General features: G+C 31.3%; 3 protein-coding genes across 7 annotated transcripts in view; 2 read left to right on the top strand and 1 right to left on the bottom strand.

Annotated features, from left to right (window-relative positions):
* Positions 1-52319, top strand: part of LOC143069060 (homeobox protein Meis1-like) — a 66114-nt gene extending 13795 nt beyond the window's left edge. For all 4 annotated transcript variants that reach the window (XM_076243493.1, XM_076243494.1, XM_076243491.1 and 1 more), the window contains 8 exons: positions 389-439; positions 775-930; positions 17771-17900; positions 29118-29269; positions 33917-33993; positions 48111-48169; positions 49753-49827; positions 50304-52319. In XM_076243493.1, coding sequence (XP_076099608.1) covers positions 389-439; positions 775-930; positions 17771-17900; positions 29118-29269; positions 33917-33993; positions 48111-48169; positions 49753-49827; positions 50304-50644 — 1041 coding nt within the window. In that variant the 3' untranslated portion in view covers positions 50645-52319. The remainder of the gene's footprint in view (positions 1-388; positions 440-774; positions 931-17770; positions 17901-29117; positions 29270-33916; positions 33994-48110; positions 48170-49752; positions 49828-50303) is intronic.
* A 21367-nt stretch (positions 52320-73686) lies between these two features.
* Positions 73687-141710, top strand: LOC143069058 (eIF-2-alpha kinase GCN2-like). 2 transcript variants are annotated; one of them, XM_076243488.1, is made up of 41 exons: positions 73687-73940; positions 79307-79431; positions 80104-80206; positions 84149-84322; positions 87333-87413; positions 87797-87981; positions 89516-89643; positions 90588-90748; positions 91875-91985; positions 101882-102034; positions 103959-104023; positions 105437-105548; positions 106442-106542; positions 107068-107201; positions 108559-108713; positions 110062-110195; positions 111227-111520; positions 112136-112202; positions 113702-113725; positions 115124-115198; positions 116506-116628; positions 117150-117254; positions 118959-119123; positions 119932-120084; positions 120739-120975; positions 122021-122218; positions 123940-124091; positions 124714-124780; positions 125918-126034; positions 126570-126716; positions 127369-127449; positions 128490-128624; positions 129004-129126; positions 129780-129914; positions 130660-130740; positions 131099-131199; positions 132013-132184; positions 133062-133172; positions 134294-134346; positions 136147-136233; positions 138262-141710. In XM_076243488.1, exons 1-41 carry the CDS (start codon positions 73836-73838, stop codon positions 138317-138319), a joined length of 5088 nt encoding a protein of 1695 aa, XP_076099603.1. In that variant the 5' UTR covers positions 73687-73835; the 3' UTR covers positions 138320-141710. The 2 variants fall into 2 exon arrangements, with proteins under 2 accessions (XP_076099603.1, XP_076099604.1); XM_076243489.1 differs by lacking the exon at positions 113702-113725.
* On the bottom strand, positions 96278-98235 carry LOC143069059 (uncharacterized). The gene has a single exon (XM_076243490.1). It carries the CDS (start codon positions 98195-98197, stop codon positions 96509-96511), a length of 1689 nt encoding a protein of 562 aa, XP_076099605.1. The 5' UTR covers positions 98198-98235; the 3' UTR covers positions 96278-96508.
* Positions 141711-144179: the final 2469 nt, after the last annotated feature.

Genomic DNA, 144179 nt, shown 5'->3' with positions numbered 1-144179 from the left:
GCCATGATCCTTGGAAGAAATTAACAACACTGTTTCAACACATGGCCTCAGAAAATTTTTTGTTGAAAAATTGCCCAGCTGCTAAAAAACAGAACTATGTATATTTTTCTTGCTAAACTTGATTAAAAGTTTCACTAAGTATGTTTACAGAATTATTGTCAGTAATTTTCTCTATCTCTATGGAATTTCCTTTTATCAGGAAATAATTGTTTATACTAAAATATCCAATTCTACTAAGAAAAATTATAATTTAAATTTCTAAGTATATTCAATCTTATTTTTAAACACATTTTAAATGGACTTTGATTCCACTTAATAACTACTATGATATTTTTTTCAAATAAAAGATTTCTTTTTTTAAATCTTTTTTTTTTGTCTAACATTTCAGATGATTCAGGCCATTCAAGTTTTGCGATTTCACTTATTGGAATTAGAAAAGGTAAGCGTACGATTATATATATCTACTTGACCATTTTTAACTGTATTATTTATTTGTAAAGAAATTTGATGAATAAGGACCAAAAATAAACTTATCAGAGAGAACATGTTAGTAAGCCTAGATAATATGGAATGTGGGACACAATCTGACCCTATCTTTAACCTCGGTAAAAAGCAGAGATAAGTTCTAAATCTCCTTTCTTCAATGTAAATATTTAACAAATGAATGTAAATAAAGTTTATTAGACATTTCCTTTACTGATAAAAATCGTAAATTAGTATAGGACAAATATTAACAGAATTATATAATTGTTGATTTTTTTTTTTCATTTTCAGGTGCATGAACTATGTGACAATTTTTGCCATAGATATATTAGTTGTTTAAAAGGAAAAATGCCAATAGACTTGGTTATAGATGACCGTGAAGGAGGTAGTACTACATCAAAATCTAGTTCGGATCCTACGGACCCTTCAGACCCAGTTGTCGATCAGGTAAGACCAAATAATTTTATTTTACATCAGAAATGGGCAAGAAGGTATCAACCCTACAGCACCCCTCTCCATCCCCATCCCAGACAGAATAATATTTTTTACCCCTGCTAACTAATACACAATTATACGGAAAGTGAAACGACAGAATCATCATCCCTCCATACCTATCCCCTTTTCAAAATATAAATGACTATACACTTTTTTCAAAATATTTGAGACTCTACCCCCTTTCCAAAATACTGAGGACTGTTCTATTAACATTTCAGTATTTTGGAACTTTTTTTAGTTCAAAATATTGATATTTTAAAACAAAGAAATGAAAAGATTTACAATTTATAACATTGTGTATCATTTGTAAACACAGTGTATAATTTAATTTGACTAATATTATTACATTTGTTACAATGAAGTTGTGATTTAGTTCATATAAAACTCTTTTCAATAAAGAAATCATTTGAAAATAATCAAAAAAATATTAAATGCAGTAATTTCTGCTAAATTTATAAACCTTCTAAATTTTTATTCTTAAATCAATAATCTATTTATAAAATAAAAAATAAAAAAAAACCTCCAAAATATAATAAACATAATCAAGACAACTGTGGGATGTTTTCAATCTTTATCAAAAACTCAAACAGAAAAAGTGAGAGTTGTTTTCATCTCTTTAAAAATATTCCATCTATTTTGACATTTTTTTTTTAAAGTATGTTGCTGCTTTTTTGATGGAATTTTTGGGCTTTATTATTTTGATATGTGCTCTGAAGGTCAACAGGAAATAGAATAGTGGTTAAAAGTTGTGATTTGAATTGAAAACAGAAGTGGCCTCATCAAAATCACATTATGGAGTGGTCATTTTAACTTTCTCAGTTGATTGTGACTTTAGATAAGGGGGGATATTCATGGGGAAAATTAATAGTAAGGAGAATTTAAAATATCTTGTTATAAGTTGAATTATATTTGTGGATTAAAGTGTCAAATGTCATTACGATCCCTAAAGGTACAAATTCTTTTATGGTCATCTCATTGAAATGACCATAGGGAGAGATAAAATCTAGTTTCCTGTTCATAAAATTGCCAGAATATGCAATTATGGAAAAACAAATAAACCCGAAGAGTTTTTGTCCCCTTGTAGCAAAATTGTAACTTTGTAAACAATTTTATTTATCTTATTTTTAATATTGAATAACTCCAGATGCTAAATTGATTTTAATTTTTCTCATTAAATTTGGTGTGTTTTATAATTTTTTATTGGAGATGTAATGTGTGTTGACAGTAACAATAAAAATGGTAATTTTCATTGTTAAATCATAATAATCTTGTGTTAAAATATTCCCATTTGCAATTTTCTTGATTGTTGTAATTTCTACAACTATATAATTAATTAAAAGTTTCATATTTCATCCATTTTCAAACTTATCACTTTCCACCTTAACAAATTAAAAATAGAAATCAATTCCTGATATAGCTATGTCCAATCCAAATATAAAATATTTATTTCAATTTTCCAAAAAGGTATCATTTTTAATTCACATCATTAAAAAGCAATAATTAATTTAAAAAAGAATAAATTGGCAGGTAATTTTGATATTAGATTTAGATAATAGATTTGTTTGGGTTTCGTGTTACTAAGGTTTTGATAGTGATGTGAAATCGGCAGGTGTAATATTTTTTATGGATGTAGGCTCCGCTCTACTGAGAGATGGCATTAATGACTTTGGATTAGGAGAGAATATATGTGCAAACATATCACTAAAGTTTCATCATGGGCCAGAGTCAATAGGTCAAAATGACACTGCCATCTTTTTCGAATTTTGGCTGGTTATCTAAAAAGTTGAGGTAAAAATTCTTTACATATCTTTTTTTCGAAAAGTTTTCAAATACATTTCAATAAATTAAAAACACAAATGTTAAAAGATATAAATTTAATAAAAGGGAGATAATTGAATTTTAATTAGTCTGTTTCCTTGTCAGAGAATTCTCTTGAAAGTTGATTCCAGACACAATATTTATTTTTTCACAAATTTCCAATACCAGTATACCATGACTACAGATTTTACTTTAATCAATTTTTGTATGAATTGAAGTTTTTTCTCCCTATTGTTTAGTGCGAGGTGTTTTGATTTGATTGATGAATTGATTAAAAGGAAGTGTCATAATTTAAGTGAAAAAGCATCAGATGCGGAATTTTACAAATATGGTTGTTTTTTTGCGTTGAATTGTATAAATGAGTATGATTAGCCTTTTCTTTTGTCAAGTTAACGCAAAAGGATGAAAATGTCAGAACCAAATGCTCGGTTGCTAAGGAGATTGAATCTTTAATATTGCAAATTTCATTTCTTTAGTCCCTCATGCACCGTTTTCTGTGCGTGGTAATTACCAATGGCAACTAAATATTGTATTGGTTTCAAAGAAAAAAGATCTTTTCTTCTTTAACGTGGAAAGATTGTCCTGGTTGGTGAGGAAAATCTAATTTAGATTCTCCTGTACTTGAAGTTAATGGAGAGTTTGAATGTAGATGGCATACTGGTGAAAAGAGCAATGAAAAAACGTATTGTACGGGACCGTAAAGTGTAAGCACAGAAAGGAAGTTCTCCAATGACCACTTGGAACGATAATACTTAAATCAAATAATGGGCGAGTTATAGATTTAGTAGGATAAAATCAACACTTTCTATTCCATAATAATCTTATTAAGCTTGAGTTAAATCAGTTGTGATACGTGAAAGTAAAAGTCTTAATTTCTCCTTCCCTTGAATACTAAATCCAATAATCTTCTACCTTTTTCACTTCCTTCTAAAGTGTTTGCCTTTTTTTCAATGTAAATTTATTTAATATCAGCTTTATAATGAACAGACATTCTTGCAAAAAAATTAGATTTGCAATTACATTCAATTCTTTATTTTTTGAGTTGATTATAATGGGTCGACTTTTATATGCTTTACACCATAGCTATTGTATTTTCTTTCTCGTTTTTTTTTTTTTATTTCCTGCATGTTGTATTTATTTTTGCTTTAGCTTTCACCATGACTAATTGACTAAGCTGCATATAACTAGCTTTTCTGCTTGAGTACATTTGTTTTGCTGACATTTCTTTTTAAAATTAAAAGCTAGAAAGCATGAGATTACCATAGAAATTAGAAACATATGCTGATTAAGGGACTAAACCCAAAAAGGCTAATTTTAGGCGTACTTTCGCAGCGTGCTCCCTGGGTGTATAAGATGTGATTAGAGGAGACGAGAATGTCTTTTTGTGTGTCGCTAACGATAACAATAGAGCTATGACATCGTCACCCTGGGGACAGATTTCATTGTGATTTTTATGGTTTATTTGTTGGCTGTGTAATTCTATTTTATATGGAGTACCATTGGTTCCACAACAATTGTAATAAATGTAATTGAGTATTCATTTGTCAAATTCATTAATTTTTACAACAAATTGCCATTCACAATAGTAAGTGCAATTGAAGACGTCTATTTTGTAGTAATTGTTGTTTTTGTTAGGATTGACAATTTTAAACAATATGTTTGACGTTTGCCTCTTTAATCCGTCTATCTTTAAAACGTGTGTTTGTTTCCTTGTTAGAAAAATGAATTCCTTGTCAAGAGGACAATTAAAATTGCCCGTAAGAAATATCTCTCTTTCCTTATTGTTTGTTTTGCATGTAAATCATATCCTTTGCGTCATTGTTTAAAAAAAATGTTGACCACTGTGTGCAATAGATAATGCACCGTCATCGCATCCTGATCGAGGTTGCCCTTATTTGTGTGGGATTAAACTAAGATTAAACATTAAAGCTAATATGCAAATTTTATTCCTATTTTTACCCCCTACAACCTGAATAAGGGCCACAAAGGTCATCGTTTCTGTGTAATTTCGGGTATGACATTGTTCCATGGGTTGTTTCACTCTAGGCATACTACTTTACGGTAAAATTTTAAGACTCGTGTGTGAAGAAGTGATTTAACCACCTACGAAACTTCAAAAGACCGTAGAAATATACCAATCGATATCACAGAAAAAGTTTCATTTGCACAAGACTTTAGCAACTTAACCAAGTTTATAGGACTGCTCAATTTTTTGGCAGCATAATGTTTATTTTGAAATCCTCCATCTCTTTTGTAAAGAGTTAAACGGATTAGAAGGATTTGACGAACGAAAAAATATCAAAATTACCAAGAAGTTGCGGTATTACTTTTGATGTACTCGGAAAATGAAATTAAAAGTACTTGTGAATATAGGAAATAATTTCTTCAGTCCTGAAGTAGTGTATGGATGTTAGCCACTTGAATACTATTGTAGTGTATTATAAAGTGACAATAAAAATTCATGACATAAGCTATTGGAACTTGAATCTAAAACATAACGAATAAATCTAAGAATTTTGTTATCCATTTTTAATTTCATACTTTTTTTGGGGGGAAGGAAATGCCACCAGTTTGCCATTTCTTAAAACAGGAAATTAAGTAAAGTTTTTAATATAACTGTTGTGTTATTTTTTGCTGTGAAAAGTATGTTGTTAAACACAAAATTGGGTCAAGTTTTTAACATATACATACTGTTTTTATTTTTGTCTGTAAAATGATATGCCACTAAAATACTTTTGTACAGTTTTTTTTATCAAGAAGAAATTATGCCACTTAATTTTTTTTTGTGTATTGTTATCAGTAGAAAAATACTAACTTGTAAATTTTTTGTAATATTAAGTTGAATGTTATACAAAGTACAGCGTTTCTGTTATCTCGCTCATCCTAACTGACATACTATGTTTATTTACATAGGAATGCAACGGGAAAGCGAGGTTAGATTTGTCATAATAATTTTGTTTCTAAAAATACAATTTTCTTGACTGTATTGTGATTTCAGGAACATTAACCAAATCTTTTGATTAACCCTTTTTGTTGTGTGTATTTTTTGTTTTTTGGTGGCAGTGTTAACCTCCTTAAGCTTGTGTACAGTAGATTTGCATTTATTGTTCCCTAGAAAGGAATTCCGAGAGAAAACCAAAGCAGGAATTTTATATATATATGTTTTCCGCTTCAAGTTCCCTTAGCTTTTATCATATATATGGCTTTTTTTTGTCCATATCGCGTCTATATATACGTTATATTACTTACAGTCAATAGAATTGTTTTTTTTTGGTTTTTTTTTCCAATTTGGCTTTTTATAATTAAAAAATTTGTAAAAGTATATCAAGTTGTCAAAAAACGACAAATTTACAAACTTTTATTAGCGTAATCTCATCCCTGCTCTGGTTTTCTCTGTTGACAGGGCCAAATGTTTTCCTCGATGTCTAACTCATGGGGATGCCGTGCATAACAGAACAGTCCAGGAAGGGGGACTATCCAGACTTATGCAAGTTTACTATGGTGCCTAGTCTACACAATACGCAGTAGAGGATGCTGGACCCTGTGATACAGACACCAGTTAAGGAGAAGACAACTCTTGGTGGACTTTAAATTGACAGAATCTCATTATTTTGTTGTTCTGTGTAATGTTAATGAATTGAACATTAATTTACATATTGTTTTTTCGATGATGTTGAAAAAAGATTTTTTTTTTTCAAATTTAATCCTGAAAATTGTATTTTTTTTCTAATTTTAAGTCTGCGCCACATTTTCCCTATTATGTCATTTGACGCAACGACTATCATTAATATAGATTAATTTTAATTACTGGAACAATTTTGTTTTCAAACCGAGCCTGTTTATCTTTTATTAAATTAACATGAGGCACACACCTTCGGTTAGATGAGAACCAAATTTAATATAGAAACTAGTGGAAGAAGATTGTTTCCAATTTATCACCTAGATTTCCTATTATCTTGCCAAGACGATAGTCTTCATGTTTAGAATCTGACATCAAGTAGAGTTATTACAGCCCCTGGTCTGCAATTGATTGTTGCTGATTGTCACACGGAAATATCTGCAGTTATGCATTATTTTTATTTGTAAAGAGTTTATTCTTAATAAATATTATCAATAAAGGTAAGGGTTATTTTCGTAACACCAATCGGTTTAATGGCCCAGGTATAGAAATCTATTTTTCTTGTAACATTAGGGTGGAGTTTCCTTGATAAATAAATGAAATTTGATTTTTGAATCTGAAATTTTTTTGCTTCGTTTCTAGTCATTTGAATCTGTTAGTTTGAAATTTAAACAAATTATTCCGTGAACAAAATTGAAAAAAAAATTACAATTTTCTTATGTGCGTGTTCTTATTTGTATGTCTTAATTTTATTAAATAAGTTTTGTTAGTTACAATATCTATATGTAGGTTTTGCATGAAAATGCTTTTGGTTATAGGTGCTATTTATATAAATGTTAGTCAGCCCAAGAAAAAATGTTTCTGGTATATGGCAAATTTTACGTTTTTTTGTTTTTACAAATTTAATATTGCAGAAAGACAAAGACACATTCAATGTTTTGTTTTGGAAAATTTAATATATTGGTATGACAAGTTAAACAGTTTCATATAATGGCAGATAAATTATTGTATAAATGACCTTCCACATTTTAAATTCTCTTATATACTGGTATTTAGAAATTGAAAAATGGAAAACCAGTTCAAGCATACTGGTTCACTTTTAAGAGTTCTGCTGTGGCATTATAAACTTTACATGAGGAGCCAGTACTCACAAACATTTTATCTTGTGGCCTAGGACCAAGTTGACGAGAAACTGTTGCGGTACATTCCCTCCATGTAGTACAAGTACTGGCGGTATTTGTTTATTACATGTAAATATATATTTTATTTTGTCTTGCCTCATCAGATGATTGTATTTTATGTCAGAACTTCCAAAGTTCTTGTTATCAATGATCAGATTCGTATGGACCAGTTATTTAAACGTCATATAAATATTTAATTTTCTCATTTATTATATTAATTGATTCATTCAGTTTTAAATAATTTTTTTTAAGCTTTTCAAACTTTGAGAGGCAATAGATAAGTAAAGTAGGTAGAATTATGGCTATTTTATGATAATTCCCTATTTTTTTAAAAATTGTTTGTAGCTTAGATAAGTTTTAAGGACACAACAATCCAACAACATATTCATGTATTTTCATTAATCGACCAATGAATCATTGATAATGACAAAATTATGAAAATTTATGAAGTAAAAACTTTTTTTTTCTTTGCTAATATTTATTATATTTTTTCTAAAGGGGAGAGAATTCCATTTAGACCAAAAGTGCTAAAAAATAAATTGAAATCCAAGGTTAAGAATAATTTTAATGCTTTCTTTACATGTGCCATACATTTTAATTGTCTGATCATTGCATTGTAGAATAATGAAATCTCAAAGCAAACTGGTTGTATTTGGACTAAAGTCTGTGTAATCAGACATTTAACATTGTGCCATATTGAATAGACCAAACCAAGTTTTGATCCTTGCAAATTTTGGTCCAACTCAAATTGAAAGCATGAATCGAGTAAATTGAAAAGTTTTTTTCTGTTTTTATTTTTCAAATCTTACGTATTTACTTTATGCATGCAAGGAAAGATGTATGTAACAAACAATCTGTTAGACAGCAATCCAACAAATTATAATATTTTTTTAACTTCTGAAATTGAGATGAAGACTTGGTTTGGTCAGAATTTTAGGATTTTGTTATGTTGTAAAATTTTGTATATCATTATTTTAATGACTCTGTTATATATGTATCATGAAGTAAGAATAAATCTAATCATTGTTAAAAATTATATTTTTTATTGAAAGTGGCATAATTTTATTACAGACAGAAATAAGGTTATTTTTGTGGACAAGTATTTTTGTTTACTTTTGAAATGCTAAGTCAAAGCTGTCAGACAAATTTGTATGGATTTTTATCCACAATTTGTCAATGGTATAATTTTGATGGATATAAACATAAATTTCAGTGGTATTTAGAATTGCCTCCAGCCATTGACTGGGTATATTTTTGTGTAGTATCGTCTTTCACATTGGTATGTATATAAATGGCAAAGCTATAGTGTAACACCACACAAGTCAATTTGTAAACACGACAATATGAATCATAGAGAAAGTTTTGAGAATATTACCACTTTAAAAATTTTGAGAGTAATAACTGACTCAAGATGAGAAAAAAGTTACCAAATCTTTTCAGGATCTTTAACTTTGACCTTTGAGCTTTAAGAGAAGACATTCTATTTAAATGGCCAGTTTTAGGTTAAGACAGGTCTTACCGATTAACGATTAACGTTTTCAATTTACATAAGCCTCTAAAAGCTATAATAATAATTGTTAAATAAAAATGACACATTCACAGGCAAGTTAATTGTAGCTTTAAGTACCAAGTTTACATGTTATTGAGGCTCTAGTAGTAAAATTAAAAGTTATGTGTATTTACCACAGATCTTAATACATGCATTGCCAACTTGGCACTTTTATGTGAAGACATATAATACAGATGGGGAAATAAGTATCTGACATAGGATTGTTAACTAAAAAAAGTAGTGAAACATAAAATAGCAGGGGCAATAAACCTAGGTAGTAAACCTTACACCACGTTAATTTCATTTGCCTTGTGGTGAATATCAGCATTCACTGTCAATAAACCGAAACTGCTTCTCCTCAAAACATTTAACTAGAATTATAACATTTAATGCACGCTTTTTATTGTTTGTGGATTTTAGGAATAATTCTTTTAAGTGTCTAATGCAGGTATGAAACAAAACTTAAAACTGAAAAAGGATGATAATTATGTATACAATGATCAAGCAAAAAAAAACACTGTACAGATGTGTTTGATTATGAGTTCGGCAGCTGTTGTGTATAGCCGCTATAAACTTCTCCCGGAATATAATCGTCAGAGGATACAAAATCGCTCCTTGTTTTGTTGGTTTTTCTTACAATAGACGAAGATGTTTTCTTTTTTAAAATCTCCTTAATACAATGTGTCCCAGATGTTCCTCGGATTAAGGGTTAAAGCCTTGGTCACTTTTCATTCTTTGACTACAAATAGATTGGGTGGTCGGTCTTTGTTATGTTAACAAGGCCATTTAATGCTCTAAAAATGTCAAAAAAATTTAACAAATTGATAAAATTTGTTAAAAAAGCAATGATTTTTAAAAGGTGACACGAATCCTTATCCATTGACATGAAAAAATGTTATTGTGATATAATGCCCATAAATTTAATGACCATAACCTAATTTTATGTTTCATATATTCGATATAGAAATGCCAAACTGATTTAGCATGGTATTTGCAATTTTTACCGGACCCATCCATCATGTTTTTCTGATAAGACGGAGAGGAAAGTTCCGCATTACAAACACAATTATTATTTTGCCCTCAGATTTCTATCGTCTTATTGTTTGTATGCTTTAATGAAAATGTTATTATTGCTGCGGATCAGTTGTTCTAACGGAGGTCAAGTTAATTTAGAGTTAGACTCCTTGCCATCGACCATTATGAATTCGGAGCATTTGCAGTCGAATGTTGTGTAATCTGGACAACATATTGATTTTCGGTAGTTGGATAACGTTGATTTTTTTAAATATTATAATAGGAGAGTCGAGTCACAATGTGACATATTGGGTTTTCTGGATGTTTTGAATTAGTTGTTTCCCAAACATTCAAAGATATCACTTTTCATAGATATTGTATTAGAATATGAAAGCAAAGGCTTTTGGAGAGATTGACAATTTCAATATTTAGATTGAATCGGAGATAAATTCAATTTTCCATTTTGGTATATTTGCATTAATTGTATAGAAACATTTTACTCTTGAATGTTAGTTCTTTGCAAGCGAACTGTTATCGCAAATGGATAAACTATATAGGAATAGAGGCATTGCTAGGACATTAGCTAAAATTGAATTCTTTTTTGATGAAATTATGCGATATAAAACCACTTATGTAGCATAATTATATCAAACATAGGCTGATCAAATGTTATCTGAGAGAGCTGAGGTCTCTCAGCCTTTTACTGTCTGCACTTTAGATAGCCATTCTCCTGCTAATCGAGGCTCAATAAGGGGTTGGAGAGGTCAAAATTCCAAACTTTAGATAGCCATTCTCCTGCTTGATCCAGACTCAATAAGGGGTTGGAGTGGTCAAAATTCAAAATTTTTACTGTATTGCAGACAGACTTCAGCATTTATTGAAGAGATGAAAAAAAGTGATAAAATGTCATATTGTTTGTTTTGGGGGTTTATTTTGGACAGAAATAGAAATTGAAAAAGATATTGCACCGAATGTAAACAGATTAATGGTAGAGTTTAGACAATGTCAGTCCGCTCAATATAGTTACATTCCAACATTTCTGCTCAGTACGATATTAACTTTGGAATGAATGAACAGTGAAATAGCAGATCTTAAGATGTAAGAACTTCTTAACTTGTTTTCTTATAAGTAATGTCATATTTATTTGAAATCTGTGAAATATTTGCCACTGGAAATGTCAACCAAACATTTACCACTGAAAGTTTCGATGAAATATTTACCATTGGAAAATAAGCAAAAATCAATCAATCAATCATATTTCATTATTATCAACTAATGATGTAGTTCATTTACATGTACAGTAATTGTATCGTAAAATGAAAATAAACCCTTAAGGTGTAAATTAGTAAAAAAGGTTAATTTATTAATTAAAGTCAATATTTATTCAAGCAATATCGGTATAATTTCTTTGAATGAAATTTATATATTCCCTTGTCATCTTAAAAAAACTTGTTTCCAAGATATACTATCTCATTAATAACAGTACAGGGGAAAAAACAACTATTCTATATCGTTATATTGAAATATATAGCACTAAGAGTATTAATCCAGCTCAGTTTTGCCTAGCTGTATATACATATGGTGCCATTTTTACATCAGTTATATTAAATATTGGAAAACGTCCAGATTGATATTGTGTGATGTATCGTCCAGGGTATAGAGTTTGTCAATAATTGTGATTCACAAGCTCTTCGAGTGCCATCTTCCACAGCTTCTACAGGGCTTTAATATCACATGGCTATAAATCTATGTAGGACCAGTAGTTATGACTAGGAACGTAATCTTAATCGTATAATGACCATTAAATACTTATCTGCTTTTCTACCATGTTGGTCTATCTATGAAACACTGGAGAATGTTTTAGTTTGCTTTGATGTGGTGTACGAAAGTTCGTTTAGACTTTTGAAGAAAACTTTTTAAAACTGGGGGAGTTAGTTTGCTTAGACATATGATAGTATGTGGTTGTTTGCTTAGATAAATGTGCTCATCAATTTTGGAATCCTGTACTGACAGTTGTAAAAAATGGAGGTTTAAACACTGGAGTATGTTTTAAGTTGCTTGTGGTTAAGAGAGTTTGTTCATATTATGATGTATAGTTTTTGAAACAAGGGAAGTAAGTTTGCTTAAACATTGTTTGGGGAAGTTGCTAATCAGCAACGTAGGGATCCTGTTCATTTGTAAAATTTGAAGGTTGATACAGTTTAGTATGATGACTTCTGTTTAAGGTTATAGAGGCATTCAGTTTGAAACTAAGCAAGATTGTTCTTGTCAACCAGCAATGATAAGCATAAATAGTATATCTGTTTTTCGGACAGTATAAAAATTAAGCATACTCTAATTATTAAATGTTGAATTATTAATTAGATCAGTTTGTTTAATTGGCACAGTGTGCATGGGGCTTGTATATTATTATGACTGAATGAATTCTTATGTTGGATTGTTTTTGTTCCTCTTAATCAGCAAATATGGTTAGATTAAGATCAATTAAGTATTTAATAGAAGATAGTTAAAGATCTTCCCCAATAGTTGTATTATTGCCAAATTAGATACGTTGACAAGAACTTACATTATCGCCTGATCGTTTAGAGCTGAACATGAGATAGTTGTACACCTCGACAATCAACCTGTCCCAGTTCTCTGATTATCAGAAAATCGCCTGATAATCAGATCAAATATTGTCAAATTATCGTGACGATAGATCACAATAAACATGAATATTCTTCAAGTTTTAAATGATCCTCTTTTTCAAAATGGGATTTATATCTGGCGTATAAAATAATAGCTGTATGAAAGATCAAGATCATTTCCCGATAGTATTTTTGATGGGTAAAGATTTACCTTCTTATTAATCGATTAGTTAAAATCAAGTATGTAGACACATATCTTAACTCGATCTCCTAACAAACACCTTAGAGAACGTCTTTAAAAATTACCTACAAATATTTTTGTACAATTCATGCTTAAGTATTCATGAATTCTGTGTTTATTCATTGTACGCTATGAAGATTAAATGCAAGTCACATCTTCTGCCACGTAAAGTGTTCGTTAAGGACAAGATAGTAATTATAAAGTATTATTTCTTTGTTCAATCAGAAATATACCAGAGCTAGAGTGTATATGGAAATTATTCGAAGGTCAGTTTTCCATCAAGGTCATGTGATATTGGGTTAACATTTTACTAATCTGTTATGACAAGATACCCCCAGAAACAAAGAGGAGGAACAACCAGACAATGCTAAAAAAGAAACACAAGTGAAGAAAAACACAAAAAAACATCCAGAAATAGATGACAAAAAACCAAAAATTGAAGAAAACCTTACATCAACCTATTAATAGCCTAGAAAATATAGGAATACTTAAAGTACTAATTTGAGGAATTTAGCTTGATTTGTCATGGAGATTCAATCATTACAAGGTCTAAGAATGTCCTTAAAGGCAACACCAAACATTTTTTACAAGGTCTATTTCTCAGCCCAATTCATCATAAATGTACATGTATCATGAACTTTACAATTAGACCGTTTCACTGTGAAATATATACATGTATCGGTACGTCACAATTTTAGATGTTGTCCTGCACATTTATGTCTCAGACTTTCTTTCTTGGTTAAATCAATGACTCCACAAATCAATTATGAAATTACTATGTAGCAAATCCCATGATAAAACTGCTATTTTGTTACAGTTTCTAGCCGTCGTAGACCCCTGTTTTCAGATATTAATCACTTGGTTCAGAGAATTTTATCACAATATTTTTTAGCTTGATTCATACCAGTTTATTAAAAGGCGCAAAAGTTTAAAAAAAAAATTACAAAGATATATTCGTGGTTGCACATTATTAACTAAGGTAATAACAAAAGAATATCCATCGACAGGGTGCTATGGGGTTTGATACCCAAAATCTTAAACAGTGGTATTCCCTGCTCCTTGAATTCTTCGCTCCCAAGGACATGGTCATTTATGATTTAAAACGAGAGCAATATGACTGGTATGGTGGGAGTAGGAATCATGTTTCTGTGTGGGGTGAAATATTTGACCCAGGTCTGTCAAGAAAGTAGAACACAGAGTTTATGTATATTTCATTAGTGAGTTTATGTATATTTCATTAGCATGTTATCATCATGAATATGCATGTAATACATGTCACTGGACATTAAATAGCCATCAATCGATCAATCAGTTAAAATTATGACAGGGACAACAAGCTAAGGAACACCATATATCAACAAGCTCACTGAAAGCATGTATGAACATTCTTGGTATTTCTGCTTTTCTCAGAAAACCTAAGATGACTAAATAATAAAAGAGCATGCACAGATTAATACAAAATTTATGTAATGCACATGCAACAAAATAAAACAGTATTATGAATTAAAAAAGGGTGCTTGAATTGCTACTCTTCATCATAACAAGCTTTCTAGTCATTTGATGTCTCAACTCTTAAGAATGATTCAAAGATAAACTGAAGATTGATTTGTTTAGTGATAACCTTTTACACATGTAAATATAAAAGGAGATGCATGATATTCAAAATTGAGACAGAAACTTGTCAACAGAACATGGTCAAAAATGACACTCAAAGGTCACCATACAATGACAAACAATACACACATGTCTATATTCAAAGGTGTTCAGTCTTGTGTTGGGTATTTGGAACCACAATTCACCTGATAAGACCCACAGCTATAGGAGCCTGGAAAAAACAAAATGAGTGTAACCTTATACTAATAGACATTACTGGAAATATCCTTCATGTCCTGAGAAGAAGCAATCTTTTTAAGAGTTGATTGGGTTCTTTATTGATTAAACAAGAAAAACAAATCATTATTTGAAAATAAAAAAAATATTTTCAGGTTTTTATTTCACCATTAATTTTGAAGAAACAGTAACATAAATGATTACTAGGGTGAAAAGAAACTTGTTTAATTATTTATATTTAACCAGACTGGATGTAACCTGAATAATCTATACATCTTAGTTTGATTACACGCATTTCTTAAATTTTCCAAGCTATTTTCTATTTTTGCCGTTATCTTTATACATTGTAAAAGCTCTTAGTTCGTGACACGAAGAAAGTTCCTATTAACTCTAATTTTAATAGATCTAAAAACTTTTGCCATTTCAATGCACATTTAATGGAGAGGTACTAAGATTTTAACATTTAGACCGAATATATTTATTGATCCTCTTAAAATAATCTTGAATATAAAGAAGATGATAAGATTTTGTCTGACCTCCCACTGTTAATTTATAGTATTTATAACAAATCAGCAGGATTTTGTCTTTGTAAATTAATTTTAATCTGATATTGCCTTCCTTTTTGATTGTAAAACACCAGAAATATAGAATAAGACAATCTTAAATCAATTAAAAATCGTTACGGAAAAAATAAAAAACATTTTAAAATTTTACTTGATTTAATTTACATAATTTTTCAATTAGGATCTTCTCCTTGATAGAATTTTTAGGAGGATATCCATAATAATACACATGGTACCCTAATTTTATTGTTTAATGATCTATATCTAAACAAAAATAAAAACCTGTCTATCGAGGATTTTCCTCTATGTAGAACCGTACTTTTACAATGAACAATTCTTGTTAAGAATTGAGGCAGAAATATTAAGTTTCATGTTTGAGTAATTTGGCATTATGGCAGGTAATTTGGGCTGAGTGCTTGTTGACATGACAGGATTCATGTCCCCAAAGTTAATTCATGTTTTACACCATTCGAAGACTTGCTGATTTGTAAGGGAAGGTCTGTTAGTTTTCTGACCATATTTCACCATTGAAGGTAATTAAGTCGAACCCAATACACCTAAGTCATCTATAGTTTCTGCAATAAGTCAAAGGAGATGAATTTTAACACGTAATGGGATATCAGATATGTTTTGATTAAGTTTTAAGGCCTTTGATTCTGACCAGTTTAAAATGTACTTTAATATTTATCAAATTTAAAATCTGTAGTTTAGACCCGAACTTTATTTATAGACACATGGAAGTTATTTATGAGACACAAGAAATGTAAAAATAGAATTTCTATCCCCTAACCAAAAGACACCCCAATTTATTATTGACCTTCAAGTTGCCAACTGTTTTAATTATTTGTACAAGTTGTCTACCCTATTTAAAGCAATCAAACCATTTCATTGTCAATTTTAAAGCATGCCAAAGAAACATGATTTAGATAATAGAATATTTTTTTATAAACATAACTGTATCAATTTTTTGCATGAAAATGTTAGTGCTACCACATGGAAGTACTAACAGCACATGTTCCCATTAAAAAGGGGTCAAGACCATGAATTTTTAGCAGTTTCATTACTCTTTATGTAATAATGATACACTCTATTGTATAACAGAATGAGGGGTACTTGTTTTTATACACCATTTTGGTTTACACGAATATAATAATTGAAAACACTATAGAAATTCAAATGATTGCACCTGGTATCAAGTTTTTATTTTTTTATTTTTGGAACACATGTTATGAAATATGAATATTTCATCAAGTATCCATCTCGGGGGTCATTATAGGAGAAGAAGGCATTTGTAAGAGTTTTTAGTATACTTGAAGATCACACAGCTGCCGGTAAAAAAAAAAGTTTCTATTTATTCGTCTTTTCTTTATGGGAGATATTTTTCAATTTATCTGTGACTGTGAAATTCACAGGTACGATTGTGTATATACGAAGTATGCACAGTCTGCAAATATTGGCCGTGAGTAAATGCTAATGAATTTATCGTTACAATAGCCAAGACTTGGTACTTCACCAGAAAGAAGAATTAATCTGAAAACATTAGCGACTTTTTGAATTGCAAATCACAAACATTTAAGAGTATCCCTTACAAAATCTGTTGACAGAAGAAAACTTCAAATCCGGCTATTCATCCAACGGCACACTACACATGAATACCTTATATTTATATGCATTCTTAACACTTGTTGGTATAAATTTGTTCATTGATCCCAGGTCTAACAGGCACAATTTGTGTCAAACCCCCCTCATTATCTTCGCTGTGCTGGTTTTATTTTTATTTTAGTTTAATATAAGATGTTATTAATAGGCCATGAATAGGTTGTGAAAACCTGAGGGCCCTAAACTGTTTAAATCAAACTACATATTAAAATGTAAGAGTCCTGGCTCACCTCACACATTTTAATAAAATGATAGGACTTTTTAAAATATTTACATTAAACAAACATTGATAGTCAATTTTATTTCATTATAACCGACAATTGAGCATAAAAGTCTGTCAGAGGCAAATAAGTCGTAGAATTTATGGCAGCTAAAATGCCTGGATGTGCAAGGTTGAAAAAGTCTTATGTAAAAAATTATCAGAATTATAATTTGCATCATTACATCAACTTTAACGAGAATATGATAGTTTCTGATTATTTTTTTATGCATATCTTTTTTGTTCAAGCAACTACGTGATTCATCTGTGCTATAACTGAGAGAAATCAAGAAAAAATTATTGAATATGGATTTCAACCTGATATGATGAACATAAAACCACGCTTCATGAACTTAATTGATTAACGACCTTCATTTTGAATGCATTTTTCTAATTGATATTTTCATAGATATTTTTTTATTTCTGTTACAGCGACCTCCGTCAACGAATATGTTTAACCAAACAGATGATACCCAGTCCTCACGGTCGGGTGACACGCCCATAACCACTAGTCAGTCCAATACAAATTCCTCACAGATTGCAGATAATACAAGTGAGTTAGGTAAGTCAATTTAAACGAGCTAAGTTATCCCCTCCCCCGTTGAAATGAGGCTTTGAATATTTTTCCTACCTCCTACAGATTTTTTAAGAAATTTGGTCTGGTTACCTCAGAACTACCAGAAATTTTGTAACATAAATGCTTCGGCTCATTGAGCTCCACAAGTCTGTCATGTGTAATAGTTTTTCCCTGCTTGGTCCATGTTAACCTCAAACGAATGGGGTTTTGCTTTAGACCTTTGACCCTTAATTAACAAAATTAACGAAAAGGTGACGAAAGTAACTTTGAGGATATCAACTCATGATTGGTTCCAACTTCTTTCTAGTGCAAGGTATGTGAAAAGTTCTTTAGTTCTGTGAGTTACATATATGGGTAACTCTTGTTTCAGCAATCTTGTAAAAGTGCATTTTGTGTTTTGGTCATAGCAAATAATTAAAATTGTTCACAAATACATGTCTGCTGTCTAGGACAGGTTGTGTATTGGTTTATATTGATTTTGATTGGTTAAACATCTGGCATGCTATGCAGCATGTTACTTAAACACGTTGAATTTATTTTTACATTCATTAAATTTAATTTGAACCTGCAAGAACATAATTTGAGACCTTGATTAATATTTTTTTTTCAATTCTATCATGCAGAGTTGTTTTAACTGCTTCAATATTTTAATTTTTGATAACGTTTTAAAATTATCAGTGTTAAATGAAGTATGGTTTGCAGTTTTAGCAATCCTGGTAGTCTAATTAATTAATAAAACCAAGTCAGCCTCGAGTTTTGTTTAGGTTTTTCGTTCTGACAGATCATACTAATGGCTTAGCATTCTCAATCGAACATCATATCCAAATAGCTTTGCACTCTGTTTGAGTGGGTCATATTGAAATTAATTTTCGTAACTTCCTAAAAACATTTGCAGTGCCATGAAATGGGGAGGAATTCAGAATCTTAATAATCTCAGTTAATAAGAAAAAAATCATTAACTTAATTGGTAAATAGTAATTGGCCGTGGAAAGAATTGAAGACGCTCTCAGTGACAGCCGTCTTTAGTTTTATCTAGTTGGTAATAGTAATTCTGCTTTTAGTTGGTAGACAGGTGCTAGAAATAGGTATTACCAAGGCACTTTTCCTCTCAAAACAATTTATATGTGGATCAAATTGAATCGGCCTCACATGTTTACAAGTAATATATAGTGCACATTCACTAAGTAATGTTATATAATATGTTACTAAATGTACCCACATGAAAAAGATAGCATTCTATTTCATCTTGCCACCCAAGATACTGGGTTAAAAGTCTTACTTGCTCATTTTCTCAATGGATTTTAAATGAAACACACAACATTTCATCTCCATTTTTTCGGTAATGGATAATTTTTTCATATAAATAATAAATGGGTTGGGGAAAGGTGGTCTGTTTTGAGTTTTCAGTGTAAAATCGTAAAAACCTAAATTTTGATTCCAATTTCGAAGAAATGAAAAGTTTTTCTTCTGAGTTTCAACTTCCGGTTGTTTTTTTCTTTTCTTCGTAATATCTATCCAATCTATGAACAAGTGACCTGTTAGTCTGATACAACTGCAATCTGGTATCGACATAAGGAAATTGTGTCATTAACCCCCAGAAAAGGGTATAGAATTCATTGATTGTGCCGAGATTTTCCAAATGAGTTTGCCGGGTTAGAACATAATTTCTTAAGAGATAATTAGAGAGGAATTAATCCAGGAGCTAATTAAATTTTGTCTGTAAGCTGTTGACATTGATCTTCAATATTAGCTTTTTACATATTAGACGATAACAATAGCCATTGTTAGTTCTAATTTTATTTCACCACTCAGTGATTTAATTTTCTCATTTAACTCCCTAGTTCTTTGAAATTAGACTTTCTATATTACAATACTGTTTAGTGAATATAAGAAATTCAATAGACGTTTCCAATGAATGGTTACAGAATAGCGATTTCTCTATCCCCAACTGGTAACAATTGTTTCTATTACAACGTATTCTTACTACAGCAACCATTTATGACGATTACATTCAAATTGGTGTATTACAACTTAATTTTCCTTTCGCCAAACATAGAAATTTGTCATGGATATTTTTTTACATTGACTTGGTTAATGTCTTTATCGGTCCAGTTAGTCCGCAAATTGTGTTTTTTTGTTCCGATGTTTTCTGGAAGACTGACCACATAGCATTATTGACAGTACCTCCTTATGCTTGGAGTATGTCCTATACGAATTAAAGCTAATTTGGTATTGTGTGTAAATGCTTAATCTATAAACATTGAGATCGGCAGGCGGAAATGTAAGCTGCAGGTCCACATTAACAGGGGGAAGTGAGCTGAAGAATGCCAATAAGTAGCAAACACAGCAGAGAAAAAGTAAATGTGCTATTTAATACAATCGGCCGATTGGAAATAAACATAATGATTTCTTGGCGTGTGATTAGAAAATGTTCAATATCGTCTCAACAATTGTAATAACATTGTCTTTTCTTTTGCAATAATGAAGGCGGCATATCTTTAATCAAATCATTTGGAAAAGATCTAGATTTGTTAATTTGTTTGGTATTATAACAGGGGGCACATGTTTCATTCCAAGTTTAGAATCCTAATAATAGCCGACTATTAAACCTCTGTGTTAAGCCAGGGGTAGATATGAATGATATCAGATTGAATAGGCTACGATTTTTTGCTTTATTTAACTATTACATATTTGAAAAGGTTCATAAATTGAAGACCCTTACTTTGGTGACACTGCCCATCCTTCTTTTGACTTTATATGTATGGCGACATTGTTCGTGTGTAATCATCTACGTACTGAGCTTTATCTGATATCTATCTCTAAAAAATAATAAAGTATTTCACGACCCAGAACCTAACACCGTTCTCAATTAATTAGAATATTTCTCAATAAGAGATCCGAGGTCTTTTCGGTGACGGAAAAATTTAATATTCCTTTTATAAATTAAGTGAAAATAACTTGCGTTCAATTAATTCTACCCCATTATGTTCAAATTATCCTTGAACCAGCTAAAAAAAGGGTATTTTGCTTTTATGGATATTTAAAAGAGTTCATTAAATATGGAGTCTGTTGGTCGTTTATCATTCATACTGAACCTTATTGTATTTCTTCAGAATTGTTTAACTATATCAATTAAGGTTATAACCATCCATATTATTATACTTTTTTGGAAAAATCTTTGTCCAATTTTTTTGAAGTTGTACCTCCCAAGTTGTGAGAATATGCAGGGTCTGTCATAAGAGATATATCTTTGTTCATCGAAGGCTTTAGACTACTCAAAATTTTGGCGAGCCTGTTAATAATTCCAGTATGAGATACCACAAGTGTCATTTAGATCTGAATTCCCTTTAAAATCGATTAGAGATTTGACAAAATCGGTTGTAATAGACATCTAAGAAAGTCCAAAAATTTAGTTTGTCAAAATGCCCATTTTATATGATAAAGCGCTTTTTATCTTTTTCTAAGGCTTAAATGGATTTATATTTAGATTACGCTTTTCTCGGCCGTAGGATTAAAGACTACATGATTGTTATTTCTTTGAGTTTTTGTCTTGTTTACTTTAGGTTTTGATTTCCATCGTCCTTTCCATAGATAAACGTCATCATATTTCTACCAGCTTTGAAGTTGTAGCTGTGGCAATGGAATTTCAGTCCCGTCCAATTGTTTTGTAGAAGGAAAAGATCATAATACCGTTTTTGTCTACGTTATTAAGGGTGGGGATATATCCATTGTGCATTAAATGCATAACAGCAAATAATTTCATATTTTGATAGCTAAGAAAATAAATATATCTGTCAACAAGAGCGATTATGTGATAATAAGGCTAATATTTGCATGCACTAGCCCACGGGACAGGGTTTATTCTATTATCAGACTCAAGATAACACTGTAAAGGCAGTAAACATTTAATTTCTACAAATAGTGTTATAATACATGACTATAAAGTAATAAACAAAAGTGATTAAAATACCCCTTACGTTTTCACATTTATGTTTTGTTTCACCTGTTTTGTTTGTTTGCTGACTTGCTGTTTCATGGATACTTTTAATTTATCTACAGTAGTCAGAAAACATTTAGCGTAAAATTTTCAAGTTATATGCCCTCCCCCTTCCTCAAGCATAAAATCAAGCCTGGACACTCATAGGTGCAGTTGCACCTATATATCTATGTCCCTTTCCTAATGTAAAGTATATTCTCTCACGCTTCTCATTCAGAAATAGGGGTATTCAGTTGTAAACTTGTAATTTCCATTCATGATTTTGTCTGCATATTTATGCATGCTGATCATACAAAAACAGCTGTCATCTGGTTCCTGGGTCTGAAGGAATCTAATACTATTACTATGCTTTGTAGTAAAATGTACACCTTTATACAGTTGTTAAACCAACAGGACTATAAAACATTAATAATATTTAACTTTTATATTGAATAAAATGTTCAATTCATAATACTCCATTCACGACATTAAAAAATCTCACATTTATGTATAGAAATGGAAAATTTAATTTCTGGACTATTAAAGTGTCTTCAGTGGATGAGCCTTTTGTTTGTTTTCTGCTAATGTTTGACATTTTTATGCCATATTATCTCTTTTTGTCATCAAATCAGAAAATAATGTAAAAACATTTTAACCTTCCACCTTATGATTCTTAATCCAACTTTGACAAATAGCAAATATTTGAAAATGTAATTCTTTTGGCTATGGAAGTTAAATCCCCTCATTGTTATTCATGGCAGTCACACATTTTAAAGCCAGTTAAGGGATTTTTGTTAAGTTCGTCTTTTTTAGTATGCACACTTTCAACGCCATAAAAGCAGGATTTAGTTGGCTATTCAATGAAATGTTTGTGTATAAAATAAAATTAATGCCCAAGTGAAAACTAACATCGCTTGTTACTCAATGGTAAATGGTTCTGAAATTGCCCAAGAGGAATTAATTATACCGCATCCGTAAGGGATTTACTTCCAACCCTCCGATGTATGCTTCATTTCACCATCTTTTAATGGCTGAATTATTTCGATAAACAAAGTTTTTTAAGGAATGATTTATCGTCAATGAAAATGACAACTCGTAAAATTTTATTTCTTGTCCTATAAAATAAGTATTATTTTATTATGATGCTAGTTACATTTTCTCCCGACTTGCAGTTTCATGCAATGGATTTACTTCTTTATTATTTTTCATGTGTATTTTTTTGTAAATTTTTATATCTTATCGAATGGAAGTTTAAACAGCAGCTGTTGTTTGTTTCCAACTGGAGCGTCCATGGTTTTTGTTTCCAACCAGAATGTCATGGAATTTAACACACTTGTTTACATTACCTAAACAATTTGGTGATGTGTATAGGATCCTATAAAAATTATCCTTTTCCTAGAAATTAATATAGACTATGATTTCCTTGAAAGGTGAATTCTCTTAGGATTGTCCCTCATTAGCTAAGGAAGTAAAATGTTCAGAACAACGGACATGTTGGATTGTTGGGACCTTACAAGACTTTGTCATGGAAGAGCGTGCATCTCTTGTTTTTTATGTACTGAACATATCTGTTTGTAAATTCTCAAAAAAGAAAACATGAAACATATTGAAAGTCTTTGACCTTCATGTATAGAAAAACCCAAAGTTAGATAGAATGAAAACAAAATTATTCATAGGTTAATGTCGAAACATCATCAAGTGTATTTATTATTCACATCAGTTCTCGTACAGAATGTGTTTTAATGGTCTCATTTATTTTAACACACAAATTTTTCAACAGGCTGAGGTGAAACAGCCTTTCCAAAATATAGTCAGAAAACAAAAATATAGCCTCAAATTTCTAAAATTTAAACTTGTAAAAGTTTTCAACAGGGTGAGGTGAAACATCTTTTCCAAAAAAAGTAGCCAAGGTACAAAATTATAGCTTCAAGTTTCAAAAAATTTATTATGGTAAAAGTTGTAACTGGGTGGTTTCAGTTGACATGATGTTATATGAAACAGCTAGGTTACTATTTTTGGTCCTGTCATATTTTTTTTTTTCATTGATGAGTCAACAATATTTTTTGGTGACCTATTATGTTACTGTGAAATATGATGAGTGAAATGTACACTGTGATTAAAACCTTACACAGCTACATTCAATTTGTGTGTTTATTGTCCATAGTGTATCCCATTAGTGTCCCACTGTGTTTATAACTGGATCGGCCACAGTCATAATTAAACCCTGGAATTTTACTTGTTTTCTCTTTAATAACAGCCAAAATTGCCCATTGATTTCTGCAAATTAAAGACATTTTAGCAAATTTAATAGGAAACTGAGCCGTTCAGATTTCCTACTTGGTTAAAGATAGGAATTTATCTAAAGTGTTCAAAATTCTAGAATAGTATAATTAGAAAAGTCTTGCCGAAATCAAATCAGTATGTTTCTGAAAATTATTGAACGGAGATTTATCAAAACTATGCACTTCAAGTAAAGTTCAGAAGTATGTGATAATGAACTCGAAGGAATAGTCAAGCCTAATTTATTTTGCAGAAATAAACCTCTTTGAATATAATGCAGCTAAAAGATAGGCGAAAAGATAGGAAAAGTTCAGATATGTCATTAACTGGTATAGATTACCGCTTAATGGCATTGTTTGCAGTCTATGCATTACTCTGGCCAGCTCTGCTATCAACTGACCATGCATGTTTTTGTTATACACAGACCAATGATCTAGAAATCTGAGATATTTAATGACTTTATCAAAAAGTATGTTTGGGGGTATCCAGAATGCCAAAAATATAACATTTCCGTCTTCTGACAGAATATAATTATTCTTTTTTCGTTATTTATCTTTCAACACAAAATTTAATCAGAGATCTATTTTCAACATTAAGGGGAGATAACTGTCTTGGACTTTGATAAGGTTATCCCCCAAACAAAACAGTTTTTGTAAAATATGAAATTAAATATGTTTTATTAAATTTGTTTAACTGCAGATGGCAGTAATTGAATTTTGTCCAATTTATCATCGACTTTTCATTTAAGATAAAAGATGCGTTTTCCTACTTATAAGCTCAGCACGTTGGACTTGACTGAATTGAATTGCACTCAAGTTTTCTTCCATATTTTCAAGTATCATAATTTCCTCATAGCATAAAGCAAGGACTGTATATTGATTACATCTTAGCAACCCATGGTAGTTAGATATGGCATTTAGAATAGCCCTTGCCGTGGCGTGATTGGCACAAATCAATGCAATTGTTCATTTCAGGAACTGGGGAAAATTATTTTTGTTCAAGAATTGTTTATTCATAAAACAAAATGGTAGATTGTCAGAGATAAGAAAATTGGTTTATACAAGAAAAAAAATAATCAAATATTATTTTTTACAGAAAATTGTCTCCAAATTATTTTTTTTTTCAATTGCAAATGATATTTTTTTTTTAGTTAAAACACATGGACGAACTCGAACTTCTATTTTACGAAAAATTAAAGTAGAAATATCCCAAGATTGTTTAAAAGGGCAATGTACTGAATAAGTTCTAATTCTGTTGATTTTTCACAAGTAATAAAGTTATAAAAATTAAAATAATAAAGCAAAGGTAAAAGTTGTAAACAATGCAATTTAGGTCAGGTATAATGTTTTATTGACATAACAAAACACACCTCTTAAACTAAATATACATCCTGCATTCAAATGATGGAATGGAATGAACTGCATAATTATTCTGCCATCATAGTCTTAGAGAATAAGGAATTCTTCACTGTCCCCATCCTAAAGTTTAAAAGCAGGTTAGCTGCATGAGTAAACAGCATTAAACTTAAAAGGTTTTGGAGCATGCCAAGTGTATTGAGAAGTGATTTGTTTAAATAAAAATAATGAAATTTGTTGAAAGCTTTTCTCATAAGGATTAACTTCTTGGTCTTTCAATAATTTCCGATGACAAACTTTTTTTGTCCTGTCACTTAATTATAAATTAGAATTTGCAAAAGGTTTTATATATATGGTTTTGTTTGATATGACTTATGGTGTTTGGTTTACATGTTTGTAAAAATGGTAATTTATGGAAAGCCTCGTAAATCATATTTTTTCATCCATTCTATAAATAAAATTGTAACATATATAATTTGTATAATATATGTACTAAATCCTACAATTACATGAAACATTATACTAAAATTAGCACAAATAATCATGCATTACTTGCATAAATAAAACTTTTTTGTATATACAAAAAATCGAAAAAAAAATAGCAAGCAAAATAAATTATTAGAGTTACAAAGGGTTTAGAACATTTGATAAAAAGAATGGATAAGAAAATTAATTATTAGGGTTAGAAAGGGTTTAGAAATAAATTTGAAAATAAAATTGGTTAAGAAAATTAATCATTAGGGTTAGAAAGGGTTTAGAACAATTTGTTGTATTGTTACACAATGTACGAATATGACAAGCCATGGCATAACAAGAACACAGTGTGAGACAAATGAAATGGACATCTGTTAGTGACAGCTCCAGTGATATATATTATTCTGTTAGTGACACATATCAAACTTATGATGAAATATTAGCATAATAAATAGCCTGGCTACATAAGTAACAGCACATAAATGGAAACCATTTATAACTGTTTAGTACATGGTCCGTGACACTACACCTTAAAAACAATGGATATTAATGGAAGGTCTCTTTATAATACAGGTCAGTTATATTTTGAGTGAAAAAATCTGTTTTGCTATGTTTTATTTGGCCAGAGGAAAAATTGGTCCATAGTTTTAGAGGTCAGAGGTTATTTTTTAGTAAAAGAACATAGTTAGGGGATGAATGAATGAGGGAAGAGATATACAAGTGAAAGCTTTCTCTTTTCTCTCAAAATAAATATCCTGTTATTTATTAGAGAAAAAAATTCAGTAAATTACTACATACTCAGTTAAAATAAGTGACATTTATCATATAGCTAATTTTGATCAAGCAGAGACCTCTATCCAAACTAAAAACAAATTTGTCTAATAGCTTGAGGGATTAGTTGGAGTATGCTAGCTCTCTGACAACTTTTGATTGATGGCAAAAGAAATCTACTCTGACAATCACTATATATTCTGCTGCTTTAAGAAATTACACATTCCCGATAACAAATTTTATCTTTGTGAAATCGCCTTCCCTACAGTTTGGAGGGTGTTATAGTTTCTCAGTCATATAATTTAATCTCAGGAATATTTTCTGCTATAATGCATTTCCTTTCTGGAGAGTTTTTTTTCCCTTCCCACATCATAGTCATTTCCGATGATCTTAAAGTTTTACATTAACAGTTCAGGCCGAGGAAACTGTTTGTCTTTTATTTTTCATTTCATGCCCATTGTTCTAATTATTGTCTTGTGTTGGTCTTAAGATGGTATCATTGTTTTTTTCTTTCATACCCATTGTCATAACTATTGTCTTGTGTTGGTCTTTAGATGGTATCAGTGTCGTCTGTATTTGCCAAGCTGTTCAAGCAATTCTTTATCATCGTTCTATCATTTTGTTGTAGAAAACTTTTATTTTGATTGGATTATTCTGAAAAATTGTAGCTAGACTTTGGAGAAGCCTCTATCCAATTTATTTTGATTAGAAATGGATTCCAATTAATTTGTGATCATTCATACACTGCTTGTGCTTATAATTAAATTGGCGGCCTGATGTGGAAAATATGATTATTGAATCTAAAACTTTCTGGCATTACTGTCATCTAATGTGCAAAATAGTCTCTTATCTAAATTTTCAGAACTATCTATTCTTCTCAAAATAAATTAAGCATCTATTGTTGAAAGCAGGTTGTACTTGTTATTTGAAATATTTAGTGTTTACATTCCTCTGTGAGTTTACAGATGTTTTGGAGTGATGTTGAAATATTTTCTCTTTAATTGTATATATATATATATCTATAGCTTATAATAAATAAAAGGTTTTACGATTGGGGAAAAAAGAAAGTAGCAAGTGCCTAGGTTAAAAATAAAAAGCCTACTTCTCACTCAACCTTGTTTAATTGTTGTGCAGGGCTATGCATTGTTACTAATATGTGGTTTACCTAATGAGTAATTAGTCCTTTTTAAAGAAAATGAATTTGCATATTTGTTTTGAGAAATAGCATGTTTTAAAAGCAAATATATGCTTAAAAAAAAAGTGAGACATCTTGGGGCAATATTTTATAAACCTTCCTTACAAAAATTAATGAGTGATTGTACATTTTTTAATGTCCAGTTGCAAGAAGTTCATGCATATAAAGGAGAGTGAGAGTGAAACATTGTAAGTAAATAGTCTCAATCAAAATCATTTGAAATTAAAGTAAACCAGTTAACCTTTTTAAATTGTGGGAATTTTAGAAGTAATGAAATTAAATTTGTGTGAAGGACCAGCAATTAAAACTGATCAAGAAATCAACACTTCTGGCATGGTTTATTTAATGGTGGCTTATTATATTTCATTCACTATGAAGTTTAAGGGAGTTATGTTTTATTTAAAGACAGATAGTGATCTTTTTTTTTAAACAGTTTGAGTGGTTTTATGTGGGCTTCCATTAATTTAATTCCAGTTATCTATGTTACAAACATTTTTGTAATTTTCATAGCTTATAATCGGTAGTAGTTAAGAGCATTTAATGAAGTAATTTAGGTATGGTTTTGTTGCTGTAATATCGGGTGTCGTTATCCTTGGATTTCATATCTGATGGTTTAATAAAAAACCATAACAGGTGAGGTGTTGAAAAATATTTTTTTCTTTTCAAATATTTTTCATTAAAATAACCAAGGATGGTATATAATATGTGCGGTAGAGTACTTTATATGCAAATTCAAAGTGAAAATTACACCATGTTCTCTTTTGAATAAATGTTTTTTGTACTTTTTTCAAAATTATAATATTTTGTACTGATATTACTTCACTTATAAATGTGAATTAATAGGTTGTCAAAATTAATGTTGTCATGCTAGAGTAATTTCCCCTGAATATCAATGACCACCCTGTATCAGCTTTTGATTTAGTGTTTTATGGCGTAAAATCAAAAATATTGATGGACAATTATAATTCACATTCCGTGAAAATTGAAAAAGATATTTATATAGTTATATATCTACAATTAGCTGTAGTTATTTAACAGTTTCATTAGAAGGGGAGATAACTCTTAATAATTTTGCATGGAGTGAAAACAATTCCAACCAGCTGGCTAGCCTAATTGACCTAATAAATTAATTGGTCATTGTTTATTTGTAGGTGATGGTTTAGACAATAGTGTAGGGTCAGGAGAGGGTACTGCAGATGAAGAATTAGAAGACAGAACGGGGTCAAAGCGACAGAAAAAAAGAGGAATATTCCCTAAAGCTGCTACAAATGTCATGAGAGCATGGTTATTTCATCATTTAACTGTAAGTAGTCTCCCTTTAGTGTACAGTTGACTTTAACTAGTTGATTAGTAGTAAATATAAGTAATTAATGTCAGTAGATTGCTTGTATACTTTAATTGCGGACTGCAAAGCTTTCCAGATACTATGGATTGATTACTATTCCTAGTGCACTTTATGAAATTTGGTAAAATAGTCCAAAACAGAGCCACCATTTTAGTACATTATTGCATTCAGTAAATTCGTAAAACTATGGTTTTAGCAGATTTTGGGATAATTTCTGCTGCAGAAGTATTTAGTGGATGATAATAATAAGATAATCTTCAATGTTATAGACTTAGTCATAGATAAAGTACAATAGAAAAGTACATGCAGTAACTGTCAGGCTTTATTAGAGGGGAAGTAATTAAATGGCGAAAAAATGTGTAGATAAAAACAAATCCATCGTAGTGCATACTTGTGTGATTTGATCAGAATTTACCATCTATTGGCCAAGGCAAGAATGAGATGTACTAAAAAACATATCAAGTTATGATGTGTAATTAACATACTCAAGAATCGCAGCACGTTTTCGACATATATTTCATAACATCATTGTAAAAAAGTGGTATCCTCCTTATCCATTAGAAATAATGTTGGTTTTTTGTTGTATGAGTTTTGACAAATGAGCGAGTGAAATAAGGGGGTAATCTTTACCAGCTATCAAGTCTCAGATCTATCTGAGGAGGGCTTGCAGATATTTTGATGAAAGCAGAGGTATTTAACAATGATTAGAAGCCTTCATCCCCCAGATATTTACGCTAATGAATCTTGTCATAACTGTGATGAAAGGGAATGTGTGTGTATTGATAGATGGATATATGGTTATAATTGAATGATATCATATCGTATCATATGTAATCCCCCAATAACAAATTTCTCTTATTGGTTCCCATCTAAAAAATAACTTTCCGACATATGTTAATTTGGAGTTACTGATCCTCATCTTAGCATAGCTAAGGCTTCGTCAAAAAAAAAAACGAGGAAAAAATTAAACATTGGCAACTTATCTATTGGGATAATAGAGATTTCGACTAAGACCTAAACAAAAATGAGCTACCTAATCATATCTCAAAACTGTCATTGCCGATCGGAAGATTTGGACGTTTTCATCAACCCCCTAACAATCGACAAACAAAAGTATTAACCTTTTAATCTGGAAGAAAATTGATGCAAAATCAGACTTGAAATTGATGTATAATTTTCACTATTTATTCAAGAGGCAAAATGAATATTCTTGTTCGTTGTTTAAGGAGAAATCTTCATTTTCTAATAATTACCATTTTGAACAAAAGGAAGGCTATCTGATTTCTCATGGTATGGAGCATTTTACACTGAGACGAGAAACTATTCAATATGCATTGCTATGTCCGTATCAAAATTCACACATGAAATTCTGTCCTTTATGACTGTGTACCATTGGGTGACAGACCATATAAAGACGAACGATTTAAACTATTGTGTCCTAAATGATGATATCCCGTCCCCCAAAAGCGTGAGGGACAAAGGTTAATGAGAAACGGAGGTTTAATGTAGAATGGGTTAATAGTACTACATAAATTAATCGGTTATTTTGTAATGGTATCTGGCATACCCTGTAGGATCACTTTATTTTTACTGTGTTTTAATTGCTCTAAGTTATTTATATTACCACAAATCGTCATTCTTGTTGACAAAGACTAAAAAAATCGGGTGATGAAAAGTAGAACATTGGTTCTGGAATTGAAATTTGATTACAATTGAAATATGAATTTAATCAAACAATATTCACTAATTTTCAAATTCATTAATATAGTTTTTCGTCTAGATTGAAACCCAGTGGAGATTTAATTTACCCACTTAACTAGTTTTCATACGAAATGGATATTTATTTATCAAGAAATAATTCAATCAGCGAATTTGTGGCTGATCTAAAACGATAGGTGACTCCGCAAGCATCCGATTCATCATATGATCAATTCTACATGGGTGATCTATAGAACTTAATAAAGCAAATTTCCAAATTTTCCAATTAAGTATGGTTATTTTGCAAACCAGCTGATTAGGTTAGCCTCAACAAAAATTGATTCAATATGATGTTTCTTATTTGACTTGATTTCAGCTGTCATTTTTGTCTACTTTTTCAGAAAAGTTACTCTCTCGTTTCCTTTATTACATCAGTGGGAGGAAAATTGCTCTGATATTTCTGCAGCGTTATCAAGATGGGGGCAATAAAAACATTCTGCAAAAAATAAGATTTTTACCCTGAAATATTTATAAATTATTTTTTACCTCACTTTTGTATTCAAATTAATAAATATATTGGATATCAGTTTAAAAAATAATCTGAATTTTTCAGAATTCTATTTTTTTTTTTATAAATGCTTTATTTCCTGAAATTAAAACTAATTTCTCAAAAAAGACAAGTTAGACTGATAAATTGATTTTATTAAAAGTTCAATTGGAATTAGAATTTGATGGATCAGTTTTAATTTCATCTTGTTGGAAATGACCAGTTTTTAACAGTGAAATACCAGGTTTAATTTAATTTGTTGCTCTAATTAACTTCATTGAAGCATTTTGTACTGGGGACATTAGGAAGCAGGCGTGAATTCCCTTGCCTATCTTGATGGCTCTCTTTTGTAATGTCCTGTAAAATTGGTTACAAAACATCAGTCCTGACACTTGAATTAAAATCCACTGATCTTTAGAAATGTCCAAATCTGTTGGTTTCCACAAGTGTTGACCATTGTAACTGACCATTGTCTATGGTGATCATGGGTCATTTGACACCAGACCCACAGCTTTGTGTTGATAAATGATCAGACACTTGACCGTGACAGCTTAGGTATTGATATTAGATTAGCATAGCTCTTTGTTTATGGGCCAAAGAAAAACTCATTTATGGGACAGCATATGCGTTGAAGTAATGCACATGCTTTTACTTTCAAATAGGGACTACCTCAGAATGTAAATTAGTTCTAAATATGGGGACTACCTCAGAATGTAAATTTAAATTAGTTCTAAATATAAACATTTTCTTTAGAAAAGTACGTAAACATTAATGTAAGCTCTGCTGTCTACTTTTATTGATGTAAAATTTTACTGACTTTCTCAAGATGATCTTTTGTTTGTTAGATTTTAGGTGATCAGTTACATGGGAAGAATTATCCATTTAACAATTGATTTACCTTCTAACGAAATTACAGAATGGGAAAATAATTGTATATTTTGTAAAATTCTTTTGGTAGTATTGATGAATTGCCTAATTACATAAGGTCCTGTTAAAATACTGCGTCTTATACCTAATGGAAGGGTCAGGGGGCTGAGCTTAGACACTGTAAATTAAGGTTTTGACAAGGGGAAGTAAATCATGTCGGTCTGACAGGAGGTGTCATTAAACGAAGAATATGAGACATTCTCGTATTATTAACACCATTCTCAAGTCATTGGTGTCCAAATTGGCATGAAAATCGCAACAAAATTACATGTTTTTCTACCAAATTGTTTCCCTTTTGTGCTAGACTTTTACCAATTGGTCATAATTAGCAATAGATTCATCCAAACTTTTAAACATTCATTTATCAAACTGACATTTTAAACATTCTATTTTCTGAAGTCTGAAGTTCCAGAGCTGCAATTTTCATTAAATAAGTATGGTTCACGTTAGAAACAAATATTGCTCGTCTAATTGAAAAATTTGCCGAATTCCAATTTCAGTATTGAAAGGCATCTTTCTACAAGCAACAAACAAGCTTATCAGGAAACTTAACAATAACGTTGGTATTGAAAGACATAAAAAATAGTTATGAATTTTTATCATTAGCCGATAAAAAATAAATCTTAAAAACAACTATTTTAAAACTTTCACTGATCGGAGACATAAAGTTAGTTATTTTAGGGAAGATCATAGTCTGATAAGAATTTTTAAGTTGAAGACTTGAGACCTTCCGACCTTCAGATCAACACATATAGATCAATTTCCATTTAAATAAGTGTAGTTAGATTTGAACATTGTCAAAGGTTTAATATAATTACCATTCATTTTAAAATGAGTCGGAGTGTATGTGCTGGGTAATGGTGTTTTGCTAACTTGGTGAAGAGCTCCCAAAGGACGAGTTCAGTCTAGTACAGAATTTATTTTGTTTCAATTGCAGTTGAATTGACATGTTTTGGAACAGTGATATTCCAGTGGGACAAACATTGGGGTCAGAGGTCACATGATGGGTACTCCATCATGCCCGCAGTCTATACTGCCATTAACCTGAATACATGTCGTTGTCATTAATCATATGTTGCAATATTGTGCCAATTAAACTGCTAAATTTTGGGATATAACTGACATTTTTTCCACTTTTTACTGTCACATTTTATGAGGGTTTCTGTACTATTTTTGATTGATAGGTGTATGCAATGAAAAATACTCTACATTTTATTTTTAATGAGTTTTTGTTTTGTTTATTTTTATCATGACAATTGCAATGTTTTCCATCACTTTAGGAATTGGTGTTTTTTCAGCATGTTTTCTAGCACATTTAATCTGACATGGGCTTTAGGTTTATTAATTTATTTTATAAATGATAGCACTTATTGTGCTGTAATAATTTTTTTCAGAATTTGAGAAATATATTACATTTCTTTTATTTTTTACAGCATCCCTACCCATCAGAAGAACAAAAGAAACAATTAGCTCAAGAAACAGGGCTGACAATTTTACAAGTAAATAATTGGTAAGTCAACTCATAAATCTTAATATGAAACAGAATTTAGAATCAAACTTCAAAACTCCCAAATGTCACAATTTCTGTTTAGAAAATAAATTGACAGCCATTTAATTTTATTAAAAAAGAAAGGAAAAGATTTAAAAATAAAAAGTATTTCAAACAAATTCATGAAATTAAATTTTTGATAAAACAAAGTAAACAAAAAAAAATCAAAAGTTGATTAGTTGTCTCCCTTGATGTTTGTTTCTGTTTTGGAGTAGAGAATACTATTAATGAAATTATAGTAATGTGTAAATACTTCAGAGTCGTCTTGTACTTTTCATCATTCATTGTAGTTTTGACATTTTTTTTTTGTCTCTGGAACATTTTACCCCCTGCAGTAGATTATCCTTAGTTAATAGGTTATAGATTTATTACGAGGTATTTTGATATGTCTGTCAGTTGATGTGGTAAAGCATTTTATTTCTATTGGGCCTGTTATTTTGGCAGCAGTTGCATTACAAGTAGATCTCAAGCATGAAATTGCTGTTTTCTACCAGGTGACATCCTGATCGAAGCTCTGTTCACCCACGTTAACCTTGTGCTAAACATCAGCTTCATGATGGACTTTTAACATGTTGGCAAATGGCAGCAAATTACCTTGTAAAAAAGTATTTTGGAGGTGTTAAAGAATTGCCAACTTGAAGCTATCATGTCTCCTAAGCATGCTGTGAAAGACACAGCCGTCTGCCTTCTCAAAACATCTTCAAGTTTTCACCCTGTCAGTTAAGCCCCCTATCAATGGTATTTACAACATAAGTTGTCAAAACTTTTGTTGGTTAAATGTTTTCTTGTCAAATTTGAGGTGAATGAGACAATCTATTTGTTGTAAGGTATGATAGGGGGTATATATAATCCTATCAGAACTAATAAGATTAATCGTTACCGTGATGGGTGGTTTATCTCCCTTTAGTCAAGCGTACAAATTATGCTCATTTTCATTGAAAATTTAAATGAAAATCACAAGCTTGTACGATTTGTTGATTTTGGGGTTTGTAGCTATTTTCTACTAAATAGGATTATCTTGGCACAAAGACTTCATAAAAAAATGGCGAACGTGATTATAGAATTTTTTACCTGTATCGGATCATGTTCACTGGGTTTGCTTGATGGTGGTAACTGGTCACACATAGTGTGGGAGATAGCTATCACCTACTGAAAGCTATCTCGATCAGGATCTCTCAAGTTTTTCAATCTTGGCTGGGGCTGAATTTCTGTACCCCATTAACCTTACCATCGTGATACTATCTCTAAACTATTTATTTTTCATCTCCTTTTTTCAGCTGTCTATTTAAAGATCTAAATTTAACCCAAACAAAAATTTATAAACATGGGATATCAGAGTGAACATGTTCTCAAATATAAATGTACGAGATAGGTATGAAGACAGATTTACATATTATGTTTGGATGACTTGAAGTTGGAACGCTAATTTTATTTTTAAGATTTTTAACGATAAAATGAATGTGTTTAGATACAAATTTGGTGAAGGAGGCATTCAGAGTATTTCGAAAGGAAAGTTGAAAGTCATTGTTTGGAATTCTTGAAATGATTTATTAAATATAAGTAAAATGAGTGTAATATTTGTAAGGCAAAACGGTGATCGAATGACACTCCTATTGTAAGTTACAATAAATTTCACTTTTTGACTTTTCAATAGAGGTGGGAATTGGAAGACATAAATATGACAATTCTTTTAGACACGTCCCATGGGTTTTGTATAGTATTAACAAAAAACTCCTAACCCTTGGCCCTTGATGTGGGTTGAATATCGTGTGAAAGCCCTGGCAGAGCATTCATTGTTTTCTTTACCAATGTAAGAAGTAAATGAAAGTTTGATCAGATTATAGCCAGTCGGATTGTACTAAAGCAGGTATAATATTACACGATAAAATCTCTGTATTAAACTCCGATTTTGATTATTGACTGACCCTAAAACTGACGCCACTATCACGATATTTAATCATTTGGCGGGACTCTATCACCCAAACAAATAATATGAGTTGCATAAATTCAATAATAATTGTTATTTTTAAATATTGATTATTACGAGAAAATGTTGATGATATCTGCCTATTTTTCAAATCCAAAGTGCATGAAAGTAATTGAATAATGTATAGAAAATTTAAGAGTTTTATTGGAAAATGGTACCGGGTAGAGAATAAAAGAGAAATAGGAAAAGTGAATGGGTTTTTGATACTGCTGTACATTATATAAGCACAATTCTCCGGGGTGATCTGATTTATAATTCACCAGACGAGATAAAAATCGGCAGAATAGGGTATCTTGGCACTTATCAATTTACAATCTCATCCATGTATGGCCATTTATGCAAGTTCTTTTGTCGCGGAAATCAATGAGCCATGCCTGTGATTATTCTAAAAATTCATGGCAGAAAATACTAACAAAGGCTAACTCCTTCACTCAGCAGTACCATAATAATGTAGTATAGTGTTTAAACATTCATAGCTAGACCCGATCTGAAGAAAGAATTCTTCGAGCTAACCTATTATGTGTATTTTGAATAAATGTTATGGTCTAGTAAACTAATTATAGAAATACTGCCTTGGGTTAAAAAAACAAGCTTTTTCGGAGTTTGTTAACTGGCTGACTTCCTTTTCATGTGGAGGCTATAGCGCTGGTTATGTTTAGGGTTATCATGATTAGCCGTAAAATGGATCTTTACCTTTCCTGTTCATTTCCTTTAAGAAATGTGTTCCGAATTAAAGTGTAATCAAGCACGAACCACCTCAAATCTCTTTTCTATTCATTTGTGTATCTATATTTTCCTCAGATTTTTTTAAATGCCGTGTATTTGGCTGTTACTTAAACATAACACAAAGACCAATGTTTACCAATTATACAAAACATATATACACAGCTCTGTAATTTCTGTAATAAGTAAAGGGATCTGTTTGAACAGTCTATTAAAGCAACCACACCCTCTCTGTGCACGACTCCTCCCCTCCAATTCTACTTTCTTTTGATAAAGGAGATTGATTTAAAGGTTTCCGCCTTTGTTCGTTTTAGATATGGATTTCAAATTTAAACTTTGTAAACTTTAATGAGATTAAATACGGATATTAGATGTTCAGATTTTAAATATTCATCAGTGTAGATTTTTTTTCTTTTCACTGACACTGGCTTTTATTTAGATCATATGAAAGGCAGGATTGAATTACTCACAACATAGAAATTGCATAATATCTGCTAAATAGTTATTTCCCTTGATCCTTTTCCTCTTTTTGACCTACCAGTAGAGGTCGGAATCGGATGACTCTGAATGTAAAATAAAAGTACTTGTTATTATCAACATTTTAATACATGTACTTTAAAAATAACACTGAATATTGAATTTATGCAATTTATATTATTTGTTTTGGTGACAGCTTTTCTAATCCCAGAACTTGTTAAGGTTTTCTGACATTTTGATTTTTGACCTACTTCCACATATATGTAGTGGTAAATAAGGTCACTGAAACCAAATTTTAGTGTAATTAAATTGTTAGTGCTGGCCTGCATATTGTTTCATAGTCGTGATAAGGCCATGTCTGTTTAATGTTGTTTGTTGATAAATCTTTGTGGAACAAAAGGGGATATTTAACAGATGAATGTTTTCAATGGTTGTGGAGTAAACTAAATATTTCATTACACAACACGGGGAGGGGAGATATAAAGCCATCCATCATAGGAACTGTATAAGTGGAACATCTGCAGCAACTAAATGTTTTGACAAATAGTATAGTTAATTAAGATAAGTTTGCTATGCCTACAGTTAATTTTACCTACAGGAAAACATCAAAACTAATTTTCTAGCACCGATAACAGTATAACTTGTATATAATAACTTAAGTATCCATTAATTTCGGGGATTTGATGTCTTTTATAACTGAAACATTTGATTTCCTTCTACATTTATCATGCCGTATTATATTTCAGATAAATTACTTATTTCTAAACAATTTCCTACATCTTAGTAGTTGCAATATTTAATTTGTTTCAAGAGCCATCCCTAACTTAAGTAATTTATTTTGTCTAATCAGTTACTAGGCAATTATTTTTTTTGGTACCCCCTGTCTTTTGGTGCAAACAACCATGAAATCAAAAGTAGGTAAATACTTTACAGTATACATAAAACGTCCAGAAATACAATATTTATCAAAAAAGAATTCTTTACATTAAACAAGACCCAGATTGGGTCCCTGCCCAACTGGTACTTACTCTATAATTGCTTTGTCTATGTTCTGAACATGCTTAAACTTCGAGTTCCGCGGTTGATATAAGAATCTGGTACAAGTTTAATTTGGGTTTTTATAAATGACTATTTGATAGCATTTTGGTGTGCATAGATGTTATTCAAATTTCAATAAGTGAAAGACTTTAAAATCTTTTTTAAACCCAACCTAGATTTACAGGGGTATTAATAACCCTATAATTATCTACGTCAATTAAGTAATTTTCAGCTCGATTTTTTTAGCTTGAAATTTGATTCATTGATAAAATAGTGAAATAATATCTCAACTAGGTTTATCAGATTGTACCGGGATCTCCAATGTAACATTTTAAATGTAAATTTGAGAAATGAAATCCATCACAACATGACATGCTGTCATAAGAAAACAAAGAAATCCTCTTCGCCTTTACCCGTTTAGAAACAGATAACTTTTTGTCTGAGTTACATAAGATTTGTGCAGTTTTGTTTTAAATGATGTAGTGTATACATGTATTAGACAATATATGCTCTTTCCAACAAGCCGAGGAAAAACATACGGCTTTACTGTGATTATTCAGTTCACGTTTTACGCTAGGCTAATTTGTAAAACAAATTTTATAAATATCTTTAAGTTGAGATGTTTTTCCCGAGGCCATTGATGCATACCTAACTGTTTGAATGTAAAATTTTATCTTTTACAAGATTTTCTAACCTTTTTGGTCAATACAGGAAAAAAAAAACAAATAGGAAAAGATCAACATGAAAATCCTATGAATATATTCTTTCACTAACAATTTGTTGTAGGTAAAAATAATACTTGTCAGCGAATCTTTTGTCATACATGGTATATATATGTAATAATTTGTCTTTCAAATTTAATTTTTTGTGACAACATCATGCATTAGAAATATTTAAACAAATTTATTAAAAGAATAATTTCAAATTTCAGAAAGGTTTTATTAAATTTGAAGTAAAAACATTTTTAGAATATTTTTGGCAACTATAGTTACAAACAATCAGATTTTTAATATTAACCGATAGATCGCTATATACATAGAGATATTTATTAAGTGATTCTTCGAACTGAGATATTACACACTTGTGGTCATAGATTTGGCCATAATCATGATCACTAAGAAATTTCTAGGGGACTACATAAATCGAAAATCCATAATCCGTCAAGATAGAGAGAAACAATGGCTACCTAACCTATACCAAGGATGTCTGAATGCGTTAAACTAAGCAGAAAATCTGTCATTTATCCCCACAAAAACACCAGAAAAGACATTATCGCTGTATTGTAATCTTCATATGGAGACGGAATATTATAAAATCTCCGAGAATGAAATTAGTGAGATTTAATCCACAGCAATAAGATTTTTCCAGTATAACTGAGTTTAAGAAGCAGGCCAATAATTGCCTTTGTTTGAAGCGAGAGGTAATCTGGATCCCAATGGACTCTAATAGGATTCACTAGCTATTTTCCACATATTTCTCATTTTAACAACATTTAATAGGACATTTTGTAAGAAAAAAGGTTGATAAGTTTTACACAGCAATGATTAATGTCCACCGGAGGAAGTTAAATCTAAGGACAGTAAAGATCGAGAATTGACATTCAGTTTAAACATGGCGGGTGGCGAAGGTATACAAAGATGTAGATAGACTTTGCAGTTGTATACTATTGTTTCTCTCTCTGTAGTATTGTTATTCTACCTTGTGTCTTGATGATTTAAAAAGGCGTGTGGAGTTATGACGATCATGTATCAGTTATTGTATCCAGAGATGATCGTGATGATAGGGGAAATACACGAACAAAACCATGATTATCATATCAAATATAATTCTATTGTGTATATTCTTCTCAAGGTGTCTCTATTTGATGCCATGTCATTCATAAAATTGACGATTGAAATTCTCTACACCATGTGATCCTCTTAAATGTTGAAAAGACGGAATTGTCGTATGTATTCACAAGTATTAGCTGGATAGTCGGTGATTGTGCCACAGCACGCAATCGTCTCATTAAATAACACACGCATGTCTTGGAAATTCTCATCTAGTCAGATTAAGTATTTTCAAATCAGTTTAATAATCTTTTGGATCAAGCTCTCTGCTCCATATGGACTTATACTAATGTTTACATTCTCTCCCTACTACTGTATTCATCAGTAATAAACAGTTGTTTTTCTCCGCTCATTATTATCCCATATTTCAAAAATGCTAAAAGGTTGAGTGGCTTTGTTACATATGATATTTTGACTTTTGTGATGGGGTTAAGACTGACAGGGTCTTTAATGAATAGGGGAGATGCTTGGCCTACTAACAAGCCAGCCATAAAATCATTATTTTCAATTTTTCTCTTCAACAGTTGTCAAATTAATACAGTTGAAGTCCCTTAATGTATATCACAAGTTTATTTAATTTCTAGGAGTTGATCAGTGTTTTGAAAAGTAAATGATTTAAAGAAAAGAAAAACATTTATTAACCAAGAAAACGCATTTTAAACAGGGTAGTGTTCAGTCAGCCGTTCTCTCGAAATTTGAAAGTAAGAATTTGATTGTGCTTGCTCCAGCCCTCTCGTTTATGAATTTATTCATGTTGTCAGTTATATTGAAGTTTTAAGGTGATGAATTATTAAAATATATTTCATATTACCCTCAAGTGGAACCTATAGACTAAATGGAAATTAGGAAACCACTATTGAAAAATACCTTTTCATATCATTGACCCATTATAAAACCATAAAAATTGCACCAAACAAAATTACAATATAGTTTTTTCCTAAATTACGACCTACTTAATTGCTAATATTTTGTGAAATTTAATCACAACTTGTATTGAATTGGTAATAGTATGAAAGACGTGATCGAAGAATTTTGATATTTGCGTCGGAAGACAGACATGAACAAATGAAGGTAATTTCCTTTTGTAACGTAACCCGATTGTATCGAAAGAAAATTATGGAGAAGGTGAGAAGAAAGGAGGAAACCTGCAGCTTTTTCTGAGATTGTAACTTTAAATGGCCAGCTATTGACTTTTCTTTATACCGGAATGTTTTTAAGATGACCGAGTTAATTGTTAGTCTGATGCTTGTAGTTTTTGGGACAAAAAGTGGCTATTTGTCACTTGTCATTTTAATATATTTTGGCTGACCCTCCCCCTCTGCAAGAGATAATTAGGCCTCTTTTATCATTGTCCATTTTCCAGGCGTGATAATCACAGCTTTTGTAATACAAATGCTCATTTAAAGAAGACAATTTTGATATCAATACTAACAACAGGGTATTTTTCTTTAATGTTTAGCCTAAAGTCCTTTGCTGGCCAAGTCATTTGGATAACAAGCACACGGAAATTGTATTTTCTCAATAGCATACGATTTGGACAGCTGGAGAAAACGAGACTAGCGCTTGGATTAGATCTTGCTATTATTAGATAAAAATTCCTGTTATTTCTTGATGAAGTAATGAGAATTTAATGGCATCTTAGAGCGAAATTACACCCACTTTTTGAACTTATAAAAACCGACTACTTAATTGAAAAATTATATTAAATTCATTAATGTGTGCAAGCTTTTCCACTTAGATTGCAGGAGTTTGCTTTGCACGACAACCTGGATAGCGAGCTGAATTTCCATAGTAAAATACATAATAATTACAACAGAATCACTCCGACCATACTTTTTTTCTGTCTTCGGAAATAAGAAATATAATTAAAATTCAGGTAAAATTTACCTGCATGTGCCATAATTTTATGTGTTTTGTAGGAGCACTTTTCATTTCATAAACTAACAATTTGAATAATAAAAAAAAATAAACTGTGCCATAAAGTATCAATTTAAATGATAAAAAAATATAGACATAGCGCTGTAAAATAACAATTTAAATTCAATGTAGTAAAAAAAAGTACAAAGGTCCAGTTAAAAAAAATTAGAAAGTTCAAGTTTTACCAATATAAAAAGTGTTATTTTTTTTTTATTTTGAGAAGATTAATGTTTGAATGGAGAAGGCATATAGATTATGACATGCCTAAGACAAGTTTTCCAGAAATGTGTTATCTATGAAACTAATGGTTCAGAAAATATTGTGTTATGTTGATCTAGTCGACATGATGTTGATTATTTTACCAGAGCTTACAAATCTTGATACTTAGCACATTCCGACACACAATTTTCTTTTCTTCAATCATTTCAGCAGTTGATGATGTGCTTGGCTCCAGGATATTTCAACAGGAAGTTGATAAAACACATTGAAACATGAATGTGTTATAGAAAGTCATCATAGTTCACTTAGGTGTTAATTCCTTAGTTCCAAATGACGAAAATGGCTGCTTACTAATTGAATCATATTTTTTAAAATGTTTTTTAACCTTAAAATTTCCTAAGAGTGAATAAAAGCTTGGCTTAATTTGCATCATGAATGCAGTCTTTTAATGATTGCCATCAAGTTTGATGGTAATGAAAATGTGTTTTAATACAGAACTTGAGACAATACTGTCAAGTTTGTAAAATTTAACCATCACTTTAATGTCGATTTTATTTTCTGAATCTACGTTAATCATGGAGGAGGAGGAAATTGTATTTTTAAGTTGAAATAAAAAAATGTTTTTGGTATATGAAGGGAAGTAACTCTGTTTGTCTTGCACTTAAATCAGGTTTTATCTGTTTGTTAGGAGATTTTATCATGACTTTTGTATGTAATAAAATTTATTTTTGGAAATATATAGATTTGAAAAACGTTTAATTGCCGCAGGTGAAGAGGGGCAGTGCGAAGAAAAAAAATACATCTTTAAAAATTTATTTTTATAAATTTAAATAGGAGTATGATAAATGAGTCAACCATTTTGGGCCACCCCTAAAGTCAGAATATATATGTGAATTTGGAAGTGAATAAATCAAATCTGCCATCACTTATATGTCAGATATAATGGTTGAAGCAAAGTGCTGCTAGAAAGTGCAGTGAAGTCTTATCACTTTATAGATACAGTCAGGGCAGCAGGGGCCGACTCCAGCTGTTAGCTATACCACTATGGCTTTTTTTTAAGCAATGTTACAATAGTATGAATCATATTGCTTCCATCTATGATATGAAGAGTCTGCCAGTATTTGATACAGATGTGGGGTTTGATAATCATCTTTATAAGACAAATATTAATGGTATGTCAGAATTATCTAGCAAAAAATGCATAATCCTGCCAGAAGAACTGAAACACTCCAAATTGGCAGTTTAAAAACATATATTTGATAATTCATTTATCGCTTGTCACAGTATTGTATCAAGGGTGGGTAATTCTAAACAAAAGATAAAATTCTTCGCTTTAATTGCAAAATAATACATTAAAGGTCAAAGGTGAAATCTCCACCAATCATTATAGTAATTTGTTGGCCAATTATATATAATGAAATGTAAATATCTAAATGAGACAAGAAGTCTATTGAAAAGTAAAATTGTTGATTTAATGATAAAATGACTGCCTTGTTAATATATTGATGTCTTGATTTAAGTATCCAGTTTCAGGATCCAGGAAGCAGGCCCCCTTATGTGGTTCTAAGGTCTACCTGTAGGAACTTGTTGTATTCCATTTCCGATAAAATCAAAGATAGAAAAAAAAATTCTGCAAATTAAAGGAAATCAAGATCTGACTGTGATAAACAAGAGAATTACATGTAACATACAAAGGCATTATACCATTAGTTACAATGTCCTCTAAGGGAGAAATCTGACAATCGATATTGTAGCCAGCGGAGAATCTTAACCCCAATTTTTGAATTATCAAGAAGATTAGATATGCATTAAGTTTGATTAAAAACACAATAGATAGAGGTAAATTGATAATGACATGGGTTATAGCATTAGGCCTAGTCTGTTGTCTTCTTCTCTAAATGGATAGCAGCATGCTGTAAGGGGAGAAAATCTGATATTAACACATGACTGGGCATTCTGACGAGATCTATTTAGACATTAGCTCCGTGTAGAATGAAGAGGAGAAAATCTTCTATCGAGCATTTATGGAGAAATGACCTTTTTGTTGTGGTAAATTGTCTTATTTGGTGATATGAACATGTGAAATTGACAGGGTATTCCCACCTTCTTTATTCATTAAGCGGTAATTGATTTCATCTGCTCATTAAGCCCATTAAATATTCCCTCCGTTATATTCTAGATTTATGGGTTTCTATTCTATGAAAAATTAATAAAATTTGATTTTTTTTCTCTTTTCGCTGTGCTCTGTAAAATGTACATTGCATTTTGAAAAGATTGATCAATTCATAATTTGTCAGCTATTATGTACTCAAATTATTTCAGGTAAATTAAACTGAGTTGTCACAAATTATGATTAATTGCTTTTGAATGATCACAAAAATTGCGATTATCTCCCCTACCTGGCCTAACAAAAAATATACATAAACTTTGTTATGGATCTGATTTCTAAACTTTTCACCTGTTAATTGAAATTGTTCAAAGAATAAATTCTGCCAGGTATTAATCACGTCTATCTTGATCGAGAACTGTACAGTTAGATATTTCATGTAGTGTCTTTTTTCAGAGGTCACCCTACCAAGTTTGATAACAATAGTATGAGTAACCCACTAGTGTATCTAAATTGTCCCCAAGTTAAAATATTGCTAGTATACACAACAAAATAAAAGGTTAACATTCTTTAGATAGGTAATTTAAACTTGTGCAAATGTAATGTAGTGTAAAACGGGTCATTGAAATATCTATAACAGAGCCATTGTATTCCGTTGATTATAATAGCCATTTACCTGCCCAAAAGTGTCACAAAAACAATCAAGTTCTTGGTTTCAGGTAATCTGTCACAGAAACTGATCATTTTGTCATTAACAAGATATTTCTACCATCAATCAGTCAAATCGCTGGTGTTAAATTTCTAAATAACACAAGTTTGTGGTGCAGGATACGAAGAAATGTCCAACAAAACAAGATTTGGATAAAGGTGTCGTATTATTGACATTTGTTATCCCCGTCAATGGAGAAAGTGATCCCTAACTATTTAATAATATTAATCTATTTTGACTGTTTTACCACAAGTTTTAAAATATCTGTCTATTTTTAAGTGGTAGTTTTGATACTCTTGTGATGCAATGCAATCATCCTTTCGAAATAATTGCCAAAAATTGTTAGGTTTATTATTCTGTGTAAGTTAATCTGGCATGATTTGAACTAAATGACTTTTAAATTAGAAAATTACTTATCTGCTTCTTTTAATGGTGCAAAAAAGCTGCATTGTGTATGCAGATGTCTGACGTTAACCATAACATGGTCGATGATTGAAAGTCGGGTTCACACAACCATGGGTCATCTCCCTTTTGATATCCACGGTTTACAGTCTTATCATCCATCTGATTTAGATTTAAAACATTTTTTTCGTACTTTTGTAATTATGAAGAAAGTTTCTTGACTTGAGTAACAGACGTAGAGATAATGGATACTAATATGAGAAAGAAAAAGAAAAAAAAACAGTTTCTTTTATTGGAAAACAAACATGGCTCTGATTAAACTATTAAAACAACAAACTCAAAACACTTATGAAAAAAAAACAAGTTCAATATTTTTCCATTATCTATTTGTGATAATGGAGGTATATATTTTTTAACAAACATTCTGTTCCCATAGTTACGCAATTAGTTTATTTGATTGGTGGAAACAAAGGTACTGTGATGATAATATCATTTGTCATTTGGTTCTTGTAGATGTTAAGTGAAGATCACACCAACACCGTCAGTCTAATCTGACATCAGATTTTAATAATTTAACAAAACACAAAAATAACTATTTTTCTGACTTTTCCATCAAAACCTTGCTCTGGTAATAAGTATGGAAGAAAATTCACAAGGGACAAACAGATACTGCTAATTTTGAAGAAAAGTTCTAATGGCAGGACCTGGTTGCAGGCTGGCAGCCATTTTATTAATTAAGACTCCATTAGTTGAAATGATTATTGGAATACAAGAAGTTACAAGTGTCTCAATGGCTAGCTGGTGTCCATTTTCTCCTAGTGAAGCCGTGAAGTAGCCCATTTTATCATAACTAACAATGTAAGCTTAAATGTCTAAATCTGATTTGAGTTCTGACAGAACACATTAAGAGAAATTGGTATCAAATTGGGATCCAAGTTTACGCTAAGGATTGCCATTGCTTTTTCAGTGTTCTAAGGTGTCGTGTACCATGAATTAATTACATTATACCATGACTCTATTAAATTTATATCTAAATTACAGTTTAAAATTTTCTAAAGAAACCGAAGTAGATATTTTATATATGGTATAAAATAAACAAGATATTTAGTAGGAGGGCATTTTTTTTTTAAATTGGTACTCGGAAAGCTTTTATTCTTCTCAAATTATATACAGTATAAAATAAACAAGATATTTAGGAGGCCAATTTTTTTTAAGTCAGTACTCAGAAAGCTTTTACTCATCTCAAATATCAAATAAAGTGGAAATTCGTTAAGAAAACAAAGACCTAGAAGATTATATTGGGAGTTTGGACAAGATAATATTTAGATTTAATCAGCTTCCTCAAATTCATTAAGGCATTCTCCTACAAGTGTTGACTCTGAATCTGATTGTGTAAACACACAGTATTGACTTTGTTACAACCAGAAAGCAAGCAGTCTGTTTGCACATTAAGCAACGTTTAAATTGCCCTCTATGATACAATTAATCTGGAATGCAACATGCATAAGTTCAAAAGGCAAACTTTCACTGCTATTTGAGTAATTGCTTGATTTGTTTGATGTTATATGTATGGGTTATTAAATGAAGAAGATTCAACTTGTATCTGTGTAAAAGTTTTGAAGATTTCAAATGGTTGTAGCTATTTAAGTAATTGGAGTATCTGTTTGAAGTCTTTGATATCTATCACATACAAATGAGCAGAGAATCAACTTGGGTGTGAAAAACTTCAAATCAACTTGGAAAATTTCAAAACATTTTGTAAACATGTGAGAAAGGTTTTTCTTCATAGTTAGACAAGATAGATAAAAATTTGTTAGCGGTTGGAAAAAATGGGGAAGTATAGGGACAATTTTTTTTTTTTTAACAATTTTATGTTTTTGTTGAAAAAGTTTTGGAATTTTCATGTGTTTGTTGTCTATTTGTTTTGAAATTTTAAGAATTTAGCATAAAAGTTTGGTGATTATTGAAAGTAGAACCATATGTGTAAATTAACCTTGCCTTATTACATATTAAAGTTACTAGTAGTGTTTGCTTTTGTATACAACATGTTACTTAGCAGTTTGTTCCCCCATGAATTCTATATTTACATCTGGGAATTGGAATAATTAGCAAAAATAAATAAAAATGAGAAGAATAATATCATTAGGGTTGTCTGCAGGGTGATGAGGAATTTAATGGCATAGGAATCCGAAAGGCTCATCAACTTGTAACTTAATCTCATGAAAAACTTTTAATGGCTCTAAAGAAGTAATTTAGGGCAAAAGATGTTTTCACCAGCCTTCTCCTCTGATCCATTTCATTTCTCAACAAACATTTATCATGAATTAAATGCATTTTTGAATGGTTTAAAGACTTTTGTCAACAATTTGAAGATAAACTGTGAAATTTGGCTAAGTTTCGGTTGTAATTTAGAAGTAAATATCTGTACTGAGGTTGATAGGGGAGGTCAGAGGTCACCTTAGTAATGAGAATTTGTCTAAATCTTGGCAAATGATGATCTAGACTCTGGTTTTTGTGTGGCGCCTCACTTGTATATCAGTCATTAATCATTCCTTAGTGACAGTTTGTCCACAATTAGGCCAAAGTCAAATTATTTTGTTGATAATTAGAAAAGGCCAGTGCAAAAATAATATTGGTTAAAAAATTAATTTTTATTTTTTTTATTTCCAGGTTTATTAATGCAAGGCGAAGAATAGTGCAACCAATGATTGACCAATCAAATAGAGCAGGTTAGAATATGAATATTTTTGTAATATTTGCCACTGGACACTTCAGGGGACAGCAATTAGTATATATTAATTCCCTTATACAAAAAAATTGGTTTGTTTTTGCCAAAATTTTATACTAATAACCTAAAAACAAATCAAACTTGAAAAATTCATTTAAATTAAAACATAAAACTTTCCATGTATTTTTAACTATGCAAATTTACACTCCTCCCCCTTTCTGGATTCAAAACTTCTGGTATGGAAATACATCAAGCATTTCAATTTCCATCCAAATGGTCATTTAATTGCCTAAGCTTTAAGGATTATAAATTATTGTGACTTGCAGAATGCCAACTTGACAATAGAATAGGAACAAAAAAAATAAACACAAAAATTATAATTTCCTTTTCTTAATTAAAATCTAATGTATATTGTTTAGTAGGTATAAAAATGACGGAAATAAAATGAAGACATTTGTCATTATAACCACATTACCATTGGTTTTTCTCTATAAAATTCATGACACGGTCATTTTGGCATGTTGCAAGTGAAACAATAAACCATTGTAGTCTTACATAATACCAAACCCATAAACCCATCAACTGTCAAAAATATGCAAATAAGAGAAAAGTATTAACTAAATTTACTTCCTTCTGCATGTTCCAGTTATATTTATTTAAAAACCTTAAAGATTTTATACATAATTCATAAAGCATTTAGTGCCTTCTAGTATAGTGCAAGTTGATGCCTTTTATTGAGGAACAAAGTTTTTTATGTCGTAATAAAAATATTAATTTTTGTCGTCTTTGTTTCTGGTCTTTGTTTCTGCGGAACTTCAACAATAAATTGCATAATAATTAGTAGCTGAGTGTTTTATAAATATATGCAAACTTGCTTTTTATTTTTCTTTCTATCATTTTCTCACTTGTACGCTGATATTTTTTTTATCTACAAGGCTATTTTCGCCCTCGGTATCCTGATATTTTAAAAAGCTATTTAACACAAAATTGGCATATATCATCAGCAATTTAGTTTTCATCTGCGGGTTGTTGTTAATTAGCTCTCTGTAAGCAGTCTAAAGGTAAAACTCTGAGATGAAACTTTTATCTTTGGTGGCATGGCTCTTATGCAAATTGCATTTCTTTTAAGCTTGTTATTCTTGACAGAATCTCACATCTCCTGAGGAGCGAAAATCTTTCCAATTGAAATTCCTCTTCCCTCATAACGAGGGTCCGTAAGTGGGTACTAAATGGTTTAAATGTGATCTAGATGTACCTCTAAGTGTTCCCTATCTGTTTTCAGTTTATACAAGGCCGTTCTTTGTTTCACATGCTGTTAGGAGTAAGATATTTTCTCAAAAAAACTATGTATATAAGCACTATTGTTCAGCAATAAAAGTGTTTTTTTGTTAATAGCACTTTAGGTTCAAAACAGTAATATTAATTTTGTCGAAATTTCAAATGTCGAAAGTATTAATACAATCGGTGAAGTTTCTAACCACAAATATTTGATCTGAATACAAAATAATTATACTGCATTTAAAAACAGATGTTTCATAAAGATAAATACTAAGACAAACATAATCATTGTCTTAATCTTTTCAGCACCAGGAGGTCATGGATATAGTCCAGAGAGTATGGGTTGGGATAGCCAGGCCATGGCACATATGAGTCCTCACAGTAAGTAGTTTAAACACCCCTGTACATATTTTGTGTTCTGATAAATTGAAAGATCAGATTAAGATGAATCTGTTAATCTCAGATTAGGCTTAATAGTTCATCAAAGGTTGAGTAAATTTGTTCACAGTTTAAGTGTAATTTGTTCACAATTTAAAAGTTAATGTGAAGCTTAATTGGTTCAAAGGATAAGCTCATAGAAAACAAACAATGTACAAATTGTTAAAGCACATGAAATCTTTCTGAATTAATATTGAGATTGAATGTGAAGGAGATATTGGGTATATACAAATGAGACAGCTACCTAATAACATGTAGAAGAAAAAATAAGACATTTTTTGAAGTTATGTGTCATATTGGGCTTAAATAAGCAAAGCAAAAGTATATAGCAATGCATACTTATAAAGTGACAATTTAAGTTTTGAAAGAATTAATTACATGATAAAAAATTTAATATTATTATTTTTTTTTAATTCCAGTGTTCCAAGGAAGACATGGTAGTGAAATGTATGATCAAATGAAGGGATATTCTCATATGGAAGGACAAAGATACGATATGCTTGGAGTTCAGGGTATGCATAGTAGTGACATGTTCGGAAGTACTGCTGTCACTGGCAGTAGTTCATACTCTCAGATGTCACAGTTACGACCACCAGTTCATTCGCAAGCAATGCTAATACCAGGGCATCCGCATCATATGATGATGGGACACGGAGCCCACGGCATGAGTCCCATGTCAATGGGATCTGCTCAAAGTCCTCCATTACATGGCAGCTTGGACAGTATGGGTGCACACATTCAGGATATTCATGCTGGATAAAAATCAGGAGTAAAACATTGTGCTTTAAAAAGAACAAGGACATTTGGCTTGGCCTGCGAACATAATTAAGCCAAGGAATAAAGCGTGACTTACAAGTATTTGTGGGTACGGTAGTTTAAAACTACGGCCTATTTTATTACAATCACGGTGATCTCTCAATCATTTAGCAGTCACTCATTGTGTGGAATCTAATTCCTAACGGTTGCAGGCTAGCCAAGGGAAGTAACTGGTGTGCTAGTCAATCTAACAGAGTAAGGGAGTCGACAACTGACTGCAGTTTTAAAACTAGTCTTCACAACTTGTTATAATGGGATATGGGGAAAACTACGCAAAAGTATTATTAAAAAAAAAACGCAGTTCATGTTGACAATGAGTTGCCAAGTATTATATATGTATTTTGTTGTCTCTGGACAAGAAACACGTCTTGGTCACATATGTGCCGCATACCTCATGATGATCAAAATAAATGTACATTTGAATGGCCATGACTTTGTAAAGCATTCCACGTCAAAGTATGTTCTGTCAAACATCAACTCTTCAGTTGAAGGAATATGTTTTTGTGCCATGGAATATTTGAATTTTTTGTCACATGACATTGTTAAACCAATCAGAAGAGTTGCCCTGTAGTGGGGTGACCAATTAAATTAAAGCTTTAAGATTTACCTCATTATTATTCCTTTGTAATTATAGCCAGTTCCATTGTGTTGGAAGTGGACATTTTATTTAATGGTGCATGTTAAAAAAAGTATTTGGTGCAAATTATTTGTATAGTAAAGATGTTTGTTGAATGTATGTTTATATATGTTATTGTGTATGAAAGTGAAAAATCATTATTTGGAGAGTTTTTTCTTTGTGTGACATTTTTATACTTTCTGGCCAGGCTGTTTAGATCTACTTGCAGTTTAATTTGTAAATGTTTTGTTGTTTTTGTTGAAGTTTGTTTGAATATTTTTTTTAGATTGAACAAATTTTAAGCTTGATATTTATTCGATCTGCCAGATTTTATTTTTTTGATAATTAACCAATTTGTTTTTGGTTTGTGATTTGTTACAGAATGATTTTTTTTGTTTTTTTCTTTTATCTAAAAACAAGTACTAAGTTATTTCTAAGTGCTGACCATTTATTTATGATGTTTTTAAAAAATGTTAAAGTGCAGATTTTAAACTGGCATGTAATTACTACATGTGTATTTAATTGTAAAGTAATATTAATGTCAGAGACTGCTGAAATCTTTCCTTTATCTTTTTGTACTGATTTTAACTAGAGAAAGACATATTTATATGTATATCTGTAGCAATTATTTTAGATTGTTTCAAGATGTCCGATATTACATTTCTTAACTATACTTCTTTTATGATTCCCCAATAAATATATATTTACATTTTTTATCATTTCAATGCCAGAATGAACAAAAAATAACTGAAAAAGATGTATCAAATTTTCAGAAAATCTTAGACAATCATGCACGAGGTTTACCAAAAATACACTGAAATTGATTATTGTCTGAATGTGTCTGACTATGAGGAAATGAAAGATTGCAATGATGTGTGTGGTGAAGTGTGGAGCTGAGCTTGATGCTTAGGGACTTGTGAAAAATTTTAGGGAATTTTAATACGAGATTGTCAAATATTTTGAGCAAAATTCCAGAGAAATAAAAATTGTTGTAATAAACTAATTGCTTGTGTTTTATTATATTTGTTTGTCCAATATATACCTGTTATTAAATGAGGTGGACGATATCAAAGGGCCATCCATTCAAAACTTGTAAGTCAAAGGAAGGATTTGTATCTTACTATCAAATCCTTGGTAGAAGAAAAGCTGACAACACCATGGCAAAAAAAAACCCAATAAGAAACAACTAGCTTAAATACAAACATGTCAATAAAAAACTTGATAGAAAAATTCATTGGCCTTTAGTATCAAAATCATACTTGGTCAAAATACAAAAATGTCAACAAAAAAAATCATAGAAATATGCATTGGCCCTTAGTATCAAAATCATACTTTGTTAAAATACAAAAATGTCAACAAAAAAAATCATAGAAAAATACATTGGCCCTTAGTATCAAAATCATACTTTGTTAAAATACAAAAATGTCAACAACAAAAATCATAGAAAAATACATTGGCCTTTAGTATCAAAATCATACTTGGTTAAAATACAAAAATGTCAACAAAAAACTTAATTGAAAAATATATCTTTAGTATCAAAATCATACTGTACAAAATGTATTAAAATACAAAAATGACAACAAAAAACTTCATAGAAAAATACATTGCCCTTAAGTATCAAAAACACTTGGTTGAAATGAAAAGGAAAAAGAATTCATATCTCAAATTTTCATTCAAAGATAAAATTTTAAATCATAAAAAAAAGAAGATTTGCACTTGTTGAAACTGAAGATTGAAGATTTAAAAGATGATAAAAATGATCAGTCAAATATTTGATTTTTCCATGATTCATATGGTACCAAAACTAGTTCAGATAAAACCTTCTGATTAGATATAAGAAGATGTGTTATGAGACAAGTCTCCATCCAGATCAAGGTCTTCAACAAAGAGCCCTGGCTCACACCATACAGCAAGCTATAAAGAGCCCCCAAAATGACTAGTAAGTTTCATTTTTATGCCCCATCTACGATAGTAGAGGGGCATCATGTTTTTTTGGTCTGTGTGTCTGCCCACCTACAATAGTAGAGGGGCATTATGTTCTAGTCTGTGTGTCTGTTCGATTGTTCGTTTGTCTGTCCTGCTTCATGTTAAAGTTTTTGGTCAAGGTAGTTTTGGATTAAGTTGAAGTCTAATCAACTTGAAACTTTGTATACCCTATGATACGATCTTTCTAATTTTAATGCCAATTTTGATTTTTTGACCCAAATTTCACTGTCCATTGAACATAGAAAATGATAGTGCAAGTTTCAGGTTAAAGTTTTTGGTCAAGGTAGTTTTTGATTAAGTTGAGGTCCAATCAACTTGACACTTAGTACACATGTTTCCTATGACTTGATCTTTCTAATTTTAATGCCAGATTAGATTTTTCACCCAAATTTCACAGTCCACTAAACATAGAAAATAATAATGCAAGTGGGGCATCGGTGTACTATGGACACATTCTTGTTCTTCATGTCTTTTATCATATAGATACATAAAGTACAACAATTGAGGGAAAGAAAATATGAAATAAAGTCTCCAAATTTTTCCCTACTGATTTTCATAGTCCATTTTCAGGAATCTTTTGCCTGAAAGCATGACAAATTTATTAAGATCAATTTATATTGTTTATTTCTTTAACAGTCATTCATAAAAATAAAGAATAAAGTATGTATATTTATATATTCAAATCTTTTAGAATATGTTGACATGGATTCACCTTCATTTTCATTTCAACTAATATAAAAAAGAAGATGTGGTATGATTGCCAATGAGACAACTATCCACAAAAGACGACCAAAATAACACAGATATTAACAACTATAGGTCACCGTACGGACTTCAACAATGAGTAAAGCTTACTGCATAGTGAGCTATTAAGTTAAGTTTGATTTTTTATACTGAACAATTATACGTTGAGAAATTAAGATAGAAAAAGTACTGTGAAGGTTTTCTTACTTGTTTGGTATCAGTTTTTGTTGATTTAATTTTCCCTTCTATCAACGAAAAATGAAATACATATTTTTATTGAGTTAAAAAGTGTTCATTTTACATCTACAAATTTAAAACATCACAAACCAACATTGATTACACATACCAAAAAATGTTACCAAAGAAGAAAAGCCTCTACCTAGAAAGCTCCCAACAACCATATGTTAAGTATATAACCTTTTATATAGGAGAATATGTGAAATACAACAAAATGAAGGAAAAAATAATATATAAATAGAAAAATAACAAAAAATCTTGATTGACCATTATAAACCAGGCACTTACTATCTGAGGAGGAATAATCAAGAACAAGATTGCAAATATCAAATATGAAAAGAAGATCAAAAGAGCATTTCCCAAAAACGAACTGACATCAAATATAATACTATTTAATATGTAGTAACCTAGTGTTATCAGGTTGTCAGTATCAACTATAGTGTTGTCAGTATCCACGATAATAATATCAGAGTTGTCAGTATCCACTGTTGTGTTATCAGAGTTGTCAGTATCCACTGTAGTGTTATCAGAGTTGTCATTATCCACTGTAATGTTATCAGAGTTGTCAGTATCCACTGTAGTGTTATCTGAGTTGTCAGTATCCACTGTAATGTTATCAGAGTTGTCAGTATCCACTGTAGTGTTATCAGAGTTGTCATTATCCACTGCAATGTTATCAGAGTTGTCAGTATCCACTGTAGTGTTATCAGAGTTGTCAGTATCCACTGTAGTGTTATCAGAGTTGTCAGTATCCACTGTAGTGTTATCAGAGTTGTCAGTATCCACTGCAGTGTTATCAGAGTTGTCATTATCCACTGCAATGTTATCAGAGTTGTCAGTATCCACTGTAGTGTTATCAGAGTTGTCAGTATCCACTGTAGTGTTATCAGAGTTGTCATTATCCACTGCAATGTTATCAGAGTTGTCAGGTTCCACTTTAATGTTATCAGAGTTGTCAGTTTCCACTCTAATGTTATCAGAGTGGTCAGCATCTACTGTAAGGTTTTCAAAGTTGTCAGTATCTACTGTAGGGTTATGAAAACTGTAGATACCTAGAATAGATATCAGAGTTGTTGGTACCTGTTATAGTGTTTTCTGTGGAGTTAATATCTACTATAGTGTTTCCAGAGCTATCAGTATCCACTTATTGTTTTCAGAGTTGTCAATCTCAACTGCAGTGTAATAAGAGTTGTCAGAATCGACTGTAGTGTTATCAGAGTTGTCAGTATCAACTGTAGTGTAATGTCCATTATAATATTATCAGAGTTGTCAGTATCGACTGTAGTGTTTTCCGAGTTGTTAGTATCGACTGTAGTGTTATCAGAGTTGTAAGTATCTACTGTAGTGGTACATAGTTGTCAGTATCGAATGTAGTGTTATCAGAGTTGTAAGTATCTACTGTAGTTTTATTAAAGTTATCACTATCTACTTGGTGTTTCCTAAGTTGTCAGTATCCACTGTAGTGTTTCCAGAGCCGTCAGTATCCACTCAGTGTTTTCAGAGTTGTCAGTCTCAACTGCAGTGTAATAAGAGTTGTCAGAACCTACTGTAGTGTAATGTTATCAGAGTTGTCAGTATCGACTGTAGTGTTATCAGAGTTGTCAGTATCGACTATAGTGTTATCAGAGTTGTTAGTATCAACTTAAATGTTATTAGAATTGTCAATATTCACTGTATTGTAATAAGAGTTGTCAGTACCCATTGTAGTGTTATCAGAGTTGTCAGTATCGACTGTAGTGTTATCAGAGTTGTTAGTATCCACTTAAATGTTATCAGAATTGTCAATATTCACTGTATTATAATAAGAGTTGTCAGTACCCACTGTAGTGTTACTAGAGTTGTCGGTATCCATTGTAGTGTTATCAGAGTTTTCAGTTTCCACTGTAATGTTATCAGAGTTGTCAGTTTCCACTCTTATCTTATCAGAGTTGTCAGTTTCCACTCTAATGTTATCAGAGTTGTCAGCATACACTCTAATGTTATCAGAGTTGTCAGTTTCCATGGTAGTGGTCCAAGAGTTTTGAGTATCTACTGTAGTGTTATCAGGGTTGTCAGTATTCACTATAGAGTTATCAGATTTGTCAGTATCAACTATAGTGTTATTAGGAATGTAAGTTTCAACTGTCGTGTAATCAAATTGTCAGTATCCAGTAATAGAATGAAATTCAAAACAGTGTGGCTGTGGCCATTGATTGACACATTAAATTCATCCATTGACTGGGACAATTTAGGTGAACGTTTGTATGTAACGACCACTGCTCACTATGTACTTTTTAAAGACACTTAAACTATGGGGTCACAAAAGGTTCTCAACACCTTAATAAAGTAATTCGAAAAATTAATCAGAAATAACACGATGGTTTGATTTATATCAATTATATAAATAAAAACATATAGGTTATTCCTGATTAATTTTTCGAATTATTTTATAATTAAAGGCGTTAAGAAACCTTTGGTGACCCCACATTTTAAATGTCTATCGTAGGTACGTCGTGAACAGTGGTCGTTACAGACAAACGTTCACGTAAATTGTCCCAGTCAATGGATGAATTTAATGTGTCAATCAATGGCCACAGCCACACTGTTTTGAATTTCATTCTATGTTATCAAAGTTGTCAGTATCCAGTAATATGTTATCAAAGTTGTCAGTATCCAGTAATATGTTATCAAAGTTGTCAGAATCCACTGTGGTGTTATGATCAGAGTTGTCAGAATCCACTGTAGTGTTATCAAAGTTGTCAGTATCCACTATAGTATTATCAGAGTTGTCAGTTGTCTCTTAATTGATATCAGAGTTGTGTCCAGTCATATTATCAGATTTGTCACACGTTTAACCAACTTTTAAGTCTGAACGACTTTCTAACATGTATATATTTATATATCAAATATGAATAGCTACAAATAAACTCAAAGTGATAACCATAAAAAATAATAAATGTATCCACAGACAATATTCGTAGATAATCGTGTTCTTTTCTTTTATATTCAGCATTATTTATCTTGTTATCACAATGAAATAAATCTTATATCTTTAATCATTGTATTGATGTAATATTACATATTTGTAGGTATTAATTTTTGTCATACTAGTATCTTTATTTTGTCTTTTGTGTTATTTTCAGAAATAAAGTCGGTTGTATTTACGTTGTTAGCCAGATCTGTAATGAGTCAACCAGTTTTTAGTCAGATGTTTTGTTATCGTGTTATTGGGTTATTGTTATTACCTTGATATTTTGTTGAGTAAATGTTAAATCTTCCAAATCAGTGTTATTGGCATATTTATCGCTTTTCATCATGATTCGTCACAGTGCTATTATCAGATATCTCGTTCGTCAAAACGTTATTGTTAAAATCATGATTAGTCGGTTCATAATTGTTAGAATCAATGTGTTACTGACAAAAGTATGTTTGATTTTAAGTCATTGTTATAATCTTAATAACAATAATTTTAATAACAATAATGTGTTAAATATAAGTCAATGTGTTATTGTTAAAATCATGATATTAGTCAATGTGTTGTTGTTAGAATCATAATATTAGTCAATGTGTTATTGTTAGAATCATAATATTAGTAAATGTGTTATTGTTAGAATCATAATATTACTCAATGTGTTATTGTTTGAATCATGATATTAGTCAATGTGTTATTGTTACAACCATGATATTAGTTTTTATCATATATTTAGTAGTAAATACAGTAGTTTTGAATATATGATAAATAGCCTGCTATTTAATCCATATCGCGCAACATTAATACGCACCCTTTATCGCATGGCTATCCTTTATCGCACCCCTACTCGGATTTACAATAAGTCAATGTGTTATTGTTAAATCATGATATTATTAGTCAATATGTTATTGTTAGAACCATGATATTAGTCAATGTGTTATTGTTTTAATCATGATATTAGTCAAATGTTATTGAAAGATATGTTGTTCGCCATGATATTATTGTTAGACTCATTATTAGTTCATTTGTAATCGTTAAAAATCATTATTAGTAAATGTTTCATCGTTTTACTGTTAGATTTGTTGTTAAGTAATATATTATTTGTTATAACCATGATTCTAGTCAATGTGTTATTGTTAGAATCATAATATTAGTCAATGTGTTGTTGTTAGAATCATAATATTAGTCAATGTGTTATTGTTTTAATCATGATATCATTGACAGATATATTGTTCGACATCATATTATTGTTATACTCGTTATTGATCCACGTGTTATTAGTTACAGCGGATTCCATTGAGTGTGTAGCGAAAGGTAATATCTTTGGTTAGCTTGCTTGTTAGCTGAACTGTGAAGTCATTATTAGGTCAGGTATACTACCCTCCTTTCGAAGTAGCATAGTCCAACAGACAGATCGATTGGTTTTCTGTCGGACTAGTCTATTCTTCAAGTATGGTAGTTTACCTAACCTATCAATGAATTCACGGTTCAGCTAACAAGCAAGCTAACCAAAGATATTATCTTTGGCTACACACTCAATGGAATCCGCAGTAGTGTGTTATGGTTGAAATCATGATTAGTAATAGTTGTATCGTGTTATTGTCATATGTGTCATTAGTCATTATGTTATTGTTAAAATCGTGATATTAGTCGATGTGTTATTGATAGAATGATGATGTTCTTCATAACGTTTTTGTTAAAATCATGATAAGTCATTATGTTAGTATTTGAATCAAGATAAGGTTGTCATTTTGTCCCTGTCATAGTTATTGCTTCTCGATGTGCTTTCGTTAAAGTATTTGTTGTGTTACTTTATATATTTTGAATTCGTATTCCATGTATCATTTGTCATTTTTTGTTGTTGCTCATAGTATTTCATTTCATAACATTATGTACTATGAATTAATATGATTATCAAATTTCAATTATTGGTAAACATTTTGTTCAAGTTAGTATCAGTGGTTATCGGATTTATCATTAGTCATTGGGTAACTGGAAGACAAAAAGATAGTTGTCGCGTTTTTGTGACTATTCTGTGGTTGTTAGTACATCGATTGTCATTACACTTTGTTGTCCAATTGGTCATTTTGTTATTGTCAAATTAGTCGTTTTGTTATTGTCAAATTCGTCGTTTTCTTATTGTCGGATTTGTATCGCGCGGCAAAATGCAAGATGACTCGTTATTCATGTTCTTATTAACAAATGTATATTGGGTATAACCATATCATCGATCATTAAGTTGTTGTTAGATTATCGCTAGCCATTTTATATATCTATCAATTATTACACATTCAACACACTGGTCATAGCGTTATTTTAAAGTTATTAAAAAAAAATAGTTGACCATTATAGATGAGGAAAGATACATCGGTCATTGTCAGACTTGCTATTGATACTTATATATCAGATTTAGAATTAACGATGTGTTAACTACGGTAAATACAATGGTATTTTCATATTTTCGAATTTGTTATTATTGTGTTTTGTAACGTTATAATCATTATCGGCTAGGTTAAGATGTTACTGTTAGATCTGCCGTTGACCATTCTGTTATTGTCATATTTATAACTGATTATAGCCCAAATGTCAGATTTGTAACTGATTATCGGCCCTTTTGTCAGATTAATAACTGATTATCGCCATGTTGTCAGATTTGTAACTGATTATCGTCCCTTTTGTCAGATTTGTAACTGGTTATCATCTTATTGTCAGATTTATAACTTATCGTTGGTTAGTGTTATACTGTCAGATATGTCGTTCGTCAATATACTAGTAAAATTGTCAGAATAATAACTGCTCATTGTGCGTTTGTCCAATTTATAATCCCTCACTTTGTAAAGTTTACTCCGGTATGTCATTTCATTTTGGTCATTGTGTTGTTGTCAGATATATCGCTGGCAAATATGTGCTATTGCCACCTTGGTAGCAGGTTATTGTACTTTTATAAGATTTATAACCACTGCTTATGCTAATTGATTACTAGTATATATTCCTTTGTATTTTGATGCGTCCTTTGTCAGGTGGGTTCGTACTTTTATTATATATATCGATCATTGGTTATTTTAAAGTAGATTTAATATCAGTCATTATCGCATTGGCATATTTAAGTTAGTCATTGTGTTAATGTCAGCTTTACGTTAGTCATTGTGTGAATCCTCTGGGTTTGTCATTGTGTTAATGTCAGAATTAAGTTGGTCATTGTGTTAATGTTGGATTTGAAATGATAATTGTATTAATGTTTTGAGGTGATCATTAAGGTATGGCAGCTTTAAGTTGTTCATTGTGTTAATGTTTTAAGTTTGTCATTGTGTTAATGATAAACTTTGCTGATTGACATATAGTTGCATTTTGTTTTTGGCTGCTTCCATTTACAACTGCACCATTGTGTTGTTTGCAACTGTTCAATTGCCCGTTGTTTAATAGCAGCTTTAATGTTGCTCATTGTGTTGTTTGCAGCTGTGTCAGTGCCCATTTTTTGTTGGCTGAATTATTGATCTTTGTATTGTCTGCAGCTTACTATTGCCAGTTGTGTAATGGCATCAATTGCATTCCTCGTTGTGTTGTTTGAAGCTGTGTCAATTGTTCATTTTATGTTTGCCGCATTATCATTGCTTATTGTGTTGTTTGCAGCTGTACCATTGCTCACTATGTGTCGGCAGATTGAACATTGCTCATGTTTTGTTTGTAGCTGTTCCATTGTTCATTATAAACATGAAGTTTTATCGTTCCTCATTGTGTTATGGACAAATCTACAATTGCTCATTATGTGTCGGCAGATTGATCATTGCTGAATATGTTGTTTGCAGCAGTTCCATATCTCATTTTGTGTAGGCAACATTTTTGTTGTTCATTGTGTTGTTCGCAGCTGTACTATCGGCTGTTGTTTAATGGCAGCTTTTACATTGCTCATTGTTTTTTTTTTGTAGCTGTACCATTGTTCATGTTACGTTGACAGAATTATCATTGCTTTTTTGTGTTTTGCAGCTGTATCATTGCTCTTTATATGTTGGAAGATTTATTATTGCTTTATTGCAGTTTTTCCGTCGTTAATTTTGTTTTCACAGGTTCATCTTTATTCTTTGTTTTGTGTGCAGCAGTGTCATTGCTCGTTTTGTATAGGCCGTTGTTACATTGTTCGTTTCGTGTTCGCAGATGTATCGTTGCTCTTCATGTAATTGTATCTTTATCATTGCTCATTTTATTGATTGTTGCTATAACATTTTCTTCTTTTCTGGTGGTCTATATTATTGGTGATCGTTCATTGTGTTGTTTACAGCTGTATCATTGCTCATTTTGAATTGGCAGTTTTGTCATAGCTGATTGTGTTTTTGCGGCTTTACCATTGCTCACGGTGTTGGTACTTTTTTATTGTTCGTTGTGTTGTATGCAGTTGTACAATTGCTCATTAAGTAATGGCAGATTAATCATTGCTCGTTGTATTGTGCCTAATCTTCTATCGGTCATTTTATGTTGGCAGTCTTATTATTGTGCAATGTGTTGTATGCAGCTGTGTCAATACTGTTTATGTAATGGCAGCTTTATGATTACTCAATGTGTTGTTTGCAGTTGTCAGCTGTTTCAAATCTCATCTTGTTGAGACATCAATATAATTGTGTTGTTGGTAACTACGACAATGTTAATTGCTTTATAGCTGATTATTGGTTCGTTTATCTGCTATAATATTGTTCGTTGTGCTTTTTTGCAATTTTTCATTGCAAATGATAAATAAAGGCAACAGTAGTATAACGCTGTTAAATAGTCATAAATCGATTGAGAGAAAACAAATCCGGGTTACAACCTAAACCAGAGGGAAACACATCAACTAAAAGAGGAAAACAACGAAACAACAGAAACATTGAAATGCAACAACAAACAAACGACAATGCAAAACACACAGAAACGAACTATAAGATAACAAATGTCATTTTCCTGACTTGGTACAGGACATTTTTATAACAAAATGGTGAGTTTAAACCTCGTTTTGTTGCTAGCCCAACCTGGCGCTTTTATGGCAATGTTAAATACACCACTAAAATGAAAGCAATACATGACAGGATTACAGTACAAATAAATGCAAAAACAATCAGGACAGAATAATACAAAAATAAACAATATAATAGAACATTTCGACATGGTCCACAGAATAATAACGAATACGTAAAACAACCTAAAACAGCACACAAAAAACGGAACCATGAACTGTCCGTCACACATCTGTATCAACACCACAAAAGTGACGTTATGCGATATTTAAAAAAAGGATATAAATCAAGATTAGGTTTGTAATTATGTTATTTGATGTATTTTATACCAAAAATTGCAATGTACAAGAATATTTAATATAGAATTGTATTAGTAATAAGTTAATTAACTGTATTAAATAGCTATGTTGGTATTTCTTCTAAATCAAACTGTAAAACAAATAACACCTTCATCATATATACAAGGCTCGTTGTTTTACTTTTGTTAGTAGTTCTATGATTGGTCGTTGTGTTGAGTTTGCTGCATCATTGAAGTGTTATTACTGCTTACAATTTCTTTTGCGTGTTGTTCTATCCTTCTAGGTCGTTGGGTGTTGTAGGTGCAACATTTCGTAATAAAGTGTTGTCAGTTTTGTATTCACTGAAATCCTGCATTGTATATTCGGTTTTTATGGTACGGTGCATCTTTGGACGTTACTCGTCTGATATACAGATCTACTCCTTCTGTTTAAGAAGGTTAGTTATCATTCATCTTTTATTTTTCGACGTATCTTTGCTTATTGTATTGTTAGCAAATTTGTCTTTGTTCGTTTGATATTTTGGCAGATTCTGGTTTGTTCGCTGAGTAATTAACAGATTTATCTTTCTTCAGTAAGTTGTTAGCAGATTAATTGCTGCTTAAATGATATTGGCAGAACTATGTGAGTTCATTGTTCATTGTGTTGCTTGTATGTTCACACATTAACCGTTGTTTTAAGGAGTTATCTATATAAAGATAGGAAGATGTTGTATGATAGTCCATATGACAACTATCCATTTGGACCATACAGTCGCTCAGAAAGAGAACAACACCACGCACTAACAGCCATTTTGACACAACTATCCACCATTTTGTTCCTTTCTTGCCGATTATTTTTTTTACGAAATAATGAAATGAATAAAAGGAAAATGTGTTTGTTAAAGGGCCAGTTGAAGGCGCGGCATTTTCTCATTGGTGTCCTTCTGTCCTTGTGTTCTGTTCTTTGGTCGGGTTGTTGTCTCTTTTATACATTCCCTGTTTCCGTCCTCGTTTTTATTGGACTGCAAATAGAATCGTACATTATATTAGAAGATTCGATAACTGTTTTGTTTTTGTTTTTGTAGAACCATTGTTTTCACGTTGCCATAATCTAAGCTTACGGATCCCGAGCAAATTTGCCATTTCTTGTGTTGCTATGCATATAGATCCGTTTTCTTTACATTTTTCCTCTTGTCATAGACGGAGTGTATTTCATTGCTTTCAAATAGTTGAAATGATTTTAGTTTGATTAAGTTATTTATACAATCATAAAAGTTACTTTTATTTGAGGGATGGACGTAACTTAAAGCAAAACCTCTGTTATCCAGGGTTTTTGACAGCGTGCTGATCGTCATTGAATATTTTTGTAGACTTCAATGATTCATATATTTATCAACCAAAGTATACGGCATTGGAATACTAGAATTCCTGAAACTAAATCAACAAATAAGACAAGAAATGCAAAAGTAAAATAATAAATAATGAACAGAAAGATTTCGAAATAAAAACCTCAGGCTCTTGTGAGACAGATTTCGCTTACTGAGACCAATGCGTTCACTTTATTAAAACTTCCCTATCAAACTAAGAACTTTGTCATGGCAATTAATTGGAATTTATTATTGGTTATTTTGATTTTTCTATATTATTTAAGCGGATTTGACTTGTTCTTTCGCATTTGCTGTTGTCCGCAGCTTTTCTGTAGCACTATATGTTGCTAGGTAGAGCTAATATGTATACTCAAAGTTTGTTTTTAACGGGCCAATTGTCCAACTGGGAGCTCTATATCTTGCTATCGGATTAAATCTTTAGATACGCGCTTCCTTGTTCGTCTTTACCTAAGCTTTGGTTGATATGAGGTCAGACTTGTGCCTCGGTCTAAAATGAGGTCGTCTACTAGAATTGGTTTAGTTTTTTATGGACCAACGTTTTCAGCTATAGTCAGTGATGCCAGTGATGTTGCTTCGCATCACACACAAGTCAGCTCCTTCTGTTCTGAAATTCAAGTTTTTAGCATAAGAAATAGATACATTTTGTGACCTGTTTTATTTATCTATTTAAGAAAATATTTATCTAATAAATTATTTATTTATTTATTGTCTTTTTTTCCATTCTTTTTTTTTCTTCTACTTTTTTTTCAATTTTCTTGCTTTTTAACTAATTGTTTATATAATTATTCATTTAGTTATTTTTATTCATTTATTTCACTTTCTTTAACTAATTCTTTATATATCTATTTAGAAATTTATATATTTATTTATTTATTTTCATTTTGATGTTCAGTGGTTTGGTCCTAGACATTCTTGTATCATAAATTTTTGGACGTTAGCGTTAAACAATAAATTATCTTTGTTCAATATGTTGTAACCTCCGTTTAATTTAGACATCAAAGTGTCGTCTGTTCAATGGTGTTCAATTCTTAAACGTCAACAAATCTTTTTTTCAAATCTAAACCTTTTTTAATTTTATGACGTGTATCATAAGTATTTAATTTAATCAGATAACTTGGAGTGATAAAAGAAACAAGAAAAGGACCGATTCAAATCGGAAGTTTATAAATACTACTTTGAATTTTGATATTTGGTCGGTTATAGTGTACAGTGGGTGCAGACGGGCTATAAAAATACCTAGGCGTTTATAATTAGTTATGCTGCATGGCGATGACTGAATGTGCTTAGCACCATTTTTAATTTTCAATGCAAATGACCACTTTCATAAAGTGATGTTTATCATATAACGATATGCGATAAGGTGTATCATTTTCAAAGCTTCGATTTAAAAACGTTATTAACGAAAGGTTTTAATTTTCACTGCTTCGGGTCCTTTTTTTTTAACTATTTGATCAAATCTATAATGAGTTTTTGGGAAATAAAGTTTGTATATGATTTTGATAAGGGAGATCAATCATCGACGCTTGTTTTGGTTCTTTGAGATGGGTACCGAAAGTAAAGTAAATAAACATTTGGGACTGATCTACTCAGTAATCTAAGGCCAAACGTGTGGTTTTTTTTGTTTTGCATCAGGTTTTTAATGATCTCCAAAAAGGAAAAAAAGGAAATTTAGTAAAAGTAAAATGCAGGTTTTTCTAAGAACATATTTGAAATATAGTGATATGTTTATGTCCTGGACTGATTTTAAAGTGCACGAAAAAGGAAAAATAACAAAAATACTGAACCTCAAGGAAATCCAAATCGGATAGTCCCTTATCAAATGGTAAAATCCATAGCTCAAACAGTCAAACGAAATATGGAAAAAAACTCATATTCTTGACTTGATATGTAGAAACTTTAAGATTAAAACTGGTTTTATAGCTAGCTAAAGCTCTCACTTCTATGACATTCGCTTAAGGTAGATCATAAGTATATACTTTTGGAGACCGATTTTTCTTATAATTATCAAAAATGAAGATTTTAATAAAGGCTTTTTTTTCTCAAAAATATGATAAAAAAGAATGAGTCGCCGCGCCATTTTTCAAGCTATGAGTCGTTGAAAATTGCCTAAATTTGGTTAGATTGTTCATGTAAAAACCCATTTATGTGCATAAAAAAAATGAATGATGTTGTCAGAACTGTTCGCTATTGACGACAAAATATTACGGAATCGTCTGCAAAGTCCAGCAATGTCGGACATATATAAATAAGTTCTGTAAAACCCGTTTCTCGATCACGTCCAATTTTATTCAAATTGATTTAACATAACTCGAAAACAAAACTAAACAAAAAACTTAAGTATTTCATATAGGTAAACACGTAGACCTGGTGTCTATATCACTTGCATCCGTTTTAGTAAAGTTACTTACTAAAGAGTATATAATTTACTTATGTTAATACTCGCTGATCATTTATAGGGCTGGAAATGTACTATTAATAAAAGCAACAGTAGTATACCGCGGTTCGAAAGTCATAAATCGATTGAAAGAAAAAACAAATCCGGGTTACAAACGGCTTAAACCGAGAGAAACACATCAAATATAAGATGAAAATAACGAAACAACAGAAACACTGAAGTGTACAAAAAACAAACGACAATGCAACATACACAGAAACGAACTATAAGATAACAACTGCTCTTTTCCTTGATATACTAGTAGGACATTTTAAGAAAAAAATGTTGGGTTGAACCTAGTTTTGTGGCTAGCTCGCACTTTTATGAAAACTGGTCAATTAATTTAATGTTATTGATAGACATCATCAGTATAGGTCCATAGAAACAGAACAATATAGAAACAATTTCCAGTTTAACACAGATAGTTCACTGATAGAGCTGCGATGAGGTGGAAGATATACATCATGTTTTTCTTCATTGTCATTTCAATGAACAATCAGCAGAACGAAAAGATATTTTTAGAGAACTTATAAATAGAATGATAATAATAAATAATTTTGACGCAAGTTGTCCCGATACACAAAATCTAAAACTATTAACCCGAAATAAAACCCTTCTTATAGGCTAGCTGTCTCTGATTTTATAAATCAATTATTCACGTCATTCGGACTTTGGTAGATATTTGTGTCATTGCAATTACTATAAAATCAACCTTTATTCGCGATTAGAAATATAACGCGCATATAAATCGTCGCGAAAATGTCAAATTGCTGCTGTAGAAAGGTCTTAACGCAAAATAAAGTAAACGCGAAAATAAGTTGGTTTACATGTATACCACATCTCCTTATTTTTATTTATGTTTACATCTGTGTACTAAAAGTTTATTTTTTCTCATATATATCTTATAGTTTTGTTTGTTTTTTGTTTGTTTGTGTGTTTTCTTGTTATGTTACTATTTCGTTGTCTTCGTGTCTTTGTAGACTTGGCCAATGTAGGAGAATAAATAAATAGAACTGTTTTTCTTTTTTTCTATATGTGTACATAATTATGAAGTGTAATGTATTGAATAAATAAAGAAATCTTATGTTTTAATACACATAAAAATAGTTCCACACAATGTTGAACGGTTTGCTCTACTGTCAGTAAGTTGGGGTTAGACTATACATAGAAAAATATGAAAAAAAACACTTTATAAATTTCATGCGTCCGAAGTATCTTTTTTTCATTTACCTTCAAAGCTGAATAGTTGAAAGCTCGGCTAAATAAATAAACATATATATACATGTAATAGAAATATATTATATGTATTTAGAATAAATTTTAGGTTTATATTGATAATAAAAACAAATACAATTAAATACAATATATATATTTCTCATCGCGTATGTTTCATAAAAATGTTATATTTTATAATAAAAATTGTAAGCACGTTTCTGTCGTGAACTGTAAATATATTAACTGATTTTAATTCAATAGAAGACAAAGTTACCTCAGGAACAAAGGAAAGAATTTACAATTTACATTTTTGGTATTTTATATTAAAATAAATATTTTATTGGGAACATTTGTATGCTTTAATCCTCCCAACAATATCCTGTTTGTTCGGTATTATTCTGTTACAAGAAAATTTACTTTGCGAATTGTCACTCATAATTATCTTCTAACCCTTCTCTTATTTTCATTCCTATGTGCGTGTGTGTTGCATCCTATTAGATTTTTTCCTTCAGAAATTCACTTTGTATTTTGTTTCCGATCTTGTTTCATTTTAAGGAACAAAAGTGATTACAGGTCCGTGGTTGGTGTTTAAAGTAATAAGAATACATTTGTCATAGAAAAAATATGTTGACCAAAAACGGATCATCGCTATATTGATTCTTTCGAATTTTTAAGAAACGAATTTCTGAGATACTTTTTCTTGTCTTTTTTTAGCAACAACAAAAAGTAACATATGCCATGAATTTTATTCCCCAAATTTGCTAATTAAATCTTCTAGGCTATATTTATTTTCAGTAATCTGTCAAATAGGCTCAAATCACTTAGAACAATTCGCAGACGCCTTTTTGCAGTTGGATTTGAAGGAACCAAATTTTTCGGTTTGATGAAGTTTAATTATCTCTCTATATTAGAAGCTATAATTTCCCAGCTTCAGCTTGTTACCGATACAATTAAATTATATCTTTGAATGTAAAACACATCAAAACTTGACAACATACATGTGAACATTTTTACAGTCGAGTGAGCTCGCTCGAAGATGGAATATTAACTTGACATGTCCTTGTCCACGAGAACAAGACATACTTCTGCAAAATACTAGGTCCATTTTCTTCGTCTTGATTTGCAATTTTACAAATTGCTACGAAGAATAGATAAAAAATTAGCGCCCATGGTCAATATGTTAATTTTAAGCAAAAATTAAAAGACTTGTCTGATGAAATTAACGACATTCTGAGGTACATGACAGCTGTATCGTATTTTAATGCATTAAAATGTTGCGTTTTTTTTTGTATTTTTCAGATTTTATTTATTTTTGAACATTTTATAAATTATTACTCCGTTATCGAAAATTAAATTAAAATTTTTTAAGTGTTGTCATTACCATCCCATTAAATAATTTAACTTATTGCAAACCTGTTACCAAAGTTCAAATTTGAGAATTAAAAAATGCCTGATATTCAACATAAAAGATAATTTAATTATAAAATGAGATAAAATATTTGGTCGTGGTCGCTTTTGACATGGGAGTCACCGATAATGTCCTCGTTAGAGGGATCTTTGCAGGAAATTACAGATACATCTCTGATAAGAACACGACAAAGTGTTGATAAGAATTTGAAGCAAGAAATTAAAGGGTCACAAAATGTCATCCTGCCTCAGAAAATTGCCTCCGTGTAATATTTATGTTGCACTGGCTGATAGCCATGGACATTATTTCTGTTGCATTACATATTGGTCATGGACAATAGACAAAGGGAGATAACACACTTGTAATATCGTGGACGTTACTGTTGATAGATACGCTGGAGTTGTCTCTGATAGGCTTTAAAAATATAATTTCTTCTATTAAAATGATAAAAGATATATATAGCTGAAGTAGTAAGTACTTCGGCACTGACATGATTTTAACAAACCTTTCTAAAATTGTCCATTAATGCAAAATTTTGAATTTATAAGAAACTAAGGTAGATAAATTTTGATATATTTTCTAGGTCCCTCTTTGGTCATATAGCTCTTCAGATGTTTATGTTATTATATATTCATGGCTTTCAAATATTCGGCTTTCAGCATTCCTGATGAAAGTAAATCAACAGAAGCGCATGGATGTATTAGAAGCTTATATATGAATATACCATTATATGGAACATTTCAGTTTGATATTAGACAAGGGATGGTTTCCTTTAAAATAGAGTAAGATAATCTAAGGAAATAGAAGTTTCTCATATACGGGGCTCAGATACTTCACAAAAATGAATTTAATGTATTTAGGTCCTATTTGGTTATATAGCTTCAACTGTTTATGCTTTATACATTCATGGCTTTCAAGTATTCGATTTTGAGCGTTCCTTGATGAAGGTAAATTCAGAAAAGCACTTTGAACGCATGCACTGTCTAACGTATTATTTAAAAAAAATAAAATGAAAAAATGTTTATAAGATCTGAGAAAACTTGCAGTAACTAAGCATGTTTTATATTTGTACATTCTATATGTGTATTTCCAAAGTTACTCTTTAATTCAGTGGTTGTATTTGTTTCTGTCTCTTTTATCTGTTTTTCGTTAACTGTTTCCATGGTTTCGGTTTCATACACGGGGCCGACGTATTTTGTTGTTGTTTGAACTGTTTCGTATTTAACATATCGGTGTCTTTTATAGCTGACTACTCAGTTTTTGCTTTTGTTGAAGGCTTGATGGTGACCTATAATTAATCAAATTCACGTCAGTTTGGACTGTTGTCGGTTATTTGTCTCAAAGGCAACCATACCGCATCTCCTTATTTTACATCAACCCTTAGAAATTTTAAACATATAAATAAGAACAAGTGGTAGTATTGCAAATGCGACAAATTTTCGCCAGAAACCAAACTGATTGCATCGAAGTTAACAACTATATGCAACAATGAGCAAAACCCATATCGCATAGTCGACTATGAAAGGACCCGAAATGACAAATGTAAAACAATTCAAACGAAAAAATGAACGAACTGATTTATGCACTAAATAATGCACGATGCACAAATATGATAGACATCGACTGACGACAATCATTAACTCCAAACTCCTGACTTGAAACAAGCACATACAAATGTGGCGCCTATATCCCCTGACCTTGGATAGTGATGTAACTGTTCAACATATGAACAAACGATTAAAATCAGTTAAAAAGGGTTTATCTTATAAGATCGAAACAAAGCAGACATACATCTATATATTACTATGCGGAATGGGCTTTGCTCATTGTTGAAGGCCGTACTGTGACCTATAGTTGTTAATTACTCTGCCATTTGGTCTCTTGTGGAGAGTTGTCTCATTGGCAATATTAACGCATCTTCTCTTTTTTTATATATCAAAACATTTAATCCCGCTGCAAATGTTTGAACCTGTCCTAAGTCAGGAATCTGATGTACAGTAGTTGTCGTTTGTTTATGTAATTTACACGTGTTTCTAGTTTCTCGTTTTTTTATATAGATTAGACCGTTGTTTTTCTCGTTTGGATAGTTGTCGTTTGTTTATGTAATTTACACGTGTTTCTCGTTTCTCGTTTTTTATATAGATTAGACCGTTGTTTTTCTCGTTTGGATGGTTTTACACTAGTAATTTTGGGGCCCTTTATAGCTTATTGTTCCGAATGTGAGCCAATGTTCCGTGTTGAAGGCAGTACATTGACCTATAATGGTTTACTGTTATAAATTGTTATTTGGATGGAGAGTTGTCTTATTAGCACTCACACCACATCTTACTATATCTAGTTACGCATACTGTTCCTACAATTCCTATGATTTAAAACTAAATCTTCGAAATTTCCTCCGCAAAACAAAACAAAAAAATGTTATCAAACACTAATTACTTTATAAACAAATTTAGTATATGTTTCATTTATGTTTCTATAGCCCTTGGTCGTATGCTTAGTAATATCTAATATATTTGAAGATTAAAACAACAAAGCTGTGTGAAAAATACGGCTATCCAACGTTACATAATTTTTGAAAAACTGTTTTCACTCTTATGTATAGTGATCCTATTTCTTATTCTCTGATCTTCCTAACACTTGGCGGTAACAACAACGTGTGTCGGTTCTTTGTGACATTAAAGCCGTTATTTTGTCAAATTTCATTTAACTCGGTGGCTGCATGTTATTAAAAAGAAGATGTGGTATGATTGCCAATGAGACAACTATCCACAAAAGACCAAAAACATTAACAACTATAGGTCACCGTACGGCCTTCAACAATGAGCAAAGCCCATACCACATAGTCAGCTATAAAAGGCCTCGATAAGACAATATAAAACAATTCAAACGAGAAAACTAACGGCCTTATTTATGTAAAAAAAATGAACGAAAAACAAATATGTAACACATAAACAAACGACAACCACTGAATTACAGGCTCCTGACTTGGGACAGGCACATACATAAATAATGTGGCGGGGTTAAACATGGAATAACTAGTGGAATGTTAAGTTGGAATAAGAAAAATGTTCAATTACGTTTTCCGTTGACTCAACGACTAAAAGTGAACTTTTATAAGTAGATATCGTAGAAAATGTCGAACAAAAAACACAGACCGGGCGAGCAGGGACATTGGTCATCCCCCCTCCCCCCCCCCCAAAAAAAAAGAAACACACTAAGCACAGATCAATCTGAGTGTACCCGCAGTTACTGACCACTAGTTCAAAGCCAAACACAACTCTGACTGTTTATGACGTCTTATACTAAATCCACTGGATGTTGGATGTGTACTGATTGATAATTTTATATATAGATGCATGATTATTTTATAAGTTGTTAGTGGCTCTGAATTAGCTGTCAGTAACTGCGACTAAGTACTCTCAGATCTGTATTTAGTGTCTTTTTGTTGTTTGGATGTACAAGTATTCGCGGCCACGTCCACTTATATTTGTAGTATTTGTATTTTTGTCTATCTGATGAGTAAAGCCCTTTTGAACTGATTTTTATAGTTCCGTCCTTGTGTTGTACTGTTACACCACTATCCCAGGTTAAGGAAAAAAGGGGCTAGTGTGTCCACTATAACATGTTAAACCAACGCCACATTCTGTTTGTATGTGCCTGTCCAAAATCAGGAGCCTGTAATTCAGTAGTTGTCGTCTGTTTATGATTTACATATTTGTTTTTCGTTCATTTTTTGTACATAAATTAGGCCGCTAGTTTTCTCGTTTGAACTGTTTTATACTGTCATTCCGATGCCTTTTATAGCTAATTATACGGTATGGGCTTTGTTCATTGTTGAAGGCCGTACGGTGACCTATAGTTGTTTTAAAAATTTCTGTGTCATTTGGTCTCTTGTGGATAGAGTTGTCTCATTGGCAATCATACCACATCTTTTTTTTTTTTTAAATAAAAAGTAATGCACCTAAGAATAATATGTAGATGTATGTTTTTGTATCTTTAAATGAATACATGGTTTTGTCTTCATTATGTTTATACAGTACTTAAATAAAGAAAAGTCAACGGATATTCTATGATAACATTTTTTTGAACTCTTTTGAACCTTGGAAAAATCGTTTTTTGAATTTTTTTTTTAACAATATGAATGTTGTTGTTTGAACAATATGAATGTTGTTGTTTGAACAATATGAATGTTGTTGTTTGAACAATATGAATGTTGTAGTTTGAACAATATGAATGTTGTTGTCTACTTAAAAAAGTTGGACCTTTAATGAAAAAGATGACAAAAAGTAAATGCTAATAAAATTTATTTAATTTTATACTTAAATTTCTGGATGAAGAAAAAAAGGAAACCAGATATGCACGTGAGAAATTGTCCTATGAAATCAGTTCAATATAACAGACTTTCATTTCAAAAAGATGGGTTTTTTTCATAAATAAATCTGGCACCTTAGTTTTTGATAGTTTAACCTCTAAACTTTAAGTTTTGAATGTTTCTGTTGTACTTATGTACATCAAATGGTGCTTGGAAATATTTTAAACCAAACTGAAAAGGTTATTTATTTGGAACAATCCAAAACGAGATGCTCAGAAAGGCACTCAGTCATAAATCATTCAGTGCAATAAGCACTTTTTGCTTGCTTAACGAGTTGATAATCATAAAGGGATAAACTAGCGTACTAAGACGCGACTTCGCAGTCTTTTTTTTTTAAATGAGGTACGAGGTCGGGATTGGTTAGTAGTTTTTAGCTTCTCTCGTGGGTTTCCGGTTCCGATGGACTGATGATGAAACGTTAAAAATGTAAACAACTCATATTTTCAGTGCTATCGTATCCTGTAAGATAAAATGCCATTGAAAGCAGTAGTATGCGAGTATAATAGGAGTCCGTGCTAGTTATGAAATGGCAGACGACTCTCTTCTTCAGCGACAAGAAGAGGAATGGCAAGTTTTGCAAGCGGTTTACATGGACGATGTTGTCGATCTTAGAAAGAATGTCGCATGGAAGGTATATAATTTGTACACGACATGGGCTATGCATTATAATTCATAAAAGTATTTACTTATTGCAATTTAAAGTAGTTTAACTTAAACACAAGCCTCTCTTGTGTCTGTCTAGGTAATATATATATGACGCCCGTCAAGCAAAAACCACCCTTATCGCATTTGACGTCGTTATCGGTAGTCAACGCTAGAATGTAACGTAGAACAAACCGATAAATTGCATGTTGAAATTGAGATATTTTTCTAAACATAGCGTTATCCATGCGAACTGAATAGTATATTCTTATATTAAATATAAATACTTCTGTGAAATAATGCCGTATTTAGGATTTAAAATTTAATTTTGTGATAAATTTCTATTCAAACTTTTCAAATGCTTGTTTTGACATACGCTGTATATTCTTATTGTCTTGAGAGAAATGCTTTATAAACAATATAATAAAATCCCACACATCACCATGTCTCATTAATACATAGTACCACGATATGTGATGATACATGTATTAACCTTCTACAAGGTTCTTCTTTCTTTAAGGAACATGTGTACTAAGTTTCAAATTGATTGGACTTCAATTTCATCAAAAACTACCTTGACCAAAAACTTTAACCTGAACTGGGACGAACGAACGGACGAACGAATGGACCCACAGACCAGAAAACATAATGCCCTCTACTATCGTAGGTGGGGCATAAAAATTTGCAATGCGTTTAAAACTGTTAGTATGAAACAAATATCAGTTCATAATAAATTATATCACTCACTTTAAAAAAGTGGGGGTATACTGTTTAACCTCTGTCTGTCTGTTAGTCAATCCATCCGTCAGACCGTCCGTTCGTCCCATGAATATATTCGTCGCATATCTCTTAGGAACTACATTACAAGGATATCTGAAATTTGGTTTCAGGGTTTATATAATTCAGTTATATCGTGCGATGCGTTTTCAGATTCATCACTCAACAACTTCCTGTTTACCGAAATATTTCGGCGGGGGTATCATCAGTAAGCAGTAACTCAATGTTTCACTTGTTTTATAAATGCTTTAGAAGTTTACTTAAATCTCCTACAAAAATCGCCAAAATCGGCTTTAGAGATCCCAGCCACTCATCTTCTAAGTGGAAAGGGGATGGAATTAACTCGGCTCATACGGCACAAAAACTATAATAAACCTAAAATTTGGTTCTTTGGCCAGGATGTTGTCTCTTTGACAGATTCTGCATTTCCTTTCTCAATTTTATTCAGGACAAGTTTTATCTTAATTCTTGTTTTACATTTTCTAAAAGTAAACAAAATATAGGTGTTCTGCATCCATTCGAAAACAAATCTTTTAATCTTTTATTCTTAAATGGTCTGTGTGGTAGGCCATGAAGAAACAAAACATCAAAGAAAGGAAGAAAAATCATCAGTGATCATTATAAAATAAAAAATGATAGAGGCTTGAGCTAATTCGAAAAATGATTAACAATTTTGGATGCATACACAAGATTGTTTAAGCTGGTTAATCGTTGTTACAATGTTGTCAAATATATGTATACTATCTAATGGTCACAGTTCAATTTCGTTGTATTAATTTTCTTTGATTGTGAATAAAATGAGATGCGGGATATTGTTTGACTTAAATTGAGTTGTTAAACTTGATTGAAATAAATATGCAACTCTAGTACAAAAGGTTATACAACGACGAGAAGACATTTTTTTAAATTGATGATTTTGACTGAATGATCAGGAGTCACTGTAAATCTCTAAATTCACGGATATATAAGGTTAACAATTCGATAATAAACTTTCAATGGTATTTTTTAATGCCATGTAAAATCAGAAACAGAAACAAATGCAATTTTGCAATGTTGCGTTAATTTTCAAAAAAGATGATGCTGGATATATTACAATGATCTTTTAACATGAGGCAAGGACTAATGGAGGCAGTACAAGCTGAAAAAAAACATATAATTAGTTCACATCAAATAAACTTGTTGTTCTTCATATTTTTTTCAATCTTGAAATGTCATACTTTAAATGTTAAAAAAACAATCTATTTTACTTTTGCATAATATTGAAATTTTCAAGTTCACTTCGAATCAAATTTCTCTGATAAGGGATATCCAGGCGAAACTTTATTATAATTATAGTAATACATAAACATAGTTGATATTTATTACGAACACGGACAGATTGAAATTTCGCACCTGAGATATATTTTTAATGTTATTTAATAAAGTTTTCAAATGTTATTTTTCGTTTAAATCACTTTTAGTTTAATGTGCAGTTTAGTTTGTTGTGTAAACATTGACATGCGTATATATTTATTGCAAGAAATATATCTGAAACGGATGAAATTGCACACACAGCTGCAGTTCTCATTCAACGATAACATTGAAGATAATACATGTAGAAATGAACTATTCAAGGAAGGCAAAGATATGTATTTATTTGGTAAATTGAAATAAAACGGCGTAGATTAATCCTGTTCTAGATACGGCCAGCGATCCGCGAAAGCAAACAAAATTTTACAAAAACTTTTGACAAGTAAGTTTGTCGAGATACATTTCTGTTACCTATAGTATTCGAGAGTCCCGTTTAAAACCTTTGATTTAACACATCAACAGTAAAAGAAATACCAAGAAGATATCAAAATGTTAATAGACGTCAAAAAAATACATTTTCATTGGTACAATATTTGAAAAATTATGCTAGTCTGCATGGTTTACCACAAACAGTACCTCATAACAGACATTACTCTGAACCTCAGATTGTGTTATCTTCTTGTGAATCAAAAAAGTCGGGTTTTGACACATATGTATCAGCATTTTAGACAGATGGAACTGGATGTAGATATATAAAGAAGATGAGTATGAGTGCCAATGAAAGAACTCACCGTCCATGTCATAATTTATAAAAGTAAACCCTTATAGGTCAAAGTACGGTCTTCAACACGGAGCATCTATAGACTAGATATGTCCACTGAACAGAATGGACAAATGTCTGGTCGCCTTGCTGTCCACACATAATATTTGCATCTATATATTCTGATGTGTGTCGTAGATGAGACTCTTATACTAGTATAATAGTCCGAGCCCGTAGTTATAGGCCTTCAACATTGAGATAAAACATACCGTATCGTCGGCTATAAAAAACCCCGATATGAAAAATATGAAACAATTAAATTAATTACAGCCGATTCCATTGAGTGTGTAGGCAAAGGTAATATCTTTGGTTGGCTAAGGTATACGACCATCCTTTCGGAGTAGCCTGGTCTTACAGACAGAAAGATTGGTTATCTGTCGGATGAGTCTACTTTTAAAGGAGTGTAGTTTACCTGAACTAAAAATGACTTCACGGTTAAGCTAGCCGCGAATCAAGTTAACCAAAGATATTACCTTTGCCTTCACACTCAATAGAATCGGCTGTAAATTAATACCAGTATTAAACACCCTATTGGCAAAATATATTCCAATCCTGTAGATTAAATGTTCAAACACTGACCTTCCACAACAAATTCCCACATTGAGCTCCTTTAATCTATATTTCATTTCTAATTTTATTGTCAATTTGATTTTGAATGGCCAAACTGTTTTAACTGGCAAATATGAATTGATTCAATCTGAACCTTAGAAAGATCGAATAAGAATGAAAACTAGTCAAGTTGATCCTTAATATCATATAAATGCAAACAGACACCACGCGTGAAATCATAAATCATAAACAGAAAACTCAGATGACCATGTCTTAAAATCAAACGAGTGAAACAAAAAATAACACAGAAATTTAAAAATTGAGCAACACGAACCCCATGAAAAACAGATAGTGCCCTGGAATAATCAGGAGTTCATACTTCAGTGTGTTTTTTTTTATTACATTTAAGATAACACTGAAATCGCTACCAAAATAAAAAGAATTCTTTTATATTTGAAATCCAACAAATGAAAGTCTTTATTGTTCTGTTATTGTAGGAGAACAAATTCGGTATATGACTGACTATCTTGCTTTGTGTGTGCTACATGTAACTGGAAGATATTAGAAATTTAAGCCTTTGGTCATACTAAACGTTTGTTAGATTTTGTCCAGCTAAAAAAAAATATTGACGATCAAACTGTGATACTGTCTCGCATGTGGCAGAATTCTTCCAAAAATCATCATCAATAAGATAAGTCGGTTAACATGGTAAGCAAGAGAACGATGAAACTACTTAGAAAATGGAGTGATTAGAAACCAATTTTATCTGTTTTGATTAAACCTATTCTATGGTATCAGAAAGTACCATTATTTCATCGTTGCTCATGATAAATCAGAAATTAATTTTACAAAAAAAAAATGAACAAAATGATATAATAGTTCGATAATTTGGCTCGTCGTGTAGTTATTCCTGCAGCCAGAATTGCATGTGTTAGGTAGGAACATCTATATTTAAAAAAATCGTCCATATGCTAGGAAGGAATATCAGGCTACATTTTGTCAAGTACTAGGAGAAGAGTAAAGTAGTAAATTGCTGCAAACTTAAATCGACGTCAAAGTGTATGATTCTAACGTTACGTTGAATTTTACGTTAGAACACATTTCATGTGTTACCAAAATTGAAATTTCTCAACTAATTTTTCACCGATCGTTTTCAATTTTTTTACATTGTGTTGGCATACGTATTTTCTGTTTAATTAATAAAAAATCTGATAATTCATAATTTTTGCCATAAGGGTCGTTTTTGCTTGTCGGGCGTCATATATATATATGCCGTAAAAGTATTAAAAAACTCCAATAGAAAAATGCATATTAGTTCAAAAAATTATTATTGTAATATCTCTATGACATGATTGATAAGTATGTAACCGTGACCTGTTGGTTATTATACAAGGCAATATGTGTCCTCAAGGTATACTCTAAGGTTTATCTTAACGCACAGGCTGCTGTGAATGAAATGGCTGACCAGGGTCTGCCAGGCAAATCGTGTTGTCTTCTTTTCCCCGAAACATATACTGGGGAAGAAACATCTATAAATAGCTTACGGAATCCCCAGATAAGTGTCCAATTTCACCACATTATGCATGATTCAGGAGGTTCGATTCAGGATGACCACCAAACTGATTGAGTGAATACAATGTGAAGGATGGTTCATACATGTATTTAAAAAATTCAGCCAAAATTAGCTATATAAATACCTGAAGGTTGTCATAGATCATGTAACTGCTGGTTGGGTATATGTACATTGTATGATACGTCATGTATCTGAATGCATGACGTAAGGAATATACGAAGGGGTATTTCAGAGTGAATCAACACAAAAAGAGTAAATTTTAACCAAATCAATGTACTGTAACAGAAAGTTCCCTTTTGTTGTCCAGTATTGAATAAATATATTTATATGTTTTTCTGTATTTTAGGTTGAGAGACCTTTGCATATATGTTTGATACTGAAACAGCAGCAGTCTGAAAGTGTAGCAGGGATGACTGACAGTGATAGCATGATCCATATGGTTATTAAATGTCCAAATAAATATCCTGATTTGTAAGTTTAAAAAACAAAATGATACAGATAAATATATACATGTACATGTATTAGGACTATTAATTAAGACATGCATTTATATGATACAAATGTACCACGGGGAGGACTCTTTCAAAATAGAGTGACCACACATACAAGCAATTTATGAGACTTTCACACATTTGATGGTGTTCAACATAATATTTCGTACCTATCTATCTTTGTAAATTATAGTTTCCTTTCATGAAAACAGCTGCAGATGTGACTGTGCCATCATTTAGACAGCAATGCAAAAACAAGCTAACCAATTTGTCCATAAAGTGTTCAGTATTCAAAATCATGAAAATCAAATTCAATTGCATATTTTGAGTCAAAAGGACAGCAACCCAACAAAGGAATTAATAAAAACAAAACATTGTATTGTATGGTCTTCAGTGTCAGAGCACAACTTTTTTCAGCACCTCCAAGTTAAAAATTTGACTAAGAGGATTAAATGATAAAGGTTAACACAGCAGGAGAGACAAAATAATAGCTCTACAAATTTTACACTTCAAAAGATTTGTTAAGTACATGTATTTGTTTTAATTTATTGTGCTATAGGTATTTTCATTACATGTGTATATAAGGGAGATAATTGCTTGAGTAATAAAATACATTTAAAGATTTAATACTGTTAAAGGTATTTTTTTAAAGGGTACCAGAAATAAGTCTAGAAAATGCCAAAGGACTGTCCAATGAACAAATAGCTGTGTTGAATACAGAACTTATAGAACTAGCCAAATCAATGGTTGGAGAGGTAATTTATGTGCAACCTAAAATAACTTACATTAAATGATTTTGTATAATAGATAGTCATGTGACTTTACTATTATTAAAATTTTATTAACTGAAGAGATAGAATATTTTTAAGTTTATACAATACTCAAACATACATCACAAGCAATCTACATTTAACATTACATACATTCTGAGAAAAAATTGAGAACAAGTATACAAATGTAGAAGAGGAGAGAACCAGTACAAAGAGGGATAACTCTGTTTGTTCACTTCAACTTTTATCTCTTTCTCCTTTCTCATCTGAATATTTTTATTTAGATACAAACTAAATACTGTACTAAATAAAATTGAGAATGGAAATGGGGAATGTGTCAAAGAGAAAACAACCCGACCACAGAGCAGACAACAGTGGGTCTTCAATGCACATCTTCCTATATCTTGAATCAGATACCAAGCTTTTATGAATGGATGTTTGCCAGGTTAAATTCTCTTAAATTCAAATCTAAGGGAAATATAAAGAAGGCAAACAAGGCAGTACATACTTTTTCTATTAAATCATGTAAATAGTGTTGACAGAGCCTTTCACATCTGTGTAGGAGATAAAGTTTTCTGAAATTATTTTTTTCTTGTTCCTGTCCCTTAATTTTTAAACTTAAACTTTCCTCATTGCCTGTCACAGGGGATATTTTAATGATTTTATCTTTAATACATGATTCTTTATTGAGTTTTTCATATTCGTATTGTATGGCATAGAATTAATGTAAATTCCTTGGTAGCTCTTTTGTATATATATTGTAGATAAACCGCAGGGAATTATAGTATAACTAATCGCCGTATTTGAATATAAAAAAATAAGACAACGCGTGACCGAACGACGCATGGATTTAACGAGTGTTAATCCATAGCGGCGTTCGGTCACAAGTTGTCTTATTTTTTATATTCAAATACTGCGATTAGTTATACTTTTTATTACATTGTCAAATCGCTTTTTTTTTTATGAAATTAATGTAGAAAATGTAAGGGACTATATGTTTTTCCTACGCATTTACAATTTGTTTTGATCCGACGTTATCGATTGTCTTGACAACGCCTATTGTTGTATGACGTCAGAGAGTGAAATAACCACGTTTATTTCACATGTGAAATTATCGGTTTTTATTTAACTGGGAAATCAATGTAATTTATTGCAACCAATGTAATAAATGTTGTTAATTTTCTTACATTCTGTAGCTGTTTACCATCAGTATAAAAAGATTATATGACCAATTGCAACAAATTCAAAACATCTTATTAATTCATATAAAAGCCTTTTATTTCAACTTGGAACTATTTTTGGGATACGATTGCTTTTAAACAATCTGTAGACTTATACCATTGACTCAGGGCCATGCCCTCACGTCAACCGTTTTATTCTAAACATCAAGGAACATCTCAGATTCTTTAGAATTGTCTTGCTTTAAATGGTATAAAAAACAAAAGGATTGAATTTAAACAACTGTCCTATAATGTTCTTCTCGTAATCTTCATGTTTCGATATTTCCCTTGACTTGTATGCATGTTTTTAACAACACGGAAAATAAGAATTAAGCAGTATTTATATTTAGTGTTTTTTTATAAATTTAGAAACGCGTCAGAGGGAATTCCCCAGTTTTGATAACATACGAGAGTTCTCTGAATTCCGATCGATAAATCTATTTCTGTCATATAAGAACTGAAGTGGAGTTTTTGTCGAGCCTGCGACTTTTGTCGCAGAAAGCTCGACATAGGGATAGTGATCCGGCAGCGTTAGCTAACTTCTTAAAAGCTTTATATTTTAGAAGGTGGAAGACCTGGATGCTTCATACTTTGTTTACAGATGCCTCATGTTACGAAGTTTCCGTCAGTCACATGTCCAATGTCCTTGACCTCATTTTTTAATGGTTCAGTGACTACTTGAAAAAAAAGTTAAGATTTTTTGTAATATTAAATTCTCTCTTATTATAAGTAATAGGATAACTATATTTGGTATGTGCGTACCTTGCAAGGTCCTCATGCCCGTCAGACAGTTTTCACTTGACCTCGACCTCATTTCATGGATCAGTGAACAAGGTTAAGTTTTGGTGGTCAAGTCCATATCTCAGATACTATTAGCAATAGGTCTAGTATATTCCGTGTATGGAAGCACTGTAAGGTGTACATGTCTAACTGGCAGGTGTCATCTGACCTTGACCTCATTTTCATGGTTCATTGGTTATAGTTAAGTTTTTGTCTGTTTTTTCTTATACTGTATGCAATAAGTCTACTATATTTGGTGTATGGAATGATTGTAAGGTGTACATGTCTAGCTGGCAGGTGTCATCTGACCTTGACCTCATTTTCATGGTTCAGTGGTCAAAGTTAAGTTTTTGAGTTTTGGTATTTTTTTCTAATACTATATTCAATAGGTCAACTATATTTGGTTTATGGAAATATTTAATGATCTATATGTCAGTCGCACAGGTTTTATTTGAGCTTGACCTCATTTTAACGGTTCATTGCTCAGTGTTAAGTTTTTGTGTTTTGGTCTTTTGTTCTTAAATTATAAGCAATAGGTCAATTTTATTTGTTTTATGGAAGAATTGTTAGCTGTACATGTCTGCCTGGCATGATTCATCTGACCTTGACCTCATTTTCATGGTTCATTGGTCAATGTTTAGTTTTCTTGGTTAATGTTAAGTTTATGTGACAGGTGTAATAAAGCTTTATATTTAGGGCTATCAACATAATATCAATGATTAGTAAAGAAGGCGAGACATTTCAGTGTGTGCACTCTTGTCTTATTTGTCACCGTTATGAAACTGATATTTGATATTGTACTTCCATAAAGAAATGGAGGTCGTTTAATTAACATTTAATATATACGTCCTTTCTACAAATCACAAGTCTAGGGTTTGTTTATGTAATTATGCGCATGCGTATAGTTTTCTTGACTTGAAGGGGTATCAGATTGAATGGTTGCTCTGGATTCCCCACTCCATTGATTAATTTGAAACTCACGAGATCCTTTCTATGTCTGTCTGCTATTGAGGGTTATTGTTGTTGCATAATTTAAAATCATATGCATCATTTAAATTAAAATAAATGTAGTCCACAACGTAAAGATGTAAATAGAACACCCCTTCAGCCAAAATGGAGTCTTCCATATTATCGCTTCGAGTTGTCTCCCTTCCATAAGTAACTTCGTCGAACGACGAAACGTCAAAATAAATTTACTCGTTCTGTGGATAGACGTCGTATTATATAAAAACCGATTGCAATTTAAACAGAAGAATGTGTACGAAAAGGAGTCGTGTCCACTGACTCAAAGGATATTAAATATTTCAAGAGTTAGGAATGGGGTTCCACCTAGAATTCACTTAGAAAACAGGTGATAAGGTACGAAGTGAAATACCTTCTCCCACTCTCAGTGACTGCTGTGGAAAGTAAACTTGGAATTGATAGTACAAAAATAAAACACAATAAGTACATTGTTGATACACTTGTATCGAGGATTGGCTATTTTTAAAGTTGAATAACTATTCAGATTACGTAAATTACATTTTACGAGCATTTTACATGTGCAGTTGAATTATTTTTGAAAATAATACTAATACATGTATTAATGAAAACAATGGCAATCGTATCCCTCAGAGCAATCTGCTCTTTGATTAATTATGGAATTTGCATAATTTCTTGTGCTTGAAATTTTTAATAAATTCCATGTTTGTTCTTTATTTTAATGTTCTGTGCGGCGCACACCACTTTCTATTACCGGTACAAAGAAGAATGCACATTTTCAATAGAATATACTGTGCAGCGCACAACATTATCTACACGAAATACATTGTATGGAAGTGTTATGCAATGCTAAAAGACAATATAATGCAAAATAAGTTGAAATACTAGCTTGTTATATACAAATATTTAAAATGTTGGAGAATTAGTTTTTTTATACCTTTTTCAGGTTATGGTTCTAGAACTAGCTCAACATGTACAGACATTTCTTCGTGATAACTACAAAGGTCCACAGAAATCTTTTTATGAAGAAATGTTAAGTAACCAATTGAAACAACAAGAAAAACTAAAATTAGAACAACAGAAAAGACTTGATTTTCTGAAAAGAAAGGAAGAAAAAGAGGTATTCAGTGTTTTTGTTTGATTATTTCAGTGATTTGCCTTTGACCTTGAACCATATTATTCAAAACCATGAAGTTATTCTTAAATAATTACATTAGATGTATGTTTCATTATAATACGTTATTCTGATTGGCTAACTGCACATCACATGTTATTCCTTAAGCAATTGCATTACACAATAAAACTTATCATTCATGATAACACGTGGTCGTACAATAAAGTGCACAGGTAAATTAAATAAAAAAATAAAGTTTTGATAAAATTCATGTTTCCATGATCCTAGCTAAAAAATGTAATAATATACAATTATGGCCCGTTGAAAAGGTGAATATCCAAAATTGTCAACACGAGAAGGTTATTTCATTAAGGGCGCAGCCTGAAGTGAAATAACTTTCAAGTGTTGACAATTTTGGATATTCATCGATTCTAAAGGGCCACAATTGCTTTATTATACCGAACTAACAGTGGAAGGGCATTTCGAACACTTAGGTACTAGTCTATATTTTTTTAACATAACACACAGACTGACTTTTGAAAAAACATTTGTCTTCGAATTTTTCGAATTTACAACAAAAGTAGAATCTTTTTGTAAAAATATTGATGGCCCTGAAAAGGACCGTTCATAAGAAATAAGAGATATCACCGGCTGCTGGCACTCTCAGCTGTATTCATGTCCAATGCCTTATTTCGTCGTCTCTCATTTGGCTTCTAGTGTAACGTGAACGCTGCCATTTTGTTTATTTACGTCTGTGACGTCATTTTCATGGGAGGTAACTCAAGTACAATTCAACAAACTCAACAGGTTATTCACCAGTGAATAGTAGGGTTGTTCACCGCTGGCGTAAATTTTAGGGTTATTCGTCCTTCTTTGCAATTGAATGAAAATTAACTGAATTATTCCATGTCACGTGATAACGTTTTACCCAATAGAATTGTTTGAAATATATGTAAGGTATAATAATAAGTATTGAATGCTTCTTTTTATAACTTCATAGGATTGTAAAAATGTTAACCGTGCACACATTTTTAGATACAAAATGTACTTCTTTCAACGCTTTTACACCCCAATGAAGTTACAAAAAGAAGCATTCAATTCTTAAATGAATTAGCACTAGGACTGTCAGTTTTCCTATCAAAGGTTGGTGTTTTTTTCTTGACACTCTGGCGTCCTCCACCAATAATAACTAGCTGCTAGAAAATAGCCCAAAAATGTTTTTGTTTGATTATTACAGTGATTTGCCTTTGACCTTTAACCCTACACCATATACATGTACTTTAAAACAATAATATATATTCAAATGAATAAGCAATTCAAAAATGTCTAGACAGACAGTGATCTCTACAATATTTTCAAATAGCACTATAGGATCATGGAAATAGTGATATTTCCCTGAAATCTTAGCAAAATTTTTTAAAACATCCAATTCATAAAATATGCAGATAACACCATGGTGCCATTTTAAAGATTCAATTTTAATTTTTTTGTTGTCATATTAACTTAATAAGTTTGTGACTAATTCAAAAACCCTATACATATTTTATGACACACAGTAGAGATATCAATTGAATCAAAAGTGTCATTAGTTTTATTGGGTCTTTAAGGTGGTACCCAACACTTTCACTAAAATTAAATTGGCTCGTTTAATTTTTATAAAATTTTGTCAAAGTACTTACTTTGACCCTTTAACAAAAATGTAAAAATTTCAAAAAATTTGAACCAACTGTTTTGTCAGAAAAATTACACTGGTTATATAGCAGTTTGACAAACACCAATTTTGATCATTGAGAAGCTTAATATTCCTTATACAACACAACATAATTAAGACGTTTAGCTGACTTTACAGAGTTATCTCCCTGTAGTGTTAGGTACCACCTTAAAAACTATTTTTTTTAAATTTTTGATAGATCAATAAAACCAGGTTATAATTTCTTATTCCAAGGAAATAAACATTTCTAAATTTTTAAATAAATTTAGTGAAAAGACTTGTTTCCCTCTTACAAATTAAAAAAAATCAAAACATTCAAGGGAAATAACTATAGCCTAAAACTACTATATTTGCATTGGTGAGATCCCCTCCCCCTCCTACCGACATTGCAGAAGCTTTTCAAATAAATTTATTCATGATTATTAACCAAGCTGGCAATCAAATGATTTTGGGATTAAAAAAGGTTTTTTTTGCAATTTGAATGCAGCAATTCCTGTTAAACAACATAGTATTTCATAATGAGATTTTAAAAAAGTCAAGTTTACAAAATTTTGCACCTCTTATAATACTTTTTTTGATTTCTTTAAGGATAGGCATTTTATATTTGTGAAATCTAAAGCTAGATTTTCATATATAGTTGTGGTAGAGATATGGGGTCGGGAAAGTATTTTGGAGATCTGCCCAATGTTTTTCTAGATTATATTTAAGAACATTAACAAATACAAATGAAGGATATTTAAGGTCTTTCAGACCACATTACAAAATTAATAAATGACTGGATTTATAGATTTGAGCATGGCACTCACATTATTACCAAACAATCAATAATTATCTGTTTAAAAAAATATAAACTGTTCAGACATAACAGGTTTTCTCCTTTAAAGTTTTGTAAAAGATTTTATATTCTTTGACTTTAAGGGAATGTAAATATAAAAATATTTTCGGTATCTTCTAGTATCTTCTGTTAATCATGAGAAAAAAAATGCTGTTAGTGTTGTTTGAAGCAAAAAAATTGCAAACACTTTTGTACCTTATAAAATTAGTAACTAAAATATAAGAAGACACAAAGATGAAGTAACATTTTCTAAGGGAATACCATTGTTAATCCATTTCATCATTGAATTATGATGTGTAAAATACTGAAAGCTCTACATTTAAATAGTTCAGATGTCTAAATGATGTGTAATATATTTATTGAAAGAAAAATGATGTGACTGGTTTCTTTTTATACTTTAATTGAATTTGACTTAATACATATGCATTTTATGCATTCACTTGAAAATCTTGTTGTTTTATTTGTTTCAGAGACAGCTTCTAGAGGATGAAATACAGAAGAGACAACATGCTCTGAAAGAAGAAACAAAGAAAATAAAGGAGACTAAACAGGTACAATTTAAATTATATACTTTTTTAATATGTCTATCATAGAACTTGAGGGGCCGTATTATGTTTTCTGGTTTATGAATCAATCTGTTCTTCCAAAAGTGTTATCAAAGTACAAATAATATTCACCTGACAAATTTTTCATGTTAAATATTATTTCAAAATGTTTGCTGTTGGACATGCAGTATAACAGTCATTTAACCATCAATGCATTTTACACTTTATATGCTTGACTGCAGAAAATAAATATCTTGTAAAATAAATAAATATTGCTACCCAATTTCATTTGCATAAATTAAAAAAAATTAAGGCACTGAAACAAATCTTTTAGTAGCACAATCTTCTTGATATGATCCATATATTTATCTATTTATTTCTACAATTAGATATCTGATGAGAAACCAACAGAACCAGAGAAAGCTGTACCAGCTACTCCTATTACTGAAGTTCCAACATGTTCCCCAATTGGTACCCCAAGTACTCCTAGAAGACCAAGAATGTCTCATTCACCCTCACCATTAATTGTACTCCCAAGTAATGAGAATAAATATAACCAGGATAAGAGAAGAAGGTATGTGGTTGTTATGTTTTTATTTTATGTCTTTTTAAAAAAGCAGTCATGGTAGTTAATCAATAAAATTTGCACCACTTTTCTTCCTGTGTACCAGCTTTAGTATAAACCATGTAACCTCAAGTTTCCAAAATATTCTATAGAAACACCAATTAAAAAAATTTTGGTGCTTTGAAACACAGCATTTTTTTACTGAAATGTCAAATTTCAGGTAATATTTTTTTTCAACCCTTTTTCGTATGCAACCTGATGTGACATACTTTGATTTGGTGGTATTACACCTACATACACATACTTGATCCTATATTATCATATTTTATTTCTTTATTTGGTAGCTATAGACCAAATACACTTCATGGATGCAGATTCAAATATATTTGTTTAAAATATTCATATTTTTTCTATTTATGACAACTAGACTAGGAAAATATAGCTGCTTCACATACATGACGATGATGTAAGTCATGAACCTGGTGTTCAGAGGTTGTAGTTTGTTGATGTGGTTCATAAGTTTTTCTTGTTTCTAATTTTTGATATAGTTTAGACTGTTGGTTTCCATTTCAATGATTTACACTAGTCATTTTTAGGGCCCTTTTTAGCCTGCTGTTCATTGTAAGCCAAGGCTCTGTGTTGAAGACTGTACTTTGACCTATAATGGTTTACTTTTACAAATTATGACTTAGATGGAGAGTTGTGTCATTGGCACTCATACCACATCTTCTAATCTCTATAAAAAGTAATTTTAGTAAATGCTTATTGTTTCCATTTAATAAGTATTAACAATGGAAGGTACACATATTTTGTAAGGACATTATCTGAAACTATTTGCACAAGATTTGCACTTACACATTTAAATTGCTTCATATACATGTAAATAAAAAGTACCAATCTTATTTACACATATATACAATGGGAGATAACTGCTATATTTTAGAAAAGTTTTCTGTTGTACTATTTTATAAGATTATATACAGATTGCTTTTAAACTTTTTAAAAATGGTAATAAATATATGAAAAAAACCTTAAAAACAGATGGACTGATGCATGTATCACATGATAAGGTATGAAACTATTTTTAAACTTTGAGGAAGTGAAATCTTTTGGAATCACCGACATTGAACATAAAAAAAAACATAAATGCGTCCTCAAAACCATTAGGGCTATTCCATTAAAATGTAGATTGGAGGTTAGTAAGGGACTTTTAAAATATCCCTACAACCAAGAACCATTTTGTAGATAATTTTGAATAATAGTAATAGAAGCATATTGAAAAAAACCCATGACCCACATTCAATAATTAAACTTCTCTTCCTACCGTCCCACTAACATTTTAATGGAATAGCCCTTAATGGATATTTTATATGATATAGCCTCTAGAAATCCAAGATTTTCAACAGTTTATCATTGATCCATATGAGGAATACATGTAGTATATTCTGCTTGCACTATTTCAGTAACCATGCTTCTATCCAAGTGAGTAATTTTGGAGCCTAAAGTTTATTTTATTTTACAATTTCTATTTTGATATATTTAGGAGGACCAGTACCCCATTGAGAGATACCGATGATTCTGATCACCAATGTAAAGATCATACTGGAGGGATAGTGGTTATAGCCTTCAATACTAAATCAGAGAGAACAATACATAGAGGCACATGTTTAGGTAATGTTTTCACTTTATCCATCCCATTGTTTAGAAGTGTAAAGTGGGTAAATGCACAATTTTTCATAAACAAATGTACAGAATTTAACGAATGTACAGAATTTGTCATCGAAATTTTTATGAGAAAATATAGTATTTTTTTCTCTCGAAAGTATGTTTGGATATTTATGCAGGAAATGGTCTGTATATCAGTTGGCAGAACTTGATACCTAACAGTTTGGTTTGGTTTTAATGCTTCACTAGGTTAAACATATTTATTTATAGTGGATTGGGAAACAAGTTTTGCAACTTATATTAATCCCTTTCCACTTTGCAGGTGCGAGTGCTGCCTTGTAGTGGCATTAGCTTGCTCTTTTTCGAAATCTACAAGGGTGTCTTTAACGTGCATGAGATATGTCTCTCTCTGAACACAGGTCACACATTCATCATCCCCTTCTGACGGACTATCATCCTTTCCTCAAGACCATACTCGCAAATGGTGTCAAGGGAGAGCTGAAAATTCAATCTCTGAAATTTTCATTCTGGAACAGGAATCGAACCAGGTACCTTTGTGTTAGTTGTCCAATGCACTAACCACTACACCATGGCTTCACTGTTTTTCAACAAAGCACAGGACAGTAAGGAGTGTTTTGAAACTTCAACACTATTATTGTCTTTTGATGTTGAATGTCCATTCATCCATTTTTATTTATTTTGTGTTAATGATTGGATTGTCAGTTTTTCTATCAAAGGTTGGTGTTTTTCTCCAGGCACTCTGGCTTCCTCCACCAATAAGAACTGGCCACTATGAAATAGCCTGAATGTGGTGCTTAAAAGTTGCATTAAACACCAAAAATCAAATAAATCAGTGTCCATGGTAGTACAGTGTATGCTTGGATAGATACATCCAGTGGAGAATTAGTAGCTCTATGCAAATTAATTTAAGAGAACATATGTTTTTGTAGGTCATAGTGTCCATGGTAGTACAGTGTATGCTGGGATAGATACAGCCAGTGGAGAATTAGTAGCTATATCAGAATGGGTTTTAAAATGGCGCCATATAAAACAGAAGAGAACTCAAAGAGTTGATTATGAAGATAAGGAGGGTGCTACTTATTTAAAACAGGTAAATGAATGAAATGATTCAAAACAAATAATTGGTAAATGTCATTGAGAGGACAACTTAAAGATGGGAAAACAACTTGAGACTTATAAGATAACTAAGAGTAAAAACATGCCTTCAAGGTCTAAGTATAATTTTTCTTGCGCTACAATTTTGTCATGAACATTCATATCCACGTTTCAACTATGTCGATTTGTTTTAAAATTATAGGCAATGATTTGAATTTAACAGACTAATGATCAAGTAGTGGGTGTTAGTTGCAGGATAAAATCAATGTATGTATATTTTTGAAAATATAAAAATCTACTCGCTACAAAACAGGAGAAAAGCTTGGACAAATAAATTTTATATTGTCCAACAATATACATATATTGTATATATACAAGCTGAAGGACACCTCCAGTGCGGGAGTGTCTTGCTGCATTGAAGACCTATTGGTGACCTTCTGCTGTTGTCTGTTCTATCGTCTGGTTGTTGTCTCTTTGACACCTTCCCTATTTCCATTCTCAATTTTATGTCTCACTTATGACAAATTTACATTTAAAAATCAGAGTTATTTCCCTTTGAATATATATTTTTTTGTGTTTGCATATATATATATATCTTTTGTGCAGTTGTAGGTAATTTTGTATGAATGTTATTTTTTACATTTGAATAAAAAGAAAGGTGGGTATATGTAAATGAGACAGCAACCCAATGACATAAATAACCAGAAAGAAAATGAAAACTAAGAGACTTCAGAAAATTCAGAGAATAAAGGCATAAAAACAAACAACTTTCCACAAGGCCTCAGATAGAAGATTAAAGATTAAGCAATGACAATGTCACAAGGGGTGAACTCAGGGGCTGGGAAAGGGTAGGCAAGTTTTTGTTACAATAGTGACACCAGAAAGTGTGGAAAAGTTGTCGTTTTATGTGATGTCATGTATTTAGTTGATGATTATCCACCTTATCCCTCTTTTTACATTATAACAAGGCAGAAATGTTTGTAAAAATTGAATTTATGAGAGAAAATGGCTAATGATCTTAAGAAAAAGTGAATGTTTTATGATGATCAAAGTTCAAGTATTACAGATGTCCAAATGGCAATACAAATATGGTATCAAGGTTTTTTGCTTTTTTATTCCAGGTTACAAGCATTGAACAAGAAATACACAGCTTGATTCGATTACGACATAAAAATCTTATTCACTACTTAGCAATAAAGTATATGCAGGAAGCTGGGAAATGTACAGTTTATGTAAGTAAATATTTTTATGAAAATGTCTTTCATATTATCAAGAGAGGAGAACTAAAGATTTTAGCAATTTCATGAGGAAATTCATACATGTCAGAATTTTGGTTGAAAATAAATTGTAACAGAATAATGTTAGAGATGGGTCTCATTGGGGTCTAAGCGTGATGTGGGATTGGCTGATTTTTTTAAGCGTGACACATAAAAGTGGAATGGATAAGTGTGAAAACGGGAAACAAAGTCAGGCAGGACATGGGTTATTACATGTGCTATTATGGCAATGAGAAGCGTGATACAAGATTCTCACTAAACAATAAGTGGAATCAGGCATCAGACCTCCTCAATGAGACACCCTTAGAGATCCTCCTTACTAGTGTAGATACAAACAGCTTAATTATTTTCACATGTGTAACAGGAAATCCTGACCTATTTGATGAAAATGCTTCATTTTAATCTCAATTATACTGCTGATAAGTATTTACATGTACCTGTTCATAAATTGTGATATCAGTTCAGAAGATCTTGGAAAATATATTAGTGGAATGTACATATGATACCCTTGAAATGCACTGTTCCTTTCAAATGCCAAACACAACACTTTTTTTCTTAATCTGTGCAAACATTAGTAACTTTATTTGTAAAATGAGTGATCATTGTTATTTGGAGCCTCAAGTCTGTGCATCATCTCATTTCTGTTGGATTTTTTGGCGTCTGGAGACTGGGCCCAGGCCTGGGGCCATTACATTGCAATGTAATGCATTACATTACAATTACTTTGTGATTCTTCAATTACAATTACAATTACATTTTTTCTCACATGTAATGCATTACATTACAATTACTTTGCCTGTGTAATGCATTACATTACACATTACTTTTTCAATATAAAAACTAAAAACATTTCAAAAAACAGATTTTTATAAGAAATGGATAAATATTACAGGGGTATGTAGATATATATATACAGTATTAGTGACATAGACTTCAAATACTGGTTAATCAATATGTCCATTGAACTTTATTATCATAAGAGGTTCAAAAGTGATGTCGTTAAGATAACAGTGATCAGTTCTGTACACCTTTCTGGCAATACTAAAAAGCTTTTCTACAGCAGCTGATGTGTGTGAAATGGCTAAATACTTGATAGCTGTATTAGCCAAAGAAGAAAGGCACACTGAATTTGACTTCCATCATTCCAGTGCATTGATTGAAATTTCTTCACATGGCTCAGACAAGTAGATGTCAACATCATGTACTGCACCATACCTGTGTCTATACTCTTTGATGGAGTAGTAGGAGGCATGAAACTGGAAAAGTCACTTTTAAGATTCTTAGGTGGTGGTAAAAAATAATCATATAATTTTGTTTCTTACATTGATCAATTAATCATTAAGACATCATTACAGCTTTTACATTAATGCTAGCAAGACAAATCTTTGTTTGGCTTGCTTGCTTTGTGTGTATTAATGTTTGCTCAAGCATAGCAATTAAGATAGGCGGGGCTTCAGCTTGTATACATCATACTTAAATTGTATTGGACGTTACGTTTGAGGTTTAGGACACTTAATTTTAAAACATCACATGACAAATATTCTCACATGTTTCCTCACCTGTAAAAATACAATAATTGGTCAATGAAAGAAAAATATAAACTTAATATTGGTTTTTTTTTATAACATATTAATCTATTAGTTCAGTTGTTTCCGTGTCTGCCCTTTCATTTATGTAACTCCAATTTTTTTTCCAATAAATGGGTAACAATTGTATCGAAAAGAGAAAATCGAGTGCACCTTTTTTATGTTAGGGTGTGTTTGAGATGGGTGTGTTTGAGATGAATATTTTGTCTTGAAAACGTACACAGGAAGAGTATTTGATACATCATCTCGCTTCAGATTCTATCATTTTTATATAGCAAAGCTACAGGTTGATTTTATAACATAAAAAAATCACAATACTAAAAGATGAAATGTAGGGGTCAAGTGAAATACCTATCCAATGAATCACAAAATCAGAGTAGGTGTGTTCGAATAGCTATTTTACTAAAAGTATTTGACGACAATCTTTAAGTTGGATGATGAAAATGCATATGTTCGAAAAAAAAATTGGTTTCCATTTCTACGATTGTGAAAATGAACTGCCGTAATGGGGAGATAATTTTGACGAAGTAGAATCCTGACTGTATTGTATATTTACAGGTAAGGAAACATGTGAGAATATTTGTCATGTGATGTTTTAAAATTTAGTGTCCTTAACCTCAAACATAACGTCCAATAAAATTTAAGTATGATGTATACAAGCTGAAACCCCGCCTATCTTAATTGCCATGCTAGAGCAAACATTGATACAAACAAAGCAAGCAAGCCAAACAAAGATTTGTCTTGCTAGCATTAATGTAAAAGCTGTAAGTGATTTCAAAGGAATATAATAAATGTGTCATTAAAGGATTATCTTTTGAAATGCTTGTGTCATTAAAGGATTATCTTTTGAGATGCTTAAGGGCTCTGTGAGAACAAACATAAGTGAGCTTTTCTCATCACTTGGCGTCCGTCATCCGTCGTCGTCGTTGTTAACTTTTTACATTTTGAACTTCTTCTAGAGAACCACTGAATGGAATGAAACCAAACATTGCATGAATGTACCTTATGAGGTGCTGACCAAGTGTTGTTACTTTGTAGCTGATCCGTCATCCAAGACGGCCGCCAGCAGGGGACTTGGTTTAACATAGGACCCTATGGGAAATGCATACAAATCACTTCTTTTAGAGAACCACTGAAGGGAATGAAACAAACATAGCATGAATGTTCCTTATGAGGTGCTGACCAAGTTTTGTTACTTTGTAGCTAATCCACCATCCAAGATGAACACCAGTGGGGGACTTAGTTTAACATAGGACCCTATGAGAAATGCATACAAATCACTTCTTTTAGAGAAACACTGAATGGAATGAAACAAAATATAGCATGAATGTTCCTTATGAAGTGCTGACCAAGTTTTGTTACTTTGTAGCCGATCCATCATCCAAGATGGCCGCCAATGGGGGACTTAGTTTAACATAGGATCCTATGGAAAATACATACAAATTTCTTTTTTTAGAGAACCACTGAATTGAATGAAACCAAACATGTTTGTTCCTTTCCTTTTGAGGTGCTGGCCAAGTGTTGGTTGTTACTTTGTAGCCATTTTTTTTTTTTATATAATTCAAAAACCGAAGAAAAGTCAGGTGAGCAATACAGGCTCTTGAGAGCCTCTAGTTTTGGATCCTGGAGTCTGGTTGTCAATTCATTTTTCATGAATTATAATCAAAGCAAAGATTTTTGAATGTTTCAGTACAATTCATCTCAATCTGATCACTTATGCCCACATTTTACAGTAGCCTCACTGTTCAATAAAACAATAAAACTGATCACTGTCAGAAAAGTGGTGTTAGACACCAACAATCAATCAATCAAACAACCAGTAATTTGGCAGATTTTTGATGGGTCGCTGTTGGCACTCCTGCTTCATCTACCTATAAAACTGATTGCTATAATATAGCAAAGTGTCAAAGTGGTGTTACACACCTACAATCAATCAATCAAACAACCATTAATTGTTCATATGTTTCTGATACTTCTGTTGATACTCCTGCTTCCTCCAAAAATAAAAAGCTTTCAATCAATTGATCAATATGAACTTTCATTTCTGCTTGTGATAACTGCTTTTCGATTAATCAACTTATCAATCAACAAATCAATCAATCAGTTATTCATCCACCATACATATCCAAAGTCAAAACCAGCCAACCAATATTTAGAAAATATCTTCAGATCTTGTTGAATGTTGGAACAACCAACAAACATCAATCACCAAAGGATCAACCAACCAAAAATTTATGTTAGTAAAGGGGGAGACGTCCATTGACAATTATTTCAACAATTGATTTTATTTATTAAAATCTTTCACATAAACTAATTAATTTAAATGAAATAGACACTGAAGTGTTTAAAAAGTGGTCAAAATCTTTCTTAAGATGAACCTGAAATTTGAGGCCAAAATCGGTCCTTACCGGACCTACTCCTTTATGTTAGTAAAGGGGGAGACGTCCATTGACAATTATTTTCGACAATTGATTTTATTTTGATAGGGTTAATTATAATAATTCTGGTATATTCACTTATCATTGAAGACTGTTTGTTGATGCGTATACTTTCTTGTTTAGATCTCTTTTTTTTTGTTTTTAAGTTGCTGTCTTATTGTCAATACACTATGTCCCCCTTTTATATATATTTGTTAGATATCAAACTAAAATAATTTCACTATCAATTAAGGTAATTTTTATTATGATCTTTGGCTTTAGTTGGGATCCATGGTATGCTTGAAAAGTAACATTTTGAATAAAAAGGAAAATAACTGTTATACAAGATATTGGTCTAATCAGTTCTGGTAAGTTCACTCGTTAGCTGAAAGTCCAGTTGTCATATGCATATGACATGAATATTGTTTGCCTTATACTATTTCACATATTTCTTTTTCATTAAAGTTTGAAAGTTTTAGAATCCGTCAATGTTTATTTCATATAGCTTTGCTTCTTTAGTCTGACTACCTACAGCCTTACTGCACCCTATATATAGTTGTCCAGTTGTGTTGAAGGCAAGAGACAATGGAAATTCTATTCCTATGTCATTTGTATTGAAATATGAAATCAAATGACCATTGTCATTGAGGATGTGTAAGATTTGGGTACTCATATCTATCACAACAACATTGTCACTTGGTGTTGTCACAATGTGTACTGGTCTGAATGGTTTACTCTTATTAATAGTTGGATGACCTGTATACTGGTTTATTATATGTCCTCCTTGTCCTAAGATCACAACTTTACCGCTCCAATCATCTGAAATCTGATCCACTACATGTATATTTCCTTTACATGTAGTGGTTATACGCCTAGGGTTATTAAATAAAGGTTGATTATGTTCATCATGTTCATATACAGCCTCTTTGTCTCCTTTCTTGTTCATAATGATCACAGTATCTCTTTTTAGTTTAACATTATAAGCTCCAACTATAAGTTTATTGTCACTGATAACATGGATAGCAATGGGAAGTAAAGGTGATACATCATAAACAGAATCAGTCAGTTCACCACTACTGCTGATTTGTTGTAATCTTGTTTTCCCATAAACACACAGAAGGAGTTGATTAGATGGAGTAACTGCCATTCCATATACTATAATGTTAAATTCAGACATCACCTTTAGGTTGGTTCCTTCAGGTTTTACTCTCTGTAATACTCCAAAAGTACCAGAACTTATCCAAATTGACTGATCAAGGCATGGACTTACACAGAATATTGCATCAAGTTCAGTCTGGTACTCATTATTGATGACTAGGGAGATGTTTATTTCTGCTGACAAGTTTCCATCATCTTGTAATGATCCAATGTTTGATTGGGTAAAATTCCCTGGAATAAATTTCTGTGAAGAACTATAGCTAGGCCTGGTTCGTGGTTCTTGGGTTTCAGTGAATTTCTCCATCTTCTTGACCTCTTTGAAGAATTCAGAAGCATTGGAAAGGTCAATACAGTTCTGGACTTCAGTGATTTTATCCTCTTTCTGGGTTGTGAATAATGATATAGCATTAAGATCAGATTTGACTGATGTTAAAACAGTTTCATGACTCTGCTCCAGTTTATTTTTGAGTTCTTTAAAATATTGTTCTACTTGCTCTTTTACGGTTTCCTCATGACTTCGAATATTTCTTTTTTCTTTGTTATACTTTATATTTTCAGCTGACACTAGTTTATTAAGCTGGTCTTTCTTTGCGTTGATTTTATAATTACTCTTCTGCATTTTACTTTGTCCTTTTTTTAATATGTTAACTTTGATATTGTATGCATCACTAATTTTGATTAAATCGTGCTTCTTATGAACTTTCATAATACAGGTTGGACACACAAGGATTTGACATTTACTGCAGTAAAGACATGAGACTTGTTCAGTGTGTTCTGCACATTTAATGTTAGTAAAATCCATCTCTTCTCTATACATGCCAACGTCTTTTAAACTGATGATCTTGTGATCCTTTGCATTTTTGAATTTTGAATGTACATTGTCAGTGCAATAACCACACATCAGCATACTGCAGTCCATGCATTTCCACTGAATTGTTCTATTTGTTTCACATAATTTACAATTAACAGGAACTTGACCTTTTCTAACCGACTGGGAGGACGCCATTTTTGTTAGATGTGTCTCTGATATTTCTTTTCCTTCTATGATTTTTTTTTCAACATGTTAAATGTTAAATACAAATGTTTACTTCCTTTAATAAGAAACTGAAACAAGATAACAGGAGTCATTAGATTTACTGATTGTGTGAAAGTAATTTCTATGATTGAGAAAAATATAATATTTTAAAAATTCTTATCAGGCTTATGATTTGGAAAGCCAGATGTATGATATATATCGGTAAAATAAAGAGGATGTGATATGATTGCGAATGAGACAACTCTCCATAAGAGACCAACTGACACATAAATTTAACAACTATAGGTCACCGTACAGCCTTCAACAATCAGTGAAACCCATACTCTATAGTCGGATATAATAGGCCCTTGAAATGACAAATGTAAACAACTTCAAACGAGAAAACCAATGGCCTCATTTATGTACAAAATAATGAATGAAAAACATAAGCGATATACAGCAACAAACTACAACCTCTGAATAACCTCATTTTCATGGTTCAGTGGTTTTAGTCAAGTTTTTGTGTTTTTGTCTATTTTTCTTATGCTGTATGCAGCAGGTCTACTATATTTGGTGTATGGAATAATTGTATGTCTTACTGGCAGGTGTCATCTGACCTTGACCTCATTTTCATGGTTCAGTGGTCAAAGTTAAGTTTTTGGGTTTTGGTCTTTTTATCTTATACTATATGCAATAAGTCATCTATATTTTATGATCTATATATCAGTTGCTCAGGTTTTATTTTACCTTGTCTCATTTACACGGTTCATTGCTCAGTATTAAGTTTTTGTGTTTTGGTCTGTTTTTCTTAAGCTATACGCAATAGGTCAACTATATTTGTTGTATGGAAGAATTGTAAACTGTTCATGTCTGCCAAGCATGGTTTATCTGACCTTGATCTCATTTTCATGGTTCATTGGTCAATTTTTACTTTTCTTGGTTAATGTTAAGTTTATGTGACAGTGTAATAAGACTTTATATTTAGGACTATCAACATCATGACATGATATCAATGATTAGTAAAGAAGGCGAGACATTTCAGCGTGTCCAATCTTGTTTACTGATAAATGGACTTCTAGTTAACATTAAATACAGTCTGCATTTAAAGTTTTTAAAACATTTGTAAGGTTCATAAATTTTCCTAGATTTTAACAAAACTTGGACTGAAGCTTCTAACAATCAAAAGATAGTATTGAGAGGAATATTTTTATGAATTTTTTTCCACATTTTTGTTGGACCTACAATTAACAGCAAAAGTAGGCAAGACACTGGGTTCTGTGGAACCCCTACAAATTTATTATTTGTATGCAACCAGATGTGACCTGCTTTGATTTGGTGGTATTACACCTGATAGGCTAACTTATAAAGTACAAATAACTGAACTTTAAAATAAGTATCAACAATCTTTTCTTTCTGCTACTTGCCAGCCTCTGGAACAATTTAAACATAATAGCTATACTGAATTTAAATTCTATCCATACTTTTGCAACAGAGGTTTAGATAGAATCATGATATACATATTGTTAACTTTTTTGACGCCCATCATGGCATGTGACTAAATGTTGTGGGGCATATAAATTAACCCCTGTCCATCCTTCTGTCTGTTCGTACCTCTGTCCTTTCGTTTGTCCATCTGGATTTGGATACATTGTTTGTCTGGTATATCTCCTCATACAGTTTTGGAGGTACAACTTCAATATTTTGTAGGATGTTCATACACATACATTTTTTTTGGTATTTGAGATGTGCATTGCTACAGGATTTTGATTTCTTTTAAATATTCTGAAAAATACAGGTAGTTATGGACTTAATAGAGAGAGCACAAAGAGATCATAGTTTCTCCGCCTATCTCCTCCTACAGTTTTGGAGACACAGCTTTAATGTTTTGTTGGATGTTTAAAAACATATTGGAGCAGTTCATTTGCCACAGGATCTTGATTTCTTTTTTTATATGCCAAAAATGACAGGTAGTTGGACTTGGACATTTTTTTGGTACAAGCTGCATATATAAAGAGTAACATTTTGTTGGATGTTTAAACACAAAATGCAGGTGTACATGGCTTTAGTATTTTGATTTTTTCCCCAAAAATTCTGAAAATGCCAGTTAGTTGGACTTAGGCGCATTTTTGGTACAAGCTGCATAAAGAGATCATGGTTTGTCCTCCTACACTTTGAGAGACACAGCTTTAATATTTTGTTGGATGTTCAAACAAATAATGGATGTGTGCATGGCCATAGAATTTTGATTTATAGATAGCTTAACAATTTTAAGTTGTATGTATTCTCAAATCTAAAATATGTAAACTATACTCATGCATATGGGTGAGCAGTAAAAGGGGATAGGGGGAGGGGGAGGGGGTAGCATGGTCCATATCTATTTTTTTTTTAGTTTTGGAAGATTTTTGATTTAAAAGGAAGAACTTCAGTAAGATATAGATCATAAATATAATTTGTCTTTCGTTATATTATTTGAAAAATATTAACAAAAATCTTAATTTGCTTACGTTTGAAAATTTTCCTCTTTCCTGTTTTCAGAAATTTCTTGATAGAAATCTAAATTTTTGACTGCAGATAGTAATTTCTGTACATGAAAATTTTTCCGGTTTCCTGTTTTCAGAAATTTCTTGATAGAAATCTAAATTTTTCACTGTACATGAAATTTTGTCAGTATCCGTATATTATGATAACTATCATCTTTGTGATGTTCCAAATATAGTTACATCTGACAAATTTTCCGGTTTCCTTTTTCGAGGGATTTATGATATTAAAATCTTTGTTTTTGCTTAAATATACTAATTTTGTTAGTTTCCGTATTCTATCATGTATGTGATGTTTCAAATAGAGTTACTTATGACAGATTTTTTGGTTTTCTATTTTCTTTTTTATAGTGGGTTACACTGAGTCATTGTTTTTAATGGAGATATTTTTATATTTTGCTATTACAGGAGCCCCTAAAATTGACAATATAACTCCATTTAAAACATCACAAATCTAATTAAGGATCTGACAAAATTTCACAACCCATAATAAGAATTTTGAGGCAAAGACTAAGATTTTATCCAATATTCTTGTTTAGACTTCTTTCTTTATTGTACATTTTAGTTTCATCTGCCTATCTGGTTTTAGACCTTCATATTTTTTGGCTTTGAGCATCTTTGAAGTGTTGAGATATTTAAAAGTGCCAATCTTTGTAAGAATCAGGCATTTCAGTAGAATTTCAAAACATAGCCGAAAAAACACAACAGGAAAATAAACAAATGTTATATTCATCCCTCATTACAAATTTTAAACTAAAATCAATTCAAACTTCAGTTGGATTTTGTTTGTTATGTTTTCACCATGGTCTTATTCTTAGGCAGATTGGCCCTGAATTTCAAAAAGTGCCTCTGAGGCAGTAAAATTTGCACTGTTTTTGTTGTTACCAATTAAGATGGCAACAGAGCATTATAATTTTAGTGATGTCAGTGTCAACTCATCATAAAGGACATTTACCATTTGTAACAAATATTGGTCATGTAACTAATAATGGTCCCAGTCAATATTTTGAGTTACTTAAAAATATATATGTTGATGCATTTTTATCAGTTATACATATTAAAGTTTTTGGTTGAGGTAGTTTTTTATACAATTTTTTTCTATATCTTACAATTGTTTTTATTTATATTTTCCAAACAGATTTTAATGGATTACTCTGGAGGTGCAAGTCTCAACATACATATAACAGAATCACGTCCATTGTCAGTAGATATCATCAAGGCTTACACAGAGGAGATTTTGTATGGATTAGAATATTTACACAAAAAAGATGTGGTACATAAGTATCTAAGGGTAGGTAACTGATGTTTTTCAAATTCTATTTAAAGTGTATGCTTTTTCAATTAAATATGATTAATGGGGGGATGGGGATGGGGGTGGGGTTAATTATTGTCTATTTGACAGCAATCTAACAGCACAATAGACAACAAAAGCAATTCTTTATGTTTGACAAGTGATTTTTAGGTGGAACGCAATGTGGAAAGGGATAAATATAAGTTGCAAAACTTGTTTCCCAATCCACTATAAATAAATATGTTTGAATTAACCAATTAGTTTTTATCTGGATCAATAAATGATTAAATCATATTGAGACAAAACATACATTTTAGATCATTTCAGAGGCAATACGAAATAGATTAATGCTGTATGTAACAAACAATGCTTGCTAATCCTGCAAAAAAAAAAAAGTTAAATCACAAAAATACTGAACTCTGAGGAAAAATTCAATCGGAAAGTCCCTAATCACATGTCAAAATAAGATGACAAAACACATAAAACGAATGGACAACAACTGTCATATTCCTGACTTGGTACATGCATTTTCATATGTAGAGAATGGTGGATTGAACCTGGTTTTATAGGGCTAAACCTCTCACTTTTACAACAGTCTCATCAATAGATATAGGAAGATGTGGTGTGAGTGCCAATGAGACAACTCTCCATACAAATAACAATTTAAAAAGTAAACCATTATAGGTTAAAGTACGGCCTTCAACACGGAGCCTTAGCTCACACCGAACAGTTTATATTTACAACGATGCATGAACAAAACAGACATAATAAATAAAATAGTAAAAAAATATGGGTACTGCAAGCAAGCTCAAATTATGCTATCAGCTATCAGCATTTTGATCAGAATCAAACTGTTAAAATTAGAATGAAATTAACTTTAAAAAAAAAGTACACAGTGATTTTACAGCAATCTTATGTAAATAATTCTACTTGATATAGAGAAGTGATAAGCTAGAAAACAGCACAGACACTTTCTTGGTAAATCAGATTTCATCCAGGAAACTAATTAAATTTTATTGTCATCAAAATGAGTATATTTATTTTATTTCCTGAAACTTGAGTTGCTGATGAAAATTGGGTTAGTAATCACTTTCATCTTGGCAATATTGAATTAAGAACATAAAGAAAGTATTATTGATAATAAGTCAGATTTTTTAACAAACTGTTTAATAAGAATTACTAGTTAACATGTCAAATGCTGATGATAAAAGAAAGTGACCACAACACAATTACATGTGAACTCGTGCTGACCCAACTTGATCATTGACCAATAAGAAGAGATAATCCAATCATGCACTGGTCATAAGTAAATTTCTCTGCAAATGAAACATATTTTTAATTTCAACAATTTTTTGTTTAAAAAAGAAGGACACCTCTGACCCTTTGACCAAAATAGAGACATCATTAATTTACAGTGTAAATATCTTGCTCTTTATTTAAGTCTTAGGAATAAACAATTAAAACAGAATTATCTTCTCTGCTGTCTTAAATTAATTTATTCGGCTTAATTTTCAATTAGCAATTAAAATTGGTTATAAGACAGGTGTCAGTTAGATTTCTTGCGGCTGGTCTGTTCACTTTCAATTTTATGTAACTACCTAATTTTGTATGTATTAAAATAAATATTGCTTAGGTGAAATATTCCTTCCCTCCATCACTCACTCACTCACTGTCTATCTGTCTTTCTTTATGTCATACATTAACTTAGCCTAAAATTACTCCCAGTTTGTCTGGCAAAACAACCATTGGACATCAAGAGTATTCATGGATTAAAAATTACTATATCAAACCTAGATCCAATTTCAAAATATTTGAGTGAATATTTAAATTTGTAGAGGGAAAAAATTCTCTGTAATCTGTAATGGCACCCATCATTATGCTGTAGTTTTCTTTTAAAAGTATTACTCTCATTCATATATTGCAGGCTTCCAGTATTGTTGTTGATAAGAATGGTAGAATAAGGATTGGTGATTATAGTATTGATAAGAGGTAAGTATTTTATCTGATAGTAGATATACAAAATTCAGACATTGTTGCATGATTTAATTAAGGAGTGGATTATTACTTGATATAAATAAGAAGATACGGTATGAGTTCCAATGAGAGAATTCTCAATCCATGTCAAAATGTATAAAAAGTTATAGTAAGACCTTCATCAGAATTATTATATATGGCAGTGGCGGATCCAGCCATTTTAAAAAGGGGAGTTCCCAACCCAGAGTAAAGGGGGGGTTCTAACTATATGCTCCCATTCAAATGCATTGATCGGCCAAAAAAAGGGGGGTTCCCCCCCCCCCCCCTGGATTCGCCACTGATATATGGCATGTTTCTATGAGAGAATTCTCAATCCATGTCAAAATGTATAAAAAGTTAAAGTAAAACCGTCATCAGAATTATTATATATGGCATGTTTCTATGCCTTTTTCACTGAACAGCAAGCTATAAAGGGCCCCAAATATCTAGTGTAAAACAATTCAAACAGGAACATTTAAGCGGATTTGTTATCAAAAATGACCAATAGGGCTCTGCTTACATGAAACTCCGAAAAATGTGTGAAGCACATGTTAATTTCTCTAGAGCTATAATTGTATAATACAAAATTCTGATTTTAAAATTAATTGAGAAAAATCCTAAAATGAGCTCAAATAAAAGCGTAACGTGACGGTACCCAAATTGCACCTATTTTGACAGTTTTTCAATCTACGTTTTTTTATGATAAAGACAAAAATGTCCATTCTGTGTTTATTTTGTAGCCGTATCCTTCTTTATTATAAAGGTACACCAATTTGATTTTTATTCCATATGGAATCATAGAAAAATTGGTCTAAACTGACCTCCAAACCATCAATGATTCTGAAATGAGGAGTACCCAAATTGCATCCATGCTTAAATTCACATCGTCAAAAGTCTAATAACAGAGCTTTTGTTAAATTTCTCTAAATATTTTGAACAATTGGATATTACTCAATGCGTACTCTTCATTATTTTTTAAATGGATACTTGTAACATATTGTATTTGCTCATTTTAAAAAGATGACGTTTTGATGACGTCGTATGGCGACGTTTCAGTACATTTTGCTTTTTCAGTAAATACTTCATCTGTTGATAAATACTGTGAACGTTTTGTGCATATCTAAATAGTTTTACCTATGTCGAAAGATGTGCTTAGTATCAAATCATAAAAATACAAATTGTTTAGTCTCTATGAAATCTTGTAAGATTTTCGCTGCTAGTTTTGCTAAATAGGTGCAATTTGGGTACCGTTACGTTATATTGTGTACTTATTTCTTTTAAGTAGTTATGTGCAATTACCGCAGTTATGAACCTGAAACCAAAAAGTTGAAATATATACACAACAAAAGTTGTTGCAAATTTTCCACTTTATCCATTTCTGTTTTTCAGGCTGTCTGATCTATATTATGCTGTGGAGTCCTCCCGACCTGGTGTCCATTTTTCAGGAGATAGAGAACTGATACCAGTTAGGGGAGGAAAGAAAGGAGATGTTTATCAATTGGTGAGGATCATGATTTATAAAGAAAAAAGGGTCATAACTATGATTTATTTTTTATGCCCCACCTAAGATAGTAGAGGGGCATTATGTTTTCTGGTCTGTGGCTCCGTCTGTCGTTCGTCCGTCCGTCTGTGGTTCCATTTGTCCGTCCGTCCAGGTTGAAGTTTTTGGTTAAGGTAGTTTTTGATGAAGCTGAAGTCCAATCAACTTGAAACTGAGTACACTTGTTGCTTATGAGATGATCTTTCTAATTTTTAAGCCAAATTAGACTTTTGACCCCAATTTCACGGTCCAGTGAACATAGAAAATGAAAGTAGGAGTTTCAGGTTAAAGTTTTTGGTCAAGGTAGTTTTTGATGAAGCTGAATTCCAATCAACTTGAAACTTAGTACACTTGTTGCTTATGATATGATCTTTCTAATTTTAATGCCAAATCAGATAATTACCCAATTTCACAGTCCATGGAACATGGAAAAGGATAGTGCGAGTGGGCATCCGTGTACTTTGGACACATTCTTGTTTTATTTAGACTTGATTGCCTCTGAGTTATCACATGAAAACATAGATTGTTGCATCTTTATGCCCCTATCTTTCGCACTTACTAACCCAATTACATTGATGAAATATGGTTTTTACCATCCCTCAGAAGAAAGAAAAACGAAAAAAAAAACCCACAATAAAATCAAACTAATAATCCGGAAAACTTAAAACTGAAGCATAAATCATATATCTACTTGTTGAGTGTCCTTAAACTTATATTAAATAATGAAGATATGAAAATCAAAGAAACACTCTCGGAAATCTCTGTTTTAAAAGTAGAAAGTATAAACTTAATGGCAGATAAATTGTTAAAGCCTTTTTATTTCATTTTATCATTCTATGTCTTGTTTTTAACAGGGTTTGATCCTGTTATCTGTAGCTATTGGATTGGATGCCGATCCAGACAAGCCAGAAATACCACAAAATTTCCCTCCTGTGTTTCAAGACTTCTTAACTAAGTATGATTTGTGTTGTATAACTTATATTCATTAATCTGACTTTGATTTGAGATTTAAAAAAGAACATTATTTCAGTAGGTTATAATGTTTCCCGCTTATTTCAAGATTTCTTGACTATGTATAATTTATATGAAAATGAAAGGTGGAAGATACCCTTAAAGGGAAATTTAAACTCATGAGTAGAAAAAAGGACTGAACAATGGCAAAATAAAATGGAAAATGAAAATGAGAAATGTGCCTAAGAGAACGACCAATTAAAAAGGAGAAAACAGCCCAAGGCCACCAATTGGTCTTCAACACATTGAGAAAATCACGCACCCGGGATTAGGGTTCAGCTTTTATTTAGTTGTATGAATGATTTTACTTTTCCTTTTCACTAATTAAAAATTATTAGCTTGAAAAGAAATCAAGTATGAATAAGTGTTAAGCTGTCATCTACTGAAATTTTAAATGATATCATTATCATAAATAATGTCATTTGCAATAGAAAATTTATTATACTTATAAAAAATAGCATAATTTTAGATGTTTGATGAAAGATGAGAGACATCGTTGGTCAGTCTATCAATTATTGGACCATAGTTTTATCAAAGAAGAATTACCACACACAATTCATTATGCTCCTCACAAACCAGCTGCTACAGAAGAAAACGAGAAAAGTATGTTGTGTATTTGTCTAGTTGTACAATGAGGAGATAATTGTATTAAATTTGTCTAGTTGTACAATGAGGAGATAATTGTATTGAATTTGTCTAGTTGTACAATGAGGAGATAATTGTATTGAATTTGTCTAGTTGTACAATGAGGAGATAATTGTATTGAATTTGTCTAGTTGTACAATGAGGAGATAATTGTATTGTATTTGTCTAGTTGTACAATGAGGAGATAATTGTATTTAATTTGTCTAGTTGTACAATGAGAAGATAATTGTATTGTATTTGTCTAGTTGTACAATGAGGAGATAATTGTATTTAAAAATTTTCAATTGATTGGAGTTATCTTTCTTTGTCCAGAATAGTAGTTGAGTCAATTTAAATCATTGTTTTATACAATATACAATGCATATTCACTTTTACTACCAACTGATAAATTAAAACAATCTTTACCATTCAGTGATAACAAGCACCTTTTGTTACATTTTAATATTTTATGATGTATTTTTAAAAATGATTAGTTATTGTTGCAAACTCCATTAGAAATTTGAATTGAGATCAGTTTTGGAAAAAGGGAAAGGAGGATGTGAGAAAAAAAATGGGGGGGGGGGGGGGGGGGGGTAAATTTTTCTCATTTCAGATTTCATAAATAAAAAGAAAATTTCTTCAAACATTTTTTTGAGAGGATTAATATTCAACAGCATAGTGAATTGCTCAAAGACAAAAAACAAATTTTAAGTTCATTAGACCACATTCATTCTGTGTCAGAAACCTATGCTGTGTCAACTATTTAATCACAATCCAAATTTAGATCTGTATCCAGCTTGAATGTTGTGTCCATACTTGCCCCAACCGTTCAGGGTTCAACCTCTGCGGTCGTATAAAGCTGCGCCCTGCGGAGCATCTGGTTACCATTTAAGAGAAATAGGTTTAACAACTCATGAGAATTGGATATTGCTTGATATCAACTCTTGTCTTTTCATTTGAATAGTAATAATAAATTCACCTAAGATTGTTTATACTGTAGATTTAGAAATTATTGCGTGCATTTATTATTGCGATTTTGTCATTTTAGACTAAATGAGATTGTAATTTTTATGATTTTAAGAAAAATCCTGATAAATTCATATAAAATATTTCAAAAAGCCAGTTTAAATTATTGAGTTTACATCTGTGACGCATTTTTCCCAATAATAAAAACCTTGAAATAATTTCTGAATTTACAGTAATTACTTTGAAATTAGATAGTGGTTATCAAGCAGTATCAAATTCTCAATCATTCTCAATCATTACAAAACCTATAAATCCCAATTTCCAAATAGGAAAGATACCAGATTGAGTAACAGTATTTTTCTAATTATAGAACAAGATGTAAACAAAGACAATGATTCAGAAGATGATGACTTAGCAGATTTACCCTTCATCACAGCCTTGGAGGCTAGTGGACAATCTCGTTTAACAAATGAATTTGAAGTCCTTAGGTCCCTAGGGAAAGGAGGATTTGGTGATGTCATTGAGGTATTTACGTCCAGAACTAGCATTGTCATGTGACCTAGACTCCATTTTCTTGCTTCATTGTACAGGTTTAAAGGGTAGCATATTGCTACCAGGTCTGTGTGTCCATCTGTCTTTCTGTCTGTAAGTCTGTCCTGTGTCAGTCACTTTCAGGTTTAAGTTGTCCAGTCTGTTCCAAACTGTTCTAGAGTTTGTCTGAACAAAAAAGAAAGTTGACAATATTTTCTACTAAAAAATCTTAAAATTTCGGTCTGACTAAATGTTTTTTTGTCTGATATTTTGTCATCATACATAGTTTGTGATACACTGAGGCTTTAGTATAAGAAATTAAGTAATTTTACCATTCAGTTGTCACAACTTGTGGTTTCTACAACTAAAAACTTAGCACAAATGTTCATTATCATGTAAAATTTGGAAAATATATACTAAATAAGGATTTTGATCCAGATTTTGTTATTTGTCTTTTTTTTTTGCATGACGCCTGGTTTCTGATGGTTCATTATTCTTTTAAAATTTAAAGTTTCAGATTTTTTTATGACAGTTTATTTGAAAACATGCATTTGGTACTGAAACTGGTGGTTTTGATTACCTATGCGTTTACAATTTCAAAATCTAAAGCATTCTGGGTAATTTTGTCATAGATTTTCACCAAATGTTGTGATTGGTTATATCAACATCTTAAACCTAGGATATTCAAACAATGACATATCATAATCATACGCCCATTTACAGGACTTATAATGGTTTTTATGCCCCAAATTTAATAGTTGGATAATGGACTGTATGTCTGTTCGTTTGTCCGTCCATCTGTCCGGCTTCAGGTTAAAGTATTTGGTCAAGGTAGTTTTTGATGAAGATGAAGTCCAACTAACTTCAAACTTAGTACACATGTTTACTATGATATGATCTTTCTAATTTTAATGCCAAATTAGAGTTTTGACCCCAATTTCACGGTCCACTGAACATAGAAAATGAAAGTGGGAATGGGGCATCCGTGTACTATGGACACATTCTTGTTGTTTGCTGTACAAACAATGATATTACCCTTAAGATTCTGAAGAGGTGAATTTCAACAAAAAAAGTACTTTCACATAACAAATTAACGAAAACTTAACACTGCATTAACCAAAAACCTGTCTAAAGTGAATGCATTCATCAGGACTTAACATTGATATTCTATTAAAGTTCAAACTGTATAAGCTGATCACTTGTCTAATTCAAACTAAATCATCAGTTTAAACATATTTCTTTGTATTTATATTGCATAGTACAGTTGATTATTATGTAGTTTGTATGTAAAAACATAAGTTTTGGTATCATAATTGTATCGTCATTTTATTCTCTTTTACAGGTTAGAAATAAACTAGATAGAAGAAAGTATGCTATTAAGAGAATACCTCTGAATCCTAAAAGTAAATACTTCAACAAGAAAATCACCAGGGAGGTCAAATTACTGTCTCGTCTTAATCATGAAAATGTAGTCAGGTAACTGTTTCATGCACTTTTTTTTGTGCTCCATTTATGAGCATTATGTTTTTCTGGTCTGTGCGTCGGTTCGTACAACCGTTTGTCTGAACCTCTGTTTGTCTGTCTGTCCGTCTATCTGTTCGTCCGTCTGTCCATCCATCCGTCTGTTTTCGTCCTTTCGTCTGTCCCGCTTCAGTTTAAAGCTTTTGGTCGAGGTAGTTTTTATTGAAGTTAAAGTCCAATCAACTTGAAACTTAGTACACATGTTCCCTATGATATGATCTTTCTAATTTCAATGCCAAATTAGAGATTTTCCCCCAATTTCACAGTCCATTGAACATAGAAAATGATAGTGCGGATGGGGCATCCATGTACTTGGAGCACATTCTTGTTTTTAAACTTATGTTACTTAGGGGTCATTTATTTTCATGGGTAACAATTTTCCTGGAAAACTTGCATTTTTGTGGATAATTGTATCATGGTTGGCTTGTTATTAGAAAAACTCTTTTAGAATTTTCATATAGAAAATTTGCTATTAGTTGAAAAAGTTGTGATTCCCCTGAACTCACGAAATCCAGGAAAATTGGTATCTAACTTATGATAATGAATTCATAGTTCATTGCTGAAGAAAATATTTATAATTAGATTTTGTTTACTGCGTGCTGAATAGAGAAAAGTAGTTTTAGAAATGATCTGCAATGGCCTAAAATATATGAAATGTAATGCACAAAATGCAATAGATTTATTAAAACATCAATTTGAGGAATGATTGATAGATACTTTATTCTCTAAAAACTAAATACAAGTTTACAGAGAAACATACAATATAATTACAGATACAATAGTTGAGGTAAACAAATACAGTATTACTAATATATTTTAAAAGTACAAAATTATGATAGCATACATGTTTAGTAACATGTATAATTAAAGGTTAAACTTAATAGAAAGGAAAAAAAGACATTTGAACATGCAGTAAAGTGCGAGTTACTAAACTATATCAATTTGTTTTAGATTTTTCAAACACTACCACTTATTTTATATGACAGGTATTATAATTCCTGGATTGAGACCAGTGAGGATCCAGCGCACAGTGACTCGTCAACATCTTGCTCCACGACCACAGGCACAGGTACCACAGGTAAAACTCAAACGACCAGCGACAGCAGTTCCTTAATGAAGAACAGTCTGAATTTTACCGATGACATTGAGAAATTTGCTCCACAAGCTCGAGATGTGTCCGTCGAGTGGAGTATGTCGTATAATACGACGGGAATACAGAAAATACATGATGAATCATCAGATTCAGAAGACGAAGCTGAAGTATTTGGGACATCTTTCTTGTAAGAATCTTTATATCTTTAATTAAATGTAAAAAAAAAATTCAACATCTTTTTTAAATATTGAAAAAAGTTGATATGAATGGTATGAACATACAGTTTGAAAATTCAGAATTCATTATGTTGAGGTTTTTAAGGTGTGAATATTGTGACTAGGTGAGTAACGCAATCTTGCATTCTTGTATCTGATACATATATCTGTAACAGATTTTCTTGAAATCACAAAAATCATACTTGTTTTTTTGTCAAAAATTGGAATAAGAAATGTACAAAATAATTTCTGAATTTACAGAAATTGATAAATGATGTAGAATCTACTTTCTGTCAATCATGAAAGCTATCTATTAACATGTTAATTACAATATGTACCCTATCTTCTATTTCTTATATCCGCATACTCATACCATCATTTAAGAAAATTGTTTTTGAGTTTCGTCTGTTTGGAAACAGTACATTACAAAAGAGAAAAAGGTAATATATATATATCAATGAATGCAGTATATTTTCTCTTCCAGAAAATGGCTTAAAATTAATAAATTATACAATCAATGTACTATATATCACTCGATCATAATCTGTTTATGAATTTTTTGAATGTAGGTATTTTATTTATTACAGTGGGAAGATGGATACTTCAGATGATGTACTGTTTGAACATGATAGTTCTGACAAGTCTGAGGATGAGGTACGTAGGTCATACCAGTTCTAACATCCTTAAAATCTTATATTATTTAAAATTTTAAATTTAAAAAATTTTAAAAATGTACATGCAAAGGGACATAATGTAAATTTAAAATGCAAAGATTTTTTTTTTTAATCAAATCTCTTTGTAAAAATTAAAACATTGTAAACATTTTTGAATTACTGCATATACTTTTGTTGTGGATTATGAAATAGAAACTTTTACAACAGTACACAAAAATTGAAATTAGTTCTGAAGCATTATAAACCTAAAACAAAACTAATAGTTTTTGTGGTCTCTTGGAACAAGTGGTAAGATATGATCTGAAAATTTAGATTATATTGTAAACCAACTTATTTTAGCTAAATAAATAAATTTAAAGAGTTAAAATGATAATAAATCCTCAGGAATATATGTGTAACAATTAGTTTACATGATCAAAGATCAAACATTGGGAAAATGAATTGCATCTAAGAGATATAAAGGGGTTAACACAAAAAAGGTATCCACGAAAAAGAATTGTTTTATGGTTTACCATATTGAAATCTCCTGGACACATTTCTGGTCATAATTATTAAGTTATTGCTATGCATCATGGTACAAATCTATTAGCTTCATTTGATATTCAGGCCATCTTGAAATTTTTACTTGATAAATATGGCTTCTGATTGGTTCTCTTATGAGATTGCTATTGTTTCATTAAATATAATGAAATATATACAAGTGCGAATTTGTCTCAGACAGATATGGAATAAAATACCAGTATTGGATTCAAGACATGATCTACTATTATTACTTTATATTGATTTAATTTATGATACTGCCAACCACTCCATAAACTTTAGAGAAAGCTTTGACTTGTATAATGTTAAGTATTTTTATACCACCGCTTTAAAAAAGGGGGGGTATACTGTTTTACCTCTGTCTGTCAGTCCGTCCGTCCATCAGTCCGTCCGTCCGTCCATCAGTCCGTCAGTCAGTCCGTCCCATGAAACTTTCGTCACATTTTTCTCAGGAACTACACATCCACCCTTTCTGTAATTTGGTATCAACATTTATATATGTCAGCCATACCGTGTGATGCGTTTTCAGATTCATCACTTGACAACTTCCTGTTTACCGAACACTTGTCTGATTTAACACATGATAGCAAAATTGAAAATTTTCGTCCCATTTTTCTCAGGAACTACAATACAAGGATTTCTGAAATTTGGTTTCAGGATTTATATAAGTCAGCTATACCGTGTGATGCATTTTCAGATTCATCACTCGACAACTTCCTGTTTACCGAACACTTGCATATTTTTACACTATTAATATTATCCACTTGCGGCGGGGGTATCATCAGTGAGCAGTAGCTCGCCGTTTCACTTGTTAATTTAGTATTAAACCAAACACAAATAATCATTTATATCAGATGTACAAATTTCATCGAGTATAAAAAGAAAATATTAAATGGATCTTTTTTATGCATATTATCAAATTTTACATGCCTTCATCAGACAAAGGGTTCAACAACACTATGTGTAGGTATTATAGTTAAGGGCTAACAGGTTATGCATGTTATAATTAACTAGCTGTCATTCCCAAATACACATTGTTAGATAACAGTCATCTCTTGTAAGTCGAAGAGCTAGTGTTTTTTTTAAAGAAATTACACAAATTAGAAAAGTAAAGATATATTCAAAATTTCAAAGAAAATCGTAGAATTCCATGGTTTGTGAAAGCTTAATGCATATGATGATAGATGGAGCTATTAGTCTGTGCTTTACACTAAACAACTAATTGAGATTTTTTTTTTAACTATCTATTTTTAAGGTTGTATAATACATGGAACAAATATATTCTTTGTGTACATCTATGTATCTTTGTCATGCAAATGGGAATAAAAAAGTATGGAATAAATAGCATGTATATTTAAAAATTAATTAAAATAGCCTGTGGCCGAGATTATGAGAGTTGACTGTATTTTTGTATTTTCATGTTACATTAACACACTAGTAGCAAATTAATTATCCAGGTTCTAGGTGACGTTAAGGATTCAGGTTTTTAAATTCAACTGCATGACTTAAGTAATAAGTTTACAATTCACAGTTTTCACAAATAGTAATGCATTGTATTTTCAAATGTGTATTCCAAACTGATGTGATTTATTTTTAATGTACTCAACAGTAGATGTCTAAACAATTTTATATATTCTTTATTTTAGTGTACCAAATTTTGAATTAACAACAATTCTATTTATTTATGAAATTTAAAAGTTCTAAATGCTTTTGTTGGAAAGAGCAATTCTCTTCTGGTTGTGGCCTGTTTCGATTCCTTGCATGAAAAGATATTTTTTGTATTATACTCTTTACGAAAAAGTAATATAAAAACTGAGTTAATTTGATTTGCTTATCAAGCACTATGAAAATATATTAGGTCATTTCCATTTTGTTAGGTCATTAATGACTTTTAAAGATTTTAGAAGATGTACATTTCGTCCATGGCAATGAAATATAGGTTTCTTCAATGAAGAACAAAATAAACACACTTTTATTCTGAATATCTTTTTATTGTCAAATTTTATTACTTTATTTTAAAAGTGTACAAAAGTTTGAAAACGTCTGAAAAGGACATTTTACATCATACAGATATGTAAAATGTATTTGTCATAGTTCTTTGTACATTTGATTATATGTTCAATTGTTGTGCCAAACTGTTCAGTTTAAGTACATTATTAGAATCACAAGATGGTGTATCCAAGTCAATTATTTGGTACTCTTTGTATCGATAACAAAAGCAGTGACTGCGTTACAATGAAGTTAAAGGACACACTAGCATTTCCAGAAAGACTTTTATTAAACTCTCACAGAAATTCCGTCACCAACGTATTTCACCAGAAAAATTAGAATATTTAGATAGTATTTTATGGTATATTTCAGGAAGCTGGTATAAACAAAAGTAATAAGAACATAGAACCAGAACAAGTAGCCAAGTTACAATATCTATATATACAGGTAAACTTAAGTAATTTACAATCTTCAGTGGCGGATCCAGAACTTTTCATAAGGGGGGCCCACTGACTGACTTATGAGGGGGTGGGTTAGAGGGGTGCCAGTCATGCTTCAGTGATTCCCCATATAATCAATCAAATGTTTCCCACAAAAGCGGGGCCAGGTCACCTTGATCCGCCTATGTTCATATATCTTTGGAGAAGTATACAAATATTCATTTCATGAAGATTGTGTTGCATACAAACAACCAATAAAAGTTCCAGTTGAAACCTATGAATAATTTTTTAATTCGTTTAAGAAAAACATGTCAAAGTTATGTATCTGAATAGCAAGGACTCTGTAGTCTAATATGATGTCAGTGGCACACATAATATACCATACATATGAAGGGTCCCATATTTGCAAGACATGTCTGATTTAAAATAAAAATGATTGAAAAAATAACTATAACTGTTTAAAAAAAAATACCAAGACATTTTTAAATTCCCTTTTTTGGGGTCAGAAATCACATTTTGGGGTAATCAGTTATATTCATTATTTTGATTGCAATTTTTTCTGCCACTTAGTATATACAAACTTTGTTTAGTGGTTTGGTCCTTGAAAACGGCAATTAAATCTTCACCACATCCATTGTTCACATTTCAGGACCATGCCAAGTGCATTTCAATAGACAGTGTAATGATTTCATAGGGTAAATATCATGGTACCACCGCTGCTTCGAACATAACAAATTTTAGACAAATGCCAAAATTTCCTTATAAGATCTTATAATGTGAATTCATTAGTATTCATTAGATACTACTTTTTTGGGGATTTCATGAGTAAGGGAGGTCCTCAAATATCAGTTTAAAAAAATAATATGTCAAATAAGCATGTATACAGAATTTCTGAGAATGAAGACCCAATTAAGAATCAATGAATTTGCAGGTTTTTTTTCCATCCACAAAGTTGGTTAATAGTAATAATAATAATACCATGAAATTAAATGAATCCACAGTATATGGTATGAGCATTGCAGTAGCTAGATACTTAATACCTATAAACTAGATTAATTGCTAAAAAATGTAAATAAAACTCTGACTATAAAATTATGAAATTATCTAGCATGGAAAATGAAATGTGATATTATTACTTAACATTGTATCATTTGTGTTGTTTTCTGTTGTTAATCATTGCCTCACGTTTGTAATATATGTTTTGATTGCTATAGCATGTATACGCTTTTTGCAAAAACCCTCATTCATTCAAAATATAGCTTCTTTCAGCCTGTAGTTTCATTATTTATATTCCTATGTTTATTTTATTAATAGATGGAGTTTTGTGAAAGAAGTACATTACGAAACTGTATTGACGCTGGGTTGTACTTAGATATCAATCGTCTGTGGAGATTTTTTAGGGAAATTGTTGAAGGTCTGGTCCATATACATGAACAGGTATGGTATGGCATGTTTTAATGTCAGTATTTAAAAATCATGTTCTTTCAGGGAACTGTTTAAGGTTTGACTGAAAAGCCAAAAAAAGAGTTGTGTACCATGCATCACAAAGTACCAAAGAAGTTCAATTAATATCAAAATACTGCTTTAAAACCATTAAATGAAAAAGGGAAGTAAGAGCAATTACCTGCAATTGAAATAATACAAAATGATGAATTTTAAGATATTTTATATGTATTGATTGATTGATTGGTGTTTAACACCACTTTCAACACTATTTAGCTATTTTGTGGTGGTTAGAGCCAGAGTGCCCAGATAACCACATACCTTTGGTAGGAAAACTTACAACATAGTCAATTAAGGTTTTAGTGGAATGCACATTCCATTAACTGGATTCAAACTCACAACCTTAGTGTTAATTTATATGTATATGCATGAAATAATCACAGAGATTTTGTATACATTTATTGGTTTTCTTTACAGTGTTTTATATAATCCAAACTATCATGTTGTTATTTCAGGGTATGATTCACAGAGATCTCAAACCTGTGAACATATTCTTAGATTCTAATGATCATGTAAAGATTGGAGACTTTGGTTTAGCTACAACTAGTGTCCTAGCATCTGTAAGTCTTTATCCATTATTTGCATTTCCAAATTTAAGTTATGTATTATTTCAATGATAATGATAAAAGTTCTGTGACTCCTATTACAAAAAATCTTTGGAACAAGCAAATACTTTTGATAAGTCTGAAATATTTTATAATTTTGATTCAATTGATTAGTAAGGTTTTTTATGAGAAAAGTTCCAGTTGCAAATTGCAAATTTGGTTTCAATTGGTCAGTTCTTAAAATTTTGTAACTAATGCTATTTTAGATTTTCAAGATATTTGAAGTCTATTTTAATTCAATGAAACAGTTTAAGTCAGTAATTTTTGTCTAACCTGCAACTTTTGTTGCAAAAAGCTCGACATAGGGATAGTGATCCGGCGGCTACGGCGGCGGCGTTAGCTCACTTCTTAAAAGCTTTATATTTTCGAAGGTGGAAGACCTGGATGCTTCATACTTTGTATATAGATGCTTCATGTTACGAAGTTTCCGTCAGTCACATATCCAATGTCCTTGACCTCATTTTCATGGTTCAGTGACCACTTGAAAAAAAAGATAAAATTTTTTGTAATGTTGAATTCTCTTTTATTATAAGTAATAGGATAACTATATTTGATATGTGCGTACCTTTCAAGGTCCTCGTGTCTGTCAGACAGTTTTCACTTGACCTCGACCTCATTTCATGGATCAGTGAACAAGGTTAAGTTTTGGTGGTCAAGTCCATATCTCAGATTCTATAAGCAATAGGGCTAGTATATTAGGTGTATGGAAGGACTGTAAGGTGTACATGTCCAACTGGCAGGTGTCATCTGACCTTGACCTCATTTTCATAGTTCAGTGGTTATAGTTAAATTTTTGTGTTTTGGTCTGTTTTTCTCATACCATATGCAATAGGTCTACTATATTTGTTGTATGGAATGATTGTTAAGTGTACATGTCTAGTGGGCAGATGTCATGTGACCTTGACCTCATTTTCATGGTTCAGTGGTCAAAGTTAAGTTTTTGAGTTTTGGTCTTTTTATCTAATGCTATATGCCATAGGTCAACTATATTTGGTGTATGGAAATATTTTATGATCTTTATGTCAGTCGAGCAGGTTTTATTTAACCGTGACCTCATTTTCACGGTTCATTGCACAGCGTTAATTTTTTGTGTTTTGGTCTATTTTTCTTAAACTATAAGTAATGTGTCAACTATATATGTTGTATAGAAGCATTGTTAGCTGTACCTGTCTGCCTGGCATGGTTCATCTGACCTGGACCTCTTTTTCAAGGTTCATTGGTCTTTGTTTAGTTATCTTGGTTAATGTTAAGTTTATGTGACAGTTGTGATAAAGCTTAGCTTTATACTTAGGACTATCAACATAATATCAATGATTAGTATAGAAGGCGAGACATTTCAGCGTGTGCACTCTTGTTTTTTAGTAATTTTGATTTGATCACCAGCAATATTATCATTTGCAATGGTTATCCGAATTAATTTTTTTTTGTCAGAAAAAGACATTAATAAAAGTTTTTTTATCCTCTTGTCTTGTGTACTGTATTAAATCAAGGAAAAATGGTGTCCAGGGATACACTATGATAAATTAATTGTATAAATGAAATAACACATTGAGATCCTTTTAAGTATATTTGTTTGTATGTTTAACAGTAATCAGGTTGAAATAAAATGTTATACTTAACGTACAGTAGCTTTATAGTATATATTCTTTTATATTGCAGCAACCCAACATAGATGCCACAATGTTCAGTTTAAGTGCATTAGAATCACGGGAAGGTGTATCAAAGTCAATGTCAAGGTCAGATGGAGCAGGGGACTTAACTGGGAAGGTCGGAACTGCTCTATATGTCAGTCCAGAGATGATGACAAAAATGTCATATAGTCAGGTAAGGTCAAGGTCATAGTTAATTAAGATTTGAGTGAATATTTTGCCCAAAGCAGGATTTGAGCTTACAACCTCAGTGATGATAGGTTATAAGAGTAGAAAAAAATAATGTTACTACACTCAGTAGTTTACAATTTAAAAGGAACAACAATTTAAATCAACAAATATCAACTTAAAAAAACAGAACTTTAATTCAACTTTAGATGAAAATAAACCAGGGAATTATACACTTTTTGGATGTGGGATATAGGCAGTAAAAACATTGGGAACTTGGAAATAGAATGAAAAAAGGGGAAAGTGGAAAATTATTACAAAACAAAACCCCTGGTATTTGGCAAATAAGCAACCCATGTCAACCTCCTTAAAAATGGAAAGAATACCCAAGTATGAAAAAGATGAAAATCAGAATAATAATAAATATACAGGTTAAAACAAGATAACTGAAATCAATACAGGAGACTCCAAAGACAGAAACTGCATTTAAAACTAAAATAAGAACAGTAGAAACTGAGAGAAAAATCAGAATGGATGAAAGAAAGGCAAAATCAGGATAATATGATATATTATTGGCTCAAAAGTATGTGCAACAATTTTCTATATGTATCTTTAAAATTCCTCATACCTTTTTTGGATACTTTGGTGTACATAAATTGCAGATAAAGCATTCTGAAATTTTGAATTCACTGTACTGTAAAATTTTCAATAGACTGTTGTTTAAAAAAAAAATCCAAAGGGCAGACAATTTTCATTTTCAAACATTTGATTTGTGTTCCTAGAAAAACAACCATTATTTAATTTTTTATTTACAGAAAGTAGACATGTACAGTTTAGGGGTGATATTCTTTGAGATGTGTTACAGACCCTTGACTACTGGTATGGAGAGAGTTCAGATTTTGGCTAACCTAAGAAGCATGGATATTGTTTTTCCTGAAGACTTTGACCAGCTAGAAATGAAAAACCAGGTATATTTATAGAAGAAGTCTGAATTTACTATAAGAGAAATGCTTAAATGCCTAATCAAAATGATATTATGAAATGTTGTACATGCTTGTTGAAGGAAATTTAATTTATCTTGCAGTACATCTGACTTGTATAATCATGTTATTTCAAACAAGTTTAAAATTCTAAATAACAGATTGCGGATATGTAAATATATGTTATTTTTTGTTGATTGATTGGTGTTTAATGCCATTTTCAGCACTATACACTATTTCATGGCAGTCAGTTTTATTGATTTAGGAAGTGGTAGTGTGGAAACTGGAAGTGAATCAAGAAAACATACAATCCTAGTCAATTAAGAGTGGACTTGTGTGCACCGGCCACAATTTACAACCTTAGTATTGACAGGCTAGTGGTCCAGTAGTTGGACTATGTAGACCTCTCAGCCACCTAAGCCCTGTTTTCAAATATGATATTCTATTGGAAATAGATAACATCTGTTGCAGGCTGATGTTACTAGATTTTTAACCAGAATTGCAATTATTTATTTAGATTTGTTGTTTAATTATACAATGCAAAGTTCTCATAATGACCTTTTTATTTTGAGTAATTTCTATACTAAACTACAGCTTTGCATAGAGATTTTCCTGAAATGTTTTTTATAATCTATTTTTCAGACAGGTATATTAAAAATGTTGATGAACCATGACCCCTCGCAAAGACCAACATCAGCAGAATTACTTAAATCGGAATACATGCCACCCCCACAACTAGAGGAGGCGGAACAGAATGAGATTTTACGATCTACTATATCTGATCCTCATAGTAAAGCATACAAACGTCTCATCAATGAGTTGTTCTCACAGACCATTACCTCAGCAGACGACCATCTATATGATAGTGATTTTCATAAGGTAATAACATAAAAAATTTCACTTTTAAAAGAGAGGAGGATTAGCTAAAAATTGCTAAATAACCAAATGGGTATAAGAATATGTGGTATGAGTGCCAAGGAGACAACTCTCTAACTATTTTTGCATATTTTATTGTACTAAAGAGTTTTTGGCTATTGTATTTTTAAAAGCTGACATAATAATGAAATAATATACTGTAAAGTTACTAATTTTGGCCATCAGTTCAAAACTTAAATGTCAATCTGCCCAAATGTAAATCTCCCTAAATATAAATTTACATCAAGAACTTAAGAAAATTGTGAAAAATGAATTGCCATAAATATGAAAATTAAATGAGATGTACAATTGCTAATGAGACAACAGTTCCCTAGAGTCTGAATGATGTAGATTTTAACAATTATAGGTCAACTTATGGCTTTCAACAATGAGCAAGACTAATATCGTATAGTAAGCCATGACAGGAACAAGCATGACAAAATGTTAACGATTTATAAAAGAGAACCAGTGGCCTGATGTGTGACAATACAATTAACAAATAATGTGACAAACACTGAATTACAGGTGCCTGAAATGGAACTGGCATTTCAAAATCTAAGTCAAACAGGCACATGATTTCTGCATGAAAGAGCTATATCTCAATAAAAAGGGTCTACAACAAAGAGTTAGTTTACTGTACCATAAAAAACAACTACTGTAAATTTAAAAATTATTGCATGCTTTTATTATTGCAATTTTTGAAGAATTAACAAAAAAGCTAGTTAAATTAGGAATTTATTGTATACATTGTGTATACATATCTGATATCAGAATGTAAGTTTTGAAATACTCAAGCAGTCCCATTATTCAATTTTGTAGGAAGACAAGAGAAAGAGATTTATTGTTCCAGTAATAATGATTTCGTTCTGAATTTGACATCAAGAAATAAATATTTTTGACAGCATGTAGACTGTTGTGAAATGTTTGAATACATTATTTTTTCCCCCACATATTTACATATACAATGATTACATAACATTTATCAACATTTCATATCTCTTTTTTACAGGGTGGTATTACAATCAAAACAGCTTTGACCAATGAACTAGTGTATGAAAACCTGATCAGAATATTCCAGAAACATGGTGCTATCCCAGTGTTATCTCCCTTTTTCATGCCTAAATCAACAGTATATGACAAATCAGAGTATTATCCCTGTTTTATGGACCACAGTGGACTGCTTGTTGGATTACCATTTGATCTCAGGGTATGCTATGTAAAATCTTAGTCCTTCTGATCTTTAAGACTGTCTGCTTATTACTACTAAAATAATTAGGCTAATTATTGTTACTTTTCACCCTTATAATAGGTGTTGTTATGCCTCACCTTTTCTATCAAAATATGCAATAATTGGTAAAAACCATATCCAGTTATCATCATCACCTTGATTATTGAGAGATGACAACATTAAGTCCTGATAAGTCAATATGTGTAAAACTAGAGCTAAACCCTTGAGACACAATTAAAAATACCTTTGATCCCTCACAAAGTTTGAACCAATAAAAAAAATGATATTTTTCTTTGCAAAAGCATACAACATTTAGTGGCTAGCTCAGAGTCAAATACAGTGTCTTTTGGTGGGTTAAAACGCCTTCCTGCAACTGTTATTTTTTGAGGTGGCTTGTTAAATTAATAAAGGTGTATTCATATACAAATGCACTATTAAAATTACTTCCTGGCAATATAACAGTATTTAACATGTAATGCTGAAAATTGAGGAACAACAGACATCATTTCACAATATACATGTAATTAACCGGATTTTTGTGACAAAAATGTCGGTTATTGATTTGGCGATGTGCGGCCGGGCGGGCGGCCGGGCGGGCTTCAATTAAATGTTGTCCATGCATTAACTCATGAACCGTTCCACCAAAGCTTTTAAAATTTTAATATGTTATTACTGACAACTATACGAAGGTCAAGTTCAATAATGGCGATTTTGACTTTTACCGTTCAGGAGTTATGGTTCTTGAAAGATTGAAAAATGGAGTTTCCAGTCGTGTCCGTGCATTTACGCATGAACTGTTCTACCAAAGCTTCCCAAATTTTAATATGTTGTCACTGATGACAGAATGGAGGTCAAGTTCAATAATGACGATTTTGACTTTTACCGTTCAGGAGTTATGGTTCTCGAAAGATTGAAAAATGGAGTTTCCAGTCGTGTCCGTGCATTTATGCATGAACTGTTCTACCAAAGCTTCTGAAATTTTAATATGCTGTTACTGATGACAAAATGGAGGTCAAGTTCAATAATGACGATTTTGATTTTTACCGTTCAGGAGTTATGGTTCTTGAAAGATTGAAAAATGGTGTTTCCCGTCGTGTCCGTGCATTTTCTCATGAACCATTCAACCAAAGCTTTTGAAATTTTAATATGTTGTTACTGATGATAAAATAGAGGTCAAGTTCAATAATGACGATTTTGACTTTTACCGTTCAGGAGTTATGGTTCTTAAAAGATCGTAAAATGGCGTTTCCATTCACGTTGTTGCATTTACTCATGAACCATTCAATCTAAGCTTTTCAAATTTTAATATGTTGATACTGATGACAAAATGGAGGTCAAATTTGATATTGACGATTTTCACTTTCACCATTCATCAGTAATGGTTCTTGTGATATTGCCAGGACACAAATAAATGTTAATAAATCCGTTTTGCTGTCGTTGTGACAGCCTCTTGTTTTTAGATGAGATACTCTGTATTTATCATGGTTTTTTTTTAACAAATACGTTTTTATGATTTTGCATGAAATATTTTACGGGCCAAACCAAAATTACTGAAAAATACCAGTTGAGCTCACTGAAAATATGAGCCTAAAATGGGGCTAGACATCCAAACGTTGAAAAATGTACTTATAAACATTTATACTTTCTGCCAGAAAAGATGGTTGATATTAATCTATCAACACTCACTTTATTTATTTCAGGCACCCTTTGCTCGATACATTGCCAGAAATAATATCACAAATCTAAAGAGATATTGTATTGGGAAAGTATTTAGAACAAAGAAACTTCATAAACTACATCCCAGAGAACTAACGGAGTGTGCTTTTGATATAGTTACCTCTTCACAGGGCAGGTTAGTAATATAGAATAACAACAAGATTTTATAGACAGATTTTCTTATGGCAAGTAATAAATAAACAAACTACATCTTCAAGTATGATAATTTCCAAAGGAAAATATCTGTTATAAATTTGATGATGAAGGAACGCTGCCAAAGTGCAATAACTTGATATCGCTTTAACAAAATCTTTCAAATTAAGATGTGTTGTTTCCTGTGACTAAATGAAGTTCAATTCCGATTTTCATGATTTTAGCTTTTAATAATGCTGAGTTGTAGGCTTTTAAGTAGTGAAAAATGATAATTAGAATGATTTTGGCCTTTCCATTTCTGAACCCTACAAAATTTATTGATTATAACTTTACTTGAGCCTGTTTTGGAAGACAGATTTGCAAATATCATTTTCATGCAGGAAAGTCTGATTTTCTGTTAATCTGACAGCCTCTTGTTAAAATATTGATTACTGTATCTGACAGCCTTTTGTTAAAAAAAAATAATTGCTGTGCTACCTAAATACAAATGTTAGATGCCTTTCAAATGCATAATATATAACATTTATTCAAATTTTCTAGAAACAATAAGGCTGAAAATTAACATTTGATTGAAATAGACGCTGATTTTGGTATTGTATTTCCAGCTTGATACCAGATGCAGAGATACTGATCGTTGTACAGGAAATTATCAATGAGTTCCCAGCATTACAGGTAAGAAATAATGTGAAAGGCAGAATACACTTGTCACTTAAAATACTTCAAACAACTACAGAAAGAAAAAACAATTCAGGATAGATCCTTGTTCAATCTATTAACATATTAAGTTTATAAAGATAACTTATCAAGGATAAGAGAGATTTTTATACCCCACCTAAGATAGTAGAGGGGCATTATGTTTTCTGGTCTGTGCATCCATCCGTCCTTCCGTCCGTTCATTCAGGTTAAAGTTTTTGGTCAAGGTAGTTTTTGATGAAGTTGAAGTCCAATCAACTTCAAACTTAGTACACATGTTCCCTATGATATGATCTTTCTAATTTAATTGCCAAATTAGACTTTTGACCCCAATTTCACGGTCCACTGAACATAGAAAATGATAATGCGAGTGGGGCATCCATGTACTATGGACACATTCTTGTTGTATTCTAAGATGGATTGATAGATAGATTGAATGTTGATGATTTTATGCTGTGTCTGTGCAAATAATCTGGGTAATGGCTTAAGAAAATTTTGTAAAAGTAACTCAACTTAAAGTCAGACAAAAGACTATTCACAAAATGTATAATAGCATAAATCATACTAATTTAACTGCACCAGATGTGTATTTCAACAATTAAAGTTCTAAAACATAATCTAATAATCTAAACTGTGAAGAGCTGATGTAATGTAAAAGTATAACCAAAAACATAAAAGTAATCTGAGCTGTGCATGAGCGAAAAACTTTTTTATGCCCCATTTATTATACCCCATTTATTATGCCCCATTTATGGACATTATGTTTTCTGGTCTTTTCGTCTGTTTGTCTGTCTGTCTGTCTGTCTGTCTGTTTGTTCCTCCATTCGTCCTTTTCTCCGTCTTTCCCACTTCAGGTTAAAGTTTTTGGTGGAGGTAGTTTTTGATGCAGTTGAAGTCCAATCAACTTAAAACTTAGTATACATGTTCCTATGATATGATCTTTCTAATTTTGATGTCAAAATTAGAGATTTTTCGAAATTCCCCCATTTTACAGGTCCATTGAACATAGAAAACGATAGTGCCGATGGGGCATCCGTGTACTATGGACACATTCTTGTTTAAAAATGAATCACATTAAGTTACAAAAACATTTAGTGAATTACACTTTTATTGCAGTCAAGAAGTTACTATGTAAAGATTAATCATGTGACTATATTGCGAGCAGTACTGATGCATTCTGGTATAGAAGATAATTTATTTGATGATGTTATGACAGCATTAAGTGGACCAAAGGTAGGACATACCAATTTTGTATTAATGCAATTGATTTTTATGCAAGTTCATATTGCTTTTCATTTATGAAAGGAAACATGTGGTTATGCTTATAGTTCAAGGCTAATTTTGAAATGGGATAGCTTTAAGTTAAATGTTATTTTTATGGAATGAAACAGCTGGATTGAAACTTTTGTGTTGTTTGAAAGTAGGCCCAACAAATAAGTGAAGATAAAAATATTGACAAGATAATACATTTTACTTTGAATTATAAGGAAAAGTCTCATTTTGACGTATTTTTCCTTGATGTGCAAATTATGAATTTTTATTCAATGTTGTAATTTCTAACATATTCCGTTTCAGGTTGATTTCATGAATATTGTATGCTTATATTTTCTCTTCGTCTTTTTTCACATGTTGTATCTTTTTTTTCTTTTTGTAAAATTTTTTAATTGCTATCCTGGTATCTTCTGACTTTTATTTGTTTGACTTGATCTATTGACTCTTTAAGTAATTACTGGTACCTTGACATATTTGTTTTTATTTTATTTTGTAGGTTGACAGTAAAACACATTTCAAGTCTTTAAACTCCTTAGGACTTTCAGAACAAGTTATATCATCTTTACTTAATATTTTGGAAATGGAAGGACCATTTTCAAAGATTTCAAGCTTTCTGAGATGTATCACAAAAACAAAAGGGGAGGTAAGTCATTTTAATACAATAGCCTTAAAAAAAATCGTGGAAACTATTGAATTTTTTGTGCCATTAAGAAAAAAAGTTAGAATGTTATATTATTATTTGACATTGAACAGTTTTTTTCATGACCAAAATCTAGCCATTGAATGATTTCCGTATATTAATATTAACTAAACAAATTCTCAAATTTAACCCTTGCACAATTGGGAATTAAAGTGAATGAAAACAAAAAGAGGCATTTCATCATTAAAATGATAAACATGGTTTCTTTTATTTTTGTTGGTACATGTACCAATATTTGTGTATTGAGGAACAACTGTATTTTTATGGTTATTTAATTTCATGGTTTTTCTAAGGTTTACATACAAACCTATAGAAAATTTGCTCTTCTTGGAAAATTTTAACATGGTTCACTTTTACCCACGAAATCAACAAAAATTAGTATCCCACAAATGATAATGAATCCACAGTATATAGAAATGGTTGGCTACTTGAGAATGTAACTTCTTCAAATGTTATTTTTTAAATGCAAAACATGAAATTCAAAGGATGTTCCAACTGGAATTAGTCTCTTTTATTTGTTTATGGTTAAGAATAACCTTATTTGAACAAGTCTATGAAATAATTTTGATATGTATCTGTTTGTTCTATATTTCAGGCAGCATCATTAGCTAAACAAGGATTACATGAATTAGAAACTGTTATAAACCATGCTGTGTCTATGGGGTGTAAACTTCAGGTAGAGAATAAATTACTGTAACACGTGTGTAAAATGGCTTCAATTATTAAGATTCAACATTTGGATTATACAATCAAAATTTCAAAAACGATGAGGCATATCTCTGTGGCTTGAATTGTTTCTTGATTTGACAAAGTGTATTGATTCTAATGTCATGCTTTGCTTTGCAGTGAATGTTTTTCTGCATTAGTTTCTATGAAGAACTTTGTAATGATAGACCATGGATTTTTTTCGCCTCTGATGCATCCGCATCTGAATATTGCATTCAAAAAAACATTTTGAAGACCTTGACTCTAAAGTCAAATAATCCTGCAGTTGTTAAATTATTCAATTTGTCCTTGAAGTTCTTGTAAGTGTTATCCACTATAATATACCATATGTTTACATGATATAAAATAATCTATATAAATTAGCTGCTTTACATTTTGCTTTAAGGGAAATGATAAATATATGTATGTTGAGTTTACTTTTTAAAAACATTTAAGGTGGCTCATGGGTACAAAAATTTCAGCAAAAAATTGAACCTTTATTTTTTCATTACAAATTTTATTTATTACACTATTAGTTATTACTTTATGATATGTTAAAAAAATCAACCAAAAAAATCAATTCGGTTTGGCCCCAGATGACTTTTAAAATGTTTATATCATTGAAAAAGCTCCAAATTATCTCCCTTTGTTGCAAAAATGCCATTTTTTGGCCTTAAATTTGAAATACCTTTTTTAACTCATCGGTGACCTATATTTTTTATTATTGTTTTCATATATGAACATAGGAAACATAAATAGATGCAGTCTTAATAAAACAGATAAATGCTCATGTATATAGCAAGCTCTGATTTGTTAAGATGTAAATGAAATAAACAATTATGAGCAACAAAAAAATAGCAACGCTCAAAAGTAAATACAAAATATTTTATGTTCAACCCTACCCCTTCTCCTTATTAAAGCAACCAAAACTGTATATATAAAAGTAGATGAAGGCATGCCATGTGTTAATATAACTTATATTTCTATTCATTTTGATTTAACTTATTTCAGATGATTGTTTCCTTAGGATTTTTGTACAGTGTTCATCAGTATTCCGGAGTCATCTTTCAAGTTATGTGTGATCATAGGAAAAAAAATCGTAACATTCCAGATGTGTTAGCTGTAGGCGGCAGATTTGATGACTTGGTATGAAAAGAGTGCTTTATATGAAAATAGAAAGATGTGGTATAATTGCCAATGAGACAATTCTTTACAAGAGACCAAATGACAAAGACATTAACAGCCATAGGTCCTTGTATGGTCTTCAAAAAACACCAATCATTGAATTACAAGCTTCTGACTTGTGAGGTTAACATACATTGATGATGCCAAACCCTCAACCTAACCTGAGGTGTTCAGTGTCAAATAACAAAAATATATTGTATTTTAAATATTTTGGTACTTAGGTCATCGCATTTTGTGATCAGTCTATTCAAACTAAAATCTAAGACTTTCAATGATACCTTAAAATATTATAAGGATCCTGATTTTTGAAGTACAATTTAGATGTAATTTTTTATTGCAGATCTCAAAGTTTCATTCACCCATCACTCATTCATTATCACAACAATACAGTATTACCCAGCATGCAGTTGGAGTTAGCATTCATTTTGAAAAAATTGTCTCAGCATTAGTGGATTATCCAGAGGTAATTATTATATTCTCACAAAAAATTGGTATATTTGCTAATAATTGCTTGCATTTTGTCATGTAACCTTTGATTTGGTATTTAGGTACTTTTATAGCCAAACAAATGACAAATTGTAGACCTCTTTTACTGTTTGAGTTCCTAAATGCTAATACCAGGTTTACAGACACTGGTTTTATTTTGAATATTAATTATGTAATAAATTCAATGCAATAAGTATTCAAATAGAAAATGATATCAAAATTAAAAAACACTAAAAAGAACATATTGTTCTATATACACGTTGAGCAGATAGGTCTTTGGCCTAACTCCTTTATGGCACACTTGGCAGAGATGTGGCAAATATAAATTTTGATGTTTCTAATTTAACCAAAAACATGCTACAACGAAAAAAATGAAGCATTTGTTCACCAATTTATAATGTTATTTGAAAAATTAACTTTAGGAAACATAAATCGACTTAGGAGGTAGCCATATTGTAATTTGAGTATGGCCTATTTAAATTTAGTATTTACTTTCATGACACGTAATGGAGCAAGGTAGACATTTTTTAGCGACAGTAAGTTTTATAAAAATTATATGCAACGACCAATGAAAATCTTTGTTACAATCGAATTGTTTATATATTTTTTACCATGCTGCTTTTTTTTCAGTACCAGCCAAGTACTCGATGTGATGTATTAGTATGTGCCATAGGACATAAACCAATGTTAAAAGATAGAATGACCATCATCAAAGATTTATGGGCTGCTGGTCTGAAGGCAGAATTACTGCTGGAAACTATTCAGGTATTGGTCCTATTCTTTTAAATTAATGAAATGAGATTTTAATAGGATGTATGGGAAACAAAAGTCTAACAGTGAAAAAATCATCAAAAAATAGTGAAGACATCAACATGTGTTTTTCAACAATGTGCAAGAACTCATACACACTGTGTGGCAAGTTCTAAATTACTTTTTTTAAATGTAGTGGAACTAGTCTAAACCAAACACCTTAAGGAGAGAGGAATGTGTGTGGTTTATCAACGTTCAAAATATATAGATATTTATATATGTATATAAAGGGACTTTGAAACCAGACTGGATTTGATAGGTTAACGGTTAAGTCATTGTGTGATTTAGACAGGTTTCACTGTACCGTAATCAATTCAACAAATATCATGAAGAGCTGATTTTAGCTGTATATTTTAAATAATTGTGAAAATTCTTTGCATTAGGTGTTTATTTTTTGTGGAATTTTTGTGCAGCTACAATTAATGTTTTCTGTTGATTATTTTATGTATAAATTCAGAAGCACAAATGCAAAAATCCACATAACAATAATTTTTGCACAGAAATTTTAATCCACAACTTTGGAAAGTATATTTACTGTAGACAAATGAGACATAACAAACACATGTACTTCTGATATTAGCAACAAGGAAATATGCTTTTCTACTTCAATTGTATAGTGGCTCTATACTTTAAGGAAGAGCACACTCAAATTATAAAAATGGTGGTCTTTGGACTTTTACATTTTTTGATTGATTTACAGGCACAAGAAGATATACAAGATATTTGTAGATCAGCTGGCATATCTCATATGGTGGTCATCAAAGACGGAGATAGTATAAAGGTATGTGGAATCGTACTATACTAAAGTGAAATATCTTGGCTTATCATACAATTTGATTGGTTACTTAATTTGTCAGGGGATATCAGCCAATTCCCTTTGAGAACAAAAAAAGAAGATTGAAATTTTAATGAAGGATGAAATAAGGATACTCCAGTACATGAATGATTTATTTTGATCTTTGGCGTTGTTCAAAATTCAACTGACATTGACTGATTGTAATTTCAATTGTGACATCAATCATGTAAAGCCCATGTTTTATTGGAATTAGAACATACTTTTGTTTCCAAGCAAAAGAAGAATGTCATATTATAATATCTTACAAAATTTATATTACCATTTTTTTTTAATATGTTTTTAGGTCAGATCAATTGATAAAGACAAGATAGCAGAGAAGAAGCTGACTCCTAATGATCCATCACTAACTGAATTCTTACTGCAGAAAATACAATCAAATAAAATGTAAGTTTTACTAATTTAACAAGAAATTAACCTGATATAATCTGTGACCAACCAAATATTAAATAAAGATCCAAATTAATACTTTTGTCCTTCACTTAATCTGAATTTGCATGAATTTTTTAAATGGCTAATATCATAACAAAAATCAAGAATGTGTCCATAGTACACAGATGCACTACTCGCACTATCATTTTCTATGTTCAGTGGACCATGAAATTGGGGTAAAAACTCTTAATTTGGCATTTAAATTAGGAAGGTCATAGGGAGTATGTGTACTAAGTTTTAAGTTGATTTACCTTGACCAAAATCTATAACCTAAAAACCTCAACCTGAACCCTTACAGTGGGTCTCATTGGGGTCTAAGCGTGAGGCAGGATTGTCGACTTTTTGTAAACGTGACACGTGAAAGTCAAATTATTGTGCCGCAACAACGGGAAATGAAGTTTAGCGGGACACAGGAATTTACAAAAAAATGAGAATTGCTTACATATATAGTGTAAGCAGGATTCAGAAATCTGACAAAACAGTACAAAAGAACAGATGCACAGATTTAAAATCATAATGCCCATAAATGGGGCATAAAAATGTTATCTTGCAAAAATATCTTATAGAGATGTTTCCCCTTTGCAGGTTTGAACCAGCTGATACCTATATTGTATATATGTATCTATATGATATAAACATTGAAGATAGTTTCTTTTTCTTGCAATGATGCAATAAATTTACCGGTATTCCTTTTTGTACTGTGCAGAAAAAAGTTTTAAATGAGCTCAGGATACTTAATACTTTGCATATATAATCACTATTTTGTAGTGAACAAAATGACACAAAGAGCCAGTTGGGTGTGTGCAATATTACATTTTCTCAGCCTCATTCTGAAACTGTCCAATCACAATCAAACTCTTCAAACATGACCTTGAACTTCATATTCATCATGATGGAGGGAAAGCTTGCTCTCAATACCAGAAAGAAGTATGAACTGCAGGTAAATCTTTATATTTAAGTTGTCTTATACTTTGTTAAGTATATTATAGCTTTAAACTAAAATGATTAGAAATGTTTATCGGCAAATATTGTGTATGAAGTCTAAAAAGTCCTCAGGCATTTATTGTGAAAAATTTAAATCGTCCAGTTGCATATATTGTAAATGAATTCTAAATTGTCCAGTGCTTTAATTGCAAAGGAAGCATATAAGGGATATTTTTCAGTGACAGATATTGTAGATCAAGTCTAAAAGAGGGACGAAAGATACCAAAGGGACAGTCAAACTCATAAATCTAAAACAAACTGACAACGCCATGGCTAAAAATAAAAAAGACAAACAGAAAAACAATAGTACACACGACACAACATAGAAAACTAAAGAATAAACAACACGAACCCCACCAAAACTCACCAAAAACTAAAATGTCAAGTGGCAAATTTTATAGATAAAGTCTAAAATATCAAGTGGACTTGATTGTTGATGAATGCAAATACCTTCCAGCTTACAATTATTTTACAGAAAGGATTGAATTTTATTAAATAGAATTAAATATAGATTAAAATACTTTATATTCCATATTGATGTATATATTGATAACTTGGAATACCTGATGTCGATTAAGGGTTTGTGACTAGGTTTTGCATTTCACTGAACATTGATTTTTCGAATAGGATATTGTGTCTAATGAGCAGGTATTTTTTTTCAAGGATTTCCTTTAAATATTTGATAAATATAATTTATTGAAAACAGTTTTTTTTAATGATGAGACAAAAGAGGACCTCTTTTGTCACTTAGATACTCTATTTCAATATTGGTTACATATTGTTATTTCTCTTCAAATACTTGAAATAATGTAAACTTTAAAACACCATTGCAGATTCATGGGAAGGTGACAACCAGTTTGTCATGGTTACCAGGGAAGACATGTGATGTGGTGGCAGTAGAACTTAATGCTTCAGTCATAAAAACAGTTGCTGCATATCTTGAGGTACTGTATATAAAAAAAGTCTAAAAATTATAATAAACAGCTTTTAGGGGTTAAACCGCTAGTTGCAATGCATTTGAAATTATTAATTATCATTATTTAACACTGTGAGTTTGAAATTTCGAATTGAAAATCTTATAAATATCACCCAATGATTTACAATATTGCTAAAAAATTTTGCAATATCTTTTTAGTGTTGAAGACAAATTTATAAAAAAATAAACCCAACCACATTCTTAATCCACTGGTCACAACTCAGCAGTTTGTAATTTCAGTTCTGCCAACTTTTTATGAAGCAAATGCTTGAGAATTGTTCAAAATTGTAAAGATCAAAGAGAAAAACAATAGATCAAAGGTAAATGCTGTCAAATAATGATTAAAATGCATGAGTTTCACACTAAAAGCGTCGGTGCATTACGTTTGCACACATTACCATTACATTTGCATGCAAAAATCAATACGTTAGCGCCAACTTTTGATTACACTTGGGCGCATTTTTATGACAGGTAAACTCAGGTAATATACAGTGAAATAATTGCAAATGTAAAAACATTTTAATCCCCAAATGGGCACAAACGTAGCCCTGTAATTTGGTAGATGTTGTTATTGGTTTGTCATAAATGGCTGTTGGGTTTCTTGGTAAAATTGTTTTCACATTTTGTCAGTTTTATGTATAATGGTGTGAAAATATGCGAATAAAGCATACACAAACTGTGTATATGGATACAATGAAATGGATCAAAAGCAGAAACTTTTAACTGTTAAAGGCTAATATCTAGATAAATAAGTTATACTGAAATTTTAATGACATACAAGTAGTTTTTCTCATAAGTTTTTTTTTCATTGGTATGAGCATCTTTCTATACCAAATCAGGTTTAAATTTTAGTTTAAGGCAGATGCAAGATTGGAATTAATGTAGGTTGTGGTCTCATCAACTTGAAAATTAGTACACTTAAAAATGTGATAGTACAAGCAGGGCAGGGTGTTCAATGGACACATATTTTTAACCTTTGGTTAGCATGTGAAAAAAAAGTAAAATCACAAAAATACTGAACTCTGTCAGAGGAAATATACTGAACGATGTGAAAAATACATGTATTGTAGTATATCCTTTGTTTTACAGTTAAATGGTAACCAAAAGGATTTTAACTTAAGTATCAGCAGTATTATAGAAAAGTAAGTACATCTTTAATGTTATTTTCAATTAGTGTAGTTCTCTCGCTTGTCATCTGAGAATTTTTATGCCCCACCTACGATAGTAGAGGGGCATTATGTTTTCTGGTCTGTGCGTCCGTCCATCCGTCTGTCCCCCTTCAGGTGAAAGTTTTTGGTCAAGGTAGTTTTTGATGAAGTTGAAGTCCAATCGACTTCAAACTTAGTATACATGTTCCCTATGATATGATCTTTTTAATTTTAATGCCAAATTAGAGGGTTTACCCCAATTTCACGGTCCACTGAACATAGAAAATGTTAGTACGAGTGGGGCATCTGTGTACTGGGGACACATTCTTGTTAAATTATATTTCATTTCAGGATAATTGTAGTCAGTCACCTTCATACTGTTATTAGAGTCGTTCTTGCTAATTAGAAATTCTCCACTTCATACTTTATAGTTTGTAAATTTTAATGGAAAATATAAAAAAGAAGATGTGGTTTGATTGCAAATGAGACAACTATCCACAAAAGACCAAAATGACACAGACATTAACAACTATAGGTCATTGTATGGCCTTAAACAATGAGCAAAGCCCATACCGCATAGTCAGCTATAATAGGCCCCGATAAGACAATATTCATTTCATATCCAGATTTGACAGGTCATTGTTTCCTTTTAAAAATAAGAAGTAGGATTGCAAATGTGACAGATACCCAACAGAAAACATTATGTAAAATTGTAAATGTAAGTAACTATAGATCTTTGTAGGGCCTTTAATAATGAGCAACATCCATACTGTATAGGCAGCTATAAAAAAAAATTACTTATAAATAGCTTTAGTTTTTCTTCCAGTTAATATTACATGCAATCTGCAGTTACAGTTTTTAAAATATTAATTAGATTCATAAACTATCCTGGATTTTTACCAAACTTGGACAGAAGCTTCCTTACAATCAAAAGATAGTATTGAGAGAATATTTTTATTGATTTTTTTCCTCATTTTTGTTGAGCCTGCGATTAACAGCATAAGTAGGCGAGACACTGGGTTCCACGGAACCCTTACAATCTTTTTATTTTCATTGGTATCAATTTTCGTTGATTGAGCAATATTGATTTCTAGGTTTTGCTAAAGTTTGTAAAGTTTGTACAAACTCATCATAGATACCAGGACTAAATTTGGTATATGCCCCATACACGCATTTCGTCTACAAAAGACTCATCAGTGACGCTCGAATCCAAAAAAAGTTAAAAATGCCAAATAAAGTACGAAGTTGAAGAGCATTGAGAACCAAAATTCCTAAAAGTTTTGCCAAATACAGCTAAGGTAATCTATGCCTGAGGTAGAAAAGTCCTAGTATTTCAAAAAGTTGCAAAATTTTGTAAACAGTAAATTTATAAACATAACCATATCAATGACAATTCATGTCAGCACAAAAAGTGCTGACTACTGGGCTTGTAAAAGTCTTTACAAAAATGATACTTTAATGATTTTCAAGTTTGTTGTTTCCATATTCCCACTGAATCAACAAAATTTGGTACTACTAGAACAATGAAGAATCCACAGTATACAAATATTTTCAGATTCTGTTGTGAGCATAATGTAATATTTAAATTACTGTCATTGTTTACATGGCCTGCTTCCAAGCAACGAAAATTTCTATTAAAAGATAATGACACAGGTTACGTGTATGTGTATGATTTAATTATATTCATGAAGCCCAGGAATGATAACAGATCCCAAGTTTCTTCTATCTATAATTTACCAGTTAGACATGTATCTGTAGGTTTTAAAAGATTTTACTGTTTTCTTTTCATTTTAGACATCCAAAACATCGTAAATATCTGAGTAATGTATTTGATCAGATATTTGAGTTAAAGTTTGAAAGGAAGACTGGTAATGATAAAGGGTAGGTAATCTACTTTTATTTAAGAATTGAATGCTTCTTTTTCTAACTTCATTGGGGTTTAAAAGCGTTGACCGAAGTTCATTTTGTATGATGCACGGAAGCACTTCATTCTTAAAATGTGCGCACGGTCAACACTTTTACAACCCTATGAAGTTATTAAAAGAAGCATTCAATACTTATAATTACATTTTTTAGCTAGGATAATGAAAACACGATTTTTATCAAGATTTTATTTAATTTACCTGTGCACTTTATTGTGGGGCCTCGTGTCATCATGAATGAAAATTTTTATTGTGTAATGAAGTTGATTAAGGAATAACGTGAGATCATGAGATGTGCAGTTAGCCATTCAGAATAAAGGATTATAATGAAACATACATCTAATGTAATTATATAATAAAAAAAACTTTAACTAATACACTACTGTTAAGGTGTCTATTGATTCCCAAGCATTGACTGAGGTATAGGCATACAGTCATCCTGGTTTTTTTCAATGTGGCAGTAAAACCCTTGCTAAGTGGACTGTTTGACAATTATAAACAATTATTACTACATATCCCTGGTTGGAACAGGGAAGTGAAATCTTAATTCTCATTTATAGTGAGTGCTACATTCTCTGCATAATACAGAACCTTGTAATAGCTAAGTGATTTGTAAGTGGTCAGATGCAGTGCAAAATTTATGTCCCTATGCAACTACCAGCACTTTCTAGTGACAGTCCATATTTCCTCCTTCATCCAGATATATTGACCTTCTAGGTAGGACTTCCAGTTACATTGTGGTCATGAAATCTGCTGTAAGGAAATTGTATCTCTCTATGCATGTTAAGGAACCTATAGAACAACTCACTGAAGGGTTTGTACGTAGCCAGTTGAGAGCAAAATGTCTACCCCATATCCAACATGCTCTTCTAAATTTCATGCCATTTATCCCTGTTAAACTACCTTGTAGAGAATTTCTTTTGTTTTAATTGCTATTTTGTTCTCCTCATAAATATGCATAAACTACTAGCAACTAGACATTAAGAAAGCGACAATCAATCAGGTCCATTCAAACCATTCACATTCACTAGAAAACAAATATTAGCCTTAAATGGTCATTTTGATCTTAACATAATCTGAAAAGTGTGAACAATAAACTATTCAGCCATAGTCAGTCTTTCAGTCAATTTTCAGACATTCTTAGAAGTTCCCCTTTGCCAAACACATATCTTGGACTTGCCCATTTATTTATAGCAAAAAGTTGACTTTTGACACTTGACTATTAAGACCATTGTTGTGCTCATTATTCTGGTAAGAAAATTGCCAACACAATACAGTTCTGTAATCATTTCATGTATTATAAGTTTTATTGGTATATAAAGATGTTTATCAAGTCTGTGCACTTTAATGCAAAAATGTCATTTGATGTTATGATAGGTGACATCAATTGATCTAGAGGATTGTAGAAAAGATACATAAATCCATAAATTATATTAGATTGTGATCTGAAAATAAATATAAAAATATAAATTTAAAATTAATATTTAATAATAAAAGTTATTTTGCTATAAACAGAAATGGTTAAACTTAGAAGTATTTCATCAGAAATTAAATTGTAAGGGTTCTTTGATATGCTGATTATAGCAAGGTACATAGATTTGGATATTGGACCATCATCTATAGGTAAATGTCCAATTTCAAATTTTTCAGTGTTGAGCACATTCATTTTGTGTCACAAACATATGCTGTATCAAATATTCAATCACAACAGGTGTTTTAAGCTTTAATGTTTTGTCCATACTTGTAAAAAAGAAGATGTGGTATGATTGCCAATGAGACAACTCTCAACAAGAAACCAAAATAACACAGAAATTAACAACTGTTCAGGTTTTGACTTCTGCAGAAAAATTGAATTTGCTGTCTCTCTGACAGCATCTTGTTTGTTACCTACATTTGGTTTTGTTTAATGGAATTATGACTATTGAACAGTGGTTTACTGCAGTTGATTTTACTTACATTAAAATACATTGTTTATTTATAATTTTAGGTGTGACTTTATAGTATTATATGGACTAAAGGATGATAGTGTCAAACTTTTGTCATGACCAAGGGACAGGGGCTCTCATATTTAGTCTGTGATAAATTTATGTATATGATGTACTAGAAAATGTATAAAAAAATGATCATTTAGGGTCAATAAGGGTATTATATTATGTGAATATTATATTTATGCCAAATTTTATTTAAGTTTTTATGAAATATATGAATTTTCAAATACTGTCAAGATATCAAGAAAAAAACTAAAATTTGAGTGGAAGAAGTAAACCAGTCATTGTTTTTATTTGATATTTGCTGAAATAAGATTTTTTTTTAAAAGTTATTGTCCTTTGTAAATTAGAAAATTGTACCATATAAAAATACCATATCTGTGTTCAAACTGTACTTAAATCTTCCTTGAAATCAAGAACAATGAAAGTAATTTGGTAATTTAAGGAAGAAAACAGTTTTTATTATTTTTAGATTCAGGTAATATGTTAGAGTTCAGTTTTTATCTTAGTGTTAGTTAATTTTACTGTTACTTGATTGTCAATGTTGCTTTCCACTTATTGTAGTTCATTCACATTTTAAACTGAGCCAACTTCATAGCATGTTATGTACCAGTATGTCTTAATCAATGGTAACTTACACTTCTACACTTGCCACATGTGGATCAGGATCTGCTTACCCTTCTGGAGCACCTGAGATCACCCCTAGTTTTTGGTGGGGTTCGTGTTGTTTATTCTTTAGTTTTCTATGTTGTGTCATGTGTACTATTGTTTGTCTGTAAGTCAAATAGTGGAACAAATTGATCACAATTTTGATACTGTAGTTTTCACAGAGGTTCTAACGCTTTTATGCCTGTATACAAAATCATACCATGTGAAGGCATATCAATTTCTTTCTGACCTGCCCTTTATTGTAGATTACAGGGTCTAGAAGTTAAGATGATCATATTAAGAGTTTTCTGAATGTCTGTATCAATCTGCTCAGCTCTTCATAAAATTGCATATTTTTGACAAATACTTTAACTTGGCCTAATTAACTTTGACCCGCTGTATCTGATGTCATCATGAACAAATCAACTTTGATAAGTTAGACTGTAACTTATGATGTTATCTTCTAATATGATGCTGAAACAACGAAAAACTTGTTTCAATCATGCAAAATACACAAATACAATCCGATAAATAGATTCTGAGATTTAACATATCTATATATTTTAAAATATCATCTGTAGCAACAATATGAAGCCTTTAGAACTCATAATCTCATTCACTGCGCTCACTTTACAAAATGCTTCATATTGTGACTTGCTGCTAATATTTTACCATATCAGTATGTAGACTACCTGATAATCAGTCCTTACCTTGCCATTTTTATCAACCCCTAAAAAACGTTGATTCTAGTGCTTACTTAAATTTCACATTCTTTACAATAAAATAAGTTTTCACAAAACCATTTATAAACTCATCATAGATACCAGAATTAAAATTGGGTATGCCAGACAAACGTTATGTCTTAGACAGAGCATTGAGAACCCACAGTTCACAAAGGTTTTGACAAATACAGCTATGGTAGTCTATTCCTGCATGGGGTAGAAAATCATTAGTTATAAAAAGAGTCCAAAAACTTGTATATTATTATGACCATATCAATGATAATTTATGTCAAAACAGAAGTGCTGACTACTGGGCTGGTCTTAAAATTGATATTTTTTTTAAAAGCAGAAACCAATTCACTGTAAACCAATTTTCTTGCAACAATAAGATTTGAATTATCCAAATCTATTTTAAAGATTATCAGGTGTTGAAATCAATATTATTCTTGTGAAACAAATTCATTTTTGTGACTTTATCTTTATAGATGAACTTGAAAACCAGCATAGAAATTTGAGTTTCAAGACCTGGCATTTTTCAAATACAATAAAACTTGCCTTAAGGTATAAAACATGTATAAAGAAACATTTGCCTTATAAAACCATTAAATTTAGATCCCTCTGTAGTAAATTTTATGTTAATTGAACCTGTCTTATGAAACCAGTTTTTGCTCTCCCTTAATTGGTTTCAAAAAATGTGTTTCACTACAGTTGAATATTACGTTATTCAAATCCATTGAGCAAGAAGATTGGTAAACACTTCTAATGTTTATGTTGTAAATGGAAATCATTTTATAGTGTAGCATGCTATTAAATAGAGGCAACTACTGATATTGGGGGAGACCATATATGTTTACCTTTTAATTTTCTTTTTTGAAAAGGTTTTAATTGTTTGGTTGAAGTCTCTTTTCAAATGTTACAAATGTTATATTACAAGTTACTTAAGCCTCTTGTTTATTTTTCCTGTTAACATGTATTCATAATCTTTTTATAAATTCTGTTAATGCTAATATTTGTTATTTCCTTGATTTATTAAAATTATTGGACCATAAAAAGATTATATTAATATTCATATAACATCCTGATTATGATATAATATATAAGATTGCACGAGATTTAAATTATCCAAGCGTAAATCTTTTTCGTTAAGAAATTCTTAAAGGTAAATATTACAGATTTCTTATTTATATACATCATAATATTCTATATTTAGATATAAATTACAAGCAATGATATTTAGATTACGTGCATTTTCAAATAGATTTTTCATTATACTGCAATTTTCAACACAATTTCGAAATTGGATGATTATGCAATTTTCTCCGGAACAGCTGGTGTACTTTTGCAAAAAGAGTTCAGCAGTTGGGTAAATCAAGTATATTTTACAAATCAGTCAACTGAAAAATTGCTTAAAGGTGTCAAGGTTCTAAAGAAATCTAGCAATCAGCATTTTTCAGTGAAGTTTTTCTCCCAATAATTAATAAAAAAAATCAGAAATGTCCATTGGTAGTTTATATAAATATATATATATTGTATATTTACAATGTTCAGATATCAGGACATTTTCCTTAATGATTTTTTTCTCCAAAATTTATCTTGTGTAAAAAAAAAAATTTAAACAACTTTATACATTTTATGAAAAGTAAAACAAAATCTGCCATTAGTCATTCAAAACAGTATAAAATTTTGAAGAAAAAAAGTTTTTCCCTATTTTTGCTTTATAAAATTTTGTTCCTAATTGCAGTCAGAATTTGCAGTGGAGGATTGAAGTTTAAATGATGCCACAACTGAATAAATTTAGAAAAGTTACATATAGGAAGTATTAGAAATGTTTTTATTATTTATTTTATGTGACTGTAAAACTGTTTTTTGCTGTAAAGGAGATGCACTGGGTCAAGGTACTTGTGATTATATTTATAATTGAACTCTGACCTATGGTATAGCTACTCCACTATTTATACATGTATAGGTAAAAGTCATAATATTATTGTCATGTTCTACAAATAAATGTATTGTTACAGTATATATTTAAAACAATGTAAAAATTGAAAATACAGAAATAAATATATTTAAAAACATTATCAATTGTCCTTCATAGATACTGCATACAGTTTTATTAATAATGTAAATTTTGCATTAGTTTTTTTTTGTAATTCCATTTAGTAAACTAAATTCTGAGAATGGGGTTGTTTTCATTCCTTTCTTTTTTTTATTTTGTAAGTTTTTGTTATCAGGATATGAAGGTGAATGGCAAATTTCGTTAATATTCTTACCTTCAAGTTCAATGCGATATATGAGAAGATATAAGAAGTCACATATTTTAAGGTGGAATAAAAGAAACTTACAACCAGTTGTGTAAAAAAAATGACTTTTAAAGATCGAATATATTTTATTCTTTGTGTTTGAGCTTCTTTCGTGATTTAACATCCATCATCTTCCAATCCTAGTTTGTGATATCATCGAATACAATCTATCATCAGAATTTAACATGCACAAGACGATAAGTTTCATTGCAGAGCAAAAACTGGTTCCCCTTGGGGACAATCCATTGGATAGCATACGATGGCCGTGCCAACTTCCTCCGTTTACCTTTAGAATTCGAACAGATTAACAAAACTTAAAAATTGAACTATTTGGTCAAATTCTAAATATTTTAAAAAGTACCAGCAGTGAACTTTTAATACCTTATTTTTGCACAACTGTTTTGAATTTTGGGTCCTCAATACTCTTCAACTTTGTACTTGTTTGGCTTTATAACTATTTTGATCTGAGCGTCACTGATGAGTTTTATGTAGACGAAACGCGCGTCTGGTTTATTAAATTATCATCCTGATACCTTTGATAACTATTAAAAGCAAAAAGACAACCTTAGAAAAGAGACCAAACAAAATTATCATTACTTATTTTCTGAAAGTTAACATAAAAATTAGAAGTGTTTGTTAGACGCTAACAATTATACAAAATCATTAAAGCATCATTCAGAAGACAGATAATTTTGTTTGATTGTTTGATAAGTCATGTATAAATACCCGAAACACAGAAATTACCAAGTTCAAAATGATCAAGTTTGTTTATGTTACACTTCAACATGACCATAGGAGGTAGGATTTGAACTATAATGATATGTTCACATTTATATGAGACGTATTAAGACGTAAGATTGGTAACGATAGTAAAAAGAGTTGCATGTTTTCAAGATTGTGGTTCCTGTTATTATGTAGGGGACGATGTTTGTCAATACAAGATGACATTGTTTTCAATATCAAAGAATAGCTTAGCTTGAACAAGCAACATATTCATTTTGGTATAATGCTTAAACGAAAAAGCACTTTCTCAAGTAATTGCATTGCGAAAAGTGTACAAACTACGTTTTATGCCCTCTCTTTATAGCAAAATTATTTAGTTTGACAGTGACAATCCTTCAAAGTGCTGTTATTCGGAAAAAATGAACTTGCCAACTTATCCTTTAAAATTCCTGAAATTCAGATATCTAAATTAACAGTGTTCTAATATATCAACACGAAACAACAGACGATAGCAGTTATCGTCGTCGTCGATGTCCGGCGTCGTCTGTTAACTTCTACCAAAATCTTCTCCTCTGAAACTACTGGGTCAAATTTAACCAAACTTGGCCACCATCATCATTGGGGTATCTTGTTTTAAAAATGTGTCCGGTGACCCGACCAACCAACCAAGATGGCCGCAATGGCTAAAAATAGAACATAGGGGTAAAATGTAGATTTTGGCTTATATCTTTGAAACCAAAGCATTTAGAGAAAATCTGACATGGGGGTAAAATTGTTTATCAGGTCAAGATCTATGTGCCCTGAAATTTTCAGATGAATTGGACAACCCGTTGTTGGGTTGCTGCCCCCTGAATTGGTAATTTTAAGGAAATTTTGCTGTTTTGGGTTATTATCTTGAATATTATTATAGATGGAGATAAACTGTAAACAGCAATAATGTTAAGATTTACAAATAAGTCAGCATGACCGAAATGGTCAGTTGACCCTTTTAGGAGTTATTGCCGTTTATAGTCTATTTTTAACCATTTTTCGTAAATCTTAGTAATCTTTTACAAAAATCTTCTCCTCTGAAACTACTGGTCCAAATTAATCCACACCTGGCCACAATCATCTTTGGGGTATGTAGTTTAAAAAATGTGTCCGTTCACCACGGCTAAAAATAGAACATAGGGGTAAAATGCAGTTTTTGGCTTATAACTAAAAAAACAAAAGCATTTAGAGCAAATCTGACTATGCTAAATGGTTTATATGGTCAATTTCTATCTGCCCTGAAATTTTCAGATGAATCGGACAATCCGTTGTTAGGTTGCTGCCCCTGAATTGGTAATTTTAAGGAAATTTTGCTGTTTTTTGTTTTTATCTTGAATATTATTATAGATAGAGATAAACTGTAAACAGCAATAATGTACAGCAAAGTAAGACCTAAAAATAAGTCAACATGACCAAAATGGTCTAATTGACCCCCTAAGGAGTTATTGTCCTTTATAGTCAATTTTTAACAATTTTCATAAAATTTGTAAACTT

This window comes from Mytilus galloprovincialis, chromosome 3, assembly GCF_965363235.1.
Source record: "Mytilus galloprovincialis chromosome 3, xbMytGall1.hap1.1, whole genome shotgun sequence".
Taxonomy (NCBI): Eukaryota; Metazoa; Mollusca; class Bivalvia; order Mytilida; family Mytilidae; genus Mytilus; species Mytilus galloprovincialis.
This window is presented reverse-complemented; position numbering and strand designations above follow the sequence as displayed.

Bases quoted from the DNA above. Each gene is read 5' to 3' on its own strand.
- LOC143069058 (XM_076243488.1), top strand. From the start codon at position 73,836: ATGGCAGACGACTCTCTTCTTCAGCGACAAGAAGAGGAATGGCAAGTT. The intron at 84,323-87,332 runs GTATTCAGTGTT...TATTTGTTTCAG, and splicing joins AAAGAAAGGAAGAAAAAGAG to AGACAGCTTCTAGAGGATGA. The intron at 87,414-87,796 runs GTACAATTTAAA...TTCTACAATTAG, and splicing joins AAATAAAGGAGACTAAACAG to ATATCTGATGAGAAACCAAC.
- LOC143069059 (XM_076243490.1), bottom strand. From the start codon at position 98,197: ATGGCGTCCTCCCAGTCGGTTAGAAAAGGTCAAGTTCCTGTTAATTGT.